This window comes from Lycium barbarum, chromosome 7 (genome assembly GCF_019175385.1).
Source record: "Lycium barbarum isolate Lr01 chromosome 7, ASM1917538v2, whole genome shotgun sequence".
Classification (NCBI taxonomy): Eukaryota; Viridiplantae; Streptophyta; class Magnoliopsida; order Solanales; family Solanaceae; genus Lycium; species Lycium barbarum.
Genome location: NC_083343.1, coordinates 6,576,168 through 6,720,346, shown reverse-complemented (window position 1 = coordinate 6,720,346; position 144,179 = coordinate 6,576,168). Strand labels below are relative to the sequence as shown.

General features: G+C 33.4%; 5 protein-coding genes, 2 long non-coding RNA genes and 1 pseudogene across 13 annotated transcripts; 4 read left to right on the top strand and 4 right to left on the bottom strand.

The window, feature by feature from the left end:
• Positions 1–18,115: 18,115 nt before the first annotated feature.
• On the bottom strand, positions 18,116–26,080 carry LOC132603033 (G-type lectin S-receptor-like serine/threonine-protein kinase At1g67520; annotated as a pseudogene).
• Positions 26,081–41,647: 15,567 nt separating this feature from the next.
• LOC132603032 (uncharacterized) lies at positions 41,648–49,253 on the bottom strand. The gene is made up of 2 exons (XR_009567959.1): positions 48,594–49,253; positions 41,648–42,127 (listed from the first exon to the last, which is right to left on the bottom strand). It is a non-coding gene; the product is annotated as an uncharacterized LOC132603032 (long non-coding RNA).
• A 10,702-nt stretch (positions 49,254–59,955) lies between these two features.
• Positions 59,956–62,394, bottom strand: LOC132603030 (uncharacterized). 2 transcript variants are annotated; one of them, XM_060315892.1, is made up of 2 exons: positions 62,057–62,394; positions 59,956–61,077 (listed from the first exon to the last, which is right to left on the bottom strand). In XM_060315892.1, the coding sequence occupies exon 2, from the start codon at positions 60,817–60,819 to the stop codon at positions 60,136–60,138; it is 684 nt and encodes a 227-aa protein (XP_060171875.1). In that variant the 5' UTR covers positions 60,820–61,077; positions 62,057–62,394; the 3' UTR covers positions 59,956–60,135. The 2 variants fall into 2 exon arrangements, 1 of the variants encoding a protein (XP_060171875.1); XR_009567957.1 differs by lacking the exon at positions 59,956–61,077 and adding an exon at positions 61,344–61,885.
• Positions 62,395–62,657: 263 nt separating this feature from the next.
• LOC132603029 (uncharacterized) lies at positions 62,658–135,973 on the top strand. 3 transcript variants are annotated; one of them, XM_060315891.1, is made up of 9 exons: positions 62,658–62,791; positions 64,471–64,521; positions 131,212–131,233; positions 131,375–131,489; positions 132,346–132,378; positions 133,639–133,764; positions 134,997–135,103; positions 135,199–135,270; positions 135,430–135,973. In XM_060315891.1, exons 1-9 carry the CDS (start codon positions 62,669–62,671, stop codon positions 135,786–135,788), a joined length of 1,008 nt encoding a protein of 335 aa, XP_060171874.1. In that variant the 5' UTR covers positions 62,658–62,668; the 3' UTR covers positions 135,789–135,973. The 3 variants fall into 3 exon arrangements, with proteins under 3 accessions (XP_060171874.1, XP_060171873.1, XP_060171872.1); XM_060315890.1 differs by lacking the exon at positions 64,471–64,521 and adding an exon at positions 130,013–130,063 and having other exon boundaries at positions 62,669–62,791; XM_060315889.1 differs by lacking the exons at positions 62,658–62,791; positions 64,471–64,521 and adding exons at positions 128,460–128,687; positions 130,013–130,063.
• On the top strand, positions 66,849–69,183 carry LOC132603031 (uncharacterized). The gene is made up of 4 exons (XR_009567958.1): positions 66,849–67,852; positions 68,019–68,068; positions 68,155–68,232; positions 68,744–69,183. It is a non-coding gene; the product is annotated as an uncharacterized LOC132603031 (long non-coding RNA).
• Positions 75,899–78,658, top strand: LOC132603028 (class V chitinase-like). The gene is made up of 3 exons (XM_060315888.1): positions 75,899–76,404; positions 77,314–77,952; positions 78,503–78,658. Exons 1-3 carry the CDS (start codon positions 75,948–75,950, stop codon positions 78,544–78,546), a joined length of 1,140 nt encoding a protein of 379 aa, XP_060171871.1. The 5' UTR covers positions 75,899–75,947; the 3' UTR covers positions 78,547–78,658.
• On the top strand, positions 84,509–97,384 carry LOC132602011 (cysteine-rich receptor-like protein kinase 36). Its single transcript, XM_060315043.1, has 7 exons — positions 84,509–85,679; positions 86,459–86,638; positions 87,149–87,309; positions 93,976–94,186; positions 94,957–95,194; positions 95,861–96,011; positions 97,001–97,384. Exons 1-7 carry the CDS (start codon positions 84,509–84,511, stop codon positions 97,316–97,318), a joined length of 2,430 nt encoding a protein of 809 aa, XP_060171026.1. The 3' UTR covers positions 97,319–97,384.
• LOC132603027 (class V chitinase-like) lies at positions 116,784–124,841 on the bottom strand. Of its 4 annotated transcripts, none has more exons than XM_060315884.1 (9): positions 124,277–124,841; positions 122,953–123,603; positions 122,123–122,260; positions 120,538–120,698; positions 119,194–119,404; positions 118,407–118,644; positions 117,684–117,834; positions 117,358–117,426; positions 116,784–117,208 (listed from the first exon to the last, which is right to left on the bottom strand). In XM_060315884.1, the coding sequence occupies exons 1-9, from the start codon at positions 124,746–124,748 to the stop codon at positions 116,900–116,902; spliced, it is 2,400 nt and encodes a 799-aa protein (XP_060171867.1). In that variant the 5' UTR covers positions 124,749–124,841; the 3' UTR covers positions 116,784–116,899. The 4 variants fall into 4 exon arrangements, with proteins under 4 accessions (XP_060171867.1, XP_060171866.1, XP_060171868.1 ...); XM_060315883.1 differs by having other exon boundaries at positions 122,123–122,263; positions 124,277–124,839; XM_060315885.1 differs by lacking the exon at positions 117,358–117,426 and having other exon boundaries at positions 122,123–122,263; positions 124,277–124,835.
• Positions 135,974–144,179: the final 8,206 nt, after the last annotated feature.

Sequence of the window (144,179 nt, the reverse complement as noted above, 5' to 3'; positions counted from 1 at the left end):
GTCTTACAAAAACTGGTCATATAGGAATGTTAAGAGGATTTTAGTAATGATAATGCTTTTCTATAAATTATATGATTATATTTACCTGTTAAAGTTTTTTTTTTTTTTGGAACATCTACATGTTAAAGTTATATAGTGCATGATATAATTATTTTTATGCTTTTTGGTATTAATTTGCTTTATTGAAATTGATAGGCAAATTTGTGAAATTATTGGAGCAACAATGATAAGTGATCGATATTGATCAAGCTACTATACAATTGGAGACAATGAAAAAAAGGAGAAGACTATGCAGCTTGTATCTCAAGCATGACACTTCCATTGTAATTGTTGTCATAGAAAAATTATGTATTGTGAATATTTTAAAATTTAACTATGTAATTATGTGTAACTGGAAACCCATTTCAAATCTAACTTTTTTGATTTCTCGCCCGCATTATCAAAATTCTTGAGTTAAATATGCTTATGGCGTATTCTTCAATTTGTGGCAATGGAGTTTGTGTATCATGACTAAACCTATATATAATTGCTAAAATTATGGTTATACGTTTTCACCATTCGTAGCAAAACTAAAAAGAATTGGCTATAATTTTATGTACTTTGTGGCAAAAAGTATAAATTCTTAGCTATGTACAAAAATGTTTGTGGCAAATACTTCAACTCATTAGCTACGAATTTTGAACTTGTAGCTAAATATAAATATTATTGCCACGAGACTAAAATATAAAATAGATACAAAGTTTGAATTTTCATAGCCAACAAATTAAGTGATTTGACACGATGAATTTTCATAGCAAACAAATTAAGTCTTTTGCCACAATAGAATATATTGTGGCTACAATATAAAGATTGCTACAAATTTTATTTGCCGTGACAAAAGAGTAAAACTATTTGCTACAAGTATATATTTCGTGACAAGAATTATTTACTATCATAGCTACAACACAAAAAAAAATCGTAGCAATAAGTACTAGTCCTTAGCCACGGATCATGTAAAGTTTGTAGCTAACTTTTAGCTACGCTACTTCCAGCTACGAATGCTACGGCAAAAACAATTTATAGCTAAAGTGTTTAGCCACGAAAATTTTCATATTTAACTACAGTGTGTTTCGTAGCTATATGTACTATGTGTTGTAGTGATTGGTCGCACGATGATGCTACTCCTTGCAATGGATCTAATATTTTTACACAGATAGTGTAGAAAGTTGTTTATACTATCAGTGTATTTTAACTTGTTTTGCAGGAACTTGCTTTATTCTTTGAGTTACTAATTGAATACTTTTTACGAATATTCAGTTTGCAGTTTTTTTTAAGCTGATTGTGGAAAAGCTCTTTTACATCGTTAGTAGAAAGAGTTAAATTCTATTACAATTTCTTTCTCAAATTTTCGAAAGGAAATGATCTCCTATGCTCATTTATAATTTGAATGGAAGAACATGATACTATAAAGATTTCGTGTATTTTATTTACAAATTTTTTGTGTTATTTTTTACTGATCTCTTGGGAACTACTTGATATAAAAATTTATTCTTTTTATAAGATAGAAAATGAAAAGACACGCGAAACTTTCATCACCAGTATTCATTGAATGATAATTTAGTACTCTACTTTATATAATATATACCTTAATAAAAAAAATTATATTGTACTCTCTCTGTTTTAATTTATATGAACCTTTTCAGAGTACGAGGGTCAAACTTTATAACTTTGACTGTGAATTTTGACATAGATTTGTCAAGTTTATAGAAGTAAAATTTATATAATTAGATATCGCATAAAAAGTATTATAAATTATGATCATTTATGATTCACTGATTGCCCACCAATTCGTACGAGTAGTTCTTTCTTCCCTTTCAATATCCATATATTCGATTCACTTTTATAATTCAAATAATTTAGAAAATATGTAAAAAAAAAAAAATGTGATCAAAGAAACACTCCGTAGACTTCCCGAATAGTAAAAAGTTCACATAAATTGAAATAAAGGGAAGCTTCTTTAAAATTTCTTAAAATCTATTTCAAAGTCAAATAGCTTAACCAAACCATGTAGCGAAATATATAGCGGAAGGGAGTAGACCATAATGAAGGGAGTAAACAATTAGGATAGCAACGACAGCTAACTAAACTGTTAGAATTGACTTTGGATAGCCAGCTTGTTATAATAGTACTGCAAAAAGATGATTAGATGATGGGAATATTTTGCCTTGTATTGAATACTCAATATAATTAGTCAGCTGGGTCGTTAGAATGTGAAGTATGTGAGCTTACTCAATTAAATTTGACTAATTAATTAATGCAATCACATGGATAGGAACGCACAAGTATTTGCTTAAATGAATCTGTACTTTTTTCTTTTGGGTCCAAAAAGTCATATACTATTATATACTTCTTCCGTTTCAATTTATACGAACTCATTTAACTGGACACGATATTTAAAAAAGAGGGAAAACTTTTAAAACTTGTGGTTCAAAATAAGTCTTGAAAATTTGTGTAGCTGTAAATCATTCATAAAGTGAATTTATTTCTAAATTAGTAAAGAGATCATTTATTTTGACACGAACTAAAAAAATAAGTTCAAACAAATTGAAACAGTGAAAGCATTAATTTAACTGCGTCATTACAAAATGTGCAGTGCTACTAGAGTTGTACTATTAGTAATCAACTAATCCTTCCAGATTTGTTGCTTAATAATGGTCACCGAATTATTAAAAGGAAAAATAACACTGTATGACAATTAGGACAAAATAATTACCTGTTTTAGCCGAGTTAATCGCAAAGTTGTTGCTCTTCGTCTCTCCCTCTCCGCCTGTTATCTCCTTCAATCGCCACCGATGGATTGATGCAGATACTGTTTGTGAGCTTAAGCTTTGCGGCAGTAGCATTCATCATATACTATTGTGGTGGTCAGTATAACGGTGGAGGAGCAGAACATTTGTATAATTTTGTATAATAGTGTAAAAATGTGTATAAACATCTCTTGTGTACTATTATACATGTTTATACAAGGTTGATACATTGTCTTCGGTAAGTGTATAAAGTTGTACAATATTGTATATACACTTTTATACTAGGTTGTTACATTGTCTATTCTAGGTGTATAAAGTTGTATATTATTGTATGCCATGAAAAAATGACTATGCAGGTGCAATTTAAAAATATAGCTACGCAAATATAATTTTGTATGCTAAATTGTATATTATTAAAATTTGCTTAAATGTCATTAAGCTATACGAATTTTAGCGGCTATAATTCAGTTACAGGACTAAGGCCGGTAATTTGGACTTTTTGTTTAGCATATAAAGGAATTTTACGGTCGGGTATTTAGTCGAACATGAGGTTTTTGATTAAAATTGGCTAATGTTTTCTATTTTTGACTTAGATTTGGTGCCACATCATTAAAAAGATGTCAAATATATTATTTTTCGACTTCAGTAATTTTTTAGATGAAATAATTAAAGAGAAGTAACTTTTCTGATTAAATAAAAGAAATAATTTTATTCACATATGTCTAATAGTTTCTGTGACCGATTAAGCGATGAGCAAAGGGGAGACAATTGAGATCTCATACAAGAAATAATTTGGGGTGGTCTTTAATTTTTTGCCTTCAAATTGGTGGTCTTTAAGTTTTGCCCTTCGCCTAATACTCCGAGGTTATGGGTTCGAACCCCAGCTCAATTTAAAAAAAAAAATCTCAAAGCAAATGTTTGGATTTGCAAGGCAGAGTTTTGAAGGCATATATCTGCTCATGCAAATTCTGCCTTGCGAATCCAAACTATACCTTGCGAATTTTTTTAAAATTTTTGACTGAGCGGGGGTTCAAACCCGAAACCGAGAGATTTTTAGCGAAGGACAAAAGTTCAAGACCACCAATTTGAGGGGTGAAAATTAAAGACCACCCCTAGCGAAGGGCAATCCTGTAAATTGCCTCAATCATATTTTTTTTTGCGTGGATTGCCACCAAAGGCGCTGGTCTTTAATTTTTGTCTCATAAATTGCTGGTCTTTAATTTTTTTTCCTTCTCTTAAAAAAAGTGCTCGAAATATCCCTAAGTTATAGGTTCGAACCCCCGTCAAGTAAAATAATAAAAAAAAATCGCAAGGCAAAGCTTCGCGAAAAAATTGTCTTAGGCAAATTATGCCTTAATTTTCCTTGATAAATTTCGCAAGGCATAAATTTTTTTTTAAACTCTACTGGGATTCTATAGAAGTTAGACCTTAAGATCTAACTTTTGTCGGGATAGGCTTAATTTGCTAGGAAATTCTGTCTTGCGAATTTTTTTTATACTCTGCTGAAATTTGACCCAAATTCTTAGGAATACCCTCCAATTAAAGTGGAGAAGGGCAAAAATTAAAAGACTAGCAATTTGAGGGACAAAAATTAAAGACCACCCCTGAATAAGGGCATTTGTTCGAAAGACCGTAGCACAATTGGATTTTTCCTTTATTTGCTGGGTCATTTGCACGATTGCCTTTCAAAGGCACTGATCTTTAATTTTTGCCCTTCGAATTGATGGTCTTTAATTTTTATCTTTCGCTAAAAATTCTTTCGTTTTAGGTTCAAATCCCTGCTTAGGCAAAATTTTAAAAAAAAATCGCAAGGTAGAGTTTGGATTCGCAAGACAGAGTTTTAGATGCAAAACTCTACCTAAAACAGAGTTTTAAATTACTCTGCCTTAAAGCAATTTTTTTACTTAGTTGGAATTTTATAAAGCTCTGCCTTAAGGCTTAACTTTTTCCCGAATAGGCCTAAATTTGGGCAAAAGTAGTCTTATTCAGGCAGAAGCTGAGGCAAACTTCAGCCTGAATAGGGCTAACTTTTCCCGAATAGGCCTAACTTTGCTACAAATTTCTGCGTTGTGAATTTTTTTTTAATATTTGATTGAGCGGGAATTCAAACCCAGAATCCATGAATTTTAGGCAAAGGACAAAAATTAAAAATTTCAAATTTGAGGGCCAAGAATTAAAGACCAGTGCCTTTGTAGGGCATTCCGCACAAAAAAAAATGTTTTTTGCTATCATTAGATTTGAAGTCATTTTCCATTTAAAAAAATGGTGAAAATTGATCTGGTTAAGTTAGAAATGGACATAATTAAGAATGCAGAAATACGGAAGATACTCAAACCCCCCCCCCCCCCCCCCGGGTGCCCAACCCAACAAAAAAAAAGAGGAAATAAGGATAAAGAAAGAATAAGGTGCGGCATGATTCACCTTGCAATTTATTTTCTTGCATTTTGTTTCATACTTTGGTACATCACATGGCTTTTGATGTAGCCTATCAAGAAATTTATATGGATCACAAAAGAAGGAGAAAAACATTCAAGCTACTATATTAATATCTTTTTTTTCTTCTAGTCAAAGTTGACTGCAATAAAGGTGTCCCAACATGCCAGATCAATCGAATTTTGACCAAAAGAGGCACTCCACCTATGCTTCCCAAGTTTGTGATGCTGGAAACAAATTCAAAGCAAGGAAAAAAAGATTAGAAGAAAATAATTTATTTAACCAAATTTTATAGTGTAATTGAATTTATATTTTATAAGTTGATGCCGAGATTCCTGGAGAATTTTGGAAGAGTGCGGGCTCTGCAGGTTTGGAGTGGTTGACTAAGTTGTTTAATGTCATCTTTAAGACGGCATTGATGCCCGAAGAATGCAGGGCGAGTGTGATAATCCCTCTATAAAAGAATAAGGGAGATATTCAGAGTTGCAACAGCTATAGAGGTATCAAGCTGCTAAGCCATACTATGAAAGTGTGGGATAGGGTGGTGGAGATAAGGGTGAGGAGAGATGTGTCTATTTCAAAGAATCGGTTTGTATTCATGCCGGGACGCTCAACTACAGAAGACATCCATCTTGTGAGAAGGTTGGTGGAGCAATATAGGGAGAGGAAGAGGGACTTGCCCATGGTATTCATCGACCTAGAAAAGGCTTATGACAAAGTTCCAAGACAGATCCTATGAAAATGCTTGGAGGCTAAAAGTGTACATGTGGCATACATTAGGGTGATCAAGGACATGTATGAGGGAGCCAAAACCAGGGTAAGGACAGTAGGAGGAGATTCAGAGCACTTTCCAGTTGTGATGGGGTTGCATCAAGGATCAGCTCTTAGTCCGTTTTTATTTGCCTTGGTGATGGATGGATTGACACGGCAAATTCAAGGTGAGGTGCCATGGTGTATGCTTTTCGCGGATGACATAGTGCTGATCGACGAGACTCGTAGTGGAGTTAACGCTAAACTGGAGGGTTGGAGACATACTCTGGAGTCTAAAGAGTTTAAGCTGAGTAGGACCAAGACAGAGTACTTGGAGTGTAAGTTCAGTGAAGCACCTCAGGAAGCTGGCTTGGAAGTGAGGCTTGGTACCTAGGCCATCCAGAAGAAAAGTAGTTTCAAGTACCTTGGGTCTATTGTGCAAGGCAGCGGGGAGATTGACGATGATGTCACACATCGTATTGGGGCAGTATGGATGAAGTGGAGGCTTGCTTCCGGAGTGCAATGTGACAAGAAGGTGCCACCAAAACTTAAGGGAAAGTTCTACAAAGTGGTGGTTAGAACGACTATGTTGTATGAGGCGGAGTGTTGGCCAGTTAAGATCTCTCACGTTCAAAAGATGAAAGTTGCCGAGATGAGAATGTTGAGATGGATGTGTGGCCACACCAGGAGTGACAAGATTAGGAATGAGCATATTCGGGATAAGGTGGGCGTGGCCTCGGTGGAAGACAAGATGCGAGAAGCGAGATTGAGATGGTTTTGGCATGTGAAGAGGAGAGACACAGATGCCCCAGTGCGGAGGTGTGAGAGGTTGGCCATGGATGATTTCAGACGAGGTAGGGGTAGGCCGAAGAAGTATTGGGGAAAGGTAATTAGACACGACATGGCGCAATTATAGCTTACCGAGGACATGACCTTAGATAGGAGGGTTTGGAGGACCCCAGTTAGGGTAGAAGGCTAGTAGATTGTCTCGTTTTCCGTTCTTATTAGTAGTCGCATTAGCGCAATATAATTTCTTGTGCTCAGATTTCTGCTATTATCTGTTATTTCCTGTGCTTTGATTATCCTGTGTTATCTGTGTCGCTTGCATTATTTCATTTCATATCGCTTTGAATCTCTTAACCTTATCTGACTTCTTTTTATGCTTTTATTGATCCAAGATTCTTTCGGAAACAGTCGTCCTACCTTGGTAGGAGTAAGGTCTGCATACACTTTACCCTCCCCAGACCCCACGATGTGGATTTCACGGGGTTGTTGTTGTTGTTGTTGTATGTTGATTGTGTAAATAATAATAATAATAATAATAATAATAATAATAATAATAATAATAATAATAATAATAATAATAATAATAATAATAATAATAATATTATTTAATTGTTTTGGCAATTGTGAATAGTAACTTGAAAAAATAAGAAAACCACCAAAGATTATGGTGGGATTGTAAGTGTCCCTTCATCCTTAACAACAGTATCACCAAAAAACAAGAATCGCTACAACATTTGTCGATAATCTTGCCAGGTAACCTGTAGCTAACATCATTGTTTTTTATATAATCTAGAGCTATTCCATCATTAATAATTAAAATTATTGATGGATCTTTTCTATTTCGCAACAGAAATTATTCGTCGCTAATTTATTTATTTTTTAAATGTTTGTAGTGGAGGAATTAGGTTTGAGCTAGTCTTTAAAAATGAAATTGTCTTTGTTAAATAGCGCTTGTGTCCTTAAAATGGTACGGAAACGGCGAAAGCAAAAAAGAGCACAAAAATTAAGTACTACTTACGTACTTCTTGCGAAAGATTCCATTTATCATCCACCCCAACATGCCATGCAAAGTAACCAAGCAATCCATTCTTCTTAGCATAAGTAACCTTAGTGAATATAGTATTATATTCATCAAAATTCATTCATGTCGTGCCCAACCAGCAATATATAATTCCCAACAATGCCAGCATCAAACTTTGTTGTAGCTCTAACACAAAACTCATTAATTTGTTTATATCCCCTTGATCCATCACCACCACCAATAGGTCCCCTTGATGGTGCATTAAGATCATGATTTCTCCTATTCAATAATCTCCATGCATACCCAAAAAATGGCAACCCTAAAACTATTTTCTTAGAGGGCAGTTCTTAGATAGCACTTCCACTAATATTTTTTCCAGAATCCTGATCTAATAATGCAGCATGAGGGCGCGTTACGCGCGAAAGATTAGCAGAAGTGAAGTTATAAGCCATTATTAGATTAACCCAATCTAGGCTTCTTGCTAATGACTTTGAAGGGTAATTCAAAGTACCATCAATTTTTGACTTGTAATAAACTCCTAACACTTGGTAACAATGTGTTGGGATATATACTTTAACCATGTGTTTGGATATAATATTTATTAAAGAACAAATATTTATTCAATTTTTAATAGAGTTAAATAGATCATGTATTAGTATGTGTGTTCTTTTACTTATATAGTAGATGATTTAGTGTATATAATTTAGCTTATACACGGAAGATTAAATCATTGGTCCTTATAATTATAAAGTTCATGCTCACAATCTAAGATGGAAATTGAACAAAGTTATCTGTATGATTGTAGCACAAGATTAAATATGATGTATCTTCATTATGGGAACGGTATAGTTTCGACTTCTTCTACTGGTACATTTTGTATGTATTGAACGAACCAAGTATAGATAAGTGTTTTTTTACTGAATATATAAAACAACTTCTCTAGTTCATTAAATGTACTTAGACTCTTAATCTTGATATAATTATTACGATCAATGTGATTGGTTCATTATTTTTATTTATCAAAAGGTACAACTCTATTGTGAGTCAATGTATTTGATAGGTTGGATAGTAACAAATAACATTTGAGAAATAATAATTAGTTGATAGAATCCATGTCTCGACTTGAGATTGATGATAACCTTTTATGGATGCTTATAAGTTTTCATGTGAAAACCCTACAGGTGGATTTTGTGTTCGTCACATGAAATAAGTTAAGTGGAAGTATAAATAATTTAATTAGTCAATGAATTAAATTGTCAGTAATTTAATTTATGCTATTTGTAATCTTAACATGGGGAGTTAAACAAGTTTTAATTAAGGAGTTTAAAATTAAACTGATGAGTGCAATTACAGTTGTTTAGTGGAATAAATTATAATTTATTGTGGTAAGATTAATTCATTGATATTCCGGATTAATCCCACAACTGAAAGCCTCGTTATTAAATATGTGGTGCCCTACTATGCCTAGAACTTGGAAAATAAGATTCTTTGGGGAAAAGAAAAGCCCACACGTTTTGCTAGGCTTTTACACCCTAAATGTGGCTATATATACTAGATTTTTCAGCCGTAAGAGAGATAAAAAAATTTCTTAGCCGTAATACTCTCCACTCGAGTATTTTTGTTCATAGAATACTTAGGTTAATGGCAAAACACTGCAAACCGTGGAATTGAAGGAAGATCACGTGGATGCTTGAAGGTTCGTTTTGCAGTCGCGGTCACGATTCAAGAGATATCTATTGATTTTACGTTTGATTAAAATCGTGATTACGTATTGTCCATATTACATGTAAGTTCGATCCTGATAATTTACTTCCGCTGTTTATGCCTGTATTCCATCACATCACAATGTTGGTTTACCTGATTCTTTAAACTCCAAGATTATCGCGGTTTCCCATTCTTTTACAAGAATTTCCAAGTTGGTCATGTCTGAATTCGATTGAGGGTAAGTTCAATAAAGATCTAAGCCATGGAAATTAAAAGATCTAGCTAAAGATATCGAAGAATCGATGAAAATTTTTCCGTGTAGTTGGAGTACTAACCATGGTAGAAAAAGTGAAAGAATTAGAGTCCTTAATGGACAAGAGCGTTTTAATTGAAGGGTTTTTTTGCTGAACAGTTTTTCTGAAAGTGGAAAATGGTGATACATTTGAAGGGGAAATGGAGACTTGAAAACTTTTGGGATTAATAGTAGCAAATGCGCAAAAGCGATGAGTGAAATATTTGGATTCTATTTCTGAAGATGATACGTGGAAGTTAGAGAGCCAATAGGCTGATCTAACTACTTGTTCTTGACACAAAGCATAATGTTGAAGGAGAAGAAGGGGGAATAAGAAATAAAAATGATTTTTTGAAAGACGTTTTTAGCATAAAATATTTTTTTAACTCAAATTGGTTTTAGAAATTAGAGTTTAATGCTTGATTATTTATAGAGGTAATTAACGGGCATAAGGTTTGCAAATTGAAGTAACATTACTCTTTGAAAAACAAGAATTCTTCTATTTCGGTTGGTATTATTAGGGCTGGGCATAAAACACCGAAAATCGAATTACCGAACCGAATCGAGGATTTCGGTATTTCGGTATTCGGTATTTCGGTTTTCGGTTCGGTTTTCGGTAATAAAATTTAAAAAGTTCGGTATTCGGTAATTGTAAGTTCGGTAATTCGGTATTTCCCGAATATCGAAATAAATACCAATAAAGAATGAATTTGTCACCATAGTAGTTTAGTCTCCAATGCACATTACCATCAATGTTTAAAAAGAAAGGCTCCGTCTTAACGACTTCAGATCTTTGATTATCTGTAGACAAAATTACGTGTCTACAACAATAATTTTACTAGTTCTGTTTGGACTGTTAAAATAAAGATGTAGTCATGATTGTATGTTTTATTAGTAGATCTTCTTTTCTTCCATGTAAGGTGTTTCACAACAGAATAAATTTTGAAAAAGTTACTATGTTTCTGTAATTCGCAAATTTTCGCAAAATGTGACATAAACATATAGTAGTAATAAAAGTCCAGTGGTATTTAGTGTTGAATTGTATGATTATCTTATCTGAAATTTCTTGCATTCCTAAACCAGAGATTAGGCACATCTCCTGTTCTACACAATAAGTTGTTTTACAAGGCACTCAATGTCTCAATATTAAGAACCTAAGATTTTTAGTATTTACAATTATACCGTTCGGTAATTCGGTAAATCCCGAATACCGTACCGAAATTTATCGAACCGAACCGAACTTTTTTGGTTCGGTATTTGATATCTATTTTTAATTACCGATTACTGAATTACCGAATCCGAAATTTAGAAATACCAAACCGAATACCGAACGCCCACCCCTAGGTCTTATCCAAACTAAGGAAATTTTTCTAGTTTTCACATATCTAAGATATCTTATATCAATTTTTTGAATTTTAATCAGTAATGATTGTGATGAAATGGATGCCATTTTTCTCTATTTTTAACGGGAGATTTTGAATTCAATATCGTTACAGGCTCAGTTAAAGTACGCTTAAGACCTAAGCTTAGTGAAGGGCAGGTTGTGAGCTTCATCTTGCTTAATTGACTTTTTAATATAAGTTTGAAATTTTCAGATATGTGCACCTTTATCGATGGATTTTGTCTTTTGATAAGTCCTATGCGATACGAATATGAATTACTCATTCTAGTGGTAGATATCGAATAATTATATGAATTAAAAAGAACTTTGAATTTTGGATGAGGCTTCTTGTATTTCCATTTGTTTTTCCAAGAGCATTAGGGCTTTTGGATTTGAATTACAGAAATCATAACATATTGTAAGTACATTGTTAAAGATTAAAGCCTTAATTGGCGTAATTTAATCCCTGTTTAACTTTGGGATTGTTTAATCCTTATAAGCTCTGTTTTTCTTTTCTTTATCTGTGTTTATCTAGATACGTCATAGTTTATACAAGAACTATTTCAGGTATAACCAATTATTCTTTTCATAAATAGTATTATTTGGTTACAATGAGCAATAATTTTTTGTGTAATAATTTGAGTGAATGTCTTGTTCGTTTTGTATTGTTTTATTTAAGGAAAATTTCATAAACTGCCCCTCACGTTTTCCTTCGTTTCACTAACCTCCCTCACGTTTGCAATATTACGTTTACCTCCCCTATTTTAACTTTTATGTTACAACTATTTTATTCTATTTATTACTAATGAAAATATAATATATCCAGACTGATTTGCCTTCCCTAAGATCATTCTCTTTTGATTAATTATTATTTCATTAATATCTTCTTTAAAAGTTTCTTTCTTAGGAATATTAAATGAAGACCATCTTTTTTTTTTTTTAATTTATTCTGTTAGGGTAAATTTTGTATAATAATCAAATAAGTTTAACAGCAAGAAAAAGAAGACCATTGACTCTTTATTATGAAACTATTTATCTAAGAAGACCATCTTCTCTTTTCCTTCGGATTACAATTACAATGAAGGATTAGAGTAACAAACTTTTCAATCAGAACGAAGGCCTCTCTTCTTTTACTCTCTCACACTCTCTCACACTGCAGTAGATACTCAATACAAACTTATTAATAAAATAATAATTAATCAAAAAGAGCAAAATCTTAAGGAGGGAAAATTAATCCAGATATATTATTTTTTCATTAGTAATAAATAAATAAAATAGTTGCAACATAAAAGTTAAATCCAAATATATTATTTTTTCATTAGGGTTGACTTGGCGACAAAGCTAGCAATGTGCGGAGAAGTGGGACATATCTCCCTATAATTGCAGGCAATATATTGTGGTTGACTTTGTTAAGGAACATATTGTTTTGAAATTGGTAGTTGACCTTGAATACTATTAAGAAAGGAACTAATATTTGCTAAGAATTTAGAGATGGCGATATAACTATTTGTTAGCGTTTTAGCAATTCATGAAACCTTTTGTATTTGAACAATCTGTGCATATTTTGTAACGTAAATAGTATAAAATACGTAAAATATCTAATGAGTGGTTTTTTGTTAAAGATAGGAGTCATTTTCTTTTTTGGATTTTTCACCCTATGACCGGTATTATCCCTTTTGACGTTCCGACTAATTTGAATTAGTGCACGTGAGGCTTATTAAAGAAAAGGGCTTCTCGTCAGATTTTTTTCCTTTTATGGGGCTCAAACCCTGAACCCTGGTTAATTAAGATGAAGAATTATATTCATCTCATCACAATCCTTGATAACGGGTTGTAATTATAAGCTTTGTTCAATTTCATTCTCAATAATAAGTATTGTATTTGTTACATTTTACGTTATGCTTTTTCAATCTATTTCAAAAGAGATAAAACTTTCTTGATCATTTTTTCTAATTATTTAATTTTAGCCAAACCACTAGTTTGTGGGAGGAGGATTATAGACTCATTCAAGTTGATCTGGATGGATTCTCCGGTTTCTACACAAAAGTTGTTCAGTTTGATCCCCTGATTAAGTAAGGTTGCACCAAGACAGAGAACACCAACAGAACACTCTCTTATCCCCACTGACCAACTAGTATATAATAACAATTTTTTTAGCTGCTCGACCTGATCGATTTATCTGCCCCCAAAACGTGTGCTTCCATGAGGTATGGTTCAGGACTTTAGCTAGCAATGTCCGGAGAAGTAGGACTCTTCTTCCTGTGACTACTGCTGGCAATATCATGTGGTTACCTTTGTTAAGGAACGTATTATTTTGAAATTGATAGTTGACTTGACTACAAATCTACAATTAAGAGAGGAAATTTGCTGAGAAGAATGAAGACGCAGAGATATACTTAACTAATTAACTATTGTTAGCATTTAGTAGGCAACTCACAGTATATCGATTGATGAAACCTATTGTATTTGAATAAGTGGTTTTATGGTCAAAGATAAGCTTCGTTTTCATTCTTAACAATTAATAAAGAGAAGTTGACTTAAAAATCCAAATTTCTCACTTCTGGGGCAAGACCTTTTGTTCTATGAACACTCAATTACTAATAAATACTATAGTGATTCAATTTCAAGTTTGTGCCTCCAATCAAGAAGACTAATGTCACGTCCCGAACCATAGCCTGGACGTAACACGACATTCGGTGCCTGACTGCAGGTGACCGAGCGAACCACATGGCTTGCTGAATCATCATGATACATGACATAAGCGGAATATAACGTGAATGCATGATGAGCCTTTATAAAACATGGTAAGTCATAATACTTAATAGAATACTTGTTTAAACATGAGTGAGCCAAAATAGCTATACGACTCCAAATGTCTGACATGATATAACTGACTTGTCTAGTCTATGAAACCTCTATCATGAGTCTGACTGGAAAACATACTTACTGGGACAAGGCCCCCAGCATACCTTTAGATGCAAAACTAAATAAATAAATACAATGCCTAAACCCCGAACGAGATGGGGCTCACCAATAAGCTGGTACGTGTAAATCCTAATGAGCAGAAGCGTCGTCCTGTAAATCCATACCTGCATCGTGAAATGCAGGCCCCCGGGCAATAAAAGGGGACGTCAGCACATTGAATGTACTGGTATGTAAAGCAACGAAAGAAACAACATGGAACATGGAATAACACGATAAGAACTGAAACTGAAAACTTGGACATGAACATGAGCATGAGCATGAGTACATATATATATATATATATATATATATATATATATATATATATATATATATATATATATATAACATGAGTAAAACATGATAAGTAGGGAGAGCATTTCATAAACCGACACATGATATCACCACGTGGATACATGGAGTTTGGTACCTCGCCGGACCAGTAGACCCCCTATACCTTGCCAGGGTATAAGGTGGTAACGTACCTGATGGATCCATTCAGTGTAAAATTAAGGTTTCGTCCTAACTAGGCGGAATGATCCTTGTCCTATGGTGGCTACATAGTTTCAGGCTATCTGAGCCTTCTCGGTAATTCGTGCAACTCCCAAAAACATTAACATAATATAGTTGGCTAAGAAGCCCATGATTTTCGTGAATTAACTTGTACTTGTCTTGTAATAATGATTTCACGAAATAACTTGTAAACATGATTTCATGAAATAGCTTGTAAACATATTCTTGATTCATGAGTAATAACAATAGTTCATAATATATGTGTAATTGACTTGAAAACATGGTTGTAACTTGCAAAATAAAATCATAAGTTTCATATGAACATAATGAGAGTACATGAGGAAGAATTCATGATTTATGGATTAAGCTAGGATTTCTAATATCCGTAATGGAAGAGTAGGAATACAATAACGAATATAGATACAAATTTCATGTACATACATACATAATTATGGGCTACCAATATGTTGGTTTTAATGCCCTAGGATTTGAACTTCATGGATTTTACGAAACGGATCATGGGGAAGAACGTAGAGATTTTCACATGTGGATGGAAGTTCTACATACCTTAACTTCCCGCTTTTAAGCGTATCGCGATGTCCTTCAATCCCTTCAACTTCAATCTATAGCAATGCAGGCCATAGGGATTCTATATTAGCAACAATATCCATGCTTTGTTCATCTAAGCATTTTATCATACACTTGGTGGGCATGAAGCTCCACAACATTCATTAATGATGTTTTCTTCACCCAATCTCATTCTATTACTTCTAGATGATTCTACAATCTCAATTAGATGTAATTAACATCATTCTTCATCACCCATATGAGTACAACAATCCCAAGTCAACAATCCAACAACTCTAGCATAGTTCATATAATTCTCTTCATCAAACCCAGTTATTATTCTCCCAAGAATTCATCAATTCACAACTATAAATGATTAGGGAGTAGAAACATTACCTTTTATGAGTAGTCACCATGAAATCAACATCATCCAGTTCGATTTTTAGCTTAGAATGACGGCAACAACTTGTACTACACTTTATCCTTCACGAGCCTCGAGATTCGGGGCCTTCAACTTGGTTGATTCTCTAATTTCTCTCTCTAATTCTCCTCTCTCTCCCTTTATATCTCTAAAATCTGAAAATATGGAGTAATTGGGGCTGCTAGGGTTAACATTTCCCTTAAATACCAAGGGGAAATGGGTTTGACCCAACTTGGAATCGGGTTGGGACCTTTCTGTATTAAAACATCCATATCTCCCTATCCTTACGTCACCTGTGAGCCCACGACCTATGGTTGGAAAGGTATTTCAATTGTATACAACTTTTGTTCTTTGAGTTTTTCCAAATTCTCAATTTATGATAAGGTTATGGCCTCCCGAAGTCAGGTGACCCGAAACGTACTTACGGACCAAGATACGCCCCATGTTACGGTCCCGTAACACGAAGGACGGACCGTAACTTGGTACCATAACTTGGTGAAAATTTCCAGTGAGGTTCTGGAAATTTTTGGTGTGTTACGACCCACTGTTACGTCCCGTAACACATGTTACGGCCCGTAACAGTGACCGTAACTCAGGTGAAATTTCCGGCGAACAGGCTTCAGTAAAATGGGCATAACTCTTTACACAGATGTCCGTTTGAGCCCCATAATATACCGTTGGAAATCTATTTCAAAGGGATACAATTTTCACCAAGGTTTCCCAAATTGACAACGGATTTTCACAAAAGTTGGATCGCTTTGAATCTCTTAGCCTTATCTGACCTCTTTTTATGTGTTTATTGAGTCGAGGGTCTCCCGGAAACAGCCGTCCTACCTTGGTAGGAGTAAGGTCTACGTACACTGGGTTGTTGTTGTTGTTGGATGGAAGGCAGACGTATCGAAAACTTAGCCGATTCTATAGGATTTCAAGTGCCTTACTATTAGCCATATTGAGACGATCATATCTCCTTGCCCCGATCTCTGATTGGCTTGGTCCTTATATCGTTAGAAAGGTATTTCTACATACTACAACTTCATTGATAGTACCTTCCCAAATTCCAAACCTATCAAAGAGTTACCGCTGCCCGAAATAGGTCTATCAACCATTTTCGCAAAACGTTCAAACCTTCAATGTTTCCACTAGAACTCTAATAATATGAGCTTAAACTCAGTTTCAAGATGTGGGATGTTACAACTAAGGCAAGCTCTAACAAGTGGTGGATGGAGTAGGTAAAAATCGGGTTCAACCATACCTAATATTTCCAACAAGGAGTTGTGATACCCATGATCGATGGCAGGTTGATGAGGATGGGCCAAAGAGAAGGACTAATAGACTTCGGACGAACGGTTGCATATGATACCTTACGTAAATCAACATCAGAAAGGAAGAGAAGAGTGAGGTGTTATATAAGACAAATCTCAAGTTCACACAATACATTCTCATTTGGGCTCGATGATGGCTAAGGGACAAATTCATGAAGCTTTTTGAGCCAAAGCGAACAATATGTGTCATGAGCTTGAGTTGTAACAAATTTGGTACCAGAGTCACTTCGCGTATAACCTAGAGAAATGGTGGGGCAAACCTCAGTATTCAAGTGAATTAAGGTGAATCTAACTGACTTTGAGATGATGATAGGGGATACTCCAACGAGAACGCCGAGTCTTTAAAAAGTGAACATAATATCCTACACAAATTCACATCGATAAAACAAGGGATAAGTATATAATAAAGCACGCCTTAGAACCTTTTAACACATTTTAAGTGTGATCCTAGGAGAAACTAACAAAATCACTAGTGGGATATAGGCTTAGACTGATGTAGACGAGTCAAAATAAGGATTCTTGGGCTTTGAAATTGGCAAACTTTCGAAGAAGTACATGTGACATCTTAAGTCCTATATCAAAAAGAGAGAAGAGTGTACAAGCTCACATGATACATGCATACGCTTTAGGGCTCAGGGTAGCTCAAGAAATAGAAAAGTGAGTTTTGTTGGGCTAAGGAAAACAACACGTCATCTATAAACTTGGGTTGTGAAAAATATAATATCAAAGTTGGCCTCCTGTAGTACGATAGGGTGGCAAACCTCAGCACGAACACTGAGCCTCTATGGTAGGACACTCATGTTGAAAGGTGGGGATAAGGGCTAGCCAAAGAGAAGGACTGACAGACTTCTAGGCTGACAAGATTCAGAGAAATGGATGCATATGATCACTCCTATGGCATGTCCCACCTCCAAAATAGAGAAGTGAAGTGTATAAGACAGAAAACAAATTCATATGGTACGTGTGGTTTTGGGCACGATGCTTGCAGCCCAAGAGACAAATCTCTGAAATCTTTTGGACCAAAGCATGTAATGCATGTCATGATTTTGGACTTGACATGAGTGTGTGTGAGTGTGTGTGAAAAATTACTAACATTTTAAAATACATTTTGAGCCCGTAATTTAAAAAAAATTATGATTTTAGAGGTAAAAGTTTCAGAGGTTGAACCCATTAAATTAAAATGTTGAATCCGCCACTAGATCTTACCTATAAATAATGGTTGAAGTGTTAATTATATTTGAGCCTCCACTACATAAAATCCTATAAAGTAGGAAAAGGAATAATACATATCATCTTGCAACCAATTGTGTAATAGTTGCAGTGTCAACTTCTTCGATTTCCTGCGATTCCCCTTTCACATTGTCACCTTCTTCATCTTCCCTTGTAGAAAATGCAGGCCTCTTGGGATAAACCATAGCTAAATTTGCAATATTCTTGAACATATTGGAAACTGCCAACATTGTAGGCCGTTCCAATGGATTTTTTTGGACACATAATAGTGCAATTTGCATGCAATTCAATAGTTTGCAAGATGATGTTGTATCATCAAGTGACTCATCCATAAACTCCATCCCTTTACCTTCTTTCCACATCTCAAATGCCTGCATTATTAATATTCAGTTAGGAATCTTTATACAAGTATAATTAAGTAGACGCATGTAACTATGCAAGGGGAGAAGGGTCAAATATGCCATATACTATTTGAAATTATTCAATTTTGCCATCCGTTAAAATTTTGGTCTAATCTTACTCCCCCATTAGGTGGAAGTTTCAGTTTTGTCCTTGATCCTTGACGGAACTCCAGCGCGAGGGTAAATCTAAATCATAATGAAAAGCTAAGGGGTACATTTGAATATTTTTTTAATCAAGAATCTAGACACGTGGAGTCCAGCTTTTAACGCTGGAGTTTTGCTAGTGACAAAAGAAAATTATAAGACAATTGTTAACTATAAGAATATTAATGGACCGAAAGTTTGATAAAAGATAAAATTAAGCTATTTTGGATAGTACATGAGCAATTTTGAGCCTTTTCACCCTAAATGAAAACACATTCAAATTTATCATAATTACTCACATATTCAAGAAGGTTTAGTGGTTCATCTGAACCATGTAGACATGTATTCTTCTTTCCACTTATGATTTGAAGAAAAAGTACTCCAAAACTGAAAACATCAGATTTCATTGAATATATGCCCTGCTCTACATATTCAGGTGGAATATAACCCCTGCAATAAATGTATATGATAAGTAGCTCATTAAAACATGATCCGGCCAATCCGCTCAAATTTGGGCGGGTCAGTAAACCGTTCAATTAGTAACTCAACTCATTTTGACTCACCTGCTACTTCAGCCTATTTAAAAGTTGCGCGTGAATTTAACTCAAATTGACTTGTGAGAAATCTTGTTAAAATATTTCTAGAAAGGTACATTTGTTTTGGCTCGATATTATACATAGCCATAGAAAAGGGAAAAAATTATTAAGTACTGAAACAAATTATAAGAACATAGACAACATAAGCAACAACAGCAATTCAGCCAAAGAAACTAAAACTAAGTGTCGAGCGGATTGGGATATGACTCATTTCTAAGCTCATTTCGGCCAAGTAATTTTTGTAACATGCTCATTTATTTACTCAACTCATTTTGACCCACCTAAATTTATCCCACCTCGCCCATTAAACGGCGTTAATCTCAGGTTCAAACTCTGGATATGGAGTTACTTTTGGTAGGGGGTGCTTTAGCCCCTAAAGCGGATACTGGAAAGGTATTGCAAATTAAAGAAAAATATAGATACTGCTTACAGTGTTCCAACTATTTTGTCTGTATTTGCTTCAACTTCATCCTCCTTAAACATTCTTGCCATTCCAAAGTCAGATATCTTTGGCTTCATGTGAGTGTCCAATAGAATATTGCTGGCTTTCAGATCCCTATGAATGATTGTTAATCTTGAGTATTCTTGGAGGTATAGCAACCCCTGAATTATGCCTTCAATTATCTGCACTCTTTTTTTCCAGTCTAGAAGTAATCGTCTGCCTTGATCTATATGTGAAAAAAACCATGTTGATGAGAAAAAAAAGATAAAATTAAAGTTGTTAGTGGATGTATACAATATTTTATATTTATTAATGGTGTAATAAGTAATTTATATTATCTGTGTAATTTAACTTTCATAGAAGGTTACTTACGTTATTTTTCTGGTAACTAAGTCTGTGTACTATTTTTACATATAGAAATGCTATAATAAGGAATTGAAGTGTTTGGTAAAAAGAAATGTTGATAAGTTGTTCTCCTGCTAGAATGATTAAAGAAAAGTTAGGGATTTTATATTGAAAAGATATGTTGAGAATTACAAAAAAAAAAAAAAAAAAAAATAGCACGTATAAAACTTGATCAAAATAAAAGTGTTTATAAGCTAAAATGTCATAAGTTGAGAATGACTAACTTATGACTTTTAGCTAATTTTTGCTTATGAGGCACTTTTTACGTTTACCTAACGAGATCAGCCGAAAAATATAAATTAATTTGACTAGCTTATAAGCTTAATTAACCAAACACCGTTAAAAAGAGATTTAGGGAAAAGATTACTTACTATAAATGTAATGGTCCAAGCTCCCGTTGGGCATATATTCGTAGATCAACATCTTTTCTTCTCTTTCAATGCAAAATCCCTCTACTTTTACTAGATTTATGTGTTGCAATTTTGCCGTAAGGATCACTTCATTTTCAAACTCTTTCAATCCTTGATTTGAAGTCTGTGATAGCCTTTTCACTGCTATTTCTTGCCCATTTCTCAACTTTCCCTATTTGGATTAATGAATTATACGCTAAATTATGTTTTGCCGTAAAGCACAAATATGACAAATGGTTAAGATAATTTGGAAATCAACTATATAAGAAAATCCTACAAGTACAAAAGTTGAGAAACCCATATGTTTGGGGTAAGTATTAAACAGTTCCTTAAATATATTTTTGAGCAGATCTAGATCTTTAAATTTGTCAAAATATTATAGTTTTGATCCATCAAATACTTAACCATGTGGCTGGCAATTCTATTTCTTTATTATTTGGGAAAAAGGGTCAAAAATACCCATCTATTTTGGAAAAAGGGTTAAAATATCATCCGAACTTATTTTGGATCAAAAATACCTCTCTCATTCTTAAAGTTTTCAGATATACCCCTGTCTTGACGGAAATTATCCCCCAAAATAACCCAAAATTATTTTTTAAACCATCTCCATCCATCATTTAAACCCGATCCAACTAACTAATAACACATACGATTTCCTTATTCCCCCAATATGTAGGTTTGAAGTTTGAGGAAATTAGGAATAAGGAGATCTTATGGGTTATTATTTAATTGGAAATGATGGAGCGAGTTTAAAAAATAATTTTAAGTTATTTTGGGGGATAATATCCATCAAAACAGTGTTATATTTGAAAACTTTAAGGATGAAAGGGGTATTTTTGACCCAAAATAAATTCGGTGAATATTTTTAGCCCCTTTTTCGAAGTAGAGAGGTATTTTTAACCCTCTTCCCTTATTATTTTAGCTCCTATCTTGTATAATTATACTGTTTGCAGTGTTTTAAAAGTCGCAAACATAAAGTGAGACATTTTATTAAATATGGGGCGTAAGCCTGAAAGGCACCAGAGTAAGCTCCATCAATCGTTAATTTGTAATAAATTTTTTAAAATTAATATAACAGACATAAATATTAAAAGAAGACAAATTATCAGTATTTATTTGAACAAAAAAAAAATCTAAAGTGGGGGAGTGTGATATTATTAGATCAAAAGTTTATTGGTCAGCAAAATTACTCAATTTCGCATACTATGAAGACAAACTTAGCCTTTCTCCAAATGAAGAAAAAGATGTTGAAACTCTTAAATCTCCAAAAGATTTTACCTTGTAAACAGGTCCGTATCCACCTTGTCCAAGCTTATTGTTAAATGAAAAATCATTTGTAGCTTCCTTTATCTCATTAAAACTGAAAACCTGCAAATTGCTGCTCTCCTCACCTTTTCTTGCTTTACTTTTGCCTCCCAATTTGTTCCTCGAATTCCTCCCTAACTCCAATATAAGTTAAACACCAAAAAAGAAAAAAAGGTCACAATTTTTTTTTTTATAAATTTTGATATTTGGTTAGTAATGGGATGTTTCTAATGGGTTGTTTCTACACCGGGAAAAGTGCACATATATTGATTTTTGATGCTGGCATTTAACTTGTGCTCATTTGTTAAATTTTTATATGTATACACTACCCACTTCAAAGTTCAAAAACCTTCAGACATATGATGTGAAATTAGTCTTGACAAAGTTAAACTTCAGGCACAATATCTGAAGTTTCATATGACTGAAGTTCATGCACATATGATTGAAGTCCATACATTTTTGCTAGACTTCAGCGATTTTTTGCTAGAACTTCAGCCATACGTGTGGTTGAAGTTTAGTCTTTGTTGCTTGACTTCAGCCATTTTTGTCCCCAGTTCATGCACATATGGCTGAAGTCAGGCAAAATTGATTGAAGTCAGGAAAAAATGAATGAACTTCAGTCGTAACAATTAACTAACTTCAGTTATATATGACTGAAGTTGAGGCAAAAAGGATTAAAGTTCAAACAATTTTATCTGAACTTCAGGCAGAAATTCATGAACTTCACTCATCTGGAACTTCAAACACCGCATATTCGAAGTGGTTATATGTACACTTCTTTTAAAAAGATAACATATTTAATTACTAGATTTGTATTTGTATTTGTGGTATGATATCTCTATATGAGTAGGAGTCAAATCTAAGAAGTGCCTCTAGCTAATACTTCACGAGCTACTGTCTCACCATTATACCAAAGTTTAAGGTGTAACACAAGCAATTAAAGCATTTGCTGGCTTTCTCACTAAGTTTTTCGTTAATCATAATACCTTTTAAGTTATATGCATTAATAGTATAATGAATTTGTATGCCAAAATGTAATTAACCTATTATAAGATGTTTCCAAATTAGAAAAGAGGTTATTTCATTTTAGCACGAATTAAAAAGAAAATAAATTCACATAAATTGAAACAGATGGAGTATTATTACTCCTATACGTTTTTTTTTAAAATTACTTATAATTATCTTTTAATTAACTTAATTGTGTAAAATATTTTTTACACTAACCGTGCATAAAGTTAAACTCATTACAATAATTTCGAATGTGCAGATGACATGATGAGCCCAACTTTTGTTTGAATGAAAACATTAATAAACATAAGAAAAGAGTTACCTTGAAATTTTAAGACTTGTCTCCTTCGAATAAACCAAATTGTGAACACGAGTAAAACCAAGATTACTACTGCACCCACTGAAATTAAAATGATAAGTTTCCTCTTGTGCATTCCTCCTCCTTGTGTCACCCCATCAGCTTCTAATTATAATAAGCAACACAAATATTTGAGCCATCCATAAATTAAGAACATCGATTTACTAGAGAAGACAACTATATATTTCTGATGAATTGATTTCAACTTATATATACTAATATTGTAAGAAAAAAAATATAGACAATTAGTGTAGTTTTATTTATTGTCACATACAGTAACGGAGCCACATGTAAGGAACGGGATTGAATCCCTCCATTCAAAAATTACATTGTGCAATAAGATAAAAGTAGATTCTTATATTTAAATATTTGAATTCCTATGAACCAAAAAGAATAACTTTGGTGTATTGGAAAATGCAATTAAAAATATATATGACAATTAGAAAAATACAAATTTCAGATGGACGTTTTGATTGAAATTGGCTCGTTTTTAAGGGAATCCCGACGAAAATGCATCAGAAACATTTCCAACAGGCCTTTTTTCGTAGTATGTATATATATATATTAGATGTGATATTTTTACATTTTTTAATCAATTAAAATTCTTCGCTCCGTGGCTAGTCACATACATTTAACATCTTTTACTTCTGACGAGTCCTTGTTTGCTTTATATATAGAATGATATGTATATTATAGTTGACTTTTAAATGACTTGATTTAGTATAAATATTCATTTAACTTGTCGCTCCAAAAAATAAATGAATGTAGCTATTAATTACCTTGTGAAGCAACCTGAGAAAGAAGCAGATCACCGTCTGCTGAAATATGCCATGCAAAGTAACCAAGCAATCCTCTACTTTTAATGTAAGAAACCTTTTTTCTAACACTATGAGTATCATCATAGCTAATCCAAGTATTTCCAGAGTAACAATAATCTCCAACAATGGTTGCATTATACACAGTCGTGGCGCCACTCTGCTCTATATATTTCTTAATTTGGCTATAACTCATCGACCCATAAACGTTCCGACTAACACTTGATTTTCCGTCAGTAGGCGCTCTGAGACCATGAATATTCGAATTAACTAATCGCCACGCGAATCCATAAAATGGAATTCCAAAAACCAATTTTTGTGCTGGAACACCTTCTTGAATCCATTGATCGATTCCATTGCTTCACACTTGGTTCACCGGATCAAATAGTTGTGCATGTGAATTGGTTTGTGAGGGAGGCCAAGTTGGTTCATAGAAGTCATATGTCATCAGGTTAATCCAATCTAAGTTTTTTATCACAGATTGTATTGGATAAGTCGAATTGTTTCTGTGGGGCGAGTTAGAAACAGTTGCCGTAAAAAGTAATGACACATTGTTGGAGTTTCTCGCCTCTGTGTTGATAGCAGTGCGCCACTCGTTTAACAAGGTACCTATTTAAAACGTAATTAAGTAAATAAAAGGGTATATTTTTAAACCGCTTAAACTTTTTAATTAGATATTACACAATTCAACATAGTAGGCAAAAGTCTTGAATCCAAAACTAACTGTCAACTATTACCAAAAAGAATTTCAAAACATTTATGTTTTTAGATGAGCAGGATTACACAATTAGAAGTGATATCAGGTAAAGCCGTAAAGGTCTTAGCTTCAAATTTTACCCTAAATTATGATAAAAAAGAATTCTCACATGCTTTACCCAGAATGTATAATTAGGTTCACAAGTGAATGGTGTATTGAAGATAAAATTAAAAACATATATAAAACAGGTTAAATTTGTAGATTAGGTGATCACGCAATTTAAAATTTCGTCTGTTGCATGTTATGTAAAGAGAAGACTTTTAGCATGTATGTAAACGAACAATATATGCACAAAATGCAAAAAAGAGTCCTTAAATGAATATTGTTGATAGTTTCAACTTTCACGTGTCTTTTCGTTTTTTTCTTTCCTTAATGTTTATATTAATTGGATCCTAGCAAATTATGCCGAAAAGAGGATGTATAAATTTATTGTAAAACAGACTAGAAGAAAAAGTGTGTCACATAAACTAAAAACACAACAAAAAATAGTACCTAAATTTGTCATGTCTGTAGCTGATTCTGGGTATTGCCAACTAAGATCAAGGCCATGGAATCCCAATTGTCTAGCTAATCTTATTGATGAATCAATAAAACTTTTTCTTGAATCTGGTGTTCTAGCCATAACTCCATATGCTGTTTTACTTGCATTTTCTCCACCTATAGACAATAAAGTTTTTGCAGAAGGATTTTTCTGTTGAACTGTGCTTGTAAATTGCATGAACGAATCTTGATTTTTCGGCGAAATAATTAACTGATCCGATTGGGAATTAAGATCGGCAAATGCACAAAATAAATGAGTAAAAAGAGTTGCATCTATGTTGTTTAAAGCTAATTCTCTGCCACGCATCCAATACCCTGCCTTAACAACATCCTGGCCATATGAGAAATAAATCTGCTGTTGGAGGAAGAAAAATGAGAAAATAATGAAAAACATATGTGTCATGGGAGCCATTGGAATATTCATTACTCTCGGTATTACTTTACTTTACTTTACTACTATAATTATTATTATTTCTACTATATAAGCACCACTTTGGTGCACTTTTTGGTCGTCCGTCTATGGAAACAAAAAACAATTGTGAGCCCACATATTATTATTAAACACAATTTAACTAATATTTAAAAAACAAATTGGGTTCCCATATTAAATACAAACCAACCAATATTAAAAAAAAAAAAAATGTGCATATTTTGTATTCGTAGCAAACGCTAATATAATAAAGTTTTAGATACGGAACATAAACTACAATGTTAGTTGTGAGCCCACATATTGAACACAAACCAACCAATATTAAAAAAAAAAAAAAAAAAAAAAAAAAAAAGAGGTAAAAAAAGTGTAACCCACCATCACCAAACTCACGGACAAAAAAAAAAAGTGGACCCCATATTAACAAAATCAAGCAATATAAAAAAAGTGAATCTCATATTAAAAAACAAACAATGTCAAAAAGAATGGTGCAAATTTTGTATTCGTAGCAAACATTAATATAATAAAATTTTATATACGGAGCACAAACTACAATGTTATATTAATCGTATTTTGAACATTAAAAAAAATAAAGTAAAAAAAGTGGAACTCACTATCTCCAAACTCATGGGAAAAAAAAGTGGATCCCATATTAATAAAATCAAGCAATATAAAAAAATAAGTGAATCCCATATTAAAAAAACAAACAATGTCAAAAAAAACGTGCAAACTTTATATTCGTAGCAAACACTAATATAATAAAGTTTTAGATACGGAGCACAAATTACAATGTTATATTAATCGTGTTTTGAACATAGTATATATATATATATATAATAGTGCAAACTAATAATGTCCAAAAGGGTGAGTCTTATACTAAACAACACCAAGCAATATAAAAAATGGATCCCATATTAACAAAATCAAGCAATATAAAAAAATGATTTTGTATTCGTAGTAAACACTAATTTTCAAAGTATCTCATTAAGTCAATAATGATGGATTCATTGTCACGTGCGTATCAATCCATTAGTGGGAGCAAATAAAACTGCTTTTCTTCAAAAAGTTAAGCAGTCAAACCATACAATTTTTTTTATATTAGTCTGAGATCTAATCTAACTATTAAACTGTTGTATTTGCTATTCCGCTATGTCATTTATTTGTTATGTTCACTAAAATAAATATACTTAAAATAATTATATTTTAAAATAAGAGAGAATAATGTGAAAAAGAGATTAATGTCGTAAAAAAAACAAATAGAGATCAAATAATGAATAAAGTAAATTAGTCAAATTATAATTCTAATCGACGTTTTCTTAAAAAACCATGCAAAAGACATGACAAGTAAAATGAGCTAAACCGAGAATATTTACCAAAAAATAAAAAATAGTATTTCATCATTTAAACAGAAAATCAATTTCTATTTTGTTTTGTTTTAAACATGAAATTAATTTAATAATTTGAATTAGACTTATCCAAATCAAAAGTTGATTAAAAAAAATAAGTATTTTACACCTTTAAATTAATCGAATTAAAATTGAAAATATCAACTGATGCTTAAATATTGCTATTGTTTTATTTCAAAGAGAGAAAAATAGTTTCATTTTAAACAAGTCTTCTCTTTTAGAAAATATTAATAAATTTGCCTATTTTGTATTCGTAGCAAACATTAATATAATAAAATTTTAGATACGGAGCACAAATTACAATGTTATATTAATCGTGTTTTGAACATAATATATATATATATATATATATATATATATATATATATATATATATATATATATATAATCACTATTCAAAGATAATTACATACACATAGATGCACTATAATTTAAAGTGCGCACGAGCCTAGGAGCTCTAGTTAATATTAATATTAATTTTAATAATATATTATTATAATAATATATAGAAGCACCAGTTGGTGGCCCTTTTGGTCGTCCGTCGTCGTCCGTTGTGAGCCCTTAAATTAATAAGCATATTAATTGTAGCAATACACAGTAAAGAGAAATGGAATTTGTCTATACAAAATAAAGAGGTGGATCCACTGATGTTATAGAAAAGGCTTAATACCTAGATGTACCCTTAAACTTGACATGTTTTGTAAGATAGGCATATAAACTTATAAGGTGACCAGATAGACACTTAAACTTACTCAAAATGTATTTTTCAAGTTTTTCAGTTGTTTTGAAAACAAAAATTATATTTTTCAAGCACTCACAATTTTCATGGCCAAACAAGCCCTAAATATATCACAAAATATTTTTTTTAAAATGCAAAAATAAGGCAAACGCATATACATGAGACTATAAATGTGCACTTAAACCAATAAATACTCGCTAATCGCAATTTTGCAGCTTTCAATTAACTCGGATTTTTTTTTACACTTGAATAATTAAAAAACAATAACTTTAACCAATAAAAATCCTTAAAAAAAGAAATTTCAAATTAAGAAATTTCTAAGTTCAGTATTTCAAGTGTAAAAGAAATTTCAAATTAAGAAAACTGTAAAGCCGAGAAGAAAATCCTTAAAAAAAAGAAATTTCTTAATTTGAAATTTCTTTTTTAAGGATTTTTATTGGTTAAAGTTATTGTTTTTTAATTATTCAAGTGTAAAAAAAAAAACCGAATTAATTGAAAGCTGCAAAATTGCGATTTGCGAGTATTTATTGGTTTAAGTGCAAATTTATAGTCTCATGTATATGCGTTTGCCTTATTTTTGCATTTTAAAAAAAATATTTTGTGATATATTTAGGGCTTGTTTGGCCATGAAAATTGTGAGTGTTTGAAAAATATAGTTTTTGTTTTCAAAACAACTGAAAAACTTGAAAAATACACTTTGAGTAAGTTTAAGTGTCTATCTGGTCACCTTATAAGTTTATATGCCTATCTTACAAAACATGCCAAATTTAAGGGTCCATCTGGGTATTAAGCCTATAGAAAATGTAAGGAACCAAAGAGCCGTGAAAATAGGAAAAGAAGATGGGCCCCATAGCATAAGAGGTTGAAGTAAGGTGTAGCTTTTTCATCGGACAAAAAAGTTGAAAGCAAAATAATAGGCGGTTTTTATGTCCAAAAATGATAAAAGTACACGTAATAAAGCAGTTAATTACAATATTCTAAAGGCACGAAAATCATACAATTCTGAAATTACCCTTTGAAGGATGACGACGATCCTGCTTAATATGGTCCCCATATTAAACAGGTCCATAAAAAATAAAAAATAAATTGTAAAAAACAATTATAGGCCCCATATATATTAAATAATAACTAATATTAAAAAAAAAATTAGCCCCATATTAAACACTAACCAGTATTAAAAAAAATGAATCTCATATTAACAAAATCAAGCAATATTAAAAAAAAAAGTGAATCCCATATTAAAAAAATAAATATTGTTAAAAAAAAAATGAACCCCATATTAACAAAATCAAGCAAAAAAAATTATGAACCTCATATATATTAAACAACAACTAATATTAAAAAAATTGTGGGTCCTATATTAAACACCAACCGGTATTACATAAAAAAAAGTGGAACCCACCACATCCAAACTCACAAAAAAAAAAGTGAACCTCATATTAACAAAATCAAACAATATTAAAAAAAAGTGAACCCCATATTAATAAAATCAAACAATATTAAAAAAAAAGTGAATCTCAAATTAAAAAACAAATAACGTTAAAAAAAATATGAGCCCCATATTAATCACCAAACAGTATTTTAAAAAAAAAAAGAAAAAAAAAGTAGAAGCCACCACATCCTAACTCACGGGAAAAAAAAAGTGGACCCCATATTAACAGAATCAAGCAATATTAAAAAAAAAGTGAATCCCATATTAATAACATAAAAAATGTTAAAAAACAAATGCTTAGAAAATCAAACAATTAAACCAATAATGATGGATTCATTGTCACATGCATATCAACCCATTAATGAGAGTAAATGAAATTATTGTACCGCAACATACTTAAAATACTTATATATTAAAATAAGATAGAATTTAATTACTTTTTTATTTTTTTTCTTACTCTAATAAATGTGAAAAGAGATTAATGTCATAAAAGAAAAAATAATATTAATTGGATATCAAATAATTAATAAGCTAAATTAGTGAAATTATAATCTAATTGACGTTTCCTTAAAAAAATCGTGTAAAAACTAACATGACAAGTAAAATAAGTTAAACAAAAAATATTTACTAAAAATTAAAAAATAGAAGTTCTTCATGAACCCATATTAAACACCAACCAGTATTTAAAAACAAAGTGAAACCCATCACATCCAAACTCACGGGAAAAAAGCGAACCCCATATTAACAAAATCAAGAAATATTATTAAAAAATAAAAAAAGGAATCCCATATTTAAAAAATAAACAATGTTAAAAAAAAGTGCTTAGAAAATCAAACAATTAAATCAATAATGATGGATTCATTGTCACATGCGTATCAACCCATTAGTGGGAGTAAATGAAATTATTGTACAGCAACATACTTAAAATACTTATATATTAAAATAAGATACAATTTAATTACTTTTTGCTTACTCTAATAAATGTGAAAAGATATTAATGTTACAAAATAAAAAATAATATTAAATGGAAATCAAATAATTAATAAGGTAAATTAGTAAAATTATAATTCTAATTGACGTTTTCTTAAAAAATCGTGTAAAAAATAACATGACAAGTAAAATGAGTTAAACAAAAAAGATTTACTAAAAATTAAAAAATAGAAGTTCTTCATTTAGATAAAAAATCAAATTTCTACTTTGTTTCATCTTAAACGTGTAAAATTAATATAATAATTTGAATTAGAATTATCCAAATCAAAATTTGATAAAAAAAAAATTATATGCATTACTTCACTATTACTATTATATAAAAGAGTCCGTTTATAGAGGCAAGATCGTCGTCTATATTCGATCCTATTTTTTTATTTAAGAGTAAAAAAATCATTTGTGGTCCCACCCACTTTTTTATTTAAATACAAAAAAATGACGTGTTACACTTTATATTGCTAACTCTTCTAAAAAGTAGGTAGAACTACTTTATTATATTTCTATTTTTCTACTATATAGAATCATCGGTTTACCAATGCTTCGTTGACAGTCACTTTTAAAAAAAAATGTGGGCCCCATATTAAACACCAACCAATATTAAAAAAAAAGTAGACCTCATATTAACAATATCAAGCAATATTAAAAAAAAGTGAACCCCATATTAAAAAACAAATAATGTTAAAAAACAAAATTGAACCCCATATTAACAAAATCAAGCAAAAAAAATTATGGGCCCCATATATATTAAACAACAACTAATATTAAAAAAAAATTATAAACCCCATACTAAACACCAACCAACATTAAAAAAAAAGTGGAACCCACCACATCCAAACTCACGAAAAAAAGTGGACCCCATTTTAATAAAATCAAGTAATATTAAAAAAAAGGTGAATCCCATATTCAAAAAACAAACAATGTTAAAAAAAAAAAGTAGAACTCACCACATCCAAACTCACCGGGAAAAAAGTGGACCCCATATTAGCAGAATCAAGAAATATTAAAACAAAAGTGAATCTCATATTAATAAAACAAACAATATTAAAAAACAAATGCTTAGAAAATCAAACAATTAAATCAATAATGATGGCCTCATTGCCACATGCGTATCAACCCATTAGTGGGAGCAAATGAAATTATTGTACAACAACATACTTAAAATACTTATATATTAAAATAAGATAATATTTAATCACTTTTTCATTTTTTCCTTACTCTAATAAATATGAAAAGAGATTAATGTCATAAAATAAAAATAATATTAAATGGAGATCAAATAATTAATAAGCCAAATTAATGACTTATAATTCTAATTGACGTTTCCTTAAAAAATCGTGTAAAAAAATAACATGACAAGTAAAATGAGTTAAACAAAAACTATTTACTACAAATTAAAAAATAAAAGTTCTTCATGGCTCCATATTAAACACCAACCAGTATTTTAAAAAAAAAAAGTGGAACCCACCACGTCCAAACTCACGGGAAAAAAAAGTGGATCTCATATTAAACAAAATCAAGCAATATTAATAAAAAACAAAAAAAGGATTCCCATATTAAAAAAACAAACAACGTTAAAAAAAAGTGTTTAGAAAATCAAACAATTAAATTAATAATGATGGATTCGTTGCCACATGCGTATCAACCCATTAGTGGCAGTAAATGAAATTATTGTACAGCAACATACTTAAAATACTTATATATTAAAATAAGATACAATTTAATTACTTTTTCATTTTTTCCTTACTCTAATAAATGTGAAAAGAGATTAATGTCATAAAATAAAAAATAATATTAAATGGAGATCAAATAATTAATAAGGTAAATTAGTAAAATTATAATTCTAATTGACGTTTTCTTAAAAAACGTGTAAAAAACAACATGATAAATAAAATGAGTTAAACAAAAAATATTTACTAAAAATTAAAAAATCAAATTTCTACTTTGTTTCATCTTAAACATGTAAAATTAATATAATAATTTGAATTAGATTTATTCAAATCAAAATTTGATAAAAATATTATATGTATTACTTCACTATTACTAGAAGAGCCGGTTTATAGAGGTAAGATCGTCGTCCATGTTCGGTCCTATTTTTTTATTTAAGAGTAAAAAAAAGTTTTTTGGTCCCACTCACTTTTTTATTTAAGGGCAAAAAAATGACGTTTTATACTTTATATTACCAACTCTTCTAAAAAGTAGATAGAAATACTTTATTATATTTCTATTTTTCTACTATATAGAAGCATCGGTTTACCCATGCTTCGCGACAGTAATTCTTAAAAAAAAAATGGAATCCACCCTCCCCAAACTCATGAAAAAAAAGTAGACCCCACCCTCTCCAAACCCATGAAAAAAAAAAGATGGACCCAATATTGGAAAAAAAGGCAACGTAAAAAAAAAAGGTGCACCCCATATATTAAAAAATCAAAGAATATTCATATAATTCTCAAAGTATCCCCATCAAGTCAATAATAATGGATTTATTGCCACATGCATATTAATCCATTAGTAAGAGTAAATGAAATTATTGCACAGCAAAAAACATGGACCTCATATTATTACTTTTCTTCAAAATATTTAATTATTGTATTTGCTATTCCACCATGTCATTTATTTGTTATGTTTACTAAAATAAATATACTTAAAATATATATATATATATATATATATATATTTAAAAAATAAGATAAAATTTAATTACTTTTTTATTTTTATTCTTACTCTAATAAATGTGAAAAGTGATTAATACCAAATGAAGATCAAATAATGAATAAGGTAAATTAGTCAAATTATAATTCTAATTCACATTTCCTTAAAAATCCACGCAAAAGACAATATGACAAGTAAAATGAGTTAAACCGAGAATATTTACAAAAAAATAAAAAATAGCATTTCTTCGTTTAAATAAAAAATTAATTTCTATTTTATTTCGTTTCAAACATGTAAAATTAATTTAATAATTTGAATTAGAATTATCCAAATCAAAACTTGATTAAAAAAATAAGTATTTTACACGTTTAAATAAAATAAAATTTTAAATACAAAATATAAACTATAATATTATATTAATAGTATTTTAAACATAATAGTAATATATATATATATATATATATATATATATATATATATATATATATATATATATTACTATCTAAACATAATTATATATATAAATATATTATAATTCAAAATGTTAAACTCGGATGCAGGCACGAGCATAAGCCATCTAATTTTACTGAGAAGATGGTCCATTGTCCTTTTCTTTTGATTGGGTCTTTTGATGCTTTGTTCATTTGAAGTTTGAATGGCTAATAAACAATGACTAGTCATTATGAAAATGTACTATCATTTATTAGTACAACGCGTTGATTCTTCTTGGCGTGAAATGTGGTCATTTATTAGTACAACGCGTTTATTAGTACAAGGGTTGATTGAAGCTTCTTGGCGTGAAATGTGGTCCGTTATTAGTACAACGCGTTTACTAGGAGTCCGGAATTACAATATCCTAACAAAAAAAAAAAAATGAACTAAAATATCTCAATAAAAAAAAAGTTATCAAAGTATTTTTAGCACATATTTTATTGCGCTATAGCACTTGACGAAAACAGCGCCGTCAAGTGCTATAACGCAGTAAAATACTGCACTATCAAAAAGTTTCTCTCACCTATAACGCATTATTTTACTGCGTTATAAGAGTCTGCCATTTCCATTACCATCACATTTTTCACTCCTCTTTACGTAGTTTATCTTTTTTACATAGTTTAGTCGTATATTAATCATGCTTTGAGATTCCGGAACTTCAATATTTTATATAAAACTCTAGTTATAGTTGTACAATTAATAAAATAGGCTCAACACATCAAGAATACGCAATACTTTGGATTGTCATTTTAGTGGTTGAAAAGTGCTCGAAGTTCTTTTTTATTTGAAGACTTGTAGTCATTAGCTTTAAGTTATTTATCTTTTAGGATTTCGTCTTAGTTTTAAATTAATGCTTAACTTTATTTCGAATGTGTCACTTTTTTTATTACCAATTTAGGATGTAAAATTATAAATAATAATAAATACTAAGATAATATTTATAAATATGCAAAAAATAGATAATATTTATGATAAATTGTACAACACTAATGTATATACACTATCAAGGATGGGTCTTACATGTAGTATGTTGGAGACTATCCCTGGGCCTAAGGCTCATGCCATCCCCACCGCCCTCGTCGTCATCTCCATCGCTTTTTTTTCCTCTTAATAACCGGGCGCTCCAAGTCATAATCATCTCCTCTTCCCCTAGCCTTTGCGCCCTTAACTAGAACGTGCTTCTTCTTGGGATCTAGTCCCGCTGGCACGCTCAGAACCTCAGGATGAGCTGGGTCTGGAAATTTGACCTCTTCCTCATCGGGAGTCGCCACCGCAGGTGCCGAAGGATGAATCTGAAAAAGTATATAAATATTAGTACCATTTCTTATTTATATTGAATACATTAACGATATTTATTTAATCAAACCTGTGTGTCAACGGGCGCCTGAGTAGGCTCCTGAGATGGGTGTGGTGGTGAATATGAGGTAGTCTCCTGGACGACATGCTGTTCGAAGTCCAAGTAAATGTTATAAAAATTAAATAAATATTTACTTATATTGAATAAAATTAGTTTAAGTAAAAAACTTACATGCGCCTCGGTAGTCTCATGAGAAGACACCTCTACCTCAGCAGGCTGATGAGAATGCTCCGGAATGGGCAGCTCATGTGGGCCCACTAACGCCGAATCCTAAAATATGAAAAAAATTAAATAATAAGTACTTTAAATGATCAAATATGTATATTAAATATTGAGATTATATTGAATAAAACCAATTTTAATTAAAAGCTTACATTTGGCTCGACAGGGGTTGGCTCGGCAGGCCCATGAGAAAATGCCTGACTGGGTGGCTCTGGTGGACCCACTGGTGCTGAATCCTAAAATATAAAATAGTACTAAATAATGAGTAGCATATATATATATATATATATATATATATATATATATATATATATACATTTAAAATAAATAATTTAAATGAACAAATAAGTATTTTAAATACTAACCGGAATCAAAAACTCATCGAAGTCAAGAATTCGGGCTCCCTCTAAATTCCTCACAAGCCGCTCATCAGCTAATGAAGCGCGTAACGCCGCCCAATCAATGTTATCACGCTCCTCCATGTATGCATTCTGGCTCGGCTGTGATGAAGACCCGGGTATCTCAGCAAGTAAGAGTGCCGGCGTAAACGTAGGTGAGTCCCCAGGTGTTGCCACCGGCCAGGAAGGGCTACAGATGGACTAGACCATGAATGCCCTCTGGAATGGGATCGGCCTCATCCGCCTCATCTACCAGTCCGCCGCCACCAGGTCCTCTAGCAGCAGCGTCGCGTCCTCTACATACACGGCGTCCTCCGGCAGCATAGGATCCTCTGCTAGCACGACCTCCTCCTCTGGGAGCACCCGGTGCTGCTTGATACTCAGCCTCCGGAATAGGCTCCGCCATGCGCCTAATCTCACCTGCCTGACGGATACCATCCTCGGAAATCCTAACCATCTTCGCGGCAAGCCTCACAAGCCCAAGGTAAGGCATATGCTCTAACCCCAAGATGTGTAAACGTTGTACGGCCACCAACTGCATTTGTGTTTAACAGAAACAAAAAAAAATTATTTTTAAAACGTAACAATTAATGAAATTAGATAAATCTAAATACGATAAACTTACCAACCTCGTACTGCCCCGCGAGTGATGAATATCCTATATCCCTAAGGGAACGTAAAGCTGGGTTACCGATCAATCGGCGTGTGATCTGATGATACCAGCGCATGTAATGCTTAATGGGAGTCAAATGACTGACCACCGCCAAAGTGCCCAACCTGTTCTCCTAAAAGTGGAGCTGGACATCCATGAAAGTCAAAAAATCATCATCAATGGCAGCCCGATCGTCCCGCTGGTAGTGTCGAAGCTCATGACGGACATCGGGGGGTATACTCTGTGTATGCCCAAACTGTCGTAAGACACACTCGGGCATGTGATCCTCTACGATATCCTGGTGTATCAATGGACACCGCTACCTCCAAACCCCCTGACCTTCCCTACAGAAAGGGGGCAAACCATCTAATATAGCAGTGTACGACGTCCATATAAATAGCTGCATAACATATAAGTACAAATCAGTGATCACCAAGTAGAAAAGACATTTAATTAGATTATTAATGTAAATTTAAATAGTTTTACTGCATTGTCCTTCATGTGATCAAGCTGGTCCCGGAATGGAAGAATACTGTGGTGCATATCGACATCCCGGTCAAAACTCACTGTCCACCTCCTCGCATAAGGTATGTTGATCTCGAGGTGATGCCTAGGTACGGGCTGGAAAGGCAGCATTCTCTCCCACGCCCATAATTGTAAGCGATATTAGAAAAGATGATTTTTTAGTCGTCCTTTCAAGAGGTTTGTTGACATTAAAGGAACACACACTTAAATATTACCTGGAGAAGAGCAAAAAATCCACACACATCTCTGACAGCACCAATAGACGCTCGGCATAGGCATCTGTAAAGATATGCCAAAATAGCACCGCCCTAGTTGTAGTCTCCCAAGTAGTCTAGATGCTCCAAGAAAACCAAGTAACGTAAACTGTCAAAGGTACCCGATGAATTCGGGAACAAGATGCCCCCGAATATAATAAGCAATTACACATGGGCATGACGATCAATATCGTCTTGCAGGGTGCCATCGTCAACCGGATCCAGACCCTCCAAATAAGTGCAGAGTGCACTAAGCTGAACCCGACTCTGTCCCGATATCTGGGCCACGACATCAGGCACGAAGTGGGTGAGCCTAGTCAACCCTGTCACCCACGTCTGACCAGGAGGAGGCTCGTACCGAGTGTACAGTGGCTCTCCATCAACCCGCAATCCAAAGAGGATTTCTACATCCTGAAGTGTAATCGTGGCCTCACCAGTGTGAAGATGGAAGGTATGTGTCTCTGGCCTCCACCGCTCAACCATGGCCGTGATGAGCGCCTAATCATGCTGTACCCGACCAACGGACACGCAAAAGTAGATGCCGCCCTGAAATAATATCTCCAACGCGCGAGGGTGTGGGGGGTTGCAATAGTAGATGTCGCCCCGAAACAATATCTCCGGCCCATAATAACTCTGACTTATGATTGTCTTGCAAAGACAATACTAATCTATCAGCGGGCTCCGGGTGAACAGCAGGCCCCGGGTGATCATCGGGCCTAGGGGGAACATTCAGATCCATAAAAGAGTCTGATCTGTACAAACTAAATTAGTCATTATTCTTGAAATGAAAGATAAATTATATTAACTAATCGAAATTTAGCAGTAATATTTATTTGGAACTCTATTTTGAATATGTGATACATTTTTTGTTGACCAAATAGCCAACACAACTACGATAAAATTAAACTCAAAGAGTATATTCATCGACCACATATTTTTCTATAAACTTTACATTTTTATCGTTAGATTATGTATTTATGAAATGAAGAACTTTAACTATTCTTTTTAAGATAATTTTGTTTATTAAACATATATATTCACGCTTTTAAAATTGTATAGATTAACATTTCATAATTGTTTACAACTTGTTTGGATGGTTGTTACCTATTGTATTATATTATGTTGTTAGTTTAAATAAAATGTTTGCTTTGATTGCTACTTTAATTTTATTATTATGTAACGACAAAAGGTTCTATTTTATGTAACCACTGATTTGGTCGTATACAATACAGCACAATGCGATAAATGTCAAAACAATACATAACAATCATCCAAACAAAGTGTTAACAATATAATAATTCATTACCAATCAACTTCTTTCAATTCCAAAGAATATTTAACAAATACTCAATTAACAAAATAATAATTCATTAACAATTCATAAATAATTAACCAAATTAACAACTCATGAACATATAACAAATTAACAATACATAAACATTGAACAAATTAACAATTCATAAACATTTAACAAATAATGAATTTATCCAAAAAAAAAAACGGAACAGTGGCCTAAGCCACTGCCCAGCCCGATCAAACCCAAAAAAAAAAAACTAAATTTGATTTTTTTTTTGGAAATTAACGACGATTAAATGTTAAACATGCATGCAATATAATGTATATAACAAAATAATAACAAAAGTTCATAGTAGAAAACCTTATTCGAAGATTTTTTGTAGAGTTATTTTAATCGAGTTATACGCCGCTTATTCTCAGAATTCGAACTTAAAATCTTGCTCTTTGACTTGAATATACCGAGAATCTAAACTTTCCGGATGAAATTTATAAGAAAACGACGTTTTTAAGACGTGGGGACCATCTTGGCTCGCCTCCAATGGCGTTTTGAAATTTTTTTTTGCCACTGGAGGGGACCAGTGGTGGAACCCGATCGGGTTATAGTGGAGTAATACAGCGCATTATTTTACTGCGCTATAGGAGAGAGACAAACTCTTATAACGCAATAAAATAATGAGTTATAGGGGAGAGAAACTTTTGGATAACGCAATATTTTACTGCGTTATAGCACTTAACGGCTCCGTCTCCGTCAAGTGTTATAGCGCAATAAAATACTGCGCTAAAGGTACTTTGGCAACTTTTTTTTTATTAGGATATTTTGATTCAAAATATTTTTTTTAGGCATTTTGATTCCGGACTCATTTATTAGTCCTTTAATTTAGCTGTATGTACCTATCGTCGAATCTTCGCGCCGTGTGATTGACTTCCTGTTTTGCTAAGTTTTGTCCCTGGCTTTTGTTTGTTTATAATAAAGAGTTTAATTTAGATAAATTAATAATGTACAATTTTTCAACAAATTGAATTACCTAAAAGATAATTACAAGCAATATATTTAATAACATTGATCGGTAATCCAGAATAAAAAAGTAAGTAAATTTGGGGGTAAATATACCTTGCCCCAAGCAGTGTCACCTGACGTCGCTTCGCCTAATAAGTAAAATAAAAATAATGAGTGTAAATATAAACAATGACACCACTTTTGATTAAATCTAGTGATTTATTCATTTGTCCACGTGGCACCCCAGCTAAGAAAACTCACATTGGCGAAACGCGGAAAAGATGCTGGGTAAATAAGGAGGCATGCCTTGGACCCTAGTGACGAGTTTTTAAAGCAGACTTATGCCCACAACGAACAATATCACTAGCGGGCTCGACTGTCACAGATGGTATCAAAGTCACTCATGTATTAGCCTTGTCGATTTGAGTTCAGTGTTCAACTGAGTTTAAGCAAATCGCCGGCAGGGGGCATACCTCAATGCTGAGTCTAGGCAAATTTCATACAGTGCGACAAATCTCAGCTAGAATGCTAAGTCCATAAGAAAGGGTGTATGTGACACCCCAACTAGGAAAATCACACATTGGCAAAACACGGGAGGGGGATGCTAGGTATATAAAAAAATATGTCTTAGATCCTAGTGATATGTTTTAACTCGTGCGGGCCTAAGCTCAGAGTGGACAATATTACTAGCAGATTGGACTCGTACAACCCACTTCTTTAAATGTTGATACTACTTTGAAAAAATTCTATGAAGTTAAACTATTCAATTTTGAAATTGTTTTTTTTGGGATTATAAGTTATTAAATTTATTTAATATGAAAATTTCTTAAAATAAAGTGATAAAGGATATTCCATAATTACTTTAAATCGTAGGTTTAAATCCCAACTATAATATTTTTTAATTTCCTTATATAAAATCGTGGCTCAATCATTTCTGGGATGTTTCTAAGAAGATGGTCTTTCTGTCCTCTCGTCTTTTTTTTTTTTTTTTTAATTGGGTTTTTGATGTACTGTTTATTGGAAGAAAAATGTGACGAGTCTTTATGAAAATGTTTATATTTATTTTATTAGTACTATGTACTATAATTTATTAGTTGTACCTGTCGTTGAATGTTCACGTCTTGTAATTACTCTTTTCTTGTTCACAAAGGTTTATCTTAAAAAGAGTTTAATTTTTTGTACTAATAACGTAATCTTTTATAATCAGATTACAAACATGGTAATTACTGGCAAATATATTTAATACTGTTGATTGATAATCTACAAATAAATAGTACTTTTTCTGTCCCAATTTAAGTGTGTTATTTTTCTTTTTGGTTTATTCCAAAAGAGTGTTTCCTCCTATCTAGTAAGTTGACAATTCAAACATTTTACATGACAAGTTTATAACAACAAGATTGAAAAGACATTTTAGTACATTATACACATCTTTAATTTAGGATTGCAAGATTCAAAAGTCTCACTTTATTTCTTATACTCGGTGCCTAATCAAACTAAGACTCTTAAATTGAAAATGGAGGGAGTACGTAATTCCGAGGTGGATATCCCTTGCACAAAACGCACATCACATGACACTGCTTCGTTGAAAAGTTTTATTATGTATGTATAGATATATAATAATTAAAATAAGAAATGAGTAAAAATATAAATAAGTATTAAAAAAATCATTATATATTGATTCAATATATATATAACTTCAATTTTTTTATAAAAAGGCAAGCATAGAGAATTTTCAATAGTTTAGTCAAGAGGTTGGTGATGACTTGGGAAAAGAGGAAAACGAGTGGAAATAGTTGTGCAAATACATTGCTGATTTGCTTGCTGATGTCTTTTCATTTTGTCACAAAGTATTTTTCTGCATTGACCAAATAAAAAGCATGAACCGACTTGATTAATTGGCTTACTCTTCACATGTTAAATTATTTCGAAATTGTTGGGACTTCTGTCAATTACTCCCTCTGTTTATTTTTTATGATCCTGTTTAGCCGGTAAATATAGCAGGAACAATACGAGTGCAGGGCAGCCTATATAATTATTACTTTATTAGTTTAATATATATTTTCTCTATCTCAAAAAGATTGTCCTCCTTTTCTTTTTAGTCTATTCCAAAAAGATTGTCCCATTTTTATATTTAGAAGCAATTTAACTTTATTAGATGATTTACAGTCACACAAATATCTAAGGCTTGTTTTGAACCACACATTTCAAAAGTCTTGCTTTATTTCTTAAATTTTATGTCAAGTCAAAAGAGGACAATCTTTTTGAAACGGAAGGAGTATATATATGAAGTATCCCATTAAACCAAAAAAAAAAAAGAAATTGACAATTAAGAGGGCAAAAATCAGTTAGAAATTAGAGACCTGAACAGTTTATTAGTTGCCCCTCAAATATTAAGTTAGGCAATGATACGAATTGGGATGAATTCGTAGCTGAAATTAAAGATTAACTAACTACAAGGAGAATTTAAAGACAAGATAAAAGTTCTCATTTCATAAATGCAATAGTGACAGGGAATGAGCTTACATTGTGCTCTTCCTAGTTTAGGGTCTAATGGGTAAATAAAGTAAATACTGTGACAAAAATGAAAGGACTAAAGTGCAATGCTTGGTACTTGATAACTAACTGGGCCCCGCCATATAACTAACTCCATTAACTCCATCTGTACACTTCCGCAAGCAGCGAGTACTACTTCCTAAGCGTGCCAATTTCCAGAACACATCAGTACTCCCCTCTTAAAATGTTTCTTGTCCTCAAGGAACAAAAGAAGAGAATCGCACTTTCAATGCAATCCCTCTTAAAATGTTTCTTGTCCTCAAGGAACAAAAGAAGAGAATCGCACTTTCAATGCAATGTAAGGTAGGTGCAATGGAGGAGGTTGGCCATATAAAGCTTCAAATGGAGTAATCTGAATGGAAGAGTGGAATGATGTGTTATACCACCATTCTGCAGAAGGAAGGAACTGCACCCAATCAGTCTGAGAATCAGAACAGTAACACCTTAAATAGGTTTCAAGGCACCTATTAACTACTTCAGTTTGGCCATCTAATTGTGGGTGGTAGGCAGTGGAGGTATTCAAGGTTACACCCTGAATGGAGAAGAGTTCTTGCCACAACTTACTTGTGAAGATGGGATCTCTATCACTTACTATGTCCTCAGGCATTCCATGCAGTTTGAAGATATTATCCATAAATAATTTGGAAATATCAGTAGCTGAATAAGGACGTGACAAAGCCAAGAAATGAGCATACTTGGTTAATCTATCAACTACAACCCATATTACAGATTTGCCTTTTTGATTTTGGTAATCCGTCAATGAAATTTATGCTAATGCTACTCCAAGCTAAAGCTGGTATTTTCAAAGGCTGAATCAAGCCAGGGTATACAACAGTGTCACTTTTACTTCTTTGACACACCTCACAGTCCTTCACATAGAAAATAACAGTTTCATTCATACCCTTCCAATAGAATAGTGCTGACAGCCTTCTAAATGTATGATCCATTCCTGAGTGACCCCCAGATGGAGAATCATGCCAAAGTTGTAGTAATTCTTTCCTTAGGTTGTTATCAGGTTCTATAACCAATTTCCCATATCTCTTTAATTGTTGATTAATGAAGGTATACCCCTTTGTAACTTCCTTATGGTTCTGCAGCTTCCTTATGACTTCCATCAGCCCATCGTCTAATGTCCAATTATCCATTATTGCTTGCAACAAATCAGTCCTCATAGGAGATAAAGCTAGGGCTGCTAGGTCCACTGCAGACAGCCTAGATAAGGCATCAGCAGCTAAATTTTCCTTTCCCTTTTTATACTCAATCTCAAAGTCATATTGCATGAGTAAAGTGATCCACTTCAATTGTGAACCAGTGTGCAGTGTTTGAGCTAGTAAGTATTTGAGAGCCTGCTGGTCATTCCTCACAATAAAGTGAGTTCCTACAAGATACTGACCCCATTTTGTCACTGCCAACACCAGAGCAAGCAACTCTTTATCACAAACAAACAAGGCTAGGTTCTTACCACTCAGTGCTTTGCTAAGGTAGGCAATTGGTCAACCCTATTGCATCAAAACAGCCCCTATTCCTAGATCACAGGCATCAGTTTCTACTACAAAAAACTGAGAAAAATCAGGCAATGCCAACACTGGAGCAGTAGTTAAGGTATCCTTCAAATTTTGCCAAGCAGATGTGGCTTGATCTGTCCAAGTAAACCCATCCTTCTTAATCAAGTCTGTGAGTGGTCTACTGATCTTACCATAACCCCTAATAAACCTTCTATAATACCCAGCAAGCTCCAAGAACCCTCTAAGTTGTTTGAGGTTCTTAGGCAGTGGCCAATCCCTAATAGCTTGAACCTTTTGTGGGTCAGTTTCACCTCCATTAGCTGAGATGAAATGCCCCAGATATTCCACCTTAACAGCAGCAAAAGTACACTTAGACCTCTTAACAAACAAATGATGTTGTTTAAGCAAGTCAAATGTGATCCTCAAGTGATCCAAGTGTTCATCATGATTTCTGCTAAAAATAAGAATGTCATCAAAGAACACCATAATGAACTCTCTTAGGTGACTTTGGAATACATGATTCATCAGCCCTTAGAAACTGGATGGGGCATTAGTTAGCCCAAAAGGTATGACTAGGAACTCAAAGTGTCCAAAATGAGTTCTAAAAGCAGCTTTGTGCACATCTGAGGGAGCCATTCTTATCTGATGATAACCAGATCTAAGGTCCAATTTGGAGTAGATTTTAGACCCTCCTAACTCCCCTAACAATTCTTCAATCAATGGAATTGGGTACTTATCCTTGATAGTGAGTTGATTAAGAGCCACGTAATCAACACACATCCTCCATGTCCCATCTTTTTTTCCCATTAATACCACTGGTGAAGCAAAAGGGCTGCAACTGTGTTGTATCAACCCCTTATGAAGCAACTCTTGAACTAACTGCTCAATGACATCCTTCTGTTTAGGAGAATATCTGTAGGGTCTGCTATTAACTTCCTTGTGGCCCTCAATGAGTGGGATGCGATGATCAAAACTACCTCCAGAAGGGGGTAATTCCTTAGGCTCTTCAAATAATTCAAGATGCTCAAGCAACAATTCAGTGATCTCTTGTGGTATTTGAAACTGTTCAGAGGGACTATCAACTCCCTCACCTTTCTTAGGTACTACCTTGATCATGAATAATTGAGTGCCCTCCTCCTTGGAGCAGTGGTTAGAGTTAACCTCCATCAACTGTAGTTGAGGTTGCAATCCTTGTAATGCAAACTGCTTCCCTTGATAGACAAACTTCATAGTCAGCTCCCTAAAATTGAAGGTGATGTCCCCTAGTTCACTCAGCCATTGGCATCCCAACACCATGTCACAATTTCCCAGTGGTAGGACTAACAAATCAGCTTTAAAAACAGACTTGTGTAGTACCCATTCTAAGCCCTTGCACATCCCAGAAATAGGAACAGCATTTCCATCAGCCAACTTAGTATATATCAAACTGCAAGATTCCAATTTCCATCCCATTTTGCTTGCTAAGTTGATATCTAGGAAGTTATGAGTTGACCCTGTGTCTATCAAAATGTTGAGTGGTCTCTTGTGAGAGTAACCAGTCAGCCTTAAATTTTTATATCCCTTCAATCCAGAAACAGCATGGATAGAAATTTCACATGTTTCCACCACTTCTTCCACTTGTAACACTTCCTCCTCATTGTTCAACTTCCCTTCTATCTCCTCCTCCAATTCTAAAAGATATAGTTGGGCCTTAGCTTTACAAACATGGCCTTGAGTGTATTTTTCATCACAGAGATAACACAGTCCTTTAGCTCTTTTGTCATTAAGCTCTGCAGGACTGAGCCTCCTTCTCCTAAATTGACTGGCTGGAACAAAAGCATTAACTTGGTTATTTGGTAGGTGAGAGTTGAGGTTGGTATTTGGTTTAAGGTGACTATAGGCAGAAGTGGGTGTTTGATACTTAGTGATGTTTTGGTTAGAATAAGCAGTGCTCTTCATAGCCCTTGCCTGCTTAAGGAAGTTAGATTTTTGCAACCTAGCTATATGGTAGGCTTGTGGAAGTGAGTAAGGTCTATGCAATATTACAGAATCTCCTATTTCAGGCTTTAAACCCTCCTAAAACACACTAATAGCATGATTTGGATCTAAATTAAGTCTAGTCATGGCTCCATCAAACTTCTCCTGAAATTCAACAACAGAACTAGTTTTCTTAATTCTTAACAACTCACCCATGGGGTCATCATACTCAGTACCAAACCTATCAGATAAAGCCATAATGTATTCTTCCCAACTAGGTGGGGGAAGATTCATTCTACTACGCATATAAGCTTGGTGCCACTGAATTGCTATATCATCAAAATGAATAGAAGCCACAGATACCTTTTGATGTGGTTGAACCTCATCTAATGAAAAGAATTGCTCCACCTTATACCACTAATCTTGAAAACCCTTTCCATTAAATCGAGGAAATTCAATTTTAGAGTATCTAGTCATTTAATGAGAACCTAGTGATGATGAGTGTATTTGTGGAGGATAAGGATTGGGTACGTATACATTTGGGGACTGCATAGGAAACTGATTATAAGGGTATTGGGGAGCTAAAGAAGGATATTGAAATTGTTTTGTGGTGAAGGGCGTAGTTGTATGCATTTGGTGTGGTACTGGGTTGTATAATGGAATTTGAGTTGAAGGGTATGGAGCTGGGTTTTGGGTCAGCATGAATGGAGTTGATTGTGGGTTGGAAGTGAACTGAGATGGGGGTTTTAGAAATGGTTTAGGGACTGTTTTTGGTATATTCGGTGTTATACCCCATTTTAACCAGGGTTGCAGCGGAGTACAACATATTGGAGATTCCTAAATTGCTTCGTTTTAAGGAGTCGCCACCTAATTAATTTAAGAGTGAATTAGGACACCTAAATATTAACTAAGATAAAGTTAAAACTAAACCTCTGTTAATGGTCTGCTTAACGAATGTGATTCTAGGTAAGGGCTCTATATTATCCTAAAGGGAAAGGGTTAAGCATCTTTTAGATTCCGTTAACTTACGGTTATCCGACCAAAACTTAGGTTAATTAATCCAGGTTGAATATAGTGTTCGAAGTTTAACAAAAATAGCTTGCACATATTACTAAGGTTTCAAAGGAAAGTACAATAATGCCGCTTGAAATAATTTGTAAATGTTGAGACTTATAAATTCTGTGAAAACTTTGAATGAGAACAATAGTGTTATCCTTTAAAAAAAAGTAAGACTTGTATAAGAATATGATAATTTGCGTAAAGGAATATTTTAAATAATAAGACTTATAAAGGACTTCAAATAATAAGGTTATAAAAAATAATACTAATAATTTGCATAGAAGGAGAATTTTAGAATGCCATTCCAAATAAAAGTTTATAAATATTGCTAAGGCTTTAAATAAGAAGGCTATTAAGAATAATACTAACACTTTGTATAAAAGGAAATCCTAGGGGTGCTATCTAAAAAATAAGATTTATAATAGTTACTAATTACTTTAACAGGGAGTGGCACCATAAAACGAGGTTCACAAAATATGGTAATTTAACATATAAGCAAAGAAGATGTGAATTTATACAATGTTTTAATAAATATTTAAACGAAACTAAGCAATGAGGTATTAAACGAAACTTGGAAAGATTATTCGAAATGTGTCCGAATCTTGTTTGCATATTAACGATGTTTTGAAATCAAGACGACGCAAATGCGACTCCTTTAATTCGAAAAATATGAATTTTATACCATCAATTAGTCCGTAAGTAACTATTAATTTTATGAAAATATGAAAATATGAAAATATGAATTTTATAAGATATGCTCTCCATTATAAGACATAATGTTTTAATAATTGGTTTAGACCAGTAGACCAATAGAGGGGACCAGTTTCGGACGATGTGGATATAGAGAAAAAAATGAACAATCAAACAGGGATTTGATTAGATAGATTAGATGTTGACAGAGCATATACGAGACATCTAAAGTTGGCATGAAAAACAAAGATTTACAGACAAACCAACATGCCCACATATATTTATTGCTACAAAGGCATGAAACCAACCACTTACAAGACTAAAACAGAAACGACTACTGAAATTGAAAGAAACACTGTTTTAGTAACCTGCAATTACAATACTAGTATTGCAAATTAAGCCAGCAGTGTGCACTTTCACCCTTCTTTTATTAACATACCAAAAGACAAAGCTTAGGTTTGGAAACAGGTTTCACAGAGCAAATAGACAGAGAATAGACTCCTTCAACATTATTCATTTAAATAAGCAGGCATTTGGCTAAGTCTCTTGGAAAATTAGTTCATGTATGCAATAGCACTGTTTAGCATTTACAAAGGGAATTAAAAAAGATCCATCCACTGCAACAATTAAGCAGCCATGATCATAATGAGGTGAGCATGCTATCAACAGGTCCTTTCAGGCAGTTCACGTTAATATCTTATTCTTAAAGTTGTATGAGACACAAACATCATGAAGGGGAGGGACACTGTGATCTAAATCTGTTCATGGATGAACACAATTTTAGCGAGAAAAGGAAAAAATATCACTGATCAAGTTAGACCCTAAAAAATAACATTCAAACACAACCTTGCAGTTAACTGGTAGGCTATTCAAATCCTTACACTATCATAAATTCTATTAACTAACATGATAAAACTTAAATAACTATGATGGACCATCACTAGTAAGAACATATATGAGCAAGTGGCATAAGGTTTTCAATTAATCCATAAGTGACACAGCAAAATGCCAGCTAGGCACCTAAACAATTAGAGATAACTAAAAGATATGCATTCTTTCATATGTGCTAGGCAGATCCCTCCATAGGCTCAGGTATGCACTGAACATCAAATCCTAATCAAATTTGAGATAAACATGATAACTACTACCACATCCATACCAAAACTAAACTCTTAAAACTAGTCCCAGACTAAATTAAGCACATAAGAAACTATATAATCACAGAAAATTAAATATTACTGAAATTAAACTAAAAGGAGAAAGATTTACTTTTGTTCAAATAATACATTGTCTGAAAGTCCTAAAGGCCATGGTCTCTTCTGTTATACCTCAACAGATTCGTGAAAAAAAAGTATACATTACATACCACTGGTGAAGCGGTTTTCCTTTTTTATTTTATAAAATGTTAACAACATACCACATACAAACATATTTTCCACAAGCTAGGTGTAATCCTTAAGAAAGTAAAGAGAGAGTATTAATGCATATTCCTATACGGAAAGTGACTCAACCCACACAGAACATATTTTGCGGCTATGGTGACATTTTACAGGCAGGCTTCTACTATTACAAAAAAAAGAATCACAAACGCAGAATCATGAACACACAACCAAGAACTAAGCGGAACTAAAAGGAATAGCACCGACCTTTTTCGGGTGCAGCGAAATGGGTAGGGATCTTCGATTCACACTCGAAACACCCTCAAATCTACCTTGAAACAAACCCGAATCCTTAAACTTATATACTCTCGGATCCACGCGAACACCAAGAGCAAAAAACAAATAATAAAAAAAAAAAACGAAATGGTGATTTGAACTTTGACTCGCTATCAAACACTGAGGCAAAATGCTAGACCCCTGATTTTTCCTGAATTTAGGCTACTAAAACTTGTATATATTTTCTCGAAGGGGGGGAGTTCTTGCGATTCAAAAGGGCTTGGTCCTAAAAAAAATCTTATTCTTAGAGAGGGTTTTCCAAAAAGTCCTGTTCTTCGGGGTTTCAAACATCGAAAAAAAGATCCCCTTCTCTCCCCTTTATTTATAGTTGTTTGAAGGAAGCGGGAGAGGGAAGAGCGTGGGGAACAGGAAGGTGTGGGGTGTCAGACGCGTAGGGGAGACACGGTGAAGTGAGGGTGTCAGGGAGCGTGGAGATGAGAGAGAGGGGATGACGGTGAAAGAAAGGAGTGGGGAACAGGAAGGTGTGGGGTGTCAGACGCGGTGGTGGTGACAGAGGGAGGTGGTGGCGACGGAGGGAAAGGGGGAGGGGAGGTGCGGCGGAAGAGGGTTTGGGGAAGAGGGGGAGAAAGGCGGAGGAAAAAGAAAAGAAAGAAAAAAAAACGAAGGGAAGGGTTTCCCTTATTTGAATGGGAATGGGTCTGACCCGGTTCATTTATGGACCGGGTCGATTTTTGGACCGGGTATTTAAAGAATGAGCTAGTGAATTAAAACATTGACTGATCTAAAAATTTGGGACAAAAATATGGGCTGGTCAAAAAATATTTATGAGTTGATTGAGCTTTGATTTGGGATCCGATAAATAAAAAAATACGGACTGAGTGTAAGGAATAGTTTGGCTTCTAAACTTAAATAAAAACCCATTTTGATTAACGATGTACTGAGTGTGACAAAATATCAACTAATACGAAAATGTGTAATTGTTAAGACCCGGGTAACAAAATTATACGATGTTGCAATAGCCGTGCAATAATATTTTAACAATAAATAAACGATGTCATTTAAATGCGCGAAATAAAATGCGATGTGTATGCGGAAGTTGGTAAAAACGCTAAAAATGCAAATTTCAATTATACTAAATAATAGTAGCGAATGAATAACGGTAATAATATTGCTAATAATAATAATAATAATGATGATGATAATGGCAATAACAAGAATAATAATAATTAATAACAATTAATAATCATAGTAATAATTTAAGAATAATAATAATAATGATAATAATAATAATAATAATAATAATAATAATAATAATAATAATGGTAATAACGGTAATAATAAGAGCAACAATAATTAATAGCAATTAATAATAGTAATAGTAATAATTTGAGAATAATAGTAATAATTAATAATAATAATGATAATGATAATAATAATAATATAATAATAATAATAATGATAATAATGGTAATAACGGTAATAATAAGAACAACAATAATTAATAGCAATTAATAATAGTAATAGTAATAATTTGAGAATAATAGTAATAATTAATAATAATAATAATGAAAATAATAATAATAACTAATAATAAAATATCCACAATAATAACGATAACTGCAATAGAACAATAAACGTAGGTATTAATAAGGGGCCAATAATTATAGTAAAATCTAAATATATATTTTTGATTTTCCCAAAAATATCAGAAACGTAAATTGGTATTTTGGAGAAGAGACGGGACAAAATTGAGTGTCAACATTCGGTGCTGGTAGGATTGGGGTTTTTCCGTCACTTTGTGTTGATGACCCACCAGAGTTCTGAACTCCTTGATCAAACGACCCAAACGAAGGTCCTTTAGTAGGTGAGTACAATTTCAGCTCGTCACTTTCATTAATCATCAGCAATTTGCTCTTCTCCGTTCTTCGACCACCATCTATTGATTCTTTAAGTTCTCGATACGATCGTTCATGTATTGCTTCTAACTGGGTTTGTCTATCGGAAAACGTCGCTATCTCCGATGAAATTTTATCCAGCTTACTCAACAACTCTGCCATGGCAGTCACCATTTTTGAGCTCAAATCCACAGTGCGAGGATCAGGCTCTGATACCACTGATACGAATTGGGATGAATTCGTAGCTGAAATTAAAGATTAACTAACTACAAGGAGAATTTAAAGACAAAAGATAAAAGTTCTCATTTCATAAATGCAACAGTGACAGGAAATGAGCTTATATTGTGCTCTTCCTAGTTTAGGGTCTAATAGGTAAATAAAGTAAATACTATTACAAAAATGAAAGGACTAAAGTGCAATGCTTGGTACTTGATAACTAACTGGGCCCCGCCATATAACTAACTCCATTAACTCCATCTGTACACTTCCGCAAGCAGCGAGTACTACTTCCTAAGTGTGCCAATTCCCAGAACACATCAGGCAACAATACACGTACGTCTATATGTTTAACGGCAACACGTGGTCACACGCGCCGACTCGATTCCGTTCTCCAACGCCGTCAAAACTCACCGGCGATCACTTTCCGATGTCCTCTTCCGTCAGAATCGCCGTCATCGATGACGTCGTAAGCTATCATTTTCAAATTCTTCAAAATGCATAATGCTTCATCGAAATGGCAAGTTATATCTATTTTTAGTGGAACTTTTGTCATGCTAAACTTGCACCTAAATAGCCTGTTTGATTAAGAACATTTCCACTGTAGATGTTGCACGAGAGGATACATAACTACAAATTTATAAAGTTTTACATGTCTTGCTTTTTGGGTCTTATATTTCCCTTGCTCTTTGCCTCTCCAAACTGAACTATAGCTGTATTTTGCTGTGTAATTTGTTTGCTAAATGTGTCCCACTCTACACTTCGACTAATGTTTTTAGTTGGAAGGACAGAAAAAGTATCATGACTAAAAATAATATTTCGTATGAAACAAAAATAATTCGATCAAAATTGAGGAACGTAGCTTTGTACTTCATTACTTTCGTCGGTGGATAATTAGCAATTGCTGCTAACTTTCTCCTCTGAGCAGTGCATATCCTTTGGATATGACTTATCCTACACATAATTACAGTTCAGTGTTCAAGAAGATTTTGAGAAATGAAGATCTAAGTATTGCTTCAGAGATGCTATCCCTAGTTTGTCCACTTTTTTTTTCTTTTTTTGGGACAGAGGAAACTTCTCTGTGAGAAATCCCCTTACTTTTATTGTATAGCATCTTTTGGTATTTCCATTTCCTCCTGTCAGCTAATTATATTTGCTATGTGAAAATTGCAGCCTGATTTGGTCCTTTTCACAGGCACGTTTTCTTGTTATCTCCAATCTATTCATTCATCCACAATGCATACTACATAGTTATTGTATTCTTTCAACTACCGTGTTCATTCTTTAGCCAAGTTAGATTGGAAGAATTATCAGTTCACTTCACTTTGTTCTTGCTTCAGGGGATTTTGGGAAATGTGGAAAATGTGGGAATGAAGAATTATCAGTTCACTTTCCGTATTAGGAGTATTTTTATCCTGCTTATATGTGTTGGGTTTTGTCTACCTTTGCTATTTTATCATGACTTTCTTATTCTTGTTATTTCTCATTTCTGCATTGCTTTGATTTAGTTATCTGTATCTGACTTTTTTCCCTTATTTTCATTTGAGCCGAAGATCTTTTGAAAACAGCATTCCTACCTTTCAAGGTGGGAGTAAAATGTGCGTATACTTTACTCTTTCCAAACCCCACATTATATGTTGTTGTTGTAGTATTGTCATCAATCCAAAAGAGCTAATCAAGCCACTTTGATAACGCCAAAGGTAGGGATGGGACACTTTTTTAATAGAAAGCAAAAAGTGCCATTTTCGCATGGTCAAATTGGATTTTGAATTATAGCCATTGGCAAACTAAGGAGCAGTTTGTTCATAACAATTCCTTCGAAATAGTGCTTGGATATATGTTTGATTGATTTTTTGTAATATCTTTTGAAGATGAGTTTTAAGTTTGAAAGAATAATGTTTATCAATTTTTTCTAGTAAAATACATGTTCAAACATAATTTTAACTTTTAGATATAACTTTTTAAATTCAATATTCAATATTCTCTCCATTCATCTTTATTTATCCATGATAGATTTGGTGCAACCTTCAAGAGTCAGTAAGTAAATTGGGGGTTTGCTATATCATTCCTAATTATTACATGTCCTCTCACTAAAGAAATGAATTGGAAATAATTAGTACTTAACAATAATGGTAAAATAGGTATAAGATGGTAAATTATCTCTTAATTTTTTAAATTGAACAAATAAAAATAGACATCTATTTTTAATATAATGAACAAGTAAAAATGGACAGAAAACATAAGAGTCTGTTTGGATGACTTATTTTAAGCACAAAATGACTTTAAGTTGACCAGCCTAATACTAAAAAAAATTAAAAACAGCTTATAAGTAACTTATAAGTCAATCCAAACGGGCTCATAGTCTTCTAATTGCTCGGCCAAATATGAATTTGCGTAAATTGCTAACGTCATTCAAGGTCATGCATGTAAATTAATTATGAAGTGTCAACTTCTTGCATATGTAAGAAAGGCTAAATGTCCTCCTTTCTCTATCTTGTATAAATAGGAGCAGAATCTTAATTTGGGAGAGACAAGAAGTTATATTCAGTCTCATATATAGGTTTTCTATTTTATATTGAGTTTATAATTCTTCTATATTAAAATCGTAGTTACTTTGTTTGCTACTTCTTTCCCATATATTACACGTATCTAATGTAGCTACATGATCATGAGTAACCTACGAAAAGTTAATTCGAAAAAATACGTAATAAATATTTTAGACATTCAAAAATGGTTCATAGAAAACTACATGCAAAGGATGAGGCTTTTCATAAAATGTATTATTGATCTAATTTGAAATTAACAAGATTTATTTTGTCCATATAATTCTAGGTTAAATATAATTTGTGCTTGATGACTTTCGTACGAAATATATTTTGCCATTAAATTTTGTACAAAATCAAAATGGATTTAACAAACTGATTTTGATATCCATTATGTTTAGGGCATATTGCGAGAAAAGAAATATATTTTATGAGAAACACCAAAAAAAAACCTTCATTAAATCTCAAAAATCGCAATACCAAAAACTGTTTCAAAAACTAAAAATAAATAAAAATAGCAAAAATTATACCTTAAAAAACTGCACCATACTACAAAAGCAGACAAAAAATCGTAACATAAGAAATTACATCAAGCACCAAGAATAGATAAAAAGTACAGACAAAAATTATACCTATGGAAACTATACCATACCTTAAAAATAGCGAAAATTGCATCCAAATGTGAGTTAATATTAAATTGCTTTATAAGAAAAATATCTCTAACAATAGATAATATACAAATTGGACAAAGCACGTAACAAAAATAGTGGTTTTCGACTAACATATTAAAAAGCGGAAAGATTTCAATCAAACATTTGATTCCTTTTGGAACACATAATCTCGATGTTTAAAGGATATTGTCTTTGCCAAGTCTTTATTTTATTATATATATTCCGTATGTTATATGCTGATAAATCGCGGCAAAAAACGTTAAGTTGATCAAATAATAATTTTATATATCAATAAAATAAATAATATGTAATTTCAAATAATATTATTTAAACATTTGTTATGATTGATAAGGAATAATGTGCGAGGCACATTCATAGAGACTAGTTAATGTAAATACGTGGCTATACTTTGTATACACTATAACGTATATGTATTTATACAAAGCATATAAATTATGCTTAAAATTTGTTTTGGCTTAAAAACACCTAAAATAAGCCAATCCATACAAGCTCTAACTCTTTTCATAAAATCACATTGTTTATGTCCAAACATCTACTAGAAGAGTGACAGAGAATAGGACAAAAATGGAAATAATCATTTAGAAATTAGAAAACCGTTGAAAATTTGCTGGCCACACACGTCTATATTTTCTATGACCTAGAGCTTTTGAATTATTTAATCAAATTACTCTTCTTTCTTCTTTTTGTAATTTGAATTAGTGCACTTCTTTAGTGTTTTTCTAATTTGAATAAAGTTATCCTCTCCGTCCCCAATTTACGTGTCTTGATTTGACTGATCATAAAGTTAGTAAAAATTGCTCACAGATGAGAGATTAAAAGTTGTAACACATAAAACATAATTCAAAGGGTAAGGAGACTTTTGATCCTATAATCATAAATTAAATATGTGTGGAACGTACGTATTATAACGTCCTTTGTATTTTTTGATTTTAAACTTGCCATGAATTAGAAATACTGTATACTCTTTTTAGAAAAGACCAAGCCACTTAAATTGGAATGGATACCTTTTTTTTCGTAATCTCAATAAGTTTACTTTCAATATATGTGATTTGTTTTGTAATTTCAATAAATTGGGACCAATAAGTACTAGTATAACAATTACTACTAGCAAACTAAGAAATTGACATGAATATCGAGATGTCACGTGATACTTACCTTATAATCATATTATATTTGAATGCAGATCTTTATCAATGGCATTGGGCCATCTGGTACTAAAACATGAATATCAAAAGCCAAACAAGGTGGCGGACATGCTGGCCAAAGAAGGAGGAAATCAACAACTTATCGAGGAACCCAAACTCTTCTCAAGTCCCCTCTATTTTGCTGATGTTATGGGATATCTCTTTGAACGATTGGCTTCCTCTGGTGATGCAACTCTAACGGGTGAACACCTAAGACAATAATCGGGCAATATTGACCCTCTAGTATGTAATTATTAGCTTAATATATGTGTGTATGTGTGTGTATATATACACACACATATATATTATTTTAAAAGCATGAATATAAATGTTGATTGATCAAAATATCCTTCAAATATTGAATGACTTTTATACTCTTAAAATAAATAATTTCTTCAAAAAAAATAATCCTTTATTGTATAGAATTGTAATACATTAGTAAATATTAACCATGGATACCCATCCGGATTCATATTCTTCTATAAGAGTTTATCTTAATTAGGATTCATACATGGAGAATAACGTACAACGTATGTTCATAGAGACTAACGTGTGTGTGTGTATATATATATATATATATATATTAGTTATGTGAGGTTCGTGCTAAGCCCGGGCCCAAACTCAAGATATAAAAACAAATATTTTAACTAAAGAAATATAATTTGTGTTGGTACAAGTGTACAACAACAACAACCACCATATACCTGTTGTAGTCCCACAAGTGAGTAGTTTATGAAAGCAAAATTTTCATTCCACTCCTTTAATATTTTAACTTCCATTTTGATGAAATTATTTACTTCAAATCAAACGTGGAACCAGAATTTGACATTTATAACTTATGTATCGTAATTTTCTGAAGTTATTTAGTTCTAAATAAATAATCGATACATAGTTAATGAACTTTTAAGACAAATACATAATTTAACTTGTGCAGTGAATGGAGTTGCTCCTCTCTTAATTAGGGATTAGGGGTTCGAACATGGATATGAAAAAAATCTTTGGAGGAAGCACTCCCCCCCGAATAGGCGCGATACAATGCTAATTATCTGGATTAATTGGGCTCAAATGCGGATATCGAACACCAATCAGAAAAACAAAGAATATGAAAAATGAGATAGGAGGTTCGATAACTTTTCAAAAGTAGACCTTAAAAACAAAAAACAAAAAAATAACTTAAATAAATAAGATTAGGACCTAAAAGTAATTAATTAAAAAGTTTTAAAAAAATTTGAAAATTATTGTGAGGACTACAAAAGTCCCCAGGCTCGATAGCTTTTGAAAAGTAAACCTTAAAAACAAAAAACAAATAAATAAATAAATAAGATTAGGACCTAAAAGTAATTAATTAAAATATTTTTAAAAAGTTGGGAAATTATTGTGAGGACTACAAAAGTCCCCACATTTGCTCTTATTTTATTATTACTAGTTATGTGAGACTCGTGCTAAGTCCGAGCCCAAACTCAAGATATAAAAGCAAATATTTTAGCTAAAAAATTATAATTTGTGTTAGTACATGTGTACAACAACAACAACAATAACCATATACCCATTGTGGTCCCACAAGTGGGTAGTTATATGAAAGTAAAATTTTCATTCCACTCCTTTAATATTTTAACTTCCATTTTGATGAAATTATTTACTTCAAATCAAATGTGGAGGAAAAAATTGACATTTATAACTTATGTATCCTAATTTTCTGAAGTTATTTAAATCTAAATAAATAATTTATGCATAGTTAATGAACTTTTAAGATAAATACATAATTTAACTTGTGCAGCGGATTGAGCTGCTCTTCTCTTAATTAGGAATTAGGGGTTCGGCCCGGGCCCAAACTCAAGATAGAAAAATAGATATTTTAACTAAAGAAATATAGTTTGTATTAATACAAGTGTACAACAACAACAACAACAACAACAACAACAACAACAACCATATGCACATTGTAGTCGCACAAGTGGGTAGTTATATGTAAGCAAAATTTCCATTCCACTCCTTTAATATTTTAGCTTCCATTTTGATGAAATTATTCACTTCAAATCAAATGTGGAGCCAGGTTTAACATTTATAACTTACGTATCCTAAAATTATTTAGTTCTAAATAAATAATCTATACATAGTTAATGAACTTTTAAGACAAATACATAATTTAACTTGTGCAACGGATGGAGCTGCTCCTCTCTTAATTAGGGATTAGGGGTTCGAACATGGATATGAAAAAAATCTTTGGAGGAAGCGCTCCCCCCGAATAAGCGCGATACAGTGCGGATTATCTAGATTAATTGGGCAAATGCGGATATCGAGCACCAATCAAAAAATCAAAGAACATGAAAAATGAGGTAGGAGGTTCGATAACTTTTCAAAAGTAGACCTTAAAAATAAAAAATAAAAAAATTAACTTAAATAAATAAGATTAGGACCTAAAAGTAATTAATTAAAAAGTTTTAAAAGTCCCCAAATTCGATAGTTTTTGAAAAGTAGACCTTAAAAATCAAAACAAAAAAATTGACTTAAATAAATAAGATTAGGACCTAACAGTAATTAATTAAAAAGTTTTAAAAAAATTGAGAAATTATTGTGAGGACTATAAAAGTCCCCACATTTGCTCTTATATTTTGTAGTCCTCACAATAATTTCTCAATTTTTTATTTTTTTTAATTAATTACTTTTAAGTCCTAATCTTATTTATTTAAATCAATTTTTTTGTTTACTTTCAATATATGTGTAATTTTTTGTAATTTCAATAAATTGGGACCAATAAGTACTAGTATAACAATTACTACTAGCAAACTAAGAAATTGACATGAATATCGAGATGCCACATGGATACTTACCTTATAATCATATTATCTTTGAATGCAGATCTTTACTAATGGCGTTGGGCCATCCGGTACTAAAACATGAATATCAAAAGCCGAACAAGGTAGCGGACGTGCTGGCCAAAGAAGGAGGAAGTCAACAACTTATTGAGGAACCCAGACTCTTCTCAATCCCCCCCCATTTTGCTGATGTTATGGGATATCTCTTTTGAACGATTGGTTTCTTCTGGTGATGTAATTTTTTGTGATGCAACTCTAACAGATGAACGCCTAAGACAATAATCGGGCAATACTGACTTGTCTAGTATGTAATTATTAGCTTAATATATGTGTGTGTATATATATATATATATATATATATATATATTAAAAGCATGAATATAAATGTTGATTGATAAAAATATCCTTCAAATATTGAATGACTTTTATGTCCTTAAAATAAATAATTTCTTCAAAAAAAAATATCCTTTATTGTATAGAATTGTAATACATTAGTAAATACTAACCATGGATACCCATCCGGATTCATATTCTTCTATAAGAGTTAATCTTAATTAGGATTCATACACGGAGAATAACGTACACATTCATAAAGACTAACGTGTGTATGAGCCCGTTTGGATGGGCTTAAAAAAAGTGACTTTTATGTGTAAAGTGCTTTTAGAACTTTTAAGTGCTGAAAGTTATTTTTATAAATAAGCAGTTGAGTGTTTGGGTAAAAGTGCTTATGCTGAAAATAAGTTGTTGATGTGTTTGGTAAATAAGTGCTGTAAGCACTTATTTTCTGTCAAAATGACTGAAATACCCTTAAAGCTGTTAATACCATAATAAGTTGATTTCAAAGATTTTTAAACTCTAAAGTTGATTCAAATCAAAAGTAATTTATATTTTAAAATCACTTCTACTATAAAATGTTTATTTAAGTTAATTTTTTATAAATACATGTTACTTAAGGGGGGTGCATGAGCTAAAAGAGACACTTATTTTGGAATGAAGGGAGTAATATTTTCTTGATTTATTTCATTACTAGTGAAATTGCCCGCGCTTCGCGCAGGTACGAAAGACAATGATTTTACAAATTGACACTTTTGAATTTTTTTCTCCTTTTTTTTTTTTTTGGGAAAGAAGAAAATAATTTCTCATGTAACTTGGATTAATCTTATATTTATTTGAATATTTTCTTTTCTTTTTCTCTTTGAGTTATACATTTGACTTCAATAACCATTCAATCCAAGTCTAGAAATAATAAAAAAGAAAAGTGCTAATACAACCGAAAACACTCCACTATAAATACAAGAAGTGGAAAATATTCATATAATACAAGCATCAAGCAGTAGAAATGTCACTAGCAATCATATCACGAAACCCCATCCAATAGACATCATTTTGTTCTCCTACATCTTCGACATCTACATTGTTAGCTCTTGAAGTTGTGCCAATATCATTAGAATCAACCGATGGAATATAACTCTCATTCTCAGCTGTTTGGAATGCATCATCCACATTGCATTTCTTTCTAATATAATTGTGAATGGCCATAGTAGCAAGTACGATGTCCCTTTGTGTGTCAATGTGATAGTATGGCATGTCTCTCAAAATAGACCATCTATTTTTTCCAACAACCCGATTTCTAGATTTTTTAGAAACTCCATCGTTTCAATGCACTCATATCCATCGTTTCAGCCGCACGCGCAGCGAGCAGCAGCAACCGCAGGCGGAGCACGCAGGCAGCAGCAGCAGGTGGAGCACGCAGGCACCAGTGCAGGCAGCAGCGCAGGCCGCAGCGGCAGGCGCAGGCGGAGCGCGCAGGCAGCAGCGCACAGGCAGCAGGCGCAGGCGGAGCGCGCAGCGCACAGCCAGCAGCCGCAGACGCCGCAGCAGCAGCAGTCGTCATCTCAAATTACTATTCCATCAAAGAAAAACAACCACAACAATACATAAAGTTCCCACATTCATTAAAGCTAACACAACAACAATAACCATAAGGTCTAAGGATACAACCACAACGTCAACACAACATTAACAATACATAAAGTTTAGACGTACAACCATAAGATTTAGGGATACAACCGCAATGTCTAAACAAGAAGCAATAAGTAAAGTTTACACGCACAACCATAATGTTTGAACATTAAACAATAAAAACATTTAACCATAGCAACGCAATCAGCCCATTTTCTGAAGGTGTAACTGATAGTTATACTCCAACCAAGATTTCCGAGCTTCATCAGTTTCCATCTTAAGAAACAGTTGACGTACATCCTTCTTAAGAAACATGTTGCAAACATAGTTGTACTTTCCACACCCAGCAGGAATATCGGAAAAATTTGCCAACATATTCATACACTTATCGATGACGGGATCATCTACCGAAGGGGATGTAGCAGTGCTTTTACTAGACATAAACTCCACTAGAGAGTGTATATCCTCTCTTATTGATGCCGCACCAGATTTTGCCTTATTTTTTTTTACTTGATTGCTAGTTTCGGTATCATCAATTGAACCTCGTCTTTTAAGTGACGGCTTAGGAAACATAATAGAATCCACATTCTGTATATCATCACTTTCATCATTCCCTTCATCACTAGGATTGATAAAGTGTTCTTTGTCATAGCCACCAATACTATTTGTTCCTTCTTCATCAACTCGAAACTGAAATTTTCTTAAATCCGTTAAAGCGAGAAGGAGATCTACAACTGCAGCACGAACTGGAGGAGAAATATCATTAATCAAATGACCCATTCTTGGTAATAGCACTTTAAGGATGTCGTGAGAATGGGGGTTTCCAAGTAGGTATATCACAGCATTTACTGTTGACAACCTGACTTCAGGGCATGAGTCATGTATCATATGTTCGAAGATTTTGGTAAGAGTTTTTGTGATTGTTGGTGAAGGGATAATTTCCCAAAACAAATGAAGAATGCGGCAACAACCTTCAACTGCTACAACCCGCACATCGGGGCACTCATCCACAAGTAACTTGTCCAGTAGAAAGAATTGTTTATCAAGAAGTGTGTCTTTCGCCTCCTTTGTCGCATCAGGATCTTCAAGAGGGAATAGATCCAGCAATAAGTGCAATGAATTTTGTCGGACATTTGAGTTTGCAGCCTACCAGAAAAGCAGCCGTGTTATAAGTCACAATTATTAGTAGGCATAAGACTTCATGCTATTACTAATGCTCAAGATACAGTAAGCATCAAAGAATTAGCATATTGGAGAAGAACCTAATAAAAAGCAGCATCAGCGGTAGCTTCTTTTGAGATTATTGAACTAAATTTCAAGTGAATTTCAAAATCCTAGAGGCCAAACAAAGAAACAAAGTATGCAGTTTGAAATCCTTGAAATGACAATTATTTGGAAAAACAAGACGGAAATTGTAGATTGAGCTCATCAATCCACTATAAGAATTAGAAATGCAGAAACTTCCATGCTTTTAGTAAAGTTCTCTATTTATTGAACTCAACCCCAATGAAACTTGTGAATGAATTATGCATGACACTTTATATCTGAATGGAGAAAACTTTTCAAGTAGAAATTTAGGAAAATAAAGATTAGTTGAGTAAGATATTCAAGAAGTGGAAGGGTGTCATAGAAAGTGAGACCAAAGTTAGACAGTTACTACAAATTCCTGATACTTGAAAAACGGAGAAAAAGTATACCCAAGTGACTTCCAGAATCGTAGAGGCCAAACAATAAACAAAGTGTATAGTTTGAAATCCTTGAAATGACATTCCAGTTGTAGATCTCCTTCTCGCTTAGTGATACCATTTCAGCAATAACTAGAATTTTTCCTAATGTGTCTTTAACAGACAAAACACCAAACTTCTCTATAATAGTGACCAAAAGGAACACTTTAAAACCAACAAAAGAAGAAGCAGCGAAGAAGCAATTTCTTCGAAACCAGCGAACTTAGATACTAAAATTAAAACACAAAATCAGTGATTAACAACGAGCTTAACATCAATGATTCTACTGAGAGATTCAGCGTAGAAAAAACACAAGTATGCAGAAAAAATCCACACGCAAGATGAAATAAAGCTAAATTACAATTTGTAGAGAAAAATCAAAGAATAAGGAAGAAGAATACCTAGATCAGTAGAAACTTGAAGAACTCAAGCTATTTTCAACATTGATTTTTACAACTTTACATTTTTTAAGAACCCAACGATTTGGGGAAATTTCTAGAGAGAGAAAGAGAGTGTGGGAGTGAAGAAAGTTTTGGGTTTTGTAGAAGATGAAGAACACACATCGTGGAAGCTGCTATGTTGTAGAAGATGATGAAGAGGCTGCGTTGTTGGAGAATGAAATGAAAACAGATCGTGAATTTTAGGGTAGGAGGGTATTTTGGGAATTAAAATAAAATATAAGGGATATAAAAGTAATTTTCATGGTCAACGAAAATGGCTTTAAGCCCTTTCAAAAAAAAAGTTAGGAATCCTAACTTTTCATTTTTGAACAACTTTAAGCACTTTATGGCTTAAATTTAGCATTAGCCAAACACTACAATAAGCTAAAAAGGGCTTATAAGTTGGTTTGACCAACTTATAAGCCCATCCAAACGGGCTCTATATATATGAAGTATCCGATTACCAAACAAAAAAAAAAAAGAAAGAGAAATTGACAATTAAGAGGACAAAAATGGAAATAACAACCAGTTAGACCCCTAAATATTAGTTAGGCCACAGTACACGACGTCCATATGTTTAACGGCAGGACGTGGTCACACGCGCCGACTCCGTTCCATTCTCCAACGCCGTCAAAACTCACCGGCGGTGACTTTCCGATGGCATCTTCCGTCCGAATCGCCGTCATCGGTGACGTCGTAAGCTATCCATTTCTTGAAACCCTAGCTTCTCCTTTTTTAATTGCAGAAGAAATTGTATAATGTGTGTTGTAGTATATCTATAACCTGAAGATTTTTGAATTACAGAAGTAGCATTTAATGTGCTTGTTGAAGTCTTATAGCTTGTTTGGTCAAGTGCTTTTAAAAAAGAGACTTTTGATATTAAACAGTTTGTGTTTGATTAATTAATTTAAAAATATTTTTGAATAATAATTAGTGTTTGATTAATCTTTTAAAATGTAACTTATTTTGAAAAGTGAAAAAGCAGTTTGTGTTTGTTGAATTAATTTAAAACACACTTTTGAGCAATAATTAGTGCTTGATCAAACTTTTAAAAAATATGTATTTTTTTCGAAAGTGCTTTCTAAAATGGGGCTTTTGATGAAAAACAGTTTGTATTTAGCTAATTAATTAAAAAATACTTTTGAACAATAATCAGTGTTTGGTCAAGCTTCTAAAATCAACTTATTTTGGTGATTTTTTCAAAAGTACTTTTGATGAAAAACAGTTCGTGTTTGATGAATTAATTTAAAAATACTTTTGAACAATAATTAGTGTTTGACCAAGCTTCTAAAATCAACTTATTTTGAAAAGTAATTTTTTCAAAAGTATTTTTGAATGATATACTTTATTATTATTATTATTATTATCTAATTATATATACTTATTATGAAAATAAAATGTACATGCACTCATTTCAAGGGGGGACAACACTTCTCAGTTTGGGCCTCATATTTCTCCTATATGCCATGTGACCAAAAGCAGTTTATGTTTGATCAATTAATTTAAAACACACTTTTGAACAATAATTAGTGTTTGATCAAGCTTTTAAAAAGTGTTTTTAGTATATTTTTGTCAAAAGTGCTTTTGGCGGAAGCTATTTTTTCAGCTTCTGAAAATAGTAGCACTTATTTTCTATCAAAAGCTTGGCCAAACACCTCACTGTTTAAAAATAAGCACTTATTGGAAAAAATAAAAGCTTTTGGGAAAAAAATAAGCTTGGCCAAACAGGCTATTAATCAAATTACCTTTTTTTTTGTGTAATTTCAGTTAGTTTACTCCCTCCGTCGCAATTTATGTGAAGTTATTTGACTGGGCATAGAGTTAAAGAATGAAAGAAAAACTTTTGAAATTTGTGGTTTAAAATAATCCATTGTTATTTGTGGCTGTAAAGATTTTCAGTAAGGGTAAAATTGAAAGTTTAAAGTTAAATTGTTACTCCCTCCGTCACATTTTATACGAAGGTATTTGACTGGGTACGGAGTTTAAGAATCAAAGAAGAAACTTGTGGTGTAAAATAAGTCATACATATTTGAGGCCGTAAATCATTCCATTACGGGAAAATAGGAAGTTTGAAATAAATTATTACTATATATGGAAAATGGTCATTCTTTTTGGACTGGCTTAAAAGGAAAGAGTGTCATATAAATTGGGACGGAGGGAGTAGCATTTTCATTTGCTGCTGAAGTCTTAATCAAATTACTCTCTTTTTCGATTTGTAGTTTGAATTTGTTTACTTTTTTTTTTTGGTGATTTGGTTAAGTTCACTACTTTTTGTTTTTGGAATTTGAATTGATGTAGTAAATTGTAGTAGTGAGTTTGTATGTGTGACTTTGTGTTATTTTCCCTTTTTTGTGGAAATGTTGGGGATTGTGAAGCATGATGACTGGAACCTAGAAAAAGATAGGAAGGCTCTTCAATTCTTGAAGGTATTTAACATCTTTATTTGTTTTTTTTTTTTTTAATTCTTTTTGTGCTAGGAGTATTGAGGTATTGTTTGTTGTGAATATGCTAATTTCTTGAATGCATAAAGCATATTTCTGTAGTTTACAAATAATCCAGCCAAAGTAACTGGAATTATACCTAACATGGTTGAACTTGTAAAAACTGATCCAAGGTATTCAAAACTACTAACCGAAAAACTGTTACTGTTTCGATATTGTTTCCTGGTGGCATTGAGTTTGATTCTATTAGCTGTTAAATATGTGCCCAAGCAGATCTAGAATTTGGTCTATGAAAGCTCTCTGAATTAGATTGATTAACTAGCCAAAATTGCCTTTAATTTGAAACTCTTGACTGCCAATAGTTATTAGTTTTAAGTCTTAACGCGTACACCAAGTATTGTAGTATGCATTAATAATTCGTGGTATAGGAATCGTAGTACTTTTTGTAAACCTGCATAATGCTTTATCGAAATGGCAAGTTATATCTATTTTTAGTGGAACTTTTGTCATGCTAAACTTGCACCTAAATAGCCTGTTTGATTAAGAACATTTCCACTGTAGATGTTGCACGAGAGGATACATAACTACAAATTTATAAAGTTTTACATGTCTTGCTTTTTGGGTCTTATATTTCCCTTGCTCTTTGCCTCTCCAAACTGAACTATAGCTGTATTTTGCTGTGTAATTTGTTTGCTAAATGTGTCCCACTCTACACTTCGACTAATGTTTTTAGTTGGAAGGACAGAAAAAGTATCATGACTAAAAATAATATTTCGTATGAAACAAAAATAATTTGATCAAAATTGAGGAAAGTATCTTTGTACTTCATTACTTTCGTCGGTGGATAATTAGCAATTGCTGCTAACTTTCTCCTCTGAGCAGTGCATATCCTTTGGATATGACTTATTCTACACATAATTACAGTTCAGCGGTCAAGAAGATTTTGAGAAATGAAGATCTAAGTATTGCTTCAGAGATGCTATCCCTAGTTTGTCCACTTTTTTCTTTCTCTTTTTGGGACAGAGGAAACTTCTCTGTGAGAAATCCCCTTACTTTTATTGTATAGCATCTTTTGGTATTTCCATTTCCTCCTGTCAGCTAATTATATTTGCTATGTGAAAATTGCAGCCTGATTTGGTCCTCTTCACAGGCACGTTTTCTTGTTATCTCCAATCTATTCATTCATCCACAATGCATACTACATAGTTATTGTATTCTTTCAACTACTGTGTTCATTCTTTAGCCAAGTTAGATTGGAAGAATTATCACTTCACTTTGTTCTTGCTTCAGGGGATTTTGGGAATGAAAATGTGGATCTAGTCCGAAGTGTTGCAGATCTAGAGATCACCAAAGCTGTTATTCTGGGGAACCATGACGCATGAAATACTCGAAAGTTCTCCGGAAGGTAAGTCCAAGTTCCTCTAAATTGATTTGCCCGTCTTTAGTTTACACATACCTGTTTATACACGTCAACACTTTACTTTCTTGTGCTACATCTGATTTTAACCTGCAATTATAGTGTTCAGCAATCGGATCCATCTTATTCTCTTTCCTTCAACTATGCTTCAGACATAGTGTATAACTTGATATTTCTCATTTTCTTCCTAATTCATTCCTGAAATAATTTCTCATATGCTGTTTTGCTGGCATAATCTCCGCTTGTCAACGCACTTGAAGAGTTATTGCCAGCATCTGTAAGTATCAGACTGCCATTTGGAGTTACATTCTGATATCTGAATTCCGTTTCTTGAAACCAACAACAACCATCCACATGGTTGAGTGTAAAATCCTGATGGATTTGTTTTATGGGAAAAATTCACTTTCTTATTCATTTCTGTTATTTGTTGGAGTTCAAACTCTGGTAAATATGGTGGCATATGATGGTAGTCAGTTTAGTGTTGTGGCTTCATGAAGGTTGTGATTGATAATGGCGAATGGGGTGACCACTGTGGTAACGTGTGAGTAGGATTAATTAACACTATCTTTGGCGGTAGAGCCTGTGGAAAATGATCAATGAATTAAAGGATGTTTTCGTCAAAACATATCTATCCTAGAAACTTCCAGCATTAACTATAAACAACACAGTGGCTTGAAAATATGAAATATCAAAAAGGACGCGAGATATTGCTAGATTAATTTTTTCCTGTCCACTTAGTTGCATGTCTTGTTGACAAATTATTTTTCTCTAATTTTGAGATGCTCCTCTTAAGTCTGGGTTGCTAAATTCATCCACTTGTTTCTTTTTTCTTAGTGTGTGTTGTTCCAATTTGTAGGGAAAAAGATGCTGTTCAACTTCAGCTGGAATGGTATGTTTCTCAAGATGTATAATTATTTGGTCACTACCCAGTGTAATCCCACAATAGTGGGGTCTGGGGAGGGTAAGATGTACGCAGCCTTACCCCTACCTGGGTAGGGAGGCTGTTTCCGATTGACCCTCGGCAACCCTCCTCCTTTATCCGGGCTTGGGACCGGCAATGTGAGCGAGCTCACACAGGCGGAGTTAAGATGTATAATTATTTGGTTTCAATAAATCTATAGATCTATATATCAAATAGCATAGCGATGTGCTCAGTTATGATATTTAGGACTGTCAATTTCTCACTCTGGCATGACCTTCCGTTTTGTGTTTCTTACAATCTCAATCACCCCTCTGTCTCAGAAGAAATGCAAGATAGATGATAAAGTTGCAAGATAGAAAATAAATAACCAGTATCCAGAAAAGGTCTTCTTGGTACATCCGACACTTGTACCATAGGAACATGTTCATATCTGCACAATCTGGATGATATTTGCTGTTAAAAGAAACATAATAACATAAATATAAAGAATAGAATCTCCTTTTGCTGGGAAATTATCCATATGCAGGTATTAAGAGGTGCTACAATCATAGTTTCCCACAATGCTGGCACTTCAAAAAGTTTACTTAAAGTTGGCAATTTATAAACTTAACTTTCATGCTGGCACTACCAAGGTGTTTGATGAAATGTCCAAAACAATTAGAGCAGTTTCCTATGCCAATTTTTCACCTTAAGGCTTCTATCAAGTAAGCATCTCTCATTTAACAATTCCAAAGATACATTATTGACATTCACTAGAAAAAACAATTCAAAAATGTATAGTATGCATTATATATCATTTTTGTTAAAGAAATATTTGTTTGAAATGCATTTAATATGAGATCATTAATGTTCAAATTGGATCAAGTCCTATATCGAAATGTATCGCCTTTTGACTTGCATATGAGTATAAATGTATGTATCATCTAACTTTGTCGTGCATATGCAAGCAGGTTAGGAGGATCAGTTGACATGAAAAGGTCTACCTTTATATATGCTTTTGCTTATTTCATAAATAGAGATGTATTATCTTAAGAAGTTGATATTTGTTTATCTTTCAACTCAAGTGATATGTATTAACTGCTACTATGCCTATGATAAAACTAACTGCTGTTAGTTTCTCTAATATGATTTTTTTTTTTGTAGTACATTTCATGTGGGGAAAATAATACGCAAGTTCTCAAAAAGAAAAAAAGGTAAATAGAGAAATTAAACATATCATGATCCTCTGTTTGTTAGAGTTGCATTTTGCATATTCTAATTTTAACATTTGTTGTTGTAGGTGATTGTGAAGTGCTTCTTTGGGCCTTTTTTTTTTTTTTTGGCAGTATGAGTTGCTTGACAATTTGTAGAATATCAGGTAATTACTCTTTGTAAATTCTAAAATGTTCAAGAAACACTAGCCTTGGTCATATTTTTTATGTGTTTTACAATATGGTCTAAAGAAGAAAGAAGAAAAATAGTATAAGAAATATTTCATGAAATATTAAATAGCACTTTTGAATAACTCATCTTGCACATGATATGTGCACCTACAAACGTCTGAAAAATCAAGTAAACATGCCTACTGATAATATATCAATTAAGTAAGTTTATATGATATTTGTCGAGTACATGTTAATATTTAAGTAATTCAAATGAAGACGCTAAAGACATTTGATGATGTAAATATGGGTATAGGGATTTTAGTTTTTAGTTTTAAACGTTAAGATGTAATTGTATTTTTAAATAATGAAATGAACTTCCAGTTTTTTGCTCAAAATAATGATAATTTTCATGATGTCTCCAGTTTTTCACGTCTTTGTTGTTTCCTTAAATTCTCTTTTTGCTTTTCCAATATGATTTGGTTGTTCACTCTGTTTTTCCAACAGCAGCGCGCTTCTTGGTTCTCTGTCCCTCGAGTAATTCTCAAGGTAAGGAAATGTATTCTTTTTGTTTTATTTTGGCTTCCAAATTTGAAAGAAAAATTTTCGTTTCTCAAAAAAATTAATTAAATTAACTCTTGAATATGGATATCATTTTCCTTGTTGATATTCTGATCAAAGTTGTTTAACGAACTAATGTAAAGATCTTTTTTTTTTTTTAACCCTAGAAGGTTCTAGAGATGGGTTTGCTGAGTAAGTAGTTGAACATTTGATTGCATTTTTGACAAAGTATACGAGGATAATAGGGTTTAATTCAAGACATTGAACAAGGTGGTCAATTGATGTGCGTTTATTCACTGATAATAGGGTGAGTTGTCTTCAAGAAGTCTTATTGGATACATTTTGGTTGTTGAAATGCTATCCCTGTTTGGGATTTGTTACTTCCAGTTGGATGCGTTAATTAACTAGAGACGAACTGCTAATAACTTTGCAACTTAAAAAAGAGGAAGTGGCCCTTTCAGCATTAAAAGAGAGAGGTGTGTGTCACACCCCTTTTGCGCCCCCGCGCTATAAACGTGCAAGTTTTTATTATTAAAGGGTTTTTCCATTTGAAGTGACGGTTTTGAAAAGAGATTATTTTATTTACAGAGTCGCCACTTGGAATTGAGTTTTGGTGTTCCAAGTCACCTTATGAATCCCTAATCAAAAGGAAATGACTCGTTTATTATGGTCCGCGAAAACAGAAGACAGGGTAAGGAATTCTGTTGACCAGGGAGAAGGTGTTAGGCATTCCTCGAGTCCCGCGGTTCTAGCACGGTCGCTTTATCGACTTATACTTAGCTTAAATCATTTTTGGATATATTGCGTTACAAGCCTTGATTTGCTCGTACTTTTATTGTTGAACATTTTATTGGTCTTAAACCGGATGCGTAACCGCATTCCGAATCTTTTAAGCGTCTCAAAGTAAGATGCATAACTGCATTCTTATTCGAAACAAAATTAATTATTAAAACGAGTTCGGCCAAGGTGCGTAACCGCATCCTTGAGTTTTAAAAAAACGTCTCGAAATCAGATGCGTAACCGCATTCTTAATCGAAACAAACGTCTTGAAACGTGCCCAAAGCTCATTTAGCATTAAAGACAATTATTTGTCTCTAAAATTCGAGACTTATTATTCTTTTTTAGTCATTTTTTTTTCACTCTTTGACAACGGGTTTTGAATAAATTCGCAACCCATCTCGCTCCCTTACAATTAATAATTAAGTAATCGGGCCCTTAAAACGTTGGTCTAGGCCTTAAAGTTACACGGCCCAGTTAAAATTCCCACAGTCCCTCGTCAAATAAGAAATTGAGCATATTCAATTAATGAGACATAAACATTCAACTATTAAATAAGAGATACGAAGGCCCAAACAGTAGATATGAAATATGGGACTTCCATGTTAACGTACTCCCACAGTTCCAAAATATTTAAACCTTAAACTTCCATATTTTATCATTAAGTACTTGTAAAGTCATGGACATGTCAAGAAATCCTTTTAATCAAGATTAACCACAAAGCTTGTATATCACTTAAGTAGCAATCAAAGAAAGAAAATTACACGTATACAGCAATCATGTGTAAACCTCCACCGAGCCGTTTTCAGTAACCTCACAATAGAATCAAGGTATTTATGATTTTAAGTTCAGCAGCCCCTCGACCCAAATTAATTGAAAAAGGCTCATATCACTTTGACTCATGTTAAACCCACATCCCACTTATTATATTACCTAACTTACATTATCAATTTGCAGTACTATCTAACCAACTAAACTACATATAACATTTATAGGTGCACTCAAAACAATACTAACCAAAAGAAATACAAAACGTGCTAACACCCCAAAAACAGTAAAGTGGACAGATAAACAAACTATTCATGATAAATTTATGGTCTATCTTACCAGTCATAAAACAGAGGTTCAACATCCTATTATACCCAATGATTTTCTCAAGACTCACTCAAATCTAATAGTAAATTAGAATACTACCACTTCTTAAAACGAGCAGTAAAATTAAACATAAGTGTGATTAGTTAATCATCATTAACCTAAGCAAAACAACCTCTCATTTAGGAACAAAGAGCAACCGTGAAACAAATAAATATAACTCACATCTACGAAGAAATAAAATCTGTAAAGCCCGAGAAGGAACATTCCCCTTTTTCCTTGCTTTTATTTTTCCTTTTTTGTTTTTTAATTGTGTGGGCCCCACCCCCAACAAATATATTCCCTATCAGCTATCACGTGTTTCCCCCATTTTTGTGATAAAATTTGTTACAACTTTTGTCATTTTGTGTGATATGTGTGTATATATTATGAAGCAATGAGCAAGAAAATAGAGTGGGAGAAATTAGTTTGTTGAAAAGAATCTTATGAGGTGGAACTTTTTGGTTGGTCCTCTTTTTTTTTTTTTTTTAATAAAAATCTGAATACACTTATAAGTATTTTAGCCACCTAATTTTAGACTAAGAAAAAAATAAAACTTATACATTTAAATCCGGTTAAAAGAAAAAAAAATTGAAAATTTTCTCTTTATTTTAACTACGACTCTATTTTTTGTTTTATATTTTTTATTTTCACAACAAAATCACTAAAATGAGATAAAATTCGAAAAAAAAACAAGATTAAGCCAAAAAGAAATATTTAGTAAAAAATCGTGTAAAACAACTTAGGGAGGGTCAAAAATTACGTGTCTACAGTGTGTACCCCGTAAGTTTATCAAATGTTTTCATGAGTTCGAATATCTATAAGTTGATATGTTACATTATCAACTTTTCATTGAAGGTTAGATCTTGGAGATGGGTAAGAAATACATCTTGAAGTGCAAGGGACGTATATGCCAATGTATTAGAGGTATATGCTAACGTATTTCTTTTCAAGACAACAATAAGGTTGTTTAGAAGAAAGTGACAAAAATAAAATAAAATGGAGAAGAATCTCCAAAATCAATTGTTGTAATCTTATTATTTTTGTAATTTGAATTCTATAGCTAAGCAAGCATGCAGTGCTCAATGATGCTACGCATCCTCATAGATGAACTAATTGAATTGGCTATCAGTGGGTTAAATTTCTTTTGTTTCCTTCTGTTTAGTATCTAATGGCATCGTTATTTTTTTGAGCTATTATAAAGTCATGTTGTTCTCTCTAAATTATCTTACTTCAGATTATTTTGTTCACATGAGCTCAAACATGTAAGTGTTATAAGTGTTGGGCCCGTGCTCAGCACGGGCATCACTAGCTAGTAATACAGCAACTTATAGCTGTGCTCACACACCTTACTATCATTTCTATAATAGTAGTAAATGAAAATGGGCCCAGGTCCACTGTACAATTTACATTGAATATAGTACAACAACTTATAGCTGTGTTCGTACACTCTTTTAAAGGGCTCAAATTATATGTACCATGTTGGATGTGGCAGCCCAAATAAAAAAGAAATAATGTAGGGGCAAAAATAAGACAGAAAAAAATCATAATACATACCTCACCTTCAAAAAATTAGTTTAAGGGGTTATGTATTACCAAAAAATGTTTGAAAATATCTTGATTTATTGAAAACACATAGTTTGTTAAATGAAGTAATAAATAATAAATATAAGGGAAACTATTTGAAGGAGCAAATTCTTTTTAGTTAGCAAGCTAATTTAAATGGTTACAATGTAAATAAATACTACAAAACTCTTTGAATTGTCTCTTATGTATAGTGGTAAGGCATGTTAATTAAAAGGCGTAGGTCAACAGTATAACAGACAAATAACCCTGAACTCATTTAATGAAATGGGCCCAAGTCCACAGTACAATTTACATTTACATTAGATATAATACAATAACTTATAGCTGTGTTCGTACACCCATACTGTCATTTCTATAATAGTAATTACATTAAATATAATACAACAACTTATAGCTGTGTTCGTACACCCTTACTGTCATTTCTATAATAGTAAAGTAATAATTATAACCTTTTTATTTCAAGTAATATAATATTATAGTGAACAAAAACTTAAAGATCTTTGAGTAAAAGAAAAAAAATCAAAACTAATACAAATTACTCAGCTGTTTGGTCAAACTTCTAAAATCAGTTTATTTTGAAAGTATTTTTTAAAAAATTATTTTTGGCGAAAAATAGTTTATGTCTGATCAATTAATTTTAGAAAACACTTTTGAGTAGCAATTAGTGTTTGGCCAAACTTTTAGAAAGTGCTTCTAAGTGTATTTTCTCTCAAAAACGCTTTTAAAAATAGTGTTTTTGGGAAGAAGCTATTTTTTTTAGATGTTAAAAAACGGTTTCTGCTACTTCCCAGAAACACTTATTTTCTTCCAAAAACTTGACCAAACACCTTGCTTTTTTAAAATAAGCACTTTTAGGGAAAAATAAGCTCGGCCAAATAGGCTAAACATAAGTTTGCGTTCTGATATCCGTAATTTACTGATTCGACTAATTTAAATTCACAGTCTAATGATCTAAATTTGTTGATTCGATTAAGTTAGATTCGTGTTCTGATATCCGAAATTTATTGATTCTGATTTACATTTTAATATCCTAAATTTACTAATCTGATTAATCCAAATTTAAATTCCAATATCTAAAATTTACTGATCCATCCATTCTATCACATCCTTCCGTAGTATCATCAAATTGATTACATGGGGCTGCTGTTAAATTTAGTCAAATAATGAAATTGGAATTGGTAACGTATGTCAGCGTAACCTATTACTCCACGTTAGTTTAGACCCCTAGTACATCTTTTCTTCTATCCTATAGAGCACCACCTCATGGAGCCTTGGTGGAAAAATAAACTGATATTTAGTAGGCGTTTGGCCATGAAAAGCAAATATTTTTCACTTTTTCAAAATTTTGAAATTAGAGTTGAAGATGGAGTTGTGTTTGGTTATAGATTTTGCAAAGATTATTTGGTAGTTTGAATGTACTGAAAATGAAAAAAGTAAAAAAAAAAGTGAAAATAAGATTTTAGGTATTTTTCAAATACAACTTCAAGTTGTATTTATGCTGATTTTCAAATAAAGTGCAAAAAACTTTTTAAAAAAAAGTGAAAAATTTTCATCGCCAAACGGATCCTTATATTCTCTAGTCTATATATATATAACTCTAAGGGGTCGTTTGGTTGAAGGTATAAGCTGGGTTATCCCAGCACTAATTTTTATACCATATTTGGTAGAAGGTATAAATTTATCCTGCAATAAATTTATACCTTGTACCAAACATGATACAAAAATTAGTGCTGGGATAACCCAGCTTATACCTTCTTATTCCACTTATACTGGAATTATTTTATACCATCTTTTAGATGGTATAAAATAATCCCAATTGATGGGATAAATTAATCCCGGAATTATAATCCCGAGACTATTTCGACTATCTACCAAACGACCCCTAAAAGTCAAAGCAATTGCCAAATCCATCACCAAGATCCATTTTTACAAGAAACCATGCAAGACCGGCAACAAAATTTTCAAATTTACATCATTACGTGATACAATAGTCAAACATAAGACTAAGGCCCCGTTTGGACATGGTTTGAAATCTGGTTTCAAATCATGATTTCAAACCATGTTTGGACATACAATTTAGATATTTTAAGCTGTATTTTCTCTTATAGACATAAAAACCCCATAAATTATGAAAACTATCAAAACATTCTCAATTCTTATACAATCTTACCAAATGAGCAAATCATAGTTTATAACAAAATTAGTACACTACTAGAAGACTTTTCTAAAAAATGCAACATCAATTAATCAAACTTTACGTCAATAAAATCAAAAATTTAACATGAATAGTAATGTAACTACTATTTAATATAATCTTTCCACATAAATTAAAGGTTGGTAGACATAAATAAAGGTTGGTGGAAGTTAATGAGATTGGTAAATGATTGATGGGGGTAATTGCTAAAAATATTTACCAACTTATGGGTCTTTTTTACAAAATATTAACTTATAGGTTAAGTTTTGTATTTAAAAAAGTTAAAATCATAGTTTCAAACCCCAAATCATACTTTTTGGATGATTTGGGTTCAAACCATGATTTCAAACCAAGTTTCAAACCATGACTGAAAATTGATGACCAAACGCTGATTTGAAACCATCGTTTGAAAATTGATGGCCAAACGCCTACTAAGTCACCACAAATGATCCATTTTCCAAGAAACCATGAAAGACCAATCGAAATCAAAAGAAAGGTAAAAAGAATGAAGAATAAACTAAATTGTCGTTCACCCAATCATTTGAACTAAAAATTACTGGCGGATGTATAATATATTTATAATATATATATAACGTATATCATCCGTATATAAGCTATACATATTGCCTAGAAAAAGTAGATATTAAATCCGACCGATTATTTGTGTAAAGACCATAATACTCCCTCCGTTTCAATTTATGTGAATCCATTTGACTGGGCACGACATTAAAAAGTGAAGACTTTTGAAACTTATGGTTCAAAATAAGTCTTGAATATTTGTGTGGCTGTAAATCATTTCATAAAGTGAATTTAATTCCAAATTAGGAAAGAGGTCATTCATTTTGTCACAGACTAAAAAGGAAATAGGTTCACATAAATTGAAACAGATGGAGTATCATTTTAATGCTGAAAAGGTTAAATTTAAATTTAAATTTAAATTTGTTTATGTACTAGTCGAAATAGAATAACTGTATCATTCGTTAAATTTTAGACTAATATTACTCTCAAAAAGTCTTTTTTGCCCTTGACCCCCTAACAAGCACCCGGTCTTAGGATAGTTATCATATTCAAAAGTTGAGGGATAAATTTAAACCTATTTTCGAAGAATTTAAATATATAGAGTCCATCATTCCACGCTGGAGCTCGTTAATGATAAACTAAATACAAAATAATTTACTAACAGCATTTTTTCGAATGTACCAGAAATATCACAAAATTAAATAATTTGGATAATATATCAGCTATTTGACTAATACCCTTTTTAGAAACATCAAGATTCACTTACTACTTTCTACTAAGTGTTAGTGAAATAAAAGCCGCCAGTAGACGGTAATAATAGTGACATAAAAGCCGCCGGTAGACGGTCATGATAATCTTATAACTCAAATCTTCAAACTTATATAATACCTAAACACGAAGTCACTTATTAAATCAGTTATCATCCAATTAACCTTCAAGTCAATGGCTAATTCCATCAAACTTTTCTCAATTATCTTCTCATTTTTCTTCCTCCAGCAACTTGTTATCTCAAATGGCCAAAATGTTATTAAGGGAGGATACTGGTTCAGGGACAGTGGATTAGCTTTAAACAACATTGATTCAACTCTTTTCACTCATTTATTTTGTGCATTTGCTGATCTTAATCCTCAATCAAATCAGTTAATCATTAAGCCGGAAGATCAAGAATCATTCAGGCAATTTACAAGTACAGTTCAAAGGAAAAATCCTTCAGTAAAGACTTTATTGTCCATAGCTGGAGGAGGAGCTGATACAACTGCCTATGGAGTCATGGCTAGAACACCAAATTCAAGAAAAAGTTTTATTGATTCATCAATAAGATTAGCTAGGCAATTGGGATTTCATGGCCTTGATCTTGATTGGGAATACCCAGCATCAGCTACAGACATGACAAACTTTGGTACTACTCTCTCGATTTCTATTTGTTTATCTTACTTTCTTGTTTAGTCTGTTTTAAAAAGAAAATCTCTTTTTTCTTTTTGGTAATTCTTTCATTCCAACTCTCCACATGATATGTTTAAGATCATAAAAGTAAATAGCATTTTTATACATTATACATATCTTTAATTTAAGATCACAACCACAAGATTAATTTTTTTTTTCTTAAATTTCACGTCAAGTCAAAACCAGACAAACAAATTGAGACAGATAGAGTATTGAATTGTGTGATCATTTAAGTACTTGTGTTCTTTTTTTTCTTTAATTTGATTAATAACCTACTATCACATATTCACTAGCTCGACTAATCTAGATTCGCGTTGTATAAAGCCATTTAAAAAGAAAATTTGAAGTTATCAATTCTAATGACTACAACTCGAGACCTCTGATTAAGATGTCGGATCCCATCTATGTATCCCACATCACTTAACGTTTTTTCAAAATATAAGAGAATAATTTTTTATTTACTTAATTATGTAATTATGCTCCTTGTGTGGGAGTTTGATTCTTTTTCATTGCTAAATAATTTGAAATTATGTTTTATAATGGTTAACATCAGAGGTGGATTTATTAGGAGTTAAATTTGATGGCTTCATGAATTCTAGTTCCTTACTTTCGAAATTATAGGTCAAAATTTAATACTACTACTAAATTTTAAAATTTTAATTTCTCTCTCTTCCCCGAGCGCGTGCGCACACACATTATTTCTCTTTGATTTGTAACAAAAATATTGGGTTAAATTGAACATGTTGAGTATAAGCTCTAATGATTAGACGAGACTTTTCATATAATGAATTTTATGACCAACCAATTTAAACTTTAAAGTGTTATGTAGCGCATACATTTATTTACTTAATTACATCTTCAACAGGTATCCTTTTGAATGAGTGGCGCACTGCCATCAATACAGAGGCGAGAAATTCCGGCAAGGCGGCGCTGCTTCTCACGGCGGCGGTTTCCAGCTCACCCCGAGTCAACGGTTTGACCTACCCAGTTCAATCAGTGGCAAGAAACTTCGACTGGATCAACCTCATGGCATATGACTTCTATGGACCAAATTGGTCACCATCACAAACCAATTCACATGCACAATTATTTGACCCCGTAAACCATGTTAGTGGAAGTGATGGAATTACTGCATGGATTCAAGCTGGCGTTCCAACACGAAAATTGGTTCTTGGAATTCCATTTTATGGCTATGCATGGCAATTGGTTAACGCGAATATTAATGGCCTTAGGGCGCCTGCTTCAGGAAAATCAAGTGTTAGTCCGAACAATGATGGGTCGATGACTTATAGCCAAATTCGAAATTATATAGTGCAGAGTCGCGCAACTACTGTGTATGATGCAACCATTGTTGGAGATTATTGTTACTCTGGAAATACTTGGATTAGTTATGATGATACTCAAACTGTTAGAAATAAGGTTACTTATGTTAAAGGTAGAGGGTTGCTTGGTTACTTTGCATGGCACATTGCAGCAGATCAAAATTCGGTGCTTGCTCGAACAGGTTAGTAGATTTACGTTATCAGTAGTTTTTATCGTTGAAAAAAAAACTTTAGTACTTTTGAATAATAGAAAGATTGTGCAGACTTTTTTCTCCTTCTTTTATTTAGTTTTTATTTTTATAAATAGAGTTGTTTCATTGTTATTGATTGAACAATACGTTTACTCGAAAATAATCAGACTAAACAAGAGGAGTCCATATGATAGAATTTTCATATGTAATAAATTATCGAGAGCGATAATCTAATTAGTCTTCAGAGACGTTCACTAGGGTTTATAATGATTCATTTTAAAACTTGTACTTTATGATATTAACCAGAGAGTAAATGAAAAGTATAAGGAGAGTTACTATTTAGTTTCCTCATTTTAAATGCTGAAGCAACCTATTAGAAAATATTAATAAAAAATCGTTTGTTTTATTCCGATAACGCAAGGAGTACCAAATAGAGTACAATATTATTATTTTGGAATTATTAAATAGTTGACTGTAACAATTAATTCATTTGCTCTATGGTCTTAATTTATTTTTAATTTTCTACTACTTTCTCTTGCAGCTTCACAAACATGGGGAGTCTCATCTCAAGCTGCTATGAAATGATGGAATACGTAATTGTCTTTGTCGAGTATATGCTACTAATAAATAATAAGGTGAAATATGTGAACCATGATATAAAATAAATAAATGTGTTCTCAATTTCATTTACGTACCACTAATATTGTTTATCTCTTCTAAAATATTTGACACTTTTTATTTTTCGATATTATTTTCTTGTTTTCATATGAAATTCTTTTTGCAGCTTACTACAATAGTTTTTGTAGTTTCCCACTATCTAAAATCTAATAAATGAATTCGTCTAGGTTGATTTTAACTTCAATAATTGGTCAAATTAATCCTTGATATGCAAAAGGTATCAAACAAATTGGAATAAATGGCATACTTTATTTGTCATTTAATTTTGTGATGCATGGTGGGATTGGAACGACAAGCCTGCAAAAAGAGTTTAATTTGGTTTGGATTACTTGAGCTGATTGACTCATATATTTTAAAATTTTCGATTCAGTATTATCAACGATAATATACTTAGAATCACCTTAGTATATAATTCAAACAAAAAAAGGCTAGCTATTAGTGACACTGTGACCCCATTAAAACTCACCTATGGAAATTGATGAGATTTGATCCTATTTTGTATTCACTTATATGTTTTGAATAGATTTAATTTGTTCATTCATATTTGTATAGATTTCAAAATCATTAACACATCACTATTAGTCTATTACCATTATTTTGTCAACTATGAATAATCACTCCGGTAAATATGTACCTCATATCGTTTGTCTCAACTCATAGTTAAGTGATTTACGTAATAAAGAGAAAATATATATTAATTAATTATAATTAAGCGATAGCTATATATGTTAAAACTTATTAATTTGGTGTAACACATATATATTTGCCTAAGCACAACGACTAACTCCTCACCACTCCATCACAAGCCACCACAATGCAATCAGCAATTACTGTACAACCGCCACCAATCACCACCATCAATTATCATTATTGCACAATCATTACCGCCAATAGCCACCTCATAACCATCACCATGGACCATCCAAGCCCTTGAGATAACAGCCCATACCATAGGGTAGCCCTACCAAAATTCTCGATGTCGTAGCCGCTAGCATAGATAAACAGTTATAACTATAAATTAAGATTTTTGGTGAAGGGCAATTTTGACCCTTTTTCCTAAAATAATTAAATTACACATATCAAATGCTGGGGAAAAAAAAACAATTTTAGTTATCCGATGTCTAAATTTAAACGCAATAACTCTATAACTAGATATACAGTCAGATTAGAAAATTTAATCTTTAAAAAAGTAAACAGGACATAATAGATAATAGTAGTTACTGGGAAAGTTTCTACCTTCTATCTGTCTAAGGCAGGCAATAAATTTAAGGGAAAAGATTTAATTTAGTGTTACCAAAAGTGGTCCTGAGTTGGGAAAAGTCTTTTAACATTGGGAGGCTATTTTTTATTTTCAGCTTATTTGAGTTGCTATAATAGTAAATATCCCGTGGGATAATCAAACTTTTGCGCGGGTAATGAAAGTTTAGCCATTATTTGATATGTAATTGAGAAATAGCCTCTTTTTAAGACGAAATTAATATTTGAATAAAAATTATCTAAGTAAAAATATGGAGCAACTCCAACACAAGATGCTAAGTTGTGCTGTAGTTTAAAAATTGCCTACCTGTGAAAATCCAACACTATATACTGGAATTTGAACTTTTTACAAGTTAAACTATCATAACCCTTTTACTGGAGTTCCTCTAAGTTTTCGAATATCTCTCTCCTGTTGGTTTGGAAATCTGCAAATTGTAAATTTCATAGCCATCGAGATTGAGCTCAAGTTTAGTTTGGACAAGCTTTCAATACTCAATCCAAAATTAAATAATCCAAAATGAAAATATTTAAGGTATTTGGTTTGGAAACAAACCCAAACTTTGTTTTGGGTTTTAGGGGATCAGCCCAAATGTTGATTTTGGGCATGATTCACACATTCCAGTTTCCACAATTGAAAGAAATGGATAAATGGTTACTTTTATTTTTAGCATAAACACATGCAGGTTAATGGAAGAGTTTTGGATCGTGGTTTTACAAATGACATTTCGAGAAAAAAGTCATGGAATTTGTGGTTCTATAATTGAAAATTCAAGAATTCTGTCATGGAGTTCATGGTCCCATAACTGAAACTCACAAAGGGAGTCACGGAGTTGGAGATTCTATAATTGAGAGAATTCAGGATTTTGTCATTGAGTTCAAAATTACATTATATTGTGTTGGAGTTTCACATAAACGGAATTTTCAAATTAACCCCAACTCAATGTCGTAGAGTTTCTCTTGTAAAAGCTTCAAGCTCCAATTCATCACACTGGAGTTCTTTTTTCGTGTTTTAGCCAGATATATTTTTCATAATTTTTTATTCTGTCTTAAAAAATATCTATTTCACAATGACATTTCAATTAAGCTTAATAGTGATAAGCGGTCGAAAAACTAGCCACCCAAACTAATCTTCTCTCCAAAATTCTATTTGGCTCACCAGAAGTGAACAATCAAGACTTATAATCTATTCATATCGGTGATAAAAAAAATTACACAGTAAATGTGTATTTAATTTTGACTATTCTTCTTCCTTTTCCCCTTTGCTGATTAGCCAACATAATAGGGTATTCTTTTTTATATATAAACACAGACACAGGATATTCTTTTTTATATATAAACAAATTTAGACGTAACCCAATTTCGCAACCAAATATAAAAGGTTAAGTACACCAATAGCCACTTTTAATGCTGTTTAAAACATGGCCAGTATTTACTGCAAAGTACTTAAAATTTTAAATAGAGAGGCATGACCCGCTTCCTCGAATTTCAGGACAGTAACCTGAAGTTCAGTTCTTGCAGTTCAAACTTCATGTACCTGTCCTGAAATTCAGTTTTGAGGGTTCAAACTTCAAGCCACTTTCTTAAAATTTAAACTACGATCTCAAATTGTATAATTCTTTGTTTTTTATGAATGAAAGAATGAAGCAATCAATTGATGTATCTCGTTAGAAAAATTTAGTCCACAATTGTATGTGAATAAATGTGAAAAGCAAAGCTGTACATTGCTGAAAATTGCACAAGACTTTGATCTCCATTTCCAGAAAAAAGAAAACAATTCATTGGCCTCAATGCAAACTCAATGGTCCCAGTATATGCAACTTGGAAGGACTACCAAATGCACCAAATGCAAATTTGGTAGTTTGCGTTCTTTTTTCTTCTGAAAATTTAATGAAACTCAGGAGTCAGTTGAGTTATGACGGAGTGATTAGTACTTCGTCATCCACTCTTCCTTAATCAGAAATATCGGGTTCGAATTTTGGGTATGAAGTTATCTTTGTCAGGGAGTGTTTTACAACCCCCCCCCCCCACCCCCCCACACACACACCAATATGTAACTTTCTGGTGCGAAATTGGACTTTGTCATACCATTGGTTACCAAATACCAGGAGGAAAACAAAAAAAAAATAAGTTGGGTATGTTTGTACAATTAGAGGCGTAATCAGTCAAACTTTATGAGTTTTAAATTCTAGAATAGTTATATAAAGTGTTTGTATGAGTTTTGAATTTGATTGTTACGTATACATATTTAGTGGATTTCTAAATATAATACAATACTAGATTTGGACTAAAACTCCGATTCGTCCAAACCCATAACTTTCTAGCTCCGCCCCTACATAAACTGTGGTGTTTTAGCCATATCCATTGCTTATGTTTTTTGTTAGTTTGTTCGAAGTACAAAATCAATCTAAAATAGAACGTGTGATGTGAATCATTGCGAATTTCAAGAGGATGAGTTCACATTTAATATTTTTTTGAAAAAAAGACGCAAAAGTGCATTTAGTAGGGTTCAATCTCACAGCCTTAAGGGATTAAACCCAACACTTAATCGATGCTCCACTTGGTCTAGTTTAACCATGTGTTCCTTCAGTTAATATTAGATATATTTTAAGGATTTATATACATAATATACCGATTTTAGTCGGGTGACCATGTGTTCACGTGACTCATTTTTAATGGATAGATTCGCCCCTAATTGCGACTAGCACACAATTACTTTGTATCTCTCAATTTACCAAATATTAAACATGGAGACCAACCCCATTAAGCAGTAAATTACATTCTTCATTAGCTAAAACCACTTGTTCGTAAATTAGGTGCTCTTACAACTTGTTGATTTTTATTTTGATAATATTTGAAAAATGATATAATGACGTGTCACTATAGCTGTCTATGATTTTAATATTATTGTTTTTGCTTATAGTCCAGAATTATACAAATGTCGTCGTTGACTTTAGTCAACGATTCCCTGTTGACTTACCGTAGCATCCGTTGCGCAGTACGTGAGATTTAATATAAAAAATCAATTTAAAAGTTTGACTAAACTGGCCACCAATGAAAGAAAAAAGAAAAAAAAAGACAATGTCAAATGGATTTAATTAAAAGTTCTGTCTGGAATTTTGGACAGGACAACATCATTGACGTGAGGAATAAGTCGTCGGACATCTGATCAAAAAATAAAAGAAAAAAGAAACAAAAAAGAGAGTAACAAGTCAAACATATTGTTCATGCATTTACATTTGTCTTGTAAAACTTTGCACCTAATTATTGAGGAACCATGCAAGGACTCTAGTTTTCCAAGTCATGATATAATTTTTTATCACCACCAATCTCCATAGAAATTCATAGGAAATAGCGTAGAGCATGTGAGAAAATAATACCGAAGTATAATCTTCATGAGTTTAACTTTTATATACTAATAACGTTAAAAGAAAAATCCACAAAAATTATCAACATATTAGATTTGAATTCATGATTTTTGAAGTACAGTGAAATTAATGCTAAGAACCTTAAAGGTCGAACCTATCAAATTTGTATTCTGGATCCATCTCTATTGTTGTTTTATGTGCAACAACAATAATGTAACAGATCGTCAAGAATATAATTCTGATAAGGGATTCAAACGAATATACAAAAGTACCACTCCTACAATTTGAACATGTCCTTCTCTTAGCGGGGGGGGGGGGGGGGGGGGGGATTGGGTTCAAAAGTGTATAAATATACGAAAAGGTTTTATTTACCCTACTTGCGGGGTGTAACTTTCCAACCTTCATGTGGCTCTGTCATTGTGCAATAATCCATAATTAAGTGGAACTACTTACTTGAAAAATAAAGCTTACACCGAGATAGTACTATTCATATTGTGAACGACTCAAATATCTTTTTTGTTTTTCATTGGTTGTCTGGTATTCGTTTTGAAACTCCGACTAATCTTTATTCCTGATCTGTAAGGCTCATTAAAGGAGTAAATGCTTGCTACCAGATTTTTTCTTTCATTGCCAAGACTTAAACTTGAAACCTCTAGTTAAACGTCACTACAAGAAAGAATACATTTGCCAACAAAAATATTTTTGTTGTCATAGATATACTATTGTTGCAAAAAGTACTTTTGACTACATTTTTTTTGTTGCATAAATTTTTCCCAATGGCTATTATTGCAACGACGTGCAACAACTTTTTGTTGTTGCTAAAAATACTTTTTGCAACAACAATCAATACTATGACAACAAAATTAAATTGTTTGGCAACAAAAAAAATTATTTTTTAAAAATTCATCATATATGCCAACAATAAAACTAAGTTGTTGTCAAATACTGAATTTTGCCAACTATATTATTTTTGTCGCCAAAAGAGCTATTGTCATTTCTATGCTTTCTTGTAGTGCGTGGAAGAATTCTATCTATCCATCACTAAATCTTTGGTGGTCAATGACTCAATGCATATAAGTTAAGCAGTTCCTAGGAGGGTTTTTACTCCGGAGACTTAACCAATACCTCTGATTAAGAGCGAAAAGATTCTGATCCTTCACCACTAACCCTTGGTGGTTAATGACTCGATGTATATAAGTTGAATGCTTTTCCATTGAGTTAATGTACTTCATTCTTGTACCTCTTCTATGGCATTCAAAAACATTGCCATTCTTCTCTTCTTCCACACAATTCTCCAATCTCAACTACTCAACTCCATAGCAGCAGATCAAACATGGATAAAAGCTGGTTATTGGCAAAATGACATAACTAATTCTGCCAATATACAAAGCATCAATTCAACTCTTTACACTCACCTCATCTATGGCTTTGCTGAAATTAGTTTCAATGCATCAACCGATCAGATGATTGTCACAATATCAGATGATGAGCCATTTAAAAACTTCAATAGCATTGTCAAGAGGAAAAATCCATACATCAAAACAATTTTATCAATTGGTGGAAAAGACCAATCTTCTTATGCATCTGATATGTACCTATTAATGTCCAGCACATACTTCCTTGGAAGAAAATACTTCATTGAATCATCCATCAAAATTGCGCGATTTTATGGTTTTGATGGACTTGATTTCTGCTGGCTTTGGCCTAGTTCGTCGCAAGACATGTCGAATTTGGCTACCCTTTTGGATGATTGGAGAGTTGCTATCGATTCAGAGTCCAAGAAATCGAAAAAACCTCGACTTTTTTTAACCATGGCAGGTCAATACACACCATGGATTCAAGATTTGACTTTTCCAATTGAGTCAATGAGGAGAAACTTGGATTGGGTACATGTTATGGCATTTAATTACTATGAACCAGTGTCAACAAACAACACATCCCCTATTGCAGCATTGTATGATTCTACTAGTGATTTGAACACTGATTATGGGATTAATGCTTGGATTAAATCTGGTTTTCCTAGTCAAAAGCTTGTTTTGGGATTACCATTTTTTGGCTATGTGTGGACATTGGTTAGTCCTAAGGATAATAAAATTGGCGCGATCGGAACAGGGCCGGGACCGAAAGATTATTTGTATGCTACTGAAGCTGAAAAAGAGCCGTTCACAAGTACTGATGGTACGTTGAACTTCAATAATATCAAGAGAGGCATGATAAAATATCGTGCTAATAATTCGTCGTATAATTCAACTTATGTGATGAATTATGTCTCTATCGGGACAAGTTGGGTTGGTTTTGATGATGTTGAGGCAGTGAAAACCAAAGTTGCCTATGCAAAAGAGAGGAATTTGAAGGGCTATGTGGCATGGCAAGTCTCATATGACTGGAATTCAGTTCTTTCTCAGGCTGCATCAGGAGGTAACTAATTACATGTTTTTTTTGCCTACGTATTCTGTATTCGATATTGTCAAGATTCTCACGTTGATCGTGGATGAGTGATTTGATCTCTTTATACGATCTTTGAGTAATTCTTACCTCATGAGTGAGTTTTTGGGGTTGAGTTAAGTTCAATGTCCATTTTTTATTATGGTGTCAGAGCCAGATCCATCTTAATTTTTTATAACCGATGTTGGACCACCATATTATGTCATCCGCATTCCAGTTGGTGAGCCTGAGCGTGCAGGGTGTCAAAATCCCACATCAGTTGTCGATGAGTGATTTTGTCTTTTTATATGGTTCTTGGAAAATCCATTACTTCATGAGCTAAATTTTGAAGTTGAGTTAGATTCAACGTCCACTTCTTATCATAGTATCAGAACCAGATTGATCCCCATTCTTGGTTACTCAATATTAGGCCCCTATATGATATTGCTCGCGCTTCAGTTGGCAGGCCTGGGCATGCGGGTTTGTCGGAGTCCCCACATCGATTGTGGATGGGTGATCTAAGTCTCTTATATGCTTTTGGAAAATTGTCACCTTAGGAACTAGCTTGACTCAATGTCCATTTCATATAAGAAATTCACTAATCTGACTAATCCGGATTGATATCGGATAAGGCTTATAAGGGAGTAAAGCTCTTCCTACAAAAAAGTTCTGCATTCCCAGGGCTCAAAGAATTGCATTACACATTTGCTATTCAATTCTTTCTTTCTTTCTTTATCTATCAGAATGTCTCAAAATTTTGTTTTCATTGTTAGAAGTTGAAGATATACAAGGTGGAGTAGAAGGGGCAATTGATCAATCAGGGAAGCTATTCAAGAAGAAAAAACTCAATCGACTAATTCTCATTTTGATTCCAGTGGCATCTGTATTGATGTTGTTGTTGGTTGTCTTTACACTGTGTTGTTTACGAAGGAGAAAAGTACTTAAATTTCAAGGTAATTTTTTAATTTGTCATTCTTTTGTTCCTCTTTTCTTATTAGTTTGTTTAAAAAGAAATACACATTTTTCTATGAGGAAAAAAATTATTTATAAGCTTCTCATAATATATACTTAAGGAGATGCTTGTATAGTCACTCAAATGTATGACATATTTGAGATTACAAATTTGAAGTCATTATTTCTTCTCCAGACCGTTGCACAAAATTGAAATGAATGGAATATTTTAAAAGTTTTATTTTAATGGAACTTGGTTTTATTGTATTACTCTAGTTTGCAAATAATTATAATTATTGAAAGCTCTTTACTCACGCAACTTTAGAAAATGTAGCACTTGAACAAGTTGTTTTTTGGTTACAAGCATATTTTTTTGGCCGTATAATTGTCTTCTTCATATTGAGGGTGCAAAATTAAGGGGTCTATTTCCTTTTCTTTCTTGTGAGATTACACTGAGAATGTTGTTATTGTTGTTGTATAACGATATTTGACTGAATATTAATTGGAGACAGAGAGAGTGCCAAGGAACAAAATTGGAAGCAATGTTGAAGATAAAGGTGATGAAGAAACCAGGACTTTGCATATATTCACTTTTGATGAGATGAAGGAAGCTACAAATAATTTTTCAGTTGAAAATGAGCTTGGACGAGGTGGATATGGACCTGTTTACAAGGTACATAACATTTTGTTTTATTTTAGAAATTTGAAAAGTTTCAACTATTTTTTTTCCACCAAAGAAATAAATCAATAGCATGTTTGGCTAAGCTTCTGAGAAGCCAAAAGTGCTATTTTCTTTAGAAAATACTTATTTTAGAAAGTTGACGCATTTGACCAAACTTTTAGAAAGAAATAGTAAATATTTTTGAGTAATAGCAGAAGTTGTTTTTAAAGTTAAAAAAAGGTAATTTTTCTCCCGAAGCACTTTTGAAACATTGGCCAAATACAAGGTACTGCTCTAATATTTGCAAATGTGCTTTTCGAAATGATTAGTCGAACGCAAACTGTTACTTTCAGAATAAGCAGATTTTGGCTGGAAGCTTGACCAAACAAACTATAAATCTAGGTCAAGTTGAGCCAGTTCACAATTCTCCTTTTTTGGTTTCTCTCGATGTTGGTACTCGCTTTTGGAGGCCTAATTTATCCTTTTCACGCTGTGTAAGATTCATTAAAGGAAAAAATTGCTTCATACATACCATGATCTTTTTTCATTTTCATAGCTCAAACCAAATTCTTTTAATTAACGGCTGAAGAATTCTATCCGTTTTATCACAAAACCTGGGTGACACCAAGTTCATGGTTAGCTCGGGCAAATTGTCACGTTACAGTAGCAGCATTTTGAGCCTTAGTCAACTCTTTCATTGCGCTCTAAAGTCTAAAGTCTCATGAAAGCAACTAATCAAATTGTAATATAGTGTTATAAAACTATATAATTGGAAATAAACAAGAGAAACAAACTAATAACTTTGTAGAAAGGAGGGAGAGATTGTATTTCACTTCTTGTTTTTATCTCTTGACAAATTGAGAACTTAACCATCTATTTATAGAGATGGTAAATCTCTTGATGAAGTCATCAATAACAACACCAAGAGTTAAAATCAAACTTGTGTTGCTTCATTTTCTTCATTTCATACATGCCACCAAATGTACATGTACCTACTCTTATTTAGGACATGTGAAAAACCTAGATTATATATATATATATATTATAACACTCCCCCTTGGATGTCCATTGATAGATAATATGCCTCGTTAAAACCTTACTAGAAAAAACCCAGTGGGAAAAATTCTAGTGAAGGAAAAAGAGTACATATTTCTAATAGTATACATTTTGGTTGTCTCATTAAAAACCTTACAAGAAAAACCCAGTGGGACAAAGCCTTGTATGAAAAAAAGAGTACAACGTGTATTAACTCCCCTGATGAGAACTTCAGTCCAAGTATTTGAGTCTTCGCATTCCAATCTTGTGCACCATCTTCTCGAAAGTTGCGGTTGGTAGAGACTTGGTGAACAAATCAGCTATATCATCACTTGAACAAATCTGTTGCATGTTGATATCACTATTCTTTTGGAGCTCGTGTGTGAAGAACAACTTTGGTCAAATATGCTTTGTCCTATCTCCTTTTATGAACCTCCTTTCAATTGGACAATACATGCTGCATCATCTTCATATAAGATTGTGGGTATTTTATCACATTTCAAACCACACTTTTCTCGAATGAGATGTATCGTTGACCTCAGCCACACAACTTCACGACTCGCTTCATGAATAGCTATTATCTCAGCATGATTTGATGAGGTAGCCACAATAGACTGCTTTGTAGATCGCCAAGATATGGCAGCGCCCCCACAAATGAATACATAGCCTGTTTGAGATCTAGCTTTGTGTGGGTCAGATAAATACCCTGCATCGGCATAACCAACAAGATCGGGACTGCAGTTAAAATAAGCCCAAATCGATAGTCCCCTTTAGATACCTCAATATGTGTTTAATTCTGTTCCAGTGTCTCCTTGTAGGAGCACAACTATGTCTCGCTAACACATTAACTGAAAATGCTATGTCAGGCCTTGTGGTATTGGCAAGATACATTAGTGCACCAATTGCACTAAGATATGGTACTTCTGGACCAAGAATTTCCTCATTCTTTTCTTGAGGTCGGAATGGATCTTTATTCGCATCAAGTGATCGAACAACCATCGGAGTACTTAATGGATGTGCTTCATCCATATAAAATCGTTTCAACACTCTCTGTATAGGCAAATTGATGGACAAAAATCCCATTTGTCAAATGTTCAATTTGCAAACCAAGGCATAATTTTGTCTTTCCAAGATCTTTCATCTCAAACTCCTTCTTTAAATAATCAATTGCCTTTTTGAGCTCTGCAGGAGTTCCAATAAGGTTTATGTCCGATATTACTTTCTTTATAAAAACACATGGGCAAATTGCATCATTTTTATAGCCTTCTTTTAAAAAATATTCACTAAGGCGGTTATACCACATGCGCATGGATTGCTTTAAACCATTAATAGATGACGTGCCTCGTTAAAACCTTATTAGGAAAAAATCCTGTGGGAAAAAGTCCTAATGAAGGAAAAAGAGTACACATATCTAGTAATACGCTTTGAGAGCCGCCTCATTAAAAACCTTGCCAGGAAAACCCAAATGGGACAAAACCTTGGTCAAGGGAAAAAGAGTACAGTGCGTATTTGCTCCCCCTGATTAAAGCATCACATAATTCTTGACGATGATGTGACAAATCTTGTATACCAAATTATCATATCTTGAGATTGACAGAGCTTTTATCAGAGCTGTCAAATGATCATTTGACGAACTGGTTGATGATCTGCATCTTCCTTTCTCAGATAGAGTTGCATCATCGCCATATAATATTGTTGCAAACAGCACAAGTACATCATGACTTGCTTCATAATCTGTTGTTGTCTTTCTATGATTTAGCTGTCATGACAATAATCCTTTATAGAAATAGATAACACATCTGGATTGAATTCTTATGTCGATAAGATGAATGCCCTGTATGTCCAAAACACTTGACAGTATTGGTTAGGACAAATACATTCATGTTAGGGCTTGCATTTGCAATATGCAGTTGATCTATTTCAATAACTCCATGTTGGAGTAAATCATATCATGCCTGTAGTTATAGCAATATATATAAATGCATCAACTGCACAGATATATGGTATTTCAGGACCATTTCAATTTTCTCATTTCAGCAGATATAATCAAGTGCTTTTGGAAACGCTTCAAGAGCTCCAATAATATTCAAGTCATCAACTTGCATAATAATTTGAAAGGTTCTGATTATCATATAGAGACAAGGGTAAACATGATCTTATTTGTACCCTTCGTCAATAAATATTCATTCAGGCGATTTCAGTACATCAGCCTTGATTCATTTAATCCATTTAAGGATTTTAAACAAGTTTCCCAAGAATTTGTATATGCTTCAGGCATTTTGAATCCTTCAGAAATTTTCATATAAATTTTTTCAAGTAAGCCATATAGGCTGTGACAACTTCCATCATTATAAATAATGTGACATTTTCTGATGTTTGGACTGCTGGCCCAATAAACATTACGTTTATCAAGATGCATCATTTTACTTGGTAATTATTTCCACATCAACATGCTTTAAGATACGTAGAAATCAAATCCTCACAACCTTATACAATATTGCGCGCTATATTGTATCAAAATATTGTCGACAAGATATCATGTTGTATCGGTTCGCAATTCGACATAACTTACTGAGATCTCATCACTTCATTATTTTCAGGTACCTGAACCTCGCATAAGGTTTCATGAAGTGTTATGTCGTCGGCTCTTCAAGAGCACTTTGCCTCCTTATTATGATCATTTGCTCCTCCTTTTTTTTTTCAAGGATTATTATATTTGGAACCGATTGGTCTACCATGCTCCATGCATGTTGTAGACTCTGTCCTTCAGGGACATTAGGAGCATTTTGCAGATGAAATATGAAATAGTTGGGTCAGCAAATGCTTCCAGCATTTGACTTGAATTATCTGAGGATCATACTGATGATAATTCACAACATATTTCTTAGCTGCTTATTCTCTCCCCCTTATTTTAGTGACATATGTCCTCATTTTCTTTGGGAAAATCCATCTGTGTGCATCATGGTATATCCATTAATCATGTACCACACATCAAATGCTAAAAGATGGAAATATCTAGTTCCTGACCCTGAACCAAATATGAGGGGAGAATTTATCAAAATTTATTGATCTGAAGCATACAAGTGCTGTTGTATGCAATATATCATATCTCAGACTAACATCTAAAACTCTGTTCTCATAAGCAATGGTTTGGCTGTATTATGGAGGCATTTAATTCCAAACCAACTTAGATATAAACCAGCATTATCAAGATGATTATCTTGATTACATATTCTGAAAATTGTGCTTGCAACTCAATCATTTTGAGAAAGCAACTTCATAAATGTCAAACTGCCAGTTGACAATAAACATACATGTGACCGTCTCATAGATGCATCTATCACATTACAGGTGAAGGGGCCCACATTCACCTTTTATATTTTTCAGAATTTTGGGGATTCAGTCCCAACATTAGCTGGTGTAATCAACTTATCATGAGAACAAGCAACACAAACAAATTCTTGAAGAATCTTCTAGTTCTTCAATATGTTTTAATACTCAATTCGCACATCAGATTTAAATCAGGACGATTAAAATGGTCTTGTCAACTGATAAAATTATCTGTACCCGTAAACTTCAAGTTTACTATGACGAGTGCTATTTCTTTTAATAAACTTCTGGTTTACTATTGCATGAAATTGTATATCAATAAACTTCTGGTTTATCGTGGTATGTGATCTCATCATGCTCGGGTAACATTGCACTTGTGTATTTCTTACCCATAGTAACTTGAAGATATTTAATATTCCGATCATTTGTAGTCTCAATATGATAACCATTTTTATTGTTAGTAAACTTCAGGTCTACTACAGTGTTCCGATCGTACCAATTACGATCTACGATGAATGGTATTATCATATATATCATCTTCAAGAGACTTCAATTTATTTATCATAATCAGATATTATTTAGACATTGCTAGTGTCATGATACTTGTAAATAAATAATTATCTCTTCTGGAGATGGATCATGATATTTTCACAATCAAATGCACATTTATATTTATAAGCTTTACTACATATTATCACATTCACTTCAGGGAATGGATCTATATTTATAGCTTATATCAAAAGTTCTCATTCTTAAAAAATGGAACACAATCATCTGAACGTGCAGGCCTTAAGCATATCAAATTGTGATAGCTTAAAATTTCTTTTAAGATATTGCTACTTCAGGAGCAAATCGAGATATGCATATAGTGTAGAGATTTTTCTCTAACATATTTTCAATATAAATCACAATATGGAGGCCTATATATGAATCATCACTTTCAGTGATCATGATCCATAAATATAAATAAATTTAATGATACTTTAGACTTGTGAAGTATGAATGTCACTTCTGGGATCATTCTAAAAACAAGTACCAAATTAATCACGATATACGCATATATAAACATAGCATGTAACATTAGAAGTGAATTAAAAATATTAAACCAACAATAATAAGCAAAGAGGCTCAAATCACTTCAACCTGTGATGGAAACTGTTTTTATTATAAGATACAAGTATAACTTACTAGATACCCAAACCTCATGAAGAATTGCAAACAATACTTGATTACATACACCGTCGTGAACCATTTCCCGGATGATTTATAATTGCAACCCCTTAAATAACAAAAACTTCGATATGGGCTGAACTCAAATAAAAGATTAGAGACTCGTGCTGATAACGTGTTATAAAACTATATAATTGGAAATAAACAAGAGAAACAAACTAATAACTTTGTAGAAAGGAGGGAGAGATTGTATTTCACTTCTTGTTTTTATCTCTTGACAAATTGAGAACTTAACCATCTATTTATAGAGATGGTAAATCTCTTGATGAAGTCATCAATGACAACACCAAGAGTTAAAATCAAACTTGTGTTGCTTCATTTTCTTCATTTCATACATGCCACCAAATGTACATGTACCTACTCTTATTTAGGACATGTGAAAAACCTAGATTATATGGACATTCATATGTATATATATATATATATATATATATATATATATATTATAACAGTATTGCTTTTCTAATTCTAATTAAAAAGTCAAGATCTGCTACCTTAACCTCCTGATTGACCGGTACTCTTAGAAAGAGTTAAAGATCATTTTCCTTAAAACTAAAAATTACTAAGCTGATTTTATTGTTTGTGGTAGAGACGGGTTCATGATTTGAAGTTTATGATTATACAATAATAACAGGGTTCACTGTCAAATATTTGTAGATATTTAGTGGTTTAATAAATACATAAGATTTGAGCAAAAGTTAATGATGAGTTCACGTGAACCCACATATCACTACGTAAAAACTTACTCACATCCGTTGTTTATACAAATGAATGACACATGTCTTCACAAACACTTTTATCCTTAAAATCATAGTTAATTAATGCACATGCATCCTTACCTTATTTTCTGACTTGACCATGGTAAATTAGTATAATTTGGTGTAAACACCGGAAGTGGACAAGCTTTTAACCCTATTATATTATGGATCCGCACTTGATTTGAAGTTTTGATATATATAGATGTGCTTATGGTATGTAAAATGCTTCATAATCGTAGTTTTTCCCCCTATAATTGATGGTTCTTAAATTATTTTTTATCAATGTTTACAAAGAAAATTAATCATCATTCATTAATCCAAGTAGGGGAAGTTGAGAAATGGGAAAGAAATAGCAGTGAAAAGGCTATCAGAGACTTCTTCCCAAGGATTTGAAGAGTTTGAAAATGAAGTGATTCTTACAGCAAAATTACAACACATAAATCTTGTAAAAGTAGTGGGATTTTGCATTGAAAGAGAAGAAAAGATGTTGATCTATGAATATATGCCCAACAAAAGCTTGGATTACTACATTTATAGTAAGTCATTCTTTTTCTTTCTTTTTTCCCTATTGAGTTTTTTTTATAGTATATACTGATAGCGTAATAATATTTTTTTACTATTACATCATTTAGAAGACAATATCCGTGTTCCTTTTTAATATTTTTGATGTAGATATCTACTTTGATATTTACCAGAGATAGACTCCTATCAATGCTACACACCGGTTTTGAGAAATAGCCAGTCTTAGAAAATTTTATTAAAAAGTCGCCACTTTTTATGTGAAAACTCCAGACACTATTATGAATTTCGATCTTAAACAAGTGAAAAATTTCAAGATACTGTTATGATTTTGAAATCCATCATAAATTTCGAATTAAAAAGGGTGAAACTCTATAATAATGCCTTGGATTTGTCCAGGATCTAATGATGGAGTTTCATTTTTTTTTTTTAAGTTAGAAATCCATGACAGTTTTCAAAAATTGTCTATTTTCAATGACATTTGAACATGTTACTATTACATGTCGAGAAAATGATTTTTTTTTTTAATGTTACTCTGAAAAAAGTATGCTTACACATCCTGCTTTCTATCGGAGGTTTAATTACATATAAATATCTTTTGGATGAAAAATAATGCAAGTACCCTTTCTTTTATGCTAGTAAAATTTTATAAATTGTATAAATTTTCACTAGGTTGTCATTGAATATAAAATATTGTATATATGGATGATATATACATATATTTTTCATCAACTTGATTCCCCCCCTCCCCCCCCCCCCCCCCCCCCCCTCCCCCCTCCACATATAGATCAAGTCAGAAGATTACTTTTGAACTGGGAAAAGCGAGTGCAAATAATTGAAGGCATTATTCAAGGGATGCTGTATCTCCAAGAATACTCAAGATTAACAATTATTCATAGAGATTTGAAAGCCAGCAATATTTTATTGGACTTATACATGAAACCAAAGATCTCTGACTTTGGTATGGCAAGAATATTTAAGAAGGATGCAGTTGAAGCAAATACAAACCGAATCGTTGGAACACTGTAAGTATTATACTTGTCACATTTATCTTCTCGAGAGTTAATTTGACTAATCTTTAGAACTAAATTGAATTAAATTAATTCAATATTTTAAAATTAAAATTCAGATGTTCAGAAACTATACGAAAAATACTATAAGTTGCAATTCTTCTCATATTAATATGATGAAAAAATACATCTTAAAATGTTGATCAAAGTCCATGCAGTTTGACTCTCGAAAAACGAAACATGACAAGTAAAAGTGAATAGATGGAGTATATATTTAGGCTTTAGAGTTTGACTTATACACACTAATAGCTAATAGTCTAAAGAAAATTTACATTAATATCATATCGTCTTTACATGTTGTAGCATGTAATCTACCTTATTTTTAAAATTACAAATTTCATTTTTTTTATGAAAGGTTATATATATAACGATGATATCAAAAAAATTACGATCAAGTCATCTTTACATATTGTATCTGCTTTGTTTCAGAATTACGATTTTTACTCTCTATGAAAAGATATCTGTAAATATCTTTTAAATTACCTGATACATTAAAAAAATTACATTATCGGTGTGTATAAATTACACTCATCTATTTATAGGCATTTCTGTTAAGAATTTAAGCTTATGATTAGTTATATTCTTAATTAACATATTCATTTAATTTGCAATGAGTTGCAGAGGTTATATTCCACCTGAATATGCAAAACAAGGCATCTATTCAACAAAATCTGACGTTTTTAGTTTTGGAGTACTACTTCTTCAAATCATAAGTGGAAAGAAGAATACATGTCTGCATGGTCCAGATGAAAGCTTAAACCTTCTTGAATATGTGAGTTGTGATTTCATACACGTTTACAAGTATATTATTAGTATAGTCAAACCCCCGTCCCAATTTAAGTGTCTTAGTTTGATTAAGTACGGAGTTTAAGAAATAAGGAGAGATTTTTGAATCTAGTGGTCCTAAATTATAGATGCATATAATGTACTAAACATGTCATTTTAACCTTGTGGTTATAAACTTGTCATGTAGGATATTATGTTGAATTATCAACTTATTAATTATAGAAAAAGACACCCTTTTAGGGACAAATAAAAACGGAAAATAAGATGACGGAGGGAGTACTATTTATTACTCCCTTCGTCAATATTAATTTTGTTGGACATACAGTTTAAGAATGATAGGAAGACTTTTGAAAGTTTATGGTTTAAAATAAGTCATAAATACTCGTGACTCTAAATCATCTCATTAAAGGTAAAATAGGACGTATAAAGTTAAATTGTTACTAAATATAAAAAGGTGACGTTCTTTATGCTATTGCCTAAAAGGAAAAAAGTGTCACATATATTGGGATAACGGGAGTAGAATTTAACTAATCTTGCAAGAAAATTTACGTTATTAGCTTTAATTTATTGCAGCAGATTGCCTCCCTAAAATGTGAGATTATAATTATAATCTATAAAATAAGATAGGTTACCTGCCACAACAGGTTAAAATGACTGTGTAAACATTTCTAATATCCACGATGTATATTATGACTTAACAGTAAGAGTTCCATTTTTTTACGCTGACAATGCAAAGAACCTTACACTATATATCAGATCATTTAAAAAGAGAACTAACAAGTAACTGCTCATATTAGTTAAGTAGGTTTTAATAATTAACCTGGGAAGTAAGACAAATAGCTTACTACAACAGATAAAAATACATTGATAAATACTTTCACATTTTAGTGTATATCAACTAATGATATGAAGATGCATGGACTTTGTTTTAACTCATTTAGTTTATTTCCTTTTGCTATTGAATAAAATATGCAGGCATTTGAGATGTGGAGAGATGGTAAAGGCATGGAGTTTATGGATGTATCACTAGATGATACAACATCATCTTGTAAACTATTGAAATGCATGCAAATTGCATTATTATGTGTCCAAGAAAATCCATTGGATAGGCCTACAATGTTGGAAGTTTCTTCAATGTTAAAGAACATTGAAAATTTAGTAATGAATTCTCCTAAGAGGCCTGTATTTTCTACAAAGGAAGATGAAGATCAAGTTGTCAAAATTATTCCAAATGGATCATCACAAGAAATAGACATTGACAATGCAACAATTACTCAATTGGTCGCACGATGATGCTACTCCTTGCAATGGATTTAATTTTTTAATACAGATAGTGTAGAAAATTGTTTATACTATCAGTGTATTTTAACTTGTTTAGCATGTCTTATACTTTAAGTTACTAATTGAAATTTTTTATGAATATTCGGTTTGCAGTTTTTTTTAACTTGATTGTGGAAAAACTCTTTTACATCATTAGCAGAAAGAGTTAAATTATATTACAATTTCTTTCTCAATTTTTTGAGAGGAAATGATCTTCTATGCCCATTTATAATTTGAATAAAAGAACATGATACTATAAAGATTTCGTGTATTTTATTTAAAGATTTTTTGTGTTTTTTTTTATTGATCTCTTGGGAACTACTTGATATAAAAAAATATTCTTTTTATAAGATAGAAAATGAAAAGACACGTGAAACTTTCATCAAAGATAGAAAATGAAAAGACACGTGAAACTTTCATCACCAGTATTCATTGAATGATAATTTAGTACTCCACTTTATATACATATATACCTTAACAAAAAAAAAAGTATTATATTGTACTCTCTCTGTTTCAATTTATATGAATCTTTTTGGAGTACATGGTCAAATTTCATAATTTTGACCGTAAATTTTGACATAGATTTGTCAAGTTTGTAGAAGTAAAATTTATATAGTTAGAGACCACATAAAAAGTATTATAAATTATGATCATTTATAATTCAAATAATTTAGAAAATATGTAAGAAAAATGTGGTCAAAGAAACACCTCGTAGGCTTCCCGAATAGTAAAAAGTTCACATAAATTGAAACAGAAGGAGTGCTTTTTTTAAATTTCTTAAAATCTATTTCAAGTCAAATAGCTTAACCAAACCATGTAGCGAAATGTATAGCGGAAGGGAGTAGACTTTAATGCAGCTGAGGTTTGTATTAACTCTTCAACAATTAGGATAGCAATGACAGCTAATTAAACTGTTAGAATTGACTTTGGATTAGCCAGCTTGTTATAATAGTACTGCAAAAACATGATTAGATGAAGGGAATATTTTGCCTTGTATTGAATACTCGATATAATTAGCCAGCTGGGTCATTAGAATGTAAAGTATGTGAACTTACTCAATTAGATTTGACTAATTAATTAATGCAATCACATGGATAGGAACGCACAAGTATTTGCTTAAATGAATCTGTACTTTTTTCTTTTGGGTCCAAAAAGTCATATACTAATTCTCCTTCCGTTTCAATTTATATGAATCCATTTAACTGGACACAATATTTAAAAAAGAGGGAAGACTTTTGAAACTTATGATTCAAAATAAGCTTTGAAAATTTGTGTGACTGTAAATCATTCATAAAATGAATTTGTTTTCAAATTAAGAAAGAGGCCATTCATTTTGGCACGAAATAAAAAGAAAATAAGTTCAAACAAATTAAAACAGATGAGTATTAATTTAAACTGCGTCATTACAAAATGTGCAGTGCTACCAGAGTTGTACTATTAGTCATCAACTAATCCTTTCAGATTTGTGGCTTAGTAACGATCACCGAATTATTAAAAGGGAAAATAACACTGTATGACAATTAGGACAAAATAATTACCCGTTTTAACCGAGTTAACCGCAAAGTTGTTGCTCTTCGTCTCTCCCTCTTCGCGTGTTATCTCCTTCAATCGCCGCCGATGGATTGATGCAGATACTGTTTGTGAGCTTTGCGGCAGTGGCATTCATCACGTGCTATGTCTTGGGCTGAGGTCGGAGTGGGGGTTACGGAAACGTGTATAAATATCTCTTATATACTATTATACATATTTATACAAGGTTGATACATTATCTCCGGTAAGTGTATAAAGTTGTATAATATTGTATATATACTTTTATACTAGGTTGTTATATTGTCTACTCTAGGTGTATAAAGTTGTATATTATTGTATACCGTGAAAAAGTGACTATGCGAGTGTAATTTAAAAATATTGCTACGCAAATATAATTTTGTTTGCTGAATTGTATGTTATTAAAATTTTCCCTTATTAAAATAGGTGAATAAAGTCATTGCTTAAATGTCATTATAGGACCAAGGCCGGTAATTTTGGACCTTTTGTTTAGCATGTAAAGGAATATAAAGGAATTTTACGGTCGGGTATTTAGTCGAACATGACATTTTTGATTAAAATAGGCTAATGTTTTCTATTTTTGACTTAAAAGATTTGGTGCCACATATTTAAAAAGATGTCAAATATATTATTTTTCGACTTGAGTAATTTTTTAGATGAAATAATTAAAGAGAAGTAACTTTTCTGATTAAATAAAAGAAATAATTTTATTCACATATATCTAATAGTTTCCGAGACCGATTAAGCAACGAAGAAAGGGGAGACAAATGAGGTCTCATACAAGAAATAATTTGGGGTGGTCTTTAATTTTTTGCCTTCAAATTAGTGGTCCCTTCGCCTAATACCCCGATGTTATGAGTTCGAACCCCAGCTCAATTTAAAAAAAAAATCGCAAAGCAAATGTTTGAATTCGCAAGGCAAAGTTTTGAAGGCAAATATCTGCCCATGCAAATTTTGCCTTGTGAATCCAAACTTTACCTTGCGAATTTTTTTAAAATTTTTAACTGAGAGGGGGTTCGAACCCGAAATCAAGAGATTTTTAGCGAAGGGCAAAAGTTAAAGACCACCAATTTTAGGGGTAAAAATTAAAGACCACCCCCAGCGAAGGGCAATCCTGTAAATGTCCCCAATCATTTTTTTTTTTGCGTGGATTGCCATCAAAGGCGCTGGTCTTTAATTTTTGTCCCCTAAATTGCTGGTCTTTAATTTTTTTTTCCTTTGCTTAAAAAAGTGCTCGAAAATATCCTTAGGTTATAGGTTCGAATCCCCGTCAAGTAAAATAAAAAATAAAAAAAATCACAAGGCAATGCTTCGCAAAAAATTTGTCTTAGGCAAATTCTGCCTTAATTTTCCTTGGGATATTTCGCAAGGCATATATTTTTTTTTTTTAACTCTACTGGGATTCTACAGAAGTTAGACCTTAAGATCTAACTTTTGCCCGGATAAACCTAATTTGCTAGAAAATTCTGCCTTACGAATTTTTTTTATACTCTGCTGAGATTTGAACCCATAATTTTAGGGGTATTTTCCTCCAATTAAAGTGGAGAAGGGCAAAAATTAAAAGACCAGCAATTTGAAGGAGAAAAATGAAAGACCACCCTGAATAAGAGCATTTGTTCGAATGACCGTAGCACAATTGGATTTTTCCTTTTTTTGCTGGGTCATTTGCACGATTGCCTTTCAAAGGCATTGGTCATTAATTTTTGCCGCTCAAATTGGTGATCTTTAATTTTTGTCCTTCGCTAAAAATTCCTTCGTTTTAGGTTTGAACCCTTGCTCAGGATTGTTTTTTAAAAAAATCGCAAGGTAGAGTTTGGATTCGCAAGGCAGAGTTTTAAATGCAAAACTCTATCTCAGGCAAAGTTTCAAATTACTCTGCCTTAAAGCAATTTTTTTTTTACTTAATTGGAATTTTACAAAACTCTGCCTTAAGGCCTAACTTTTGCCCGAATAGGCCTAAATTTGGGCAAAAGTAGGCCTATTCAGGCAGAAGCTAAGGCAAACTTCAGCTTGAATAGGGCTAACTTTTCCCGAATAGGCCTAAATTTGCTAAAAATTTCTGCGTTGTGAATTTTTTTTATTATTTGACTGAGCGGGGGATTCGAACCCAGATCCCATGGGTTTTAGGCAAAGGATAAAAATTAAAGATTTCAAATTTGAGGGCAAAAAATTAAAGACCAGTGCCTTTGAAGGGCATTCCGCACAAAATAAAAATGTTTTTTGCTATCATTAGATTTGAAGTCATTTTCCATTAAAAAAATGGTGAAAATTGATCTAGTTAAGTTAGCAATGGACATAATTAAGATCATTCGGAAGAAATATGGAAGATACTCACCCCCCCCCCCCCCCACCCCGGCGGGCGCCCAGCCCAAAAAAAAAAACAAAAGAGGAAATAATGATAAAGAAAGAATAAGGTGCGGCATGATTCACCTTGCAATTTATTTTCTTGCATTTTGTATTTTTGTTTCATACTTTGGTACATCACAAGGCTTTTGATGTGGCCTATCAAGAAATTTATATGGATCACAAAAGAAGGAGAAAAACATTCAAGCTACTATATTAATATCTTTTTTTTCTTCTAGTCAAAGTTGACTGCAATAAAGATGTCCCAACATGCCAGATCAATCGAAATTTGACCAAAAGAGACTCCACCTGCGCTTCCCAAGTTTGTGATGCTGGAAACAAATTCAAAGCAAGGAAAAAAAGATTAGAAGAAAATAATTGATTTAACCAAATTTTATAGTGTAATTGAATTTATATTATATAAGTTGATTGTGTAAAGAGTACTTTTACATAATAATAATAATAATAATTTTTTTTTTGGCAATTGTGAATAGTAACTTGAAAAATAAGAAAACCACCAAAGATTATGGTGGGATTGTAAGTGAACCTTCATCCTTAACAACAGTACCACCAAAAAACAAGAATCGCTACAACATTTGTCGATAATCTTGCCAGGTAACCTGTAGCTAACATGATTTTTTTTTTATATAATCTAGAGCTAATCCATTATTAATAATTAAAATTATTGATGGATCTTTTCTGTTTCGCAACAGAAATTGTTCGTTGCTAATTTCTGTTTTTTTGTAAATGTTTGTAGTGGAGGAATTAGGTTTGAGCTAGCCTTTGAAAATGAAATTGTCTTTGTTAGATAGCGCTTATGTCCCTAAAATGGTACGGAAACGGGGAAAACAAAAAAGAGCACAAAAATTAAGTACTACTTACGTATTAATTTACTAACCTTCTTGCGAAAGATTCCATTTATCATCCACCCCAACATGCCATGCAAAGTAACCAAGCAATCCATTCTTCTTAGCATAAGCAACCTTAGTGAATATGGTATTATATTCATCAAAATTCATTCATGTCGTGCCCAACCAGCAATATATAATTCCCAACAATGTCAGCATCAAACGTTGTTGTAGCTCTAACACAAAACTCATTAATTTGTTTATATCCCATTGATCCATCACCACCACCAATAGGTCCCCTTGATGGTGCATTAAGATCATGATTTCTCCTATTCAATAATCTCCATGCATACCCAAAAAATGGCAACCCTAAAACTATTTTCTTAGAGGGCATTTCTTAGATAGCACTTCCACTAATATTTTTTCCAGAATCCTGATCTAATAATGCAGCACGAGGGCGCGTTACGCGCGAAAGATTAGCAGAAGTGAAGTTATAAGCCATTATTAGATTAATCCAATCTAGGCTTCTTGCTAATGACTTTGAAGGGTAATTCAAAGTACCATCAATTTTTGGCTTGTAATAAACTCTAACATTTAGTAACAATGGGTTGGGATATATACTTTAACCATGCGTTTGGATATAGTATTTATTAAAGAACAATTGTTTATTCAATTTTTGATAGAGTTAAATAGATCATGTATTAGTATGTGTGTCCTTTTACTTATATAGTAGATGATTTAGTGTATATAGTTTAGCTTATACATGGAAGAATAAATCATTGGTCCTTATAAGTATAAAGTTCATGTTCACAATCTAAGATGGAAATTGGACAAAGTTATCTGTATGATTGTAGCACAAGATTAAATATGATGTATCTTCATTATGGGAACGGTATAGTTTCGAATTCTTGTACTGGTACATTTTGTATGTATTGAACGGACCAAGTAGAGATAAGTGTTTTTTTTTACTGAATATATAAAACAACTTCTCTACTTCATTAAATGTACTTAGACTCTTAATCTTGATATAATTATTATGATCAATGTGATTTGTTCATTATTTTTATTTATCAAAAGGTACAACTCTATTGTGAGTTAATGTATCTGATAGGTTGGATAGTAACAAATAACATTTGAGAAATAATAATCAGTTGATAGAATCCATGTCTCGACTTTGAGATTGATGACAACCTTTTATGGATGCTTATAATTTTTCATGTGAAAACCCTACAGGTGGATTTTGTATCCGTCACATGAAATAAGTCAAGTGGAAGTATAAAGGATTTAATTAGTCAATGAATTAAATTGTCCGTAATTTAATTTATGGTATTTGTAATCTTAACATGGGGAGTTAAATAAGTTTTAATGAAAGATTTTGAAATTAAACTGAGGAGTGCAATTACAGTTTTTTAGTGGAATAAATTGTAATTTATTGTGGTAAGATTAATTCATTCATATTCCGAATTAATACCACAATTGGAAGCCTCGTTATTAAATATGTGGTGCCTTGCTATGCCTAATTATTCTAGAACTTGGAAAATAAGATTCTTTGGGGAAAAGAAAAGCCCACACATTTTGCCAGGCTTTTACACCCTAAATGTGGCTATATATACAAGGTTTTTCAGCCGTAAGAGAGATAAAAAAAAATTCTTAGCCGTAATACTCTCCACTCGAGTATTTTTGTTCATAGAATACTTAGGTTAATAGCAAAAGACTGCAAACCGTGGAATTGAAGCAAGATCACGTGGATGCTTGAAGGTTCGTTTTGCGGTCGCGGTCACGATTCAAGAGATATCAATTGATTTTATGTTTGATTAAAATCTTGATTACGTGTTGTCAATATTACATGCAAGTTCGATCCTGATAATTTACTTCTGTTGTTTATGTCTGTATTCCATCACAATGTTGGTTTACCTGATTCTTTAGACTCCAAGATTATCGCGGTTTGCCATTCTTTTACAAGAATTTCCAAGTAGGTCATGTCTGAATTCGATTGAGGGTAAGTCCAGTAAAGATCTAAGCCATGGAAATTAAAAGATATCGAAGAATCGATGAAAATTTTTCCGTGTAGTTGGAGTACTAGCCATGGTAGAAAAAGTGAAAGAATTAGAGTCCTTAATGGACAAGAGGGTTTTGATTGAAGGGTTTTTTTGTTGAACATTTTTTGTGAAAGTGGAAAATGGTGATACATTTGAAGGGGAAATGGAGACTTGAAAACTTTGGGATTAATAGTAGCAAATGCACAAAAGAGATGAGTGAAATATTTGGATTCTATTATAAGGAAATCACCCTATTCTCAAGTGATTGATAGGATTTGATTATAATCTGATATGATTTGATTATAATCCCTTGCAATCTGGTTGTAATTAACATGATTAGGATTTCATTATAATTAGGATCTTCTATCTTTGGTAGGATATTTTCTCTTGCTTTCTTGTATAAATACTGAACCATTATGTGAATAATACACAAGGAATTCAACCTTCTTCTAAATCTTTTATGGTATCGGAGCTGCTCGCCTTACGGCATCTCTAATTTTTTTTCCTCCAGCACTATCTTTCTATACATGGAGCAAATCACACAGTCTTCCGTTGCACCAACAACGACCATTACCAGTTCAGTTAACCTTCCAGCGACGTCACTGTTAATGTCGTCCGCAACTGTTCATCTTCCGCCAGTTCCTACCACTCCTTCTGTCATTTCTACCCTTCCATGCCTTTCTTCTATTCCTAATAACCACTCTACTGTCATAACTTCCGTACAACTCACAAACACCACTGTACTAGAAAATGACCAGCAACTTATCTCTATTAATACCAATGCTCAAGCTCCCGTCAAACTTTCATCCTCCAATTACCAACTTTGGTACTCTCAGTGGCGTTCTATCTTGATTGGATATAACTTCACTTCACATGTTGATTCTCCTCCTACAGAACAACAACTAAACTCTTTGTATTGGGTTCGACAAGACCAATTGCTCCGAAGTGCGCTTGTAGCCTCACTCACTTTAGAGGTAGCAGCGTATGTGCTTTCAGATCCAACTTCCTGTGCTGTGTGGACAACACTCCACAATCTGTATGCCCGATCTTCGCGTGCTCGTCTCCTTACACTCAAGGAGTCTTTGACACGAGTGAACAAAGGTACTAAATATATGGCTTCATACCTTCAACAAGTGAAGCAGCTTGTTACAACTTTGAATGCTGCAGGAGCAAATCTAACGATGGATGATGTGACCATTCATGTTGTTAATGGGCTCCCCTCTGAATATAAGATGATATCTGCTGCAATTCGTGCGCGAGAAACTCCTTTCTCTTTTGATGAACTCCATGAAAAGCTTTGTGATCATGAGAGCAGTGTTATTCATGAAACTTCTTCCAATTCTATTCCAATAACAGCAAATTATACTTCTCACAATAGGGTATCGAACAAACACACCAATCGCACAAATCGTTACTCTGCTTCTAGAGGCCAACCTATCTCAAATCAACGGCCAAACCAATTTTTCCCATCAAAGAATCAGAGAGATGGTTCTAGTGTGATCTGTCAATATTGTGACAAGGTTGGACATACAGTGAAACAATGCTGGAAGCTATTTCCTTGGTTAAAGCAATCTGCCATGGGTGGCTCAAGTTCCTCCTCTGCTGGAAGCACAAGGGCTCCTCCGAGAGCAAATTTTGCTCAAACCTCCAACCAAAATAATTCTAAGTGGTTGGTAGACTCTAGTGCATCTCACCATGTGACTGCAGATCTTCAAAATCTATCAATGCATTCTGACTATGATGGTGGTAACGATGTGATGCTGGGTGATGGTAAAAATTTGGCAGTGACACATTCTGGCTCTACTTCTTTACCTTCCCTCTCAAGGCCTTTATATCTTAATAATGTTCTTTGTGTCCCTCGAATGAAAAAGAATCTTATTTCTGTTTATCAATTATGCTCATCAAATAATGTTAATGTTAAATTCTCACCGTTTTCATTTATTGTGAAGGATTACTGCACGAGGAAGCCTCTGGTAGTGGGAAAGTCTAAGGATGGCGTTTACGAGTGGCCATTATTACCTCATGAAACATCTACTTCTTCTGTACCAACTATCAATTCCACAGAACTGTCCACTGTTTCACAATGGCATTGTCGTCTTGGCTACCCGTCTTCTCCTATATTGCGTCGAATTTTACAACTAATTGATATTCCTGTTACAATAAACACTTCTAAGTTTTTCTGCAATTCTTGTAAGTGTAATAAAATGCACAAGGCTCCTTTTCAAGTTTCATCAATAAAATCGATGCGACCTTTGGAATTTATCTATTCTGATGTATGGGGATCTTCACCTTTAGATTCTGTTGATGGCTTTAAATACTATCTCATTTTTGTGGATCATTATACAAAATATGTTTGGCTCTACCCTATGAAAAGGAAATCTGAAGTTGCGCATATTTTTCCAAAATTTAAAGCCATCGTAGAGAAATTCTTTAATCATTCTATTGTCTTCTTTTACTCAGACAATAGTGGTGAATTTATCGGTTTAAAGGATTTCTTTGCTTCCAATGGAATCTCTCACTTTTTGACTCCTCCACACACTCTCGAACACAATGGAACGGCTGAAAGACGACATAGGCATATTGTTTAAACAGGTATTACTCTTCTTCATATTTCTAATCTTCCATTATCATTTTGGTCATACGTTTTTCAGACTGCCGCATATCTGATAAATAGAATGCCCACCCCCTTATTGAATAACGATTCGCCATACCTTCGAATTTATGGATCTCTCCCAAATTATAAGAAACTTCGTGTTTTCGGTTGTTTGTGCTATCCTTGGCTAAGACCATATGCACAAAACAAACTACAACCTCGTTCATCTCCATGTGTGTTCCTTGGGTATTCTTTAAATCAAAGTGCATATAAATGCTATGATCCAGTCACTTCGAAACTTTTTATTTCGAGACATGTAGATTTTGTTGAGCATGAGTTTCCCTTTAAAACCATCCAACTTAGTGATGCTCGGGTGAGTGATGCTACTGTTGACAATTGGACTCCCCATTTCATTGTCCCACACTTACACCTTTCAAACCCAACTATTTGTTCCTCTTCTACTACTGGACGAACCCTTTCTTCTAGTCCAAATTTGGTCAGTCGTTAATGTCCGTCTCCTGGTCCAACTACTCCAGTGGCTTCTAACGACAGTACTTCATCATCAAATGACTCATTGAGATCACCGGTACATGTTTTAGGTATGAGCTCTCCACCTAATAACTCTCTCACTTTATTATCTTCTCACCATGACAGTAATTTACCAGGAAACACTCATCATATGATCACCCGAGCAAAGAATAATATCTATAAACCCACACAAAAGTTGTGCCTGCACACCTCTCTTTCAGGAACAAAAACCAATTCTCTCATCCAAGCCAATGACACTCCATCCAAATCCCCTGCCAATACGCCCAACCATGATTCGTCCTCTTCTTCCATTCCCTTAAGTGTCCAGCATGTTGCACTGCCTGAGCACAACTTACTGCCCAACATCAAAACCGAGCCAAAATCTGTTTCAAGAGCACTAAAAGATCCTGATTGGAAGGCAGCCATGGAAGAAGAAATTCAAGCATTACAGAAACAAGGTACATGGGAGCTCGTTCCATCTACCGCGAAGCAAAAATTAGTTGGCTCTAAATGGATTTTTCGAGTCAAGCTCAATTCTAACGGGTCATTAAATAAATATAAAGCCTTTCTTGTTGCTCAAGGATTTACACAACGACCAGGCATTGATTATATTGAGACCTTCTCTCCAGTTGCTAAGCACACTACAGTTCGAGTTATTTTAACGGTAGCTGTGACACAAGATTGGCCTTTACGTCAATTGGATGTCAATAATGCCTTCTTGCATGGTCATCTAACGGAAGAGGTCTATATGGCTCAACCTAAAGGTTTTGTTGACCACACAAGGCCTACACATGTTTGCAAACTCAAGAAGGCAATTTATGGCCTTAAACAGGCACCACGGGCTTGGTATTCAGAACTACGGAGCCATCTTCTAACCTTGGGTTTTCAAGTTTCTCATGCTGATCATTGTCTTTTCATTTACAATCAGTCGGCCATCACTGTTTACTTGGTTGTTTATGTCGATGACTTTATTGTTACGGGGAATAATCCAAATACTGTCGATCAGTTTATTTTGACACTTGGGAAACGCTTCTCTATCAAAGACCTTGGTTCTCTTAATTATTTTCTTGGTGTTCAAGTTGTGAGAACTTCTAATGGGCTCTTCTTATCTCAGAAGAAGTATATTAATGACATAATTGATAAGGCACCGATGGCTGGTGCGAAAGCAGTTAATACTCCCATGTCTACTGGAAATTCATTGTCCTTGGAGGACAGCACACATCTTGATGATGTTAAGCTCTATCGTACTGTTGTTGGTAGCTTGCAGTATTTGGCACTGACGAGACCGGATATAGCCTTTGCTGTAAACAAGCTAGCACAATTTTCCCATCGTCCAACTGAAAATCATTGGTCTGCAGTCAAACGCGTGGTTCGATACTTAGTTGGAACGGTGAACTATGGTCTCTTTCTACATCATAAGTCTCCACTTGATCTCCATGCCTTCTCAGACGCAGATTGGGCAGGAAATAAAGATGACCGCTCTTCCACCAGTGCCTTTCTTGTCTATCTTGGTAAAAATCTAATCTCCTGGAGCTCAAAGAAACAACGAAGTGTCGCAAGATCATCAACTGAAGCGGAATATCGTTCTGTTGCTTCTGCTACTGCTGAAATTCAATGGATTCATAATTTACTTCGTGAGATTGCTGTTTCATTACCAAGACAGCCAGCTGTCTACTGTGATAATTTAGGTGCCACATATCTCGCTGCTAATCCGGTCTTCCATTCGCGGATGAAGCATCTCGAGGTTGATTATCATTTTGTTCGCACTATGGTTCAAAATGGCCAGTTTCGAGTTTCTCATATTTCTGGAAAAGATCAACTTGCTAACTTACTTACAAAAGCTCTCCCTAGTTCTCTGTTTGCAGATCTTCGGTGCAAGATTGGCGTTTCTAATCGATCGCCATCTTGAGGGGGCGTATAAGGAAATCACCCTATTCTCAAGTGATTGATAGGATTTGATTATAATCTGATATGATTTGATTATAATCCCTTGCAATCTGGTTGTAATTAACATGATTAGGATTTCATTATAATTAGGATCTTCTATCTTTGGTAGGATATTTTCTCTTGCTTTCTTGTATAAATACTGAACCATTATGTGAATAATACACAAGGAATTCAACCATCTTCTAAATCTTTTATCTATTTCTGAAGATGATACGTGGAAGTTAGAGAGCCAATAGGCTGATCTAACTACTTGTTCTTGACACAAAGCATAATGTTGAAGGAAAAGAAGGGGGGAATAAGAAATAAAAATGTTTTTTGAAAAACATTTTTAGCATAAAATAATTTTTTTAACTCAAATTGGTTTGAGAAATTAGAGTTTAATGCTTGATTATTTATAGAGGTAATTAACGGGCATAAGGTTTGCAAATTGAAGTAACACTACTCTTTGAAAAACAAGAATTCTTCTATTTCGGTTGGTATTATCCAAACTAAGGAAATATTTTCTAGTTTTCACATGTCTAAGATATCTAATATCAAATTTTTAAGTTTTAATCAGCAACGATTGTGAGGAAATGGATGCCATTTTTCTCTATTTTTAACATGAGATTTTGAATTTAATATCGTTACAGGCTCAGTTAAAGTACGCTTAAGACCTAAGCTTAGTGAAGGGCAGGTTGTGCGCTTCATCTTGCTTAATTGGCTTTTTAATATAAGTTCGAGATTTTCAGGCACGTGCACCTTTATCGATGGATTTTGTCTTTTGGGAAGTCCTATGCGATACGAATATGAATTACTCATTCTAGTGGTAGATATCGGATAATTATATGAATTAAAAAGAACTTTGAGTTTTGGATGAGGCTTCTTGTATTTCCTTTTGTTTTTCCAAGGGCATTAGGGCTTTTGAATTTGAATTACAGAATTCATAACATATTGTAAGTACATTGTTAAAGATTAAAGCCTTAATTGGCGTAATTTAATCCCTGTTTAACTTTGGGATTGTTTAATCCTTATAAGCTCTGTTTTTCTTTTCTTTATTTGTGTTTATCTAGATACGTCATAGTTTATACATGAACTATTTCAGGTATAACCAATTATTCTTTTCATAAATAGTATTATTTGGTTGCAATGAGCAATAATTTTTTGTGTTATAATTTGAGTGAATGTCTTGTTCTTTTTGTATTGTTTTATTTAAGAAAAATTTCATAAACCTCCCCTCACGTTTTCCTTCGTTTCACTGACCTCCCTCACGTTTGCAATATTACGTTTACCTCCCCTATTTTAACTTTTATGTTACAACTATTTTATTCTATTTATTACTAATAAAAATATAATATATCTAGACTAATTTGCCCTCCCTAAGATCATTCTCTTTTGATTAATTATTATTTCATTAATATCTTCTTTAAAAGTTTCTTTCTTAGGAATATTAAATGAAGACCATTTTTTTTTTTAAAAAAAATTATTCTGTCAGGGTAAATTTTGTATAATAATCAAATAAGTCTAACAGCAAGAAAAAGAAGACCATCGACTCTTTATTATTAAACTATTTATCTAAGAAGATTTATTATTAAACTATTTATCTAAGAAGACCATCTTCTCTTTTCCTTCGGATTAAAATTACAATGAAGGATTAGAGTGACAAACTTTTCAGTCACAACGAAGGCCTCTCTTCTTTTACTCTCTCACACTGCAGTAGATACTCAATACAAACTTATTAATAAAATAATAATTAATCAAAAAGAGCAGAATCTTAGGGAGGGCAAATTAATCCAGATATATTATTTTTCATTAGTAATAAATAAATAAAATAGTTGCAACATAAAAGTTAAAATAGGAGAGGTAGCTGCAATATTGCAAACGTAAGGGGAGGTCAATGAAACGAAACAAAATGTGAGGACAGGTTTCTGAAATTTTCCTTTTATTTATTTAGTTTTTTTGTATTTTGAATTTGAAAGTTTGGTGTGGGGTTGACTTGGTGACAAAGCTAGCAATGTGCGGAGAAGTGGGACATCTCCCTGTAATTGCAGGCAATATATTGTGGTTGACTTTGTTAAGAAACGTATTGTTTTGAAATTGGTAGTTGACCTTGAATACTATTAAGAAAGGAACTAATATTTGCTAAGAATTTAGAGATGGCGATATAACTATTTGTTAGCGTTTTAGCAATAGCTCACAGTTTAGCAATTCATGAAACCTTTTGTATTTGAACAATCTGTGCATATTTTGTAACGTAAATAGTATAAAATACGTAAAATATCTAATGAGTGGTTTTTTTGTTAAAGATATGAGTCATTTTCTTTTTTGGATTTTCCACCCTATGACCGGTATTATCCCTTTTGACGTTCCGACTAATTTGAATAGTGCACGTGAGGCTTATTAAAGAAAAGGGCTTCCCGTCGGATTTTTTTCCTTTCATGGGGCTCAAACCCTGAACCCTGGTTAATTAAGAATGAAGAATTATATCCATCTCATCACAACTCTTGATAACGGGTTGTAATTATAAGCTTTGTTCAATTTCATTCTCAATAATAAGTATTGTATTTGTTACATTTTACGTTATGCTTTTTCAATCTATTTCAAAGAGATAAAACTTGCCTGATCATTTTTTCTAATTATTTAATTTTAGCCAAACCACTTTGTGGGAGGAGGATTATAGACTCATTCAGGTTGATCGAGATGGATTCCCCGGTTTCTACACAGAAGTTGTTCAGTTTGATCTTCTGATTAAGTAAGGTTGCACCAAGACAGAGAACACCAACGGAACACTCTTATCCCCACTGACCAGCTAGTGTACAATAACGATTTTTTTTAGCTGCTCGACCTGATCGATTTATCTGCCCCAAAACGTGTGCTTCCATGAGGTATGGTTCAGGATTTTAGCTAGCAATGTCCGGAGAAGTAGGACTTTTCTCCCTGTGACTACTGCTGGCAATATCATGTGGTTACCTTTGTTAAGGAACGTATTATTTTGAAATTGATAGTTGACTTGACTACAAATCTACAATTAAGAGAGGAAATTTGCTGAGAAGAATGAAGACGTAGAGATATACTTAACTAATTAACTATTGTTAGCATTTAGTAGGCAGCTCACAGTATATCGATTGATGAAACCTATTGCATTTGAATAAGTGGTTTTATGGTCAAAGATAAGCTTCGTTTTCATTCTTAACAATTAATAAAGAGAAGTTGACTTAAAAATCCAAATTTCTCACTTCTGGGGCAAGACCTTTTGTTCTATGAACACTCAATTACTAATAAATACTATAATGATTCACTTTCAAGTTTGTGCCTCCAATCAAGAAGACTAAGGCAAGCCTTAACAAGTGGCGGATGGAGCAGGTAAAAATCGGGTTCAACCGCACCTAATATTTCCAACAAGGAGTTGTGATACCCATGATCGATGGCGGGTTGATGAGGATGGGCCAAAGAGAAAGACTAATAGACTTCGGATGAACGGGTGCATATGATACCTTACGCAAATCAACATCAGAAAGGAAGAGAAGAGTGAAGTGTTATATAAGACTAATCTCAAGTTCACACGATGCATTCTCATTTGGGCTCGATGATGGCTAAGGGACAAATTCATGAAGCTTTTTAAGCCAAAGCGAACAATATGTGTCATGAGCTTGAGTTGTAACAAATTTGCTTTCCGAGTCACTTCGCGTATAACCTAGAGCAATGGTGGGGCAAACCTCAATATTCAAGTGAATTAAGCTGAATCTAACTGACTTTGAGATGATGATAGGGGATACTCCAACGAGAACGCTGAGTCTTTAAAAAAGTGAATATAATATCCTACACAAATTCACATCGATAAAACAAGGGATAAGTATATAAGGAAGCACGCCTTAGAACCTTTTAACACATTTTAAGTGTGAGCCTAGGAGAAACCAACAAAATCACTAGTGGGATATAGGCTTAGACTGACGTGGACGAGTCAAAATAAGGATTCTCGGGCTTTGAAATTGGCAAACTTTCAAAGAAGAAATACATGTGACATCTTAAGTCCTATATCAAAAAGAGAGAAGAGTGAACAGCTATATAAGAGAGTGTACAAGCTCACATGGTACATGCATATGCTTTAGGGCTCGGGGTAGCTCAAGAAATAGAAAAGTGAGTTTTGTTGGGCCAAGGAAAACAACACGTCAGCTATAAACTTGGGTTGTGGAAAATATGATATCATAGTTGGACTCCTATAGTACGATAGGGTGGAAAACCTCATCACGGACCCTGAGCCTCTATGGTAGAGGTGTCACGACCCAACCCCGTAGGCCGTGACTAGTGCCCGAGTTGGGCACCCTGACACACTCAACCCGAACGAATCACATACAGATAGCGTATACGACACTAGTATCACACGCTGCCTCAAATTATATCAAACTATCTCAGACACATTTCAAACACAACCATATATACACATATATATAACAGAAGCCGACAAGGCTATCAAATGGCGCAACGGCCCAAAACATATACAAATGCATGCCGACAAGGCTGCCATGACGAATAGGAGCATACAAACACACCTGTACAAAAGTAGGCACAACCCACACATATACGTCTACAGACCTCTAAACAGACCAGCCGAAACATATGGCGGGACAGGGCCCCGCCGTACCCCTGAAAAAATATATACATACACAACAAACATATATATATACCAAAATGTAGGCTCTGGAATGAGAAGAGAACTCTAAACGGCAGAAGAGGGTGTCCTAAACTGGTGGATCACCAAACTGTGCGTCTGTACCTGCGGGCATGAAACGCAGCCCCTGAAGAGAGGGGGTCAGTACGAAATATGTACTGAGTATGCAAAGCAGAAGATACAGAAACAAATCGGAGGCATAAACGAGATAGTAGTACAGAAAATAAGTACAAATCTAACATATCAAAATGTTTACTTTCAAAAATATGTAAGTCATGCATAGGGTACAGAAGAATATGGTCGTCCGCCTGTCAATGGCGCCAATACACAGCATAACACTAGAAAGTTTCAAATCTCCGTATCCCCGTCACATATCATAACACAGCATAACGCCATACACAGCATAACACCAAATATAAGTGGAACCCGACCCTCTGGCGAGTAGCTCGGTGAACCATAAACACAGCATAACTCCGGAGTATATCAAAGTGCGCACGACAACAGAACCGGCCCGGGACTCGGCGAAAGATGTAACAGAATGCACGAGTAGAGTCGTGAGTAGTCATATGTATAAAATCATTATCATGAACTCAAACATAAATAAAATGATCATACTTGAAAATCGAAATCATAGTCATACCAAATTCTTTCAAAAGTTCTACGAATTACATAAAGGAAAGTCGCGGGACCCACGGACGGGTATTCACCCGATCCGGGCCCGCCTATGAAAAACATACTCATCATAGGCCATGCAAACTCATACGAAAATATCGAAACAATCCGAGTCTTTATGTGAAAGTTACGGCGTCCTTAGTTATGGAATTCTTTAAAATAAACTTTTTGTGCAACATTTGGAAATCAATTATTTCGAAGACATAATGGTTCGTATTTCATCATATCATACATAAGAGTGCCAAGGAATATATACAAGGATCATGGCGTACTCGGATTTCGAATTTTAGAATTTCCTCAAGGTTCGGAATCTAGCCTATTTATTACTAAGGCATGCCAAAAGAAGGAAGGTTGCTTTACATACCTCGTACGCACTCCAAGTTAGCCAACCTAAAGTTAATCTCAATCTACGCCTCGGGCTCCCCAAGGTCTACAAATATGCCAACGAATATCGAACATTAGACTTGGGCACTTAGGCGATTTATTCCAAACTAACATTAAATTCTACAGAAATTTGGGCAGCATTTCCCTTGTAAATAGGCCACCCCGAGAATTTTACTCGGCCAAAATCAGCAACAACAACAATAACCAACCTAGCAACATCGATAACCAATTCGAAAGGCAATATAACAATAGTAACTCTATTTTACCTCAATCGACAACATTCATAATATTCAATTCAACGGCTTACATTCAAGCCACATTATCGCTCATACATTCAATTATCAACCCGAATCCTTACCAACAATATTCAAGGACCTTTGAACAATTTACATAATATTTCAACAATCCAACAATTGCTCCAATTTCACCCGAAAACTGTCCCAAACCCGAGAATAGCCCCTATCACATTCCTCATTTTCACTTCATGATTTGTATCAACAATCCACACTATAACGATATCATTTCCATAAATATACAAATTTCATCAAATGCACAATAAGCCTCAAATCAGCCCATACAATTACAACGTCATTCTTGAGTCATTAAACGCTCATTTCCAAACTAGAATTCATAACGACAACAACTAAAACACTAAGCGATATTAATTCATTCTTTGCCACACATTGGAGGCTATATACACGGCTACATACCCACATACACATTTAGATGGTTCTTAGCCATCCTACACACTACAACAATTAAACATGCTACTTGAAAATCAATTCATACACTCAATTTCAACACCCATTTACACGGCCCAAACACCATGCACATAACCCACTTCCAACATACAATATTTCTCAAATTTCATCCATATTAACATACTACAATATGCATAAAACATTTATAACCCATAAAACAAGATCAAAACTTACCTTTCTCCTTCAATCTCACAAATAGTTAGGGTTTGCGATTTACAAAACGGATGACTTGATCGCCCCAACAACACTTCCACGCTACTTAGGGACCTCCAAATAGTGGGTTTACACCAAAGAATTAATTTTGGGATGGCTCAAAATGATCTTGGTTTTTCCCTCTTCTTGGCCGAGAGGTTGGGGTTTTTCTCCTTCAACTTCTTGATACTTTCTAAGTGTTGAAATGATAAGAAGATGACTTGAAGTCATTTTTTAAGTCCCACAATATTTATCCATGTGTCCATGGCCCACACATGTGTTGGACCAATTAAAATTGGCCACAACAATGTGTGGGACCATTCCAAGGTTACACGGCCAAAGGGCCTTATTTGCAAGATTTTCTACTTCCAAATATATGAATTTTGGTCCCAATTTTTCCTAAGTGTTCAATGCCAACTATTTCATGTACAACTTATGTCTCAAAATAAAATCAAAGGTCAAAAGTCCCGACTTCAAATCCCGGAATAGTCTTGACCCTAACTTATCATAGTTAATCCGGGTTGTCCCAATGTATAAAAATACGGGACATAACAAGAGGTGACACTCATGTCGAAGGGTGGGGATAAGGGCGAGCCAAAGAGAAGGACTGACAGACTTCTAGGCTGACAAGCTTCAGAGAAAAGGATGCATATGATCACTCCTAAGGCATGTCCCACCTCCAAAATAGAGAAGTGAAGTGTATAAGACAGAAAACGAGTTCATATGATATGTGTGGTTTTGGGCTCGATGCTTGCAGCCCAAGAGACAAATCTTTGAAATCTTTTGGACCAAAGCATGTAATACGTGTCATGATTTTGGACTGGACATGAGTGTGTGTGTGTGTGAAAAATTACTAACATTTTAAAATACATTTTGAGCCCATAATTTCAAAAAATTTATGATTTTAGTGGTAAAAGTTTCAAAGGTTGAACCCATCAAATTAAAATGTTGGATTTGCCACTAGCTCTTACCTATAAATAATGGTTGAAGTGTTAATTATATTTGAGCCTCCACTACATAAAATCCTATAAAGTAGGAAAAGGAATAATACATATCATCTTGCAACCAATTGTGTAATAGTTGCAGTGTCAACTTCGATTTCCTGCGATTCCCCTTTCACATTGTCACCTTCTTCATCTTCCCTTGTAGAAAATGCAGGCCTCTTGGGAGAAACCATAGCTAAATTTGCAATATTCTTGAACATATTGGAAACTGCCAACATTGTAGGCCGTTCTAATGGATTTTTTTGGACACATAATAGTGCAATTTGCATGCAATTCAATAGTTTGCAAGACGATGTTGTATCATCAAGTGACTCATCCATAAACTCCATCCCTTTACCTCCTTTCCACATCTCAAATGCCTGCATTATTAATATTCAGTTAGGAATCTTTATACAAGTATAATTAAGTAGACACATGTAACTATGCAAGGGGAGAAGGGTCAAATATGCCATATACTATTTGAAATTGTTCAATTTTGCCATCCGTTAAAAGTTTGGTCTAATCTTACCCACCGCCATTTGGTGGAAGTCTCAGTTTTGTCCTTGATCCTTGACGGAACTCCATCGTGAGGGTAAATCTAAACCATAATGAAAAGCTAAGAGGCACATTTAAATATTTTTTTCATCAAGAATCTAGACACGTGGAGTCCAACTTTTAACGTTGGAGTTTTGTTAGTGACAAAAGAAAATATAAGACAATTGTTAACTATAAGAGTATTAATGGACCGAAAGTTTGATAAAAGATAAAATTAAGCTATTTTGGATAGTACATGAGCAATTTTGAGCCTTTTCACCCCTACATGAAAACACATTCAAATTTATCATAATTACTCACATATTCAAGAAGGTTTAGTTGTTCATCTGAACCATGTAGACATGTATTCTTCTTTCCACTTATGATTTGAAGAAGAAGTACTCCAAAACTGAAAACATCAGATTTCATTGAATATATGCCCTGCTCTACATATTCAGGTGGAATATAACCCCTGCAATAAATGTATATAATAAGTAGCTCATTAAAACATGATCCGGCCAATCCGCTCAAATTTGAGCGGGTCAGTAAACCGTTCAATTAGTAACTCAACTCATTTTGACCTACCTGCTACTTCAGCCTATTTAAAAATTGCGCGTGAATTTAGCTCAAATTGACTCGTGAGAAATCTTGTTAAAATATTTTTAGAAAGGTACATTTTTTTGCTCGATGTTATACATAGCCATAGAAAAGAAAAAAATTATTAAGTACTGAAACAGATTATAAGAACATAAACAACATAAGCAACAACAGCAACTCAGACAAAGAAACTAAAACTAAGTGTCGAGCGGATTGGGTTATGACTCATTTCTAAGCTCATTTCGGCCAAGTAACTTTTGTAACCTGCTCATTTATTTACTCAAGCCATTTTGACCCACCCAAATTTATCCCACCTCGCCCATTTAACGGCGCTAATCTCAAGTTCAAACTCTGGATATGGAGTTACTTTTGGTAGGGGGTGCTTTACCCCTAAAGCGAATACTGAAAAGGTAATGTAAATTAAAGAAAAATATAGATACTGCTTACAGTGTTCCAACTATTCTGTCTGTATTTGCTTCAACTTCATCCTCCTTAAACATTCTTGCCATTCCAAAGTCAGATATCTTTGGTTTCATGTGAGTGTCCAATAGAATATTGCTGGCTTTCAAATCCCTATGAATGATTGTTAATCTTGAGTATTCTTGGAGGTATAGCAACCCCTGAATTATGCCTTCAATTATCTGCACTCTTTTTTCCCAGTCTAGAAGTAATCGTCTGCCTTGATCTATATGTGAAAAAAATCAAGTTGATGAGAAAAAAAGATAAAATTAAAGTTGTTAGTGGATGTATACAATATTTTATATTTATTAATGGTGTAATAAGTAATTTATATTATCTGTGTAATTTAACTTTCATAGAAGATTACTTACGTTATTTTCTGGTAACTAAGTCTATGTACTATTTTTACGATATAGAAATGCAGAAACTGATAATAAGGAATTGAAGTGTTTGGTAAAAAGAAATGTTGATAAGTTGTTCTCTTGCTAGAATGACTAAAGAAAAGTTAGGATTTTATATTGAAAAGATATGCTGAGAATTACAAAAATTTAAAAAATAAAATAGTACGTATAAAACTTGATCAAAATAAAAGAGTTTATAAGCTGAAACGTTGGTTGAGAATGGCCAACTTATGACTTTTAGCTAATTTTGGCTTATGAGCATTTTTTATGTTTACCCAAAGAGATCAGCCGAAAAATATAAATCAATTTGACTAGCTTATAAGCTTAATTAACCAAACACCGTTAAAAAGAGAGAGAGGAAAAGGATTACTTACTGTAAATGTAATGGTCCAAGCTCCTGTTGGGCATATATTCGTAGATCAACATCTTTTCTTCTCTTTCAATGCAAAATCCCACTACTTTTACTAGATTTATGTGTAGCAATTTTGCCGTAAGGATCACTTCATTTTCAAACTCTTCCAATCCTTGATTTGAAGTCTCTGATAGCCTTTTCACTGCTATTTCTTGCCCACTTCTCAACTTTCCCTATTTGGATTAATGAATTATACGCTGAATTATGTTTTGCCGTAAAGCATAAATATGACAAATGGTTAAGATAATTTGGAAATCAACTATATAAGAAAATCCTACAAGTATAAAAGTTGAGAAACCCATATGTTTGGGGTAAGTATTAAATAGTTCCTTAAATATATTTTTGAGCAGATCTAGATCTTTAAATTTGTCAAAATATTATAGTTTTGATATCCATCAAATACTTAACCATGTGGCTGGCAATTCTATTTCATTATTATTTGGGAAAAGGGTCAAAAATACCCCTCTACTTTGAAAAAAAGGCTAAAATATTTTCCAAACTTATTTTGGGTCAAAAATACCCCTTTCATCCTTAAAGTTTTCAAATATATCCCTGTCTTAACTGAAATTATCCTCCAAAATAACTCAAAATCATTTGTTAAACCCTCTCCATCCATCATTCAAACCCGATCCAACAAAATCATAATTCATAAGATTCCTTTATTCCCCCAAGATGTAGGTTTGAAGTTTGAGGAAATTGGGGGGAATAAGGGGATCTTATGGGTTATTATTTAGTTGAGTCGGGTTTAAATGATGGAGTGGGTTTAAAAAATAATTTCAGGTTATTTTGGGAGATAATTTTCGCCAAGACATGGGTATATTTGAAAATTTTAAGGATGAGAGGAGTATTTTTGACTCAAAATAAATTTGAAGATATTTTTAGCCCTTTTTTTAAAATAGAGGGGTATTTTTAACCCTTTTCCCTTATTATTTTAGCTCCTATCTTGTATAGTTGTACTGTTTGCGGTGTTTTAAAAGTAGCCTAACATAAAGTGAGACATTTTATTAAATATGGGGCGTAAGCCTGAAAGGCACAGGAGTAAGCTCCATCAATCCTTAATTTTTAATAAATTTTTTAAAATTAATATAACAGATATAAATATTAAAAGAAGAAAATTATCAGTATTTATTTGACCAAAAAAAAAAAAAGAAGAGACTTTTTCATAAGCGGGGGAGTGGGATATTATTAGATCAAAAGTTTATTGGTCAGCAAAATTACTCAATTTCGCATACTATGAAGACACACTTAGCCTTTCTCCAAATGAAGAAAAAGATGTTGAAACTCTTAAATCTCCAAAAGATTTTACCTTGTAAACAGGTCCGTATCCACCTTGTCCAAGCTTATTGTTAAATGAAAAATTGTTTGTAGATGCCTTCATCTCATTAAAACTGAAAACCTGCAAATTGCTGCTCTCCTCACCTTTTCTTGCTTTACTTTTGCCTCCCAATTTGTTCCTCGAATTCCTCCCTAACTCCAATATAAGTTAAACACCAAAAAAGGAAAAAAGGGTAACAAAATTTCTTTTTATAAATTTTGATATTTGGTTAGTAATGGGATGTTTCTAATGGGCTGTTTCTACACCGGGAAAAGTGCACATATATTGGTTTTTGATGCTGGCATTTAACTTGTGCTCATTTTTTAAATTTTTATATGTATACACTGCCCACTTCAAAGTTTAAAAACCTTCAGACATATGATGTGAAGTTAGTCTTGACAAAGTTAAACTTCGGGCACAATATCTGAAGTTAAACTTCAGACATATGATGTGAAATTAATCTTGACAAAGTTAAACTTCAGGCACAATGTCTGAAGTTTCATAGGACTGAAGTTCAGACACATATGATTGAAGTTCATACATTTTTGCTAGACTTCGGCGATTTTTTGTGAGAACTTCAGCCATACGTGTGGCTGAAGTTTAGTCTTTGTTGCTTGACTTCAGCCATTTTTATCCCCAGTTCATGCATATATGGCTGAAGTCAAGCAAAATTGACTGAAGTCGGGAAAAAATGAATGAACTTCAGTCGTATATAGTTGTAGTGCAGGCAACAATTAACTAACTTCAGTTATATATGGCTGAAGTTGAGGCAAAAAGGATTAAAGTCCAAACAATTTTATCTGAACTTTAGGCAGAAATTCATGAACTTCACTCATATGTAACTTCAAACACCGCATATATGAAGTGGATATATATACAATTTTTTTAAAAAGATAACATATTTAATTACTAGATTTGTATTTGTATTTGTGGTATGATATCTCTATATGAGTAGGAGTCAAATCTAAAAAGTGCCTCTAGCTAATACTTCACGAGCTACTCTTTCACCATTATACCAAAGCTTAAGGTGTAACACAAGCAATTAAAGCATTTGCTGGCTTTCTCACTAAGTTTTTCGTTAATCATAATACCTTTTAAGTTATATGCATTAATAGTATAATGAACATGTATGCCAAAATGTAATTAACTTATTATAAGATGTTACTTCTCCCTCCGTTTCAATTTATGTGAACCCATTTGACTGGGAACGACATTAAAAAAGAGTGAAAACTTTTGAAACTTGTGGTTTAAAATAAGTCTTGAATATTTATGAGGTTGTAAATCATTTCATAAAGTGAATTTGTTTCCAAATTAGGAAAGAGGTCATTCATTTTGGCACGAACTAAAAAGAAAATAGGTTCACATAAATTGAAACAGAGGGAGTATTTATTACTCCTAGAAGTTTTTTTTTTAAATACTTATAATTATCTTTTAATTAACTTAATTGTGTAAAATATTTTTTACATTAACCGTGCATAAATTTAAACTCATTACAATAATTTCGAATGTGCAGATGACATGATGAGCCCAACTTTTGTTTGAATGAAAACATTAATAAACATAAGAAAAGAGTTACCTTGAAATTTTAAGACTTGTCTCCTTCGAATAAACCAAATTGTGAACACGAGTAAAATCAAGATTACTACTGCACCCGCTGAAATTAAAATGATAATTTTCCTCTTGTGCATTCCTCCTCCTTGTGTCCCCCCATCAGCTTCTAAATATAATAAGCAACACAAATATTTGAGCCATCCATAAATTAAGAACATCGATTTACTAGAGAAGACAACTATATATTTCTGATGAATTGATTTCAACTTATATATACTAATATTGTAAGACGAAAAAAATATAGACAATTAGTGTAGTTTTATTTATTGTCACTTTATAGTCACGGAGCCACATGTAAGGAACGGGATTGAATCCCTCCATTCAAAAATTACATTGAGCAATAAGATAAAAGTAGATTCTTATATTTAAATATTTGAATTCCTATGAAGCAAAAAGAATAACTTTAGTGTATTGGAAAATGCAATTAAAAAAAATATATAACAATTAGAAAAATACGAATTTCAGATGGACGTTTTGATGGAAATTGGCTCGTTCTTAAGGGAATCTCGACGAAAATGCATCAGAAATGTTTCCAACAAACAAATTTCCAACAGGCCTTTTTTAGTTGTGTGTGCATATATATATATATATATTAATCAGTTAAATTCTTCGCTCCGTGGCTAGTCACATACATTTAACATCTTTTACTTCTAACGAGTCCTTGTTTGCTTTATATATAGAATGATACATATTATAGTTGACTTTTAAATGACTTGATATACTATAAATATTCATTTAACTTGACACTCCAAAAAATAATTGAATGAATAACAAATGAATGTAGCTATTAATTACCTTGTGAAGCAGCCTGAGAAAGAACCAAATCACTGTCTGCTGCAATCTGCCATGCAAAGTAACCACGCAATCCTCTACTTTTAATGTAAGAAACCTTTTTTCTAACACTATGAGTATCATCATAGCTAATCCAAGTATTTCCAGAGTAACAATAATCTCCAACAATGGTTGCATTATACACAGTCGTGGCGCGACTCTGCACTATATAATCCTTAATTTGGCTATAAGTCATCGACCCACCATCGTTCGAACCAACACTTGAATTTCCGTGAGCAGGCGCTCTGAGACCATGAATACTCGAATTAACTAATCGCCACGCATATCCATAAAATGGAATTCCAAGAACCAATTTTTGTGCTGGAACACCTTCTTTAATCCATTGATCGATTCCATCCTTACCACTCTTGCCTTCGTTTACGGCATCAAATAGTTGTGCATGTGAATTTGTTTGTGACGGAGACCAATTTGGTCCATAGAAGTCATATGCCATCAGGTTAATCCAATCTAAGTTTTTTGTCACAGATTCTATTGGATAAGTCAAACTGTTTACTTGGGGCGAGGAAGAAACAGTTGCCGTAAAAAGTAATGACGCACTGTTGGAGTTTCTCGCCTCTGTGTTGATAGCAGTGCGCCACTCGTTTAACAGGGTACCTATTTAAAACGTAATTAAATAAATAAAAGGGTATATTTTTAAACCGCTTAAACTTTTTAATTAGATATTACACAATTCAACATAGTAGGCAAAAGTCTTGAATCCAAAACTAACTGTCACCTATTATCAAAAAGAATTTCAAAACATTTATGTTTTTAGATAAGCAGGATTACACAATTTGAAGTGATATCAGGTAAAGCCGTAAAGGTCTTAGCTTCAAATTTTACCCTAAATTATGATAAAAAAGAATTCTCACATGCTTTACCCAAAATGTATAATTAGGTTCACATGTGAATGGTGTATTGAAGATAAAATTAAAAACATATATAAAACAGGTTAAATTTGTAGATGAGGTGATCATGCAATTTAAAATTTCCTCTGTTGCATGTTATGTAAAGGTACTTGACTGGACATGAAATTTAAGAAGTTAAAGAAGACTTTTAGCATGTATGTAAACGAACAATATATGCACAAAATGCAAAAAAGATTCCTTAAATGAATATTGTTGATAGTTTCAACTTTCACGTGTCTTTTCGTTTTTTTCTCTCCTTAACGTTTATATTAATTGGGTCCTAGCAAATTATGCCGAAAGGAGGATGTATCAATTTATTGTAAAACAGACTAGAAGAAAAAGTGTGTCACATAAACTAAAAACACGACAAAAAACAGTACCTAAGTTTGTCATGTCTGTAGCTGATTCTGGGTATTCCCAACTAAGATCAAGGCCATGGAATCCCTTTTGTCTAGCTAATCTTATTGATGAATCAATAAAACTTTTTCTTGAATTTGGTGTTCTAGCCATAACTCCATATGCTGTTTTATTGGCACTTCCTCCACCTATAGACAATAAAGTTTTTGCAGAAGGATTTTTCTGTTGAACTGTGCTTGTAAATTGCATGAACGAATCTTGATTTTCCGGCGAAATAGTTAACTGATCCGATTGGGAATCAAGATCGGCAAATGCACAAAATAAATGAGTAAAAAGAGTTGCATTTATGTTGTTTAAAGCTAATCCTCTGTCACTCACCCAATACCCTGCCTTAACAACATCCTGGCCATAAGAGAAATAAATCTGCTGTTGGAGGAAGAAAAATGAGAAAATAATGAAAAAAATATGTGTCATGGGAGCCATTGGAATATTCATTAGTACTATAGTTTTGATGTCGAGTTTATAGAATTTCAAAATTTGAGTTATGATTTTGTATCAAGTGTGAATGTGTTCGATATGATGGAAAATATAGTTCAAAATAATTATAATAGAAAAAAGGTAAGTGGAGAAAGTCATTTTTCCACTTATAGTGAATATAAGATTTTTCTTTCTGTTTGATTAGCTGAAAATGACTTATTTTATCAAAAGTGTTGTCCTTTCTACCAAATACATCTGGATCTAAATGCAGGGAGGAGCAAACTTGGAGATAGAAGGGTTCAATTGAATATCTTTCACTGGAAAAAAAATTATGTTTAAATAGGATAAAATTTACTATAAGCTGTTTAATTTACTTAATATGAGAAAGTACGTTAATAAAGTAACAAAGAAATTCAAAAAATAATTTAGGTCATAAATTTAAATCTCAAATGTTACATTTAATTTTAATTCCCTAAGATAAATCCTGGCTCACAGTCATTACTCTCGGTATTTTACTAAGAAAGATGGTCTTTTGTCCTTTTCTTTTGATTCGTTTTGATATTTTGTTCATTTGAAGGAAAAAATGGCTAATAAATAATGACTAGTCTTTTATGAAAATGTTACTATCATTTATTAGTACAACAACGTGTTGATTGAAGCCTCTTGATGTGAAATGTGGTCATTGTATGTACCTGTATAACAGGTCAGATATTTATTATTAGTGCAAAAATTTAGTTGTATGTACCTATCGTTGAATCTTCGCGCCTTGTAATTTGACTTCCTGTTTTGCTAAGTTTTGTCCCTGGCTTATGTTTGTTTATAATAATAAAGAGTTTAATTTAGATAAACTAATAGTGTACACTTTTTCAATAAATTGAATTACGTAAAAGATAATTACAAGCAATATAATTAATAACATTGATCGGTAATCCAGAATAAAAAAGTAAGTACATTTGGGGTTGGATATACCTTGCCTCAAGCGGTGTCACATGACGTCGCTTCCCCTAATAAGTAAGATAAAAATAATGAGTGTAAATATAAACAATGACACCACTTGTGATTAAATCTAGTGATTTATTCATTTGTCCATGTGACACCCCAGCTAAGAAAATCTCACATTGGCGAAACACGGGAAAGATGCTGGGTAAATAAGAAAGCATGCCTTGGACCCTAGTAACGAGTTTTAAAAGCAGACTTATGTCCGCTGCAGACAATATCATTAGTGGGCTCGGCTGTTACAGATGGTATCAAAGTCACTCTTGTATTAGCCTTGTCGATGTGAGTTCAGAGTTCAACTGAGTTTAAGCGAATCGCCGTTAGGCGGGCAAACCTCAATGCTGAGTCTAGGCAAATTCCATACAGTGGGACAAACCTCAGCGAGAACGCTAAGTCCATAAGATGGGGGTGTATGTGACACCGTAGCTAGGAAAATCACACATTGGCAAAACACGGGAGGGATGTTGGGTATATAAAAAAAACATGTCTTAGATCCTAGTGACACGTTTTAAGTCGTGCGGGCCTAAGCTCAGAATGGACAATATCACTAGCGGGTTGGACTCGTACAGTCCACTTCTTTAAATGTTGATCCTGCTTTGAAAAAATTCTATGAAGTTAAACTATTCAATTTCTGTAAAAATTGGTTTTTTGGGATTATAAGTTATTGAATTTATTTAATATGAGAATTTTTTAAAATAAATTGATAAAGGATATTCCATAATTACTTTAAATCGTAGGTTTAAATCCCAACTATAATATTTTTTTAATTTCCTTATATAAAATCCTGGCTCAATCATTTCTGGGATGTTTCTAAGAAGATGGTCTTTCTGTCCTCTCTTCTTCTTCTTCTTTTTATTTTTTTTATTTTTTTATTTTTTAAATTGGGTCTTTGAGGTAGTGTTTATTGGAACAAAAATGTGAAAGAATGGCCAATGACTAATGACAAGTCTTTATGAAAATGTTTATATTTTATTAGTACTATGTACTATAATTTATTAATTGTACCCAGTGTTTTAAAAGGCGAGGGCGTAAGGCGGGGCGTTTTACGTCTGCCTCAGTGAGGCGTAAGCCCCATGGGTGGAGCATATATATATATATACACGCTCCACCCCCACAAAAAAACTAAATAGAACAATCTATTATACGCTACTTACAAGTACAAGTGACTGCTCGTTACTTTTTTGAGATAGTAGAAGACAAGATAAATAATTGAAAAAAAATATATATTAGGCATTCTAGCAATAAAAAAAGGTCTTGACTTTTAAATTTAATGTTTCAGTTCCTTTTTAAAACATTTGAGTAATTACATGTTAACTTTTGAGAATTTGGGCATTATATTAAGGACTTATTTAAGAAATTTCGTTTTAGTTCGAAGAAGTTTTCTGGGCTTACGCCCCAACACGCCCTAACAAAAAAACTCGCCCCAAACGCCTGGGCGTACGCCTTTGGAGATTTTCGCCCCGCCCCAGGGCTCGCCCCGAAAACGCCTTTTAAAACACTGGTTGCACCTGTCGTTGAATATTCACGTCTTGTAATTACTATTTCTTATTCACAAAGGTTTATCTTAGGCTTTTATAAAAAGAGTTTAATTTTTTGTACTAATAACGTAATTCTTTTATAATCAGATTACAAACATGGCAATTACTAGCAAATATTAATATTGTTGATTGATAATCTACAAATAAATAGTACTCTTTCTGTCCCAATTTAAGTGCGTTACTTTTCTTTTTGGTCTGTCCCAAGAGAGTGTTTCCTTCTATTTAGTAAGTTGACAATTCAAATATTTTACATAACAAATTTATAATCACAAGATTAAAAAGACATTTTAGTACATTATACACATCTTTAATTTAAGACTGTAAGATTTAAAAGTCTCACTTTATTTCTTATACTCGGTGTCTAATCAAACGAAGACTCTTAAATTGGAATGGAAGGAGTAAGTAATTCCGAGGTGGATATCCCTTGCCCAAAACGCACATCAGATGACACTGCTTCGTTGAAAAGTTTTATTATGTATGTATAGATATATAATAATTAAAAAAAGAAATGAGTAAAAAATAAATAAGTATAAAAAAATCATTATATATTGATTCAATATATATAACTTCAATTTTCTTATAGAAGGCCAAGCATAGAGAATTTTCAATATTTTAGTCAAGAGGTTGGTGATGACTTGGAAAAAGAGGAAAACGAGTGGAAATAGTTGTGCAAATACATTGCTGATTTGCTTGCTGATGTCTTTTCATTTTGTTACAAAGTATTTTTCTGCATTGACCAAGTAAAAAGCATGAACCAACTTGATTAATCGGCTTACTCTTCACATGTTAAATTATTTCGAAATTGTTGGGACTTCTATAAAACTTCTGTCAATTACTCCCTCTGTTTATTTTTTATGATCCTGTTTAGCTGGTAAATAACTAAATATAGCATCGGAACAATACGAGTGCAGGGCAGCCTATATAATTATTAGCTTAATATATATTCCCGCTATCCCAAAAAATTATTCTTTTTTTCTTTTTAGTCTATTTCAAAAAGATTGTCTCATTTCTATATTTAGAAGCAATTTAACTTTATTAGATAATTTACAGCCACACAAATATCTAAGGCTTGTTTTGAACCATACATTTTAAAAATCTTGCTTTATTTCTTAAACTTATATCTAGTCAAAAGAGGACAATCTTTTTGAGATCGAGACGGAGGGAGTATATATATATATATATATATATGAAGTATCCGATTAACCAAAAAAAAAATTGACAATTAAGAGGGCAAAAATGGAAAAAAAAAATCAGTTAGAAATTAGAAACCTGAACAGTTTATTAGTTGCCCCTCAAATATATGTTTAACGGCAGCACGTGGTCACACGCGCCAACTCGATTCCGTTCTCCAACGCCGTCGAAACTCACCGGCGGTCACTTTCCGATGTCCTCTTCCGTCAGAATAGCCGTCATCGGTGACGTCGTAAGCTATCATTTTCACATTCTTCAAATCCTAGTTTTTTTTTTTTTTTTTTTTTTTTTTTAAATTGCATAAGCAATTGTATAATGTGTGTTGTAGTATATCTATAGCCTGAAGCTTTTTGAATTACAGAAGTAGCATTTTTTAATTTGCTTGTTGAAGTCTTATAGTCACTTTGGTTAAGCTTTTAAAATCAGTTTATCTTGAAAGTTGTTTTTATTGAAAAGCAGTAGTTTGTATTTGACTAATTAATCTAAAAACACTTTTGAATTATAATTAGTGTTTGGCCAAACTTCTAAAATCAACTTATTTTGAAAAGTGATTTTTTCAAAAGTAATTTTGACGAAAAACAGTTTATGTTTTGATCAATTAATTTAAAACACACTTGAACAACTATTAGTGTTTGATCAAGCTTTTAAAAAGTATTTCTAGTGTATTTTTCTCGAAAATGCTTTCCAAAAAGGGACATTTGATGAAAAGCAGTTTGTATTTGGCCAATTAATTTAAAAATACTTTTGAACAATAATTAGTGTTTGGTCAAGCTTCTAAAATCAACTTATTTTGAAAAGTGAGTTTTTTCAAAAGTACTTTTGATGAAAAACAGTTTGTGTTTGATGAATTAATTTAAAAATACTTTTGAACAATAATTAGTGTTTGGTCAAGCTTCTAAAATCAATTTATTTTGAAAAGTGATTTTTTCAAAAGTACACTTATTTTGGCCAAACACTAATTATTATTTAAAATAAGCACTTATTGAAAAAAATAAGAACTTTTGGGAAAAAATAAGCTTCGCCAAACAGGCTATTAATCAAATTACCTTTTTTTTTGTGGCTGTAAATCTTTTCAGTAAGGGTAAAGTTGAAAGTTTAAAGTTAAATTGTTACTCGTTCCGTCACATTTTATACGAAGGTATTGACTGGGTACGGAGTTTAAGAATCAAAGAAGAAACTTGTGGTGTAAAATAAGTCATAGATATTTGTGGCCGTAAATCATTCCATTACGGGAAAATAGGAAGTTTGAAATAAATTGTTACTATATATGGAGAATTGTCATTCTTTTTGGACTAACTTAAAAGGAAAGAGTATCACATAAATTGGGACGGAGGGAGTAGCATTTTCATTTGCTGCTGAAGTCTTAATCAAATTACTCTCTCTTTTTCTATTTGTAGTTTGAATTTGTTTACTTTTTTTTTCTTTTTAATGATTTGGTTAAGTTTACTACTTTTTTGTTTTTGGAATTTGAATTGATGTAGTAAATTGTAGTATTAAGTTTGTATGTGTGACTTTGTGTTATTTTCCTTTTTTGTGGAAATGTTGGGGATTGTGAAGCATGAGGACTGGAACCTAGAAGAAGATAGGAAGGCTCTTCAATTCTTGAAGGTATTTAACATCTTTATTTGGTTTAATTTATTCTTTTTTTTTTTTTTTGGTGCTAGGATTATTGAGGTATTGTTTGTTGTGAATATGCTAATTTCTTGAATGGATAAAGCATATTTCTGTAGTTTACAAATAATCCAGCCAAAGTAACTGGAATTATACCTAACATGGTTGAACTAGTAAAAACTGATCCAAGGTATTCAAAACTACTAACCGAAAAACTGTTACTGTTTCGATATTGTTTCCTGGTGGCATTGAGTTTGATTCTATTAGCTGTTAAATATGTGCCCAAGCAGATCTAGTATTTGGTCTATGAAAGCTCTCTGAATTATTAACTAAAGGAAGCCAAAATTGCCTTTAATTTGAAACTCTTGACTGCCAATAGTTATTACTTTTAAGTCTTAACGCGTACACCAAGTATTGTACTATGCATCAATAATTCGTGGTATAGGAATCGTAGTACTTTTTGTAAACCTGCATAATGCTTTATCGAAATGGCAAGTTATATCTATTTTTAGTTGAACTTTTGTCATGCTAAACTTGCACCTAAATAGTCTGTTTGATTAAGAACGTTTCTACTGTAGATGTTGCACCAGAGGATAGATAACTACAAATTTATTAAGTTTTACATGTCTTGCTTTTTGGGTCTTATATTTCCCTTGCTCTTTGCCTCTCCAAACTGAACTATAGCTGTATTTTGCTGTGTAATTTGTTTGCTAAATGTGTCCCACTCGACACTTCGACTAATGTTTTTAGTTGGAAGGACAGAAAAAGTATCATGACTAAAAATAATATTTCGTATGAAACAAAAATAATTTGATCAAAATTGAGGAAAGTATCTTTGTACTTCATTACTTTCGTCGGTGGATAATTAGCAATTGCTGCTAACTTTCTCCTCTGAGCAGTGCATATCCTTTGGATATGACTTATTCTACACATAATTACAGTTCAGTGTTCAAGAAGATTTTTGAGAAATGAAGATCTAAGTGTTGCTTCAGAGATGCTATCCCTAGTTTGTCCACTTTTTCTTTCTTTTTTTGGGACAGAGGAAACTTCTCTGTGAGAAATCCCCTTACTTTTATTGTATAGCATCTTTTGGTATTTCCATCTCCTTCTGTCAGCTAATTATATTTGGTATGTGAAAATTGCAGCCTGATTTGGTGCTCTTTACAGGCACGTTTTCTTGTTATCTCCCATCTATTCCTCCACAATGCATACTACATAGTTATTGTTCTCTTTCAACAACTATTTTCATTCATTAGCCAGGTTAGATCGGAAGAATGATCAGTTCACATCACTTTGTTCTTGCTTCAGGGGATTTTGGGAATGAAAATGTGGATCTAGTCCGAAGTGTTGCAGATCTAGAGATCACCAAAGCTGTTATTCTGGGGAACCATGACGCATGGAATACTCGAACGTTCTCCGGAAGGTAAGTCCAAGTTCCTCTAAATTGATTTGCCTGTCTTTAGTTTACACATACCTGTTTATACACGTCAACACTTTACTTTCTTGTGCTACATCTGATTTTAACCTGCTATTATAGTGTTCAGCAATCGGATCCATCTTATTCTCTTTCCTTCAACTATGCTTCAGACATAGTGTATAACTTGATATTTCTCATTCATTCCTGAAATAATTTCTCATATGCTGTTTTGCTGGCATAATCTCCGCTTGTCAATGCACTTGAAGAGTTACTACCAGGATCTGTAAGTATCAGACTGCCATGTGGAGTTACATTCTGATATCTGAATTCCGTTTCTTGAAACCAACAACAACCGTCCACATGGTTGAGTGTAAAATCCTGATGGATTTGTTTTATGGGAAAAATTCACTTTCTTATTCTTTTCTGTTACTTGTTGGAGTTCAAACTCTGGTAAATATGGTGGCATATGATGGTAGTCAGTTTAGTGTTGTGGCTTCATGAAGGTTGTGATTGATAATGGCGAATGGGGTGACCTCTGTGGTAACGTGTGAGTAGGATTAATTAACACTATCTTTGGCGGTAGAGCCTGTGGAAAATGATTAATGAATTAAAGGATGTTTTCGTCAAAACATATCTATCCTAGAAACTTCCAGCATTAACTATAAACAACACAGTGGCTTGAAAATATGAAATATCAAAAAGGACGCGAGATATTGCTAGATTAATTTTTTCCTGTCCACTTAGTTGCATGTCTTGTTGACAAATTATTTTTCTCTAATTTTGAGATGCTTCTCTTAAGTCTGGGTTGCTAAATTCATCCACTTGTTTCTTTTTTCTTAGTGTGTGTCGTTTCAATTTGTAGGGAAAAAGATGCCGTTCAACTTCAGCTGGAATGGTATGTTTCTCAAGATGTATAATTAATTGGTTTCAATAAATCTATAGATCTATATATCAAATAGTATAGCGATGTGCTCAGTTATGATTTTTAGGACTGTCAATTTCTCACTCTGGCATAACCTTCCGTCTTGTGTTTCTTACAATCTCAATCACCCCTCTGTCTCAGAAGAAATGCAAGATAGATGATAAAGTTGCAAGATAGAAAATAAATAACCAGGATCCAGAAAAGGTCCTCTTGGTACATCCGACACTTGTACCATAGGAACATGTTCATATCTGGACAATCTGGATGATATTTGCTGTTAAAAGAAACATAATAACATAAATATAAAGAATAGAATCTCCTTTTGCTGGGAAATTATCCATATGCAGGTATTAAGAGGTGCTACAATCATAGTTTCCCACAATGCTGGCACTTAAAAAAGTTTACTTAAAGTTGGCAATTTATAAATTTAACTTCCAGAAGTAATCCATACTAAGTTTTAAGCTCTAGGTTTTCTGCATAAGTCTCTCTTAGCACAAGGAGCCATGACTGATTTGAACACCAGGCCCAGTGAACTAAGATTAATTCTGAGACTCTGGCTCATGTTGCCAAGATTTCTACTAAAATTCAACTATCTACATATGAATTGTTCGATGGTTCAGTTCTTTGGATTCTGATTTTATCTTGGAAAGTATATAAGGTATCAACTACTAAATTAACAGGTATACAATTTTACTTATTATCATAATCCCTCCGTCCCATTTTTTATGAAGGTGTTTGACTGGGCATGAAGCTTAAGAAATAAAGGAAGACTTTTGAAACTTGTGTCTAAAACAAACCATAGAAATTTGTGTGGCTAGGAATCATTTCATTAAGGATAAAAAGGTAAATTTAAAGTTGAATTGTTACTAATTATAGAGAGGGGTCATTCTTTTTGGGACAGACTAAATATAAAAGAGTGTCGTATAAATTGGGACGGAGGGAGTAATTGAGTGAATAACAAAGATTATGATTGATTTGTAAGTCTGTTCATATCCACATTCTGAAGGAAAGTTACCTTTTTCTTTTTTCTTTTTTACTTTTCCTCGAGCTACTTGGCTATCTGCTTATATGAAGAGCTGAATACCAGAAAAATGAATCGGACAGCCAAGTCTTTCCCATAAACAGGAGGTTTTGGTCTTCACCTATTTTATGTCCCATCTTATATAGTATAAGGAAAAATAACCTATAATGTAAAGTTGTCTTGTTGGCTTGCTGACAATTTTTAATGGTCAGTCTTGGTGATGAGCATGTTGGTTACCGTCGGATGGATCTCCCTATGCTAAAACTCAGTATTGTTGGCGGACGACCTTTTTCTTGTGGTGGTAGGCCCTTATTTCGGAAACAGCTTCTCAAAGCAAGGTTTGTGGTCCTAATCTTGTTTTCAGTTATTTCTTCTTCAATGCACATTGGCATTTCATCCTAACTTTGTCTATAATTGGTTGAGCCGAGGGTCTCTAGGAAACGACCTCTCTACCTCCACGAGGTAGGGGTAAGGTCTGCGTACACTCTACCCTCCCCAAACCCCACCCGTGGGATTACACTGGATATGTTGTTGTTGTTTGGCTATAATTGTGATCATTGCTTAGCCTGACTATCTAACTGATTTTTAGCATTGTCTATTAATTTGAAAGAACTATAATATTTTCGAAATTTATGGTTTGAAGCTTCTGATACATTTTTCACTTGAAGTTGTATGAGTGTGACTCCCAAGTAGATATCAAATTTACATGCCTGATTCACAAGTTTTATCCGCAAATGCTTGAATAGTACCTTACAAGTCATCACCAAAATGCCCCAATTTGTTTTTGGTCAATCACCCCATGTTTTTCCGTTTCTTCTTCTACTTGTGGAGTGCACTTATAGCATAAACTATGGAAATAACTTGACTGCCTGACAGTTGAAGCTGAAACCTTAACATTTCCAATATTTGCTGATCAGTAGGAAACCTTCCATATACCATTGTAGTCTAAAACCAATTTCACAAACTCTAGTTCTTGCGTTTCTTGTTTGATAAACAAAAAACTTGAGCTATACGAAGGGCAAGGCTGAACAAGATCTCAGACATTGAGGAAATAATCCAGGTGAAAATAAGTGATTGCATAAACGTGTTTATAATACTTATAGTTGGTATCTATTCAGACCCTTGTTTGTTAAACGGACTACAAGACTTAATCTGTCATTGTTTCTTGTGTAGCCTGTCCCTCTCATTTTCATTTTATAGGAATTCTTCATCTTGTCTGGAATAGTATTTCAACAAACGGCACTAAAGAGCCGCCCTTGTGCTTGAAGCTTGTTCTTTTTCTTTGTCGTTTTCTGATGTAAATGCTTCAAATTCATGAATCACTTGATTAGATTGATGATTAACATTTTTCTTACCATTGTTGCTGTCATCTGATCACTTTTGCTCAATCGGAGTCATGTTAGACAGTTCTAATGAGGAATTGCTCGAAACTAATTTCTAATCTTTCAGAATCTAATGACTTCATCATTGCCTCTTGTGCCCATATCAGATGTGGCTCTGGCCAAATAACACTCTGGATGTAGCTTAGATTGTGACTTGCAACTTTACAGTATCTCAATTACCTTCTTAGGTATGGAGTCCATGATATGGATAAGAGCGCCGAAAGAATCTTACAAGCTGCCATGGGCACTCCGGAGGATCATTCAATTATATTCCTTGCTCATAATGGTCCAACAGGTGTACAGCTTGCTGAAGTAGTATTCTGTTGAGGTACTTCTATCTGTTGCTGGAAATATTTTTGCGGTTTCAGTATTCTGAGTAGGGAGATGCAGGGCTAGGTGCTAACGTGGATGACATCTGCGGAAGAGATTGGTATGTTGACGGTGGTGACCATGGTGATCCAGGTATTACATATGAACTGATTTCATTTTTCTGAATTTCTTGATTAAGTGGTGCACCCCATTTATCCTGATGAGAGTGGTATATTGGTTGATCAAATCTTCTCAACTTAAGTTCAATAAAACGGTTGGTTCAACAGCATCTGGTCGTTATGTCTCGTGCAGATCTAGCGCATGCCTTAGCCCAATTAAAAGAGGCTGCTCCATATTCGGTCCCATTGGTCATTTTCGGTCACATGCACAAACAGCTCGCTTCTGGAAATGCCTTTCGCAAAATGATAGTGGTTGGAAATGATAATACCATATACTTGAACGGAGCCATTGTTCCCCGGGTCAGAACCCCAGCTTTGACAGCAGAATCCGAAGGCACGTCGCGTGCCTTCACCGTCGCAGAAATTTCAGACGGAAGAGTGGAGAAGATAGCAGAAACTTGGATTTCTGTTATTGGAGACAAAACAAGATTAGAGGAGGAACTTATACTGTTTAGTAGTCCAGGCAGAGGTTCTGTCCATGCCTCTCTTTAATCGGAGCGCTTTGTATACTGATGAACAACACAATGTGAATGTGTACACGGATGAATGCATGTATATATGTAACATGATTTACATCTTGTTTATGTGTATAATGCAAACCTGATCCCAGCCCCCATGTGCAGTTCAGAATAAATGGTGGCGTTTTAGCTTTGGAATAATATTATTTGAGGAACAAATGTACTGAGACCAATATAATCTACTTGATTATTTGCTATTCAAAAGTCACCTTATATATATGTAAATATATGGTGATCATATACTTGATTTGCATTGAGATTTTAATGCATGCTTTTGAAAAAGGGAAGTCTAATTTGTACTCGTGTTTCTTTTTTTTCTTGTAAATATGTTCTTATATACAACACCAATGTTTCAAAAGGGAAACATTGGTAAGCAGCCTCAAAATATCCTCCCCGTAACTCTTCTTCAGCCAGGCCGGGGCAGAATAGCAGAGCAAATATTAGTAGCATAACAAAAAAGAATTCCTCGTTATTAATATCTTTACTCGTGATAATGAGGTGCTTAAGTTCTTTGGGGTTAATGCCTTGCTAGATAAAACTTTCGTTCCATGCACGCTTTACTCCTTGAGTTGGTTGTCCCAAATACTTCAAAAAGATTTGTGTTCGTTTTTACATGATGAATTGTTCATAATATACATTCCCACAACTTTTGTCTTTAAATTTTTGTAAGTATTTGACTACAAATTATACAATATTTGGTTCTATAATTAATAATTTTGTGACCTAGAGTATTGTCTTGTAAATTATATAATCCTAAACACTTAGGTCAATTTGACATGTTCTGTTTTGCATTTAAATAGTTAGAGCATTCATAGTTATGCTGTTAATTGCAAATGTTAAACAGTTTGAACTGGTGTGTCATAATGCAACCAACTATGCCATAAGCCTAATGGTAAATTATCTCTAGCTCTTCTACTACAAGAATTTATTTTAATCTTCAGAATGTAAATGGAATTCTGCAATGCCAGTGGGAAATGCAATTATATTTTGAACTTTAAAAACAAAAAGAATTACAATTTTATAAGCTAAAAAGTTCCTAAAAAGGGGGCTAAGTCAAGACCTAGTACTGTTAGTAGACTAGGTTAGGGACCTCATAGAAAGAATTTTCCCCCCATCTTTCCCTTGTAGTGTTGACGTAAATGATTAAGATTCATGAAGTTGTCAAAGCTAAAGTTCAATAAAGCATAGGAGAAACAGCAATAACTACTATTATGCATTAGTTCAAACAAGTTGAGATCGAGTATATTAATCATCAATGATCATGTTTCTCCATTTAAATTCATCGCGGGCTAACATTACACAAAATAAAAGTTTAGAGTCTTAGAAGTTTTCTATATTACTTATTGACATAAAAATATCGGAAAGAGCTAAAATAAACTACAGGACATATACTAATATGACTAAAACACATCCTAAACTAATTTGTCTAGATTAGATAGATCTTGTTCTTCTATTGTGCATTATTGTTCGCTAATTAAGTCTACATGTATTTCAAGATATTGCAGGTTGCGTTTTTTTAGATAACTTTTTTTTGTGTGATTTAAGATTTATCTCGTGCTTTTTTAACACCTTCGGTCATGATAATATCACACCTACAAACCAATGAAAAAGCAATAAGAGAAAAATAAACCTTCAAAGCCCTACTAATTGCTAGAAAAATGTTTCTTATGTAGTAATAAGTCAAACAAAATGAGATAGATGGAACTAATAATTTGGAATTTAGCTTTTTCTATGAGATCCCTCATTTGAGATACCATAGACTGAGTCAAGTTTGACCACAAGCCCCAAATACTAGTACTGCATTAAACAAGGCATTACATTGCTTGTTGTACACTATAGTTCTATGGTCTTAAACTACAAGGAATATGAAAAGAAGAACTAAGATAGGTTGATCCATTGAAGACTCAATTCTCATTTTCCAACTTAATAAGCTAGTAATCAAATATACTATAATCAAAAGTGAAATGCAAGGTCAAAAAATGATGACCCTTTACCTAGATTTTTTCAAAAAAGCGAATTAGTCAGATAAATAATCTAAAGTCGTAAACATTATGTTCTGCTGACTCAATTCTTTTCACAAATTAAAACACTTGAGGACAGATAGAGACCCCTTTAAAAGCTCAATCCACTTGAGCCTTTGGTATGTGAACCAAATCCAAGAATTCTAATGAGGCTTTTTTGACCCAATAATTCTTTTCCTTTAAACTAAAGCTTCCTCTTTTTATAGTTTTGAGGAAAGAAATATAATAATTGCAACTTTAGTTTAGTACTACTATATACTCACAGCTTTGTTTCTTTCTTTCATGACATATTAAAAGAAATCTGTACAATCACTCACTGATGATGGCTTCTTCATTAAGTAGGCCAACTGTTGGGAATAAAATAGACCCACAAAAATAATATTCACGATATTAGTGATAAACGCGGAACACTAACTTATGGTTAAATCAGCAAGAATAAAATACAGCAATAATGACACCAAGATTTTACGTGGAAACCCTTCTGAATAAGGGAAAAACCACGGCCAAAAGGAGCAACTGATATCACTATAGTAAGGAATTTTACACTGTGTAGTCACGAGTATAAATACTCCGAAGACCACTACACACTAAAAAAAGAAAAACACTCTTTTGATTTTTCCCACCTCACTACAATATCACTCACACTCTATTTTTCTTCACAGACTATTTTCTTACACAGTCTATGGTATACCTCACTTTGCTCTCACTCAGATGTATTGTCTGAGATTTTTGGTGTGTCTGAAAAATGAATGAGAGCTCCCTATTTATAGGGATGAAGTGAGCCAATTTTCTTCTTGGCATTAATTTTGGCTGGTACCAAATTTCCACACTACAGATTTCATTTGAAATCTTTGCCCACACTTCTGACTTTGCCATGGACAAGGAAGATGTTTTCTTCCTCAAATTATGGGCTGGACCCCACACAGATTTCATTTGAAATCTTTGCCCACGTTTCTGACTTTTCCATGGACAAGGAAGATGTTTTCTTACTCAAATTATGGGCTGGACCCCACAAATCTCCGCCTCCAGTCCCATTCACCTGAAGGAGGGTACACTGGCTTCTAATTTGAGTGCATGCCGACAGGTTCTTTGAACAATTCGAACTTGTCTCTCGGTACCACCTTGGTCAGCATATCGGCAGGATTTTCACTCGTGTGAATCTTCTTGACCTGAAATGATTCGTTCTCCACTTGTTCACGAAATCCAATGATATCTGACATCAATGTGTTTTGTTCTTGCATGGTACATGGAGTTCTTGCTCAAGTCTATTGCACTCTGACTGTCACAATAAACAACATACTCCATTTGCTGCAATTTAAGTTCTTAAAGGAATCTCTTGATCCATATCATCTCTTTGCCAGCTTCAGTAACCGCAATATACTCCGCTTCAGTTGTAGACAGTGCAACACACTTCTCTAACTTCGACTGCCATGATATAGCTCCCCCTGAAAAAGTAAACAAATATCCAGTAGTGGATTTTCTGTTATCAAGGTCACCTGCCATATCAGAATCTGTATAGCCCTTCAAAATTGGATTTGATCTTCCAAAACACAAACATTCATCTGAGCTTCCTCTTAGATACCTGAGTATCCACTTCACAGCTTCCCAATGCTCTTTCCCTGGATTTTCGAGAAATCTGCTAACAACACTGACTGCATGAGCAATATCTGGTCGAGTGCATACCATTGCATACATCAAACTTCCGACGGCAGAGGAATAAGGAATCTTGGCCATTCTCTCTTTTTCCTCCGTTGTTGTAGGACACATCTTTTTGCTCAATTTCAGATGACCAGGAAGAGGTGTGCTAACCCACTTAGCATTCTTCATATTGAAGCGCTCCAGTAACGTGTATGTACTGTTTCTGCGACAAATAAAGCTTCTTTTCATCTCTTGAACGAGTAATTTTCATGCCCAAAATCTGCTTAGCATGACCCAAGTCTTTCATTGCAAAAGACTTACTCAACTGTTTCTTCAACTCGTCAATTAAGCATTCTTGCCTACAATCAACATATCATCCACATATAGCAGGATGATGATGAAGTCATTATCAGAAAATCTTTGTACAAACACACAGTGATCTGAAGAAGTCTTCTTGTAGCCTTGCCCCCCCCCCCCCCCCATAACCAGGGGCGGATCCACGTTGAAGTGAGGGTGTTCACCCGAACACCCTCGGCAAAAAATTATAGTGTATATATAGGGTAAATTTTCTGTATTTATGTGCATATATTAACTTTTGAACACCCTCGGCAAAAAATTACAGTGTATGTTTAGCTTCTTCTTTTTTCCAAACACCCTGGATGAAAATTCTGGATCCGCCACTGCCCATAACAGACTCAAACTTCTTGTACCACTGTCTGGGAGCTTGCTTCAATCCATATAGACTCTTTTTAAGTTTGCATACAAGATTTTCTTTGCCTTGAAGCCTTGAAGCCTTCAAGTTGTTCCATATAAATCTCCTCTTCTAAGTCACTGTGAAGAAAAGCAGTCTTCACATCCATCTGTTCAATCTCCAAATCAAGACTAGCAACCAAACCAAGAACTGTCCGAATGGAGGACATTTTCACGACAGGAGAAAATAATTCGTCAAAGTCAATACCTTTCCTTTGACCAAATCCCTTAACAACCAATCTAGCTTTGTATCTAGGCTTCAAGCTGTGTTCTTCGGCTTTAACTTTGAACACTTATTTGTTCTTCAAAGCTCTCATGCCCTTAGGCAATTTCACCAACTCATAAGTATGGTTTTCATGTAGAGATTTCATCTCATCTTGCATGGCTTCAATCCATTGATCCTTGTGCTCATCTTCCATGGCCTCCTCATAATATTCAGGTTCTCCCCCATCAGTGAGTAATACATACTCATTAGGTGAATAACGGGAAGAAGGAACATGCTGTCTAGTAGACCTTCTAAGTGGAATATCTGACTCATCCACGACTTCATGAGTAGGAGCATCTACCTCATCAATAGCAGCATCGTTATCAACATCAACATGCTGATCTGGAACATGATTCTGGGCATCACCATCGTCATCGATCCCACCAACGTGATCAACATTTGTATGAGGGACTTGATCAAGATTAACTAAACCTTCAGAACTTGAAGATTTTATCTTCTCCACTTTGTTAATATCTTCGATGGTTTGATCCTCCACGAAGATAACATCACGACTTCTCACGACCTTCTTCTCAATTGGATCATATAACCTGTAACCAAACTCATCAAGGCCATAACCAATGAAGATGCACTGCCTTGTCTTGACAGTTAATTTTGACCTCTCATCTTTAGGCATATGTACAAAAGCTTTGCAACCAAACACTTTCAAGTAGTCATAGGAAACATCCTTGCCATACCAAACTCTGTTTGGAACATCACTTTGCAAAGCAACCGCAGGGGATAGATTAATAACATGTGCGGCGGTCAACAATGCCTCACCCCAAAAGGAATTCGGCAACTTTGCTTCAGAAAGCAAACATCTAACTCTTTCCATCAAGGTCATGTTCATCCTCTCTGCTAAACCATTAAGCTGAGGAGTCTTAAGAGGAGTCTTCTGGTGTCTAATACCCTGTTGCTTGCAGTATTCGTCAAACGGTCCACAATATTCACCACCGTTATCAGTACGAATACACTTCAGCTTCTTTCCAGTTTCTCTTTCAACTGAGGCCTGAAACTGCTTAAAGACACCCAACAATTGGTCTTTAGTCTTTAAGACGTAGACCCAAAGTTTCCTTGAGCAATCATCAATAAAGGTAGCAAAATAAAGTGCACCACCCAAGGTCCTTGTCTTTATTGGACCACATAAATCTGAATGCACCAACTCAAGCAACTCTGTCTTTCTTAAAGGAAGATGAGACTTGAAAGAAACTCTATTTTGTTTTCCAGCCAAGCAGTGCTGACACTTTTCTAATTTAGCACTTTCAAAATTTGACAACAATTTCTTTTTGGCTAGAACATTTAGTCCTTTCTCGCTAATGTGGCTAAGCCTCTTATCCCATAATGTTGAAGAGCTATTGCTCTCAACTGCATTCACCATATCAACACAGGCAGAGGTCGTAGTCCAGTATAGACCACGACGCTTTTCGCCACGAGCTACAATCATGGAACCTTTAGTAAGCTTCTACTTTCCAGCACCATTGGTACTGACATATCCTCATCATCCAAAACACCAACAGAGATCAAGTGCAAACGAACATCAGGTGCATGCTTTACATTGTTTAAAACTAGTTTAGTTCGAATACTAGTTTTCAAACAAATCGTTCCAACACCAGCCACCCTGGATACAGTCTCATTACCCATACTCAAAGTTCCAAAGTCACCCGGAGTATAGGATGTGAAAAATTCCTTCCTTGATGTCACATGAGATGCGGCACCACTGTCCACAACCCAGCTTGACTCATCACAAGCAATATTTATCAGATCCACATCAAGGACAGTAACAAGATCTTCTGTAGTGACAGCAGCAACACGATTGCCATCTTCTTTGTTTTCCTCCTTATCTCTATTCTGCTTTTTCAAAATCCGGCAGAACTTCTTTGTATGCCCTTTTTTACCGCAATGATAGCACTCAATATCTTTAAGTCTGCTTCTGGATTTGCTTCTATGATGTTCTCTATTTTGAAAACCATGATTCTTGCCTCTCCCCCTAGTGTCAGTCACCAAGACATCTGATGAGGAGGAACCTTGAGATTTTCTTCTCATCTCTTCATTTAAAAGACTGCTCTTGGCAAGATCCATAGAGATCACACCATTTGGAGCAGAATTTGATAATGAAGTTTTAATAATTTCCCAAGAATCTGGTAGGGAGCCAAGTAGAAACAGGCCTTGAATTTCTTCATCAAAATTAATGCCCATAGCAGATAACTGGTTCATGATCCCCTGAAAAATATTCAGATGATCTATCATTGAGGAACCATCATGGTATTTTAAACCCATCATTTGCTTTATCAGAAACATCTTGTTGTTACCAGTTTTCCAAGCATACAAATTTTCAAGATACTCCCATAGGGTCCGAGCATGTGTCTCCCTAGAAATATGGTTCAACACATTATCGTCAACCCACTGTTTAATAAAGCCGCAAACCTACCGATGCAATAAATTCCACTCTTCATTTGATTTATTATCAGGCTTTTTATTTGCAAAGACAGGTTGATGAAAATTCTTGACACAGAGCAAATCTTCCATTTTTCCCTTCCAAATGACATAATTTACGCCACTCAAAGTAACCATTCTACTAGTGTTGGCTTCCATCGTTTATCACAAATACAAATACTATTTTATTCGAAGACCAAAGTAATTCTTTTCTGATGTGGAAGTTCAGACTGTGCTGCAACCATAGAGCATACTCAGACAGAACCTTGGCTCTGATACCACTTATTGGGAATAAAATAGACCCGCAAAAATAATATTCACGGTATTAGTGATCAACGCGGAACACTAACTTATGGTTAAATCAGCAAGAATAAAATGCAGCAATAATGACACCAAGATTTTACGTGGAAACCCTTCTAAATAAGGGAAAAACTACGGCCAAGAGGAGCAGCTGATATCACTATAGTAAGTAATTTTACACTGTGTAGTCACGAGTATAAATACTCCAAAGACCACTACACACTATAAAAAAGAAAAACACTCTTTTGATTTTTCCCACCTCACTACAATATCACTCACATTCTATTTTTCTTCACAGACTATTTTCTTACACAGTCTATGGTATACCTCACTTTGCTCTCACTCAGATGTATTGTCTGAGATTTTTGGTGTGTCTGAAAAATGAATGAGAGCTCCCTATTTATAGGGATAAAGTGAGCCAATTTTCTTCTTGGCATTAAATTTTGGCTGGTACCAAATTTCCACACTACAGATTTCATTTGAAATCTTTGCCCACGTTTCTGATTTTGCCATGGACAAGGAAGATGTTTTCTTCCTCAAATTATGGGCTGGACCCCACACAGATTTCATTTGAAATCTTTGCCCACGTTTCTGACTTTGCCATGGACAAGGAAGATGTTTTCTTCCTCAAATTATGGGCTGGACCCCACACCAACCAACCTCAACCATCCCCCCCCCCCCCCCCCCCCCCCCCCCGCAATAAATACACACAAAGTTTAGGCTGACCATGTCAAAAATTAACTTATGGAATGATGAAACATGCATGTAAATGCATGATACTAAGTAACATTGATCTTCCACCTTCTAGTAACATGGTAGGCTTGATTAGTTAGGCATGACATCCTCTAAAGTTTTCTTGTGGTACAATTTATGCTATACAACAACAATAACAAATAGTCCCACAAGTGGAGGAGGATAGAATGTAGCTAAAGGAATAGTAAAAACTTATAAGTACCTGGTG

Excerpts from the sequence above, each read along its gene's own strand:
- LOC132603030 (XM_060315892.1), bottom strand. The coding sequence starts at position 60,819 with ATGATACATGACTCATGCCCTGAAGTCAGGTTGTCAACAGTAAATGCT.
- LOC132603029 (XM_060315891.1), top strand. The coding sequence starts at position 62,669 with ATGTTTAACGGCAGGACGTGGTCACACGCGCCGACTCCGTTCCATTCT. Across the intron at positions 62,792-64,470 it reads TCGCCGTCATCGGTGACGTC|CATGATGACTGGAACCTAGA; the intron begins GTAAGCTATCCA and ends GGGATTGTGAAG. Across the intron at positions 135,271-135,429 it reads TGGTGACCATGGTGATCCAG|ATCTAGCGCATGCCTTAGCC; the intron begins GTATTACATATG and ends TGTCTCGTGCAG.
- LOC132603028 (XM_060315888.1), top strand. The coding sequence starts at position 75,948 with ATGGCTAATTCCATCAAACTTTTCTCAATTATCTTCTCATTTTTCTTC. Across the intron at positions 76,405-77,313 it reads TACAGACATGACAAACTTTG|GTATCCTTTTGAATGAGTGG; the intron begins GTACTACTCTCT and ends CATCTTCAACAG. Across the intron at positions 77,953-78,502 it reads TTCGGTGCTTGCTCGAACAG|CTTCACAAACATGGGGAGTC; the intron begins GTTAGTAGATTT and ends TTTCTCTTGCAG.
- LOC132602011 (XM_060315043.1), top strand. The coding sequence starts at position 84,509 with ATGGCATTCAAAAACATTGCCATTCTTCTCTTCTTCCACACAATTCTC. Across the intron at positions 85,680-86,458 it reads TTCTCAGGCTGCATCAGGAG|AAGTTGAAGATATACAAGGT; the intron begins GTAACTAATTAC and ends TTTCATTGTTAG. Across the intron at positions 96,012-97,000 it reads GCTTAAACCTTCTTGAATAT|GCATTTGAGATGTGGAGAGA; the intron begins GTGAGTTGTGAT and ends TAAAATATGCAG.
- LOC132603027 (XM_060315883.1), bottom strand. The coding sequence starts at position 124,748 with ATGAATATTCCAATGGCTCCCATGACACATATTTTTTTCATTATTTTC. Across the intron at positions 118,645-119,193 it reads CTTGGACCATTACATTTACA|ATCAAGGCAGACGATTACTT; the intron begins GTAAGTAATCCT and ends TTTCACATATAG. Across the intron at positions 117,209-117,357 it reads CTTCCACCAAATGGCGGTGG|GCATTTGAGATGTGGAAAGG; the intron begins GTAAGATTAGAC and ends TTAATAATGCAG.